Source organism: Macaca fascicularis, chromosome 20, assembly GCF_037993035.2.
Source record: "Macaca fascicularis isolate 582-1 chromosome 20, T2T-MFA8v1.1".
Classification (NCBI taxonomy): domain Eukaryota; kingdom Metazoa; phylum Chordata; class Mammalia; order Primates; family Cercopithecidae; genus Macaca; species Macaca fascicularis.
Genome location: NC_088394.1, coordinates 29,596,999 through 29,733,734, shown reverse-complemented (window position 1 = coordinate 29,733,734; position 136,736 = coordinate 29,596,999). Strand labels below are relative to the sequence as shown.

Below are 136,736 nucleotides of genomic sequence, written 5' to 3'. Positions count from 1 at the left end.
AAAGATAAATGAGGAAACCCAGGAAACCAAGAATGCAAGAGTCAAACCAGGGACATGTCGTTGCCCTTGGCCCCATATTTAGTATGCAGGCTTGAAATTCTATGGAAATTGACATTTACTGAGCCTTATTACATGACGGAGGCTTTTGTGTAATCACAACGATGTGATGGCAATTATTCTCTCAATTCAGAGATGATGTATTAATAGCAGCTTGCATTACATCTATTCATTTGCGCCAAGCACTGTTTCAAACGTATAAAATATTTATCCTATAAAATTTCTTTTTAGACACATGTTGCAGATAAGCCATCTGTAAGCATGTAGACCGAACTCCACCATGCTGCACTCCACAAGAATGGAGATGAATAGCCGGGCGTGGTGGTGGGTGCCTGTAGTTTCAGCTGCTTGGGAATCTGAGGCACAAGAATCACTTGAACCCAGGAGGCAAAGGTTGCAGTGGGCCAAGATCATGCCACAGCACTCCAACAAGGCGAAGGAGATGCATTTGTCTTCTTCACTACCCCCTCAACAGGTATCCAATAAAGCAGAAATACTCTTTTTCTTCTTTTTAAATATTTTTCCTGGTATTTTCCATTTTCAATAGATGTTTCTCAAATTTCAAAATCACTATATACTAATTTAAATAATTAAAAAAATACAAAAACATACACTGAAAAACAATCATTTTTGCCCCCTCCAAAGTAACCAGCATTAAACATGGTATATTTCCTGTCACTTTTTTTTTCCATTCAAAACCCAACATTCATAGGTACCTATACACTCATAAAGTTTTGTTGATTTGCCTTTTTGGTTGTAGCATTTTAAAATCAATATACAGCAAAACTGACTTCCTTTTGGTGTACAATTTATTAATTTTTTTTTTTTTTTTTTTTGAGAGGGAGTCTCCCTCTGTGGCCCAGGCTGGAGTGCAGTAACGCGATCTCGGCTCACTGCAAACTTTACCTCCCAGGTTCAGGCGATTCTCCTGCCTCAGCCTCCCAAGTAGCTGGGATTACAGGCGTGCACTACCACGCCTAGCTAATTTTTGTATTTTAGTAGAGATGGGGTTTCATCATGTTGGCCAGGCTAGTCTCGAACTCCTGACCTCAAGTGATCCACCCACTTCCCAAAGTGCTGGGATGACAGGTGTGAGCCACTGCATCCGGCCTACAACCGCGGTTAAGATACAGAATGTTTCCATAACCCAAAAACCACTCCTTCATGTTACCCTTTTGTAGCCACCCCTCCCGTCACCCATAACTTCTGGCAACCACTTATCTGTTCATCACTACAGTTAAGTCTTTTTCAGGATGTCATATAAATGGAATCATACAGTCTGTAACCTTTGAGGCTGGCGTTTTTTGGTCAGCATGATGTTCTTGAACTCCATCCAAGTTATTGCAAGTGTCAGTGCACACAGTGCGTTGTATGGACGCACTGTAGTTTGTTCATTCAGCCACGGAAGGACATCTAGATTGTTTGCACTTTGGGGCAAGTGTGAATAGAGTTGCTATAAACGTTTGTGTACAGGTTTCCATGTGAACATGTTTTCATTTATATAGGGTGGAAAGTATGTGTTACCAGCCAGACACGGTGGCTCACATCTGTGATCCCAGCACTTTGGGAGGTCAAGGCAGGCGGATCACTTGAGGTCAGGAGTTCGAGACCATCCTAGCCAACATGGCGAAACCCCATCTCTACTAAAAATACAAAAATTAGCCAGACATGGTGGCATGCACCTGTAATCCCAGCTACTAGGGAGGCTGAGGCAGGAGAATTGCTTGAACCCAGGAGGCAGAGGCTTCAGTGAGCCAAGATCATGCCACTGAGCTCCAGCCTGGGTGACAGAGTGAGACCTTGTCTCTAAATAAATAAATAAATAAATAAATTTATTATCTTACAGACTTAGAAGTCAGAAATCTAAAATGAGACTCACTAGGCTAAAATTAAGTTGTCCTCTAGGCTGTGTTCCCCTTGGAGTCTCTGGAAAAGAGTTCTTTTTCTTTCCTCTTCTAGTCTATAGAAGAACCCACGTTCTTTCACTCCTGGTCCCTTTCCAGCTTGAAAGTCAGCAGTGACCACTAGGTTCAGTCTTTCTCACATCACACCAGGCCGACTCTCTCCTGCATCCTTTCACTTCTAAATAACGTTTCTTAAATATTTCTTTAAAAATAATTCGTTACCAGGTGGGAAAGATCAAGATTCCAATGCCCTTTCAAAGCTCATTAAGGCAAAGTTTCATGAAGGCCTCTGGTACCTGCCAGGAAACTCACAGGAGATGGTGCTGCCTCAGATGTCTTAGAAGGCCGTGCTGCCATGAGCACATCTAGCATTGAAGCCACGCACAGTAGCTCATGCCTGTAAGAGGCAGAGACGGGAGGATCGTTTGAGCCTGGGGGTTCAAGACCAGCCTGGACAACATAGTGAGACTCCATCTGTTAAAAAAAAGAAAAGAAAAAACTTCTAATTTTGTTCATTCCTCAAAATTTCCTGGCACAGTTGGAACTAATCCAACTCGCTGGACTATAATGAATTTCAGGGTCACATTAGTGAGATATGAAGAATTGAAGTCTCTTGCCTCAACCCAGTGTCTTGAGAATAGCAGGGGAAACTGATTCCCTCCGAGCATGCTAGATGAGTCAATGAAGGAAGGGTTGAATGTGAGGTTACAAAAACACATTTGCTAAAGAATTGTAGAAAACCAGGATCACAAACTCCTTCTGCAACAGAAAAATAAAGCACTGCTGATTTACAGAGGAATTCACAACTGGTGAGGTCTCTTAAATTAAGAAACCTAATAGGAACTCCCTCATCGAGGCAGGCTCTGCTTCAGCTGAACAAGAACTTAGCCCAGGGAGGAAAAGGGAACTGTTTGGACTTCCAGGAAGGCCTCTCCTTCCACTGAGAGGACTGCAATGAAGACCTCAACCATCAGGGAAAGAAGAGCCTCCTCCAGAAATCTGATTGGAATTGATGACACAAATTCCACTCTCAGTCAACACAAAACCCTCACTTGCTCGTGGCGGTACCAGGTTAGAGTCAGGGCAAAAAGGTTGTAGATTTCGTGTTACGTGGTTTCCCCTGTGAACGTTTTGGGAGGGAGGTGAGAGCTGAACTGGTTAGGTGGAACCTTGGTCTTATTTCCTGGAGATGTGACGTTTTGGGGACCTGTTCCTGCTGTGACTGGCACAGCAATCAGGACCTGCAGCCACCAGAGTGTCCCAGGGCTGGGGAGGAGACAGGGGCCTTGCACATCTGAAGGTCAGCATCTGGGCAGTGTGGCTACTAGCAAGAGGGAGGAGCTTGCTCTGGATCCATTTGGGAGAGACTTGTCCCTTTCTCCTCTTTTGCCCCACCCCCGGGACGCTTTCCTGTCCCTGACTCCCACTTGACTTTGTTTTCACTGATTGGAACTTAGCTCAGAAAATGGAGGGGGCTGAAGGTATGAGTTATGGGCAGGGGAATTTAAGTTTGGGAATTTAAGTTTGAGGCTCCCTTGATATTGGCACTACCAGCCACACCTGCAGCCACATGAGGGTCCCAGTGCTGGGGCAGGGGGCAGTGAGATTGGCCAGGAACCAGAGTCTCCTGGGGACTCGAAGATACCTGCCCCACACATCCTGAGGGTGCTGAGGGAGACCCAGCCGAGATCAGCTGTACTCCTGGGTAGGCGAGAGCAGGCCCTGGGGGAACCCAGCCCACCCAGGAAGGATGCCCAGAGTGGCTTAGTGTGCACCTCCCACTTCTGCCTCTCCTTTGTCACTGCAAGCAAGACTGGGGGTCAGGAGTTACAGCTGCCAGAGTCCAGAACGGGCCCCTCCTCCCCAGCAATGTGGGTGGGGTCAGGGACCTCAGGTCAAATTCAAGGAAAATCTTCAAGCCACGTGGTGTAGAGCCAAAGCTAAAGAGGCCACCCTAATAATAGACAGCGGCAGCCCCTTACAAACATGCTCAGACTCATAGGATCTCAAAATGCAATTCTCCACAGTAGAAAGGACATCTACCCTAACAGAAGACTGCACTCCTAGAAAAACTGGGGTCATCTGGCCCATTATTTGAAGGTAGACCTGTATGTTCAAATTATGTTCGTAGAATAAAATTCATGACATGAACATTTTCTTTGGAAAGAAACATCCCGGAAATGGCTCCTGGAGCCTAAAACATCCTGTGGCACTTCCTTGAGGGCATGTACGTCATGACTGCTAAAATTATGAGGAGAACCGAGTCTTATTTCTCTACTGGTAAATAGAACAAATGGAGACAAGGCCTGGGCAGCCCCATTGTATGTTTCAGGAGGAAAAGTAATGTCAGCTAGGGATTAGACTTTCAGATAATCTTTCCTTTAATGGTCTTCAAATTCTTTCATCCCATCCCTCTAAAGAATCTTTGTGTTCACTCCCACACAAGTTTTGTAGACATTTATTTTTGCCTCATACATTTAAATCATAGCAAAGGCTTTTAACTGTGACAGGATCCAAACACATTTAAACAAACCGCGCATCAGTCTTGTGAATGTGTCCAACACAATGTTAACGGAGTGGTGATTTGGCCCTGACCACTATATATTTTTTTAAAAACCAAACAAGTTCTTCCTTAGCGGCTGGGAGTTTCACAACACTCCTTTTACTTCTCGAACTTGTATTTCTCTTCCACTACCCCCACTTAAGTTGATCCTAAGATAACTCACATGCTTTCATGCTTGTGAGTATTTTGTTCAGTCTCATTCTACTTACTTGCAACTTCTCTCATTCGTTGTGTCTTTCTGTTGGTCTCTCTGTCTCACTCTCTCTCTGTATAGATACATGGATGGATAGCTCTGACACACATATTCAAGAGGAAATTTATATATCTATATATCTATAGATAGATAAACATATATAGACACATATTTAGTAAAATGCAGTTTGCCAAAGTGAATGTTTCAAATTTTAATAAATAGTTATGAAACAGAAATTCCAATTGTATTGGAAATAAATCCTCTGATCAGCTGGAGGCATAGAATTGAGGGAATTGTTGAAGGGTCCCCATTCTGGTGGTCTGGGACGATGCCCCTTGTAAGTTAGGCAGGTGAGGTTGGCAAGCAGGAGAAGGAAGGAAGCGTGAGAAGGGTCTGGGAGCAGGGATTCCCCTGGACACAGTTTCTGGGTCTAGTTGATTTTGAGAATGAGTGAGTATGGACTTCAAAGATCTGGAATTTGATTCTCTAAAACTTCCCAGGACAGCACACCCACTGGAAGGGTTCTTCCTGCTCATCTCAGGACCATGGTGCTCTGACTGCAGGGGTCTCTGAAATACCTGGATTACTAGGAGACAGCGGAATTCTCACTACTGCTTCTGCTTTGGGGAACTCCACCCCACACTGCAGAGCAGAGGAGAGTGAAAAGGTTAGATAACATGGAGTGTCAATTCAGACGTGGTTTGGCCTCATAGATGCCATTCTGCGGTTATCAGGAGCCCCCGCCACACTGAAAACCCTAATCCGAATCAAGGAAACCAAGCTTCAATGGATGTGGGGAGCTGGAGACATGTGAGATGCAGGGGGATTGTTACCAAAGGCATAATCGGGCATGTGCCACCAACGTCTCTTGTTGTGGACTTGGTTGAGAGTAGACAGCAGTGGTGTAACTGACGGCAGAGCAGACAGATCATCCGGGGTGAGCAGCCACTGTGGACTGAGCTTGACTTGGCTCTTTCTGGGCTCTGGTGAGGGGGATCTCAGTAGGAAACCCCACAAGGGTGGATCCTGGAGACAGCATCCAGGCTGGAGTATTTGGGGGTATGGGGGGCAAACTAAGCTGGGGTTCCCACAGGAGCCAGTTAAGGTGTAGGCTGGGCTGGCAGCTGGATCTGTGAATTGTACAAGGGACCCTGTTTGGTCACTGAAAAGAAAGGCCTCACCCGCTTTGATTTCAAAGTGATTCCCCACCCCTCTTATTTGTAGTATTCAGGGGCGTGCTCATGAGGCTGAAGAGTTTGTAAATGTGCTTTGCAAATCATTTGAAACTGACCTTCTTATAGCAACTGTATTTAACATCTAGTATGGAAAATAGGACCTATGAGACACCTTCTTTCCAACCAGAGAAGCGGAGTTGAAGATCCCCTATTTCGCTTACAAAGTGACAACTGCATGTTTGGAAGGTCAGCCCCATGTGTGACCTATGTAGCTTAGAAAGACTGTAGCATCCTGAGGACAGGACAGCCGTCCCGAAGCTCGCTCTGGGAGTAACTCTGGCTCTGACACTTCATTAGAACTTCCCCTATACTTTGTGAACTTAACATAGTTGTTTTGCCAACCGGAATTTTGAAACTGATGTTTATATACTTAAAAGGTTTTTGCTTGTTTGTTTTGAGACATAGTCTCGCTCTGTCACTCAGGCTGGAGCGCACTGACGCAATCTCAGCTCATGGCAACCTCCACCTCCCAGGTTCAAGCAATTCTCCTGCCTCAGCCTTCTAAGTATCTGGGATTACAGGCACCTGCCACCACGCCCAGCTAATTTTAGTATTTTTAGTAGAGATGGGGTTTCACCATGTTGGCCAGGCTGGTCTCCAGCTCCTGACCTCAAGAGATTCACCCACCTTGGCCTCCCAAAGTGCTGGGATTACAGGCATGAGCCACTGCACCAGGCCTTAAAAAGGTTTCTTTAATCAACCAAAACTTTTAAAATTGACTTGATAAAAATTTTGTGGTGGAAAAAGATGTAGATTAGTATTTAGAAGACCGTTCTGTGCACCTAAACCCTCCTCACTGGACATGGCTGGTTACTATGAACACTGTGAGAATGAAGGACACTATCTCTGTGGCAACAAAACACATGAGGAGACAAAGGCTCAGCTACATATTTATGGGCTGTGGTCTCCAATGAGACACCCCAAATCGACATTTCTACTTTTGTCACTGCTGTCTTATTGTAATTAAAATTGTAAAATAGTTTCACACATTTTATTCTATTTTAAAATGTGTATTCCACTCATTTCTATTTCTATTCATGAATCAACAGTACACTGTTTTAATTCCCATGTTTTCTTTATTTTGTTTTATTTATAAATATTTATAAAATGTTTATAAAAATAATTTTTTTTTTCCTATGGAGTCTTGCTTTGTCACCCAGGCTGGATTGCAGTGGCGTGATCTCAGCTCTCTGCCTCCCGGGTGCAAGCGATTCTCCTGCCTCAACCTCCTGAGTAGCTGGGATTACAGGTGCCCGCCAAGACCCGGCTAGTTTTTGTATTTTTGGTAGAGACAGGGTTTCACCATGTTGGCCAGGGTGGTCTCAAACTCTTGACCTCAGGTGATCTACTTGCCTTAGCCTCCCAAAGTGCTGGAATTACAGGCGTGAGCCACCGTGCTGGGTCCCCATGTTTTAATAATATATGACAGGGGAAGTCACTCTTTTTTTTTTTCATTTCAAATTGTTCATGGATTTTTTTGTTTACTTTTCATAGCAATGTATTTTTTAAATCTTCAGAACTCAAGTACATGATATTATATTTGGGTCAAACTCAAGATATAAATTTATTCATAGATTATTGACTTCTCAATATTGTTGAACTTTCCTACCCAAACATTTGGTGTCATTATTTTTCATCTGTATAAGTCTATTTTCATGTTTTTCAGAAATCTTTTACATCAATTTCTTACTAAATTTATTAAACATAATTTTCTGTAGAATTCTGCCAATCTTTTTGCATTGATGACCATAGTCACATGACATTCTCATTCATTCTATTAATGTGATTAATTTCATTAATGAATTTCTTAATATTGAATCATACTTCCTTTTATAACATAAAAGGCGATTGATTATGCATTAATATACTGATGCAATAGTTTCTAATACTTAATATTTTACTCTTAAATGTATATGTCACCAGGCGCAGTGGTTCATGCCTGTAATCCCAGCACTTTGGGAGGCTGAGGGGGGCAGATCACCTGAGGTCGAGAGTTCAAGACCAACCTGACCAACATGGATAAACCCCATCTCTAATAAAAATATAAAATTAGCTGGGCGTGGTGGCACATGCCTGTAATCCCAGCTACTCGGGAGGCTGAGGCAGGAGAATCACTTGAACCCAGGAGGCAGAGGTTGCAGTGAGCTGAGATCGTGCCATTGTACTCCAGCCTGGGCAACAAGAGCAAAACTCCGCCTCAAAAAAAAGAAAAAGTATATGTCCTATTTGTCTATAGTATTCTATATGGCTAAGTCTAGGCAAGGTTCTGGTATCACCTTTACATACCCTTCCTAAAAACTATTTTAGGAAATATTTACCTCTCTATAACTCTTGAGTAGTTTAACTAGCATTAATTTATTGATTACTTTATCGGTAGAATTTCCCTCTCAACTACATAAACTTGGTGCTTGTGTGTGGGGGGAAATTCCTTATTAAATACCTTTGTTTGTTCTATCAATATTGTTCAGTTTAGAGTCTATCTCTATTGAGTTAGATTTTGATAAAACGTATATTCCAAACACACACACACACAAACACACTTACGTATATATGCAATCTACATGTGCGTATCAACTTGTGTTGAATTACACAGATGTCTCTATTTTGTCAATGTTGAACCTCACATTCTTCCTGGCACTGTAATCTGTTGACAAATCCTTCTCAGGTTACTTGGGTGACCCCATTTGTCTATTTATAATTCAATGATTGCTCATTTAAAGAATTTGGGGAGTAACAGAAAATTAGAGTTTCAGCAAAAACACATCCCAAGAGGCACAGAATCCAGCACCCACCATGCTTCATTGTCATCCCCTTCTGTCTCAGACTCCGCATTTTCTGCTCACTCCAGGACAGCCCCTGTCTGCCTCAAAGGATCATGGAAAAGTAGAGCCTCTCCAGGCACTGTCATCTCTCTGGAGTGCTGCAAGGAAGTTGTCATTGTTTTTGGTCATTGTAACTGGGACAAAGTTTTTCAAAAATATTTTCAATTCCTCAAGTGTGTACTGTCATTGCTGCCCCAGGTGAAAGTATAATTACAGTTCTGTGGGGAGGTGAGGTCACAGGATCCCGAGACCATATCTCTGACCTGGCCGCCTCCCTCCACACCCTCACTGGCCTTCCTGACAGTCACTGAGTTCCACAGCCCCGCAGCAGGGAGGCACCTGGTGGGTGTGTTACATTTTGATCTATGAGAGAGCGCCTGCAAGGGGAGGAAGTGTATCAGGAGGTGGGGGAAATGCTCTAGTGTGGAAAGGGGACTTCACTGGGCCAGAAACTGACCAGTGCCAAGGCCGTGTGGGGAAAAGAAATAATTGCTGGGTCATGGGCTAAATTGTGGAGAGGGAGCAAAGTTCTAAGAACATGAGCCAGTCCCCAACTGTGGCTCATTTGTGTCATTGTTGGTTTTTGAGGCAACAGGCCAAAAATCTGTTGTTTCTTTTTGCTTTGTTTTGTTTTATTTGAGACAGGGTGTGGCCTTGTCACCCAGGGTGCAGAGGGACCATCTCAGCTTACTGCAACCTCCACCTACCAGGTTCAAGGGGTTCTTGTGCCTAACCCGCCTGAGTAGCTGGGATTACAGGCATGCACCAACATGCCTAGCTAATTTTTTTTTGTATTTTTCATAGGTTGGTCTCGAACTCCTGACCACCTGCCTCGGCCTCCCAAAGTGCACCATGCCTGGCCCCCAAAATCTGTTTTTGTTTATCTTTCTTGTCTAAGATCTCCTTACCCGTAAATTGGGAATAATGGGTTTTTTAAAAAGTTTTGTAGTTTAAGTTGGAAATTAATCCACTAGTTGTTCTATCAATTCCACAAGAGTCAGAAACATTTCTAGGATAAGTGGAAGCATTTCTACCATTCCTTCATGCCTGTGGTAATGTATAAGATGTAGCTGATTAAATTATCTTACTCTTTTTCAAAAGTATTAAATATAGGGCTTTAACCTACTCTGGACATACGAAGTACCTAATGCAGACTGTGATGGGTGGTGACAGGAAACATCTGGTCCCTGAGAATGATGAAAAGACCATATTCTTTCATGAAGCCAGGGGAGGAGCGGTCAAGGAAATGTATCTTGGTGACCTTAGGTTTTCATATGAGAACAAAACTCATGGACTTCAGTAATTTTCATAAGTAAGTTATTTGGTAATATTTACTCTGTCTTTAGAAATGTTCTAAAGCCATTCTTTGGCTCAATACTCAGTAACACTTAATTCAGTGAATAATTTTCCCTACCTCGAGTTTTCCTTTTACATAATATACTTATGTTTTAATATATATAACAATTCTGACATTGAAATACTCTTTTTTTTTTTTTTTTTGAGATGGAGTCTTGCTCTGTCACCCAGGCTGGAGTGCAGTGGCATGATCTCGGCTCACTGCAGCCTCTGCCTCCCGGGTCAAGTGATTCTCCTGCCTCAGCCTTCCAAGTAGCTGGGACCACAGGCGTGCGCACCACCACGCCTAGCTAATTTTTTCATTTTTAGTAGAGACGGAGTTTCACCATGTTGGGCAGGCTGGTCTCGAACTCCTAACCTCAGGGGATCCACCTGCCTCGACCACCCAGAGTGCTGGGATTACAGACATGAGCCACCGTACCCAGCCTGCCCATCTCTATTTTTTAAAAAATAAAAATTTATTCTTTCCACAAATAGGTATTTGGACCCTACTTCGTGCTAGGCACTGATACAAAGCCCTGGAAATAGATTAGTGCTCCTGGATCTTATGATCATTAGGGGAAGCGACAAGATGAGTGGCAGGGGTGAGGTTCGAGAGATGGGGCAGGGACAGATCTGCAGAGCTTTGTTTGCTCTGACAAAAAGTTCGGGTTTTATTTTCAAGTATGAAGAAAAGCCATTGAAGGGTTTGGAGGAGAATGTTGCAATCTCCTTCCATAAAAGTAATGAGAAGCCACTGTGAGGTGTTTTTGTTGTTGTTTTTGAGACAGAGTCAAGTTCTGTCACCCAGGCTAGAGTGCAGTGGGACAATTTGGCTCACAGCAACCTCTGCCCCCCAGGTTCAAGCGATTCTCCTGCCTCAGCCTCCCAAGTAGCTGGGATGACAGGCTAGTGCCACCACGCCCGGCTAATTTTTCTATGTTCAGTAGAGATGGGGTTTCACCAAGTTGGCCAGGCTGGACTCAAACTCCTGACCTCAAGTGATCCACTCACCTCGGCCTCTCAAAGTGTGGGGATTACAGGCGTGAGCCACTGTGCCCAGCCCACTGAGAGGTTGTAAACCAGGAAGTTGGAAGCTGTGTGGAGAGGGACTGCAGGAGGCAGGAATGGAAGAGGGGAAATCAACTAGGGGAAAGTCAAGGGGCTGAGAGCTTGGAGTATTCTGCCCCGTGCTTGATATACCGGTGATCTTTGAAAACACGGGTTTGAACTGGGCAGGTCCACTTATAATGTGGATTTCTTTCAACCAAATACAGATCAAAAATACAATAATGGCTGGAAGTGGTAGCATGCACCTGTAATTCCAGCTACTCAGGAGGTGAGATGGTAGGATCACTTGAGCCCAGGAGGTCAAGGCTGCAGTGAGCCATGATCACACCCCTGCACCCAGCCTGGGTGACAGAGTGAAACTCTATCTCCAGAAAGAAGAAAGGAAGAAGGGAGGAAGGGAGGAAGGGAGGGAAGGAGGAAGGAAAGGAAGAAGGAAGGGAAGGGGGAAAGGAAGGAAGGGAGGGAGGGAGGAAAGGAAAAGAAGGGAGGGAGGGAGGGAGGGGAGAACAGAGCAAGAAGAAAAGAAAGGATACCAACATTTTTACTTATTCAGTTAAATAACAAAAGGAAAAGGAAAGAAAGAAAATACAGCAGGCCAGATGCAGTGGCTCACACCTATAATCTCAGGACTTTGGGAGGCCAAGGCGAGTGGATCATGTGAGGTCAGGAGTTTGAGACCAGCCTAACCAACATGGTGAAACTTGGTCTGTACTAAAAATACAAAAATTAGCCAGGCATGCTGGTACATGCCCGTAATCCCAGCTACTTGGGAGGCTGAGGTTGGAGAATCACTTGAACTCAGGAGGCGGAGGTTGCAGTGAGCCGAGATTTTGCCACTGCTCACCAGCCTGGGGAACAAGAGCGAAACTCTGTCTTAAAAATTAAAAAAAGCAAATACAGTAACGGAGGGATGCAAAAGCCACATATATGCAGAGCCAACTGCAAGATGAGTGTGTGCAGGTTTTGGTATACTCCAGGGTCCGGGAACCAATTCCCCAACTATAACAAGAGACAACTGCACTGTCAAATGATAGGATTTAGGTGCAGACCCTCAAGAGACCTCATGAGGTAGAGAAATGTTACAGGCCGAAAGAATGAGGGTCATGATCAACTCAGTATACCATTGGAGGCTATATGAGTAAACAACAAACGGTTTCTTATAAATGCAGAATGTTGGCAAACTGACAAACTGCATCTGCCACCCAGAAGGAACGCTGAGGGCAGTCATGCCCCAAGCACAGTGTTTCTTGCAAATTAGGTACATCTGAAGCCTGTTAATAATATGAACCTGTTATCAGTTAAGCAGCCAACTGATCATTACCTCCTCCTCCCTGCTCTTGCTACCCAATAAATACGAAGGGCTGTGGAAGCTCAAGGGCTGCTCACTAGAAGCAGGGAGCTCTCTTCTTCTTCCCCTGGACCCTTCCTTTAAAACAGTTTCTTTTTCTTTAAGTTTTCATTTTCTACCTTCATCCCTTCATTCAGTCTTGTAATGAGGGTCTCAAGGAGTAGTGGCAGTAACTGCTGTAATGACGGTCTCAAATAGTAACAATAGTAACTGTCATAGTGATGTTCTCAAGTAGTAACAGTAGTACAGTAGTAACTGTCATAACTGTCATAGTGAAGGTCTCAAGTAGTAACAGTAGTAATATCGTAGTGAAGGTCTCAAGTAGTAACAGTACTAACTGTTGTAATGATGGTCTCAAGTAGTGACGGTGGCTTTCAGCCCCAGAGAAAGGGGAACTATCACTCATCTCTTTGTCAAGCCACCTATCTGCACACTCGGGTCACAGGGAAGTGTATGATGGGGTCCTTGCCCTCAGGCACTTACAGTCCACTTGGGAAGACAGGACATCGATACCTAACAAAAGCAAATGCAAACTGGCTCCAGACAGCATAGGCTAAGGGCTAAGTAAATGCTACAACAAACAGGGCTGTCATGGTCTCTGAGTAGGGAGAGGTCAAGGTGGACAACGGTGATCAGTAGAGCTGCGGTGGGTTCATAATTAATGTGACCGTATATTCCCGTTTGCCCGAAACAGCTCCACTGCAGACCTGTTTTCCCAACACAATTATTACCAGTGCTTCCTTTAATGACCCTCTCAAAAGTCCTGGTTTGCACAATAAATTATATAGTGACACTAGTCATGAAGGCCACCTGCCTCACATGGAGCCAAACGCCTCACATTTGAACACTTGATATTATCTGCAAATAAGAACCAACACTTAAACAGTATGTACTATGTGCTAAATACTTTAAGAGTTTTGCACATACGATATGACTTTTTTTTTTTTTTTTTTTGGCGACAGAGTCTTGTTCTGTCGCCCAGGCTGCAGTGCAGTGGTGCAATCTCGGCTCACTGCAACCTCCGCCTCCCAGGTTCAAGCAATTCTCCTGCCTCAGCCTCCCGAGTAGCTGGAACTACAGGCGCCCACCACCACACCTGGCTAATTTTTGTACTTTTAGTAGAGATGGGGTTTCACCATGTTGGCCAAGATGGTCTTGATCTCTTGACCTCGTGATCCGCCCACCTCGGCCTCCCAAGGTGCTGGGATTACAGGTATGAGCCACCGCACCCAGCCATGACATGACTCTTAATTCTCGTTCTAACTTTGTGTGGTAGGTACTAGTATTATTTCCATTTTACCATTTCCATTTCGTCTTTCAGAAGAAGAAACTGAAAGACAGAGAGATATGTAACTTGCCCAAGATCTCACAGCTACAATCCTGGACAGAACCTACATTCACAGCAAGGCCCTCTGATGGAATTCATTCAAAGATGTTTGCCCCAGAGTCCTATCCACTCACAGAAGCTAACCTTTCAAATATAACACAATGCTTGTAGCCCTTCTATCTTTCACTGTACCAAGAAATTCAAAATTATTTTGAAAAGATAATTTCTTGACAGTGTTATAAGCTAAATGGAAAATAAGAATTAAACATTAAATTTCTGCCAAGCACGGTGGCTCATGCCTATAAGCCCAGCACTTTGGGAAGCTGAGGTGGGCGGATCACTTGAGCCCAGGAGTCTGAGACCAGCCTAGGCAGCATAGAAAAACACTGCCTCTACAAAAATAAAATACAAAAATTAGCTAGCCATGGTGGCACATGCTTGTGGTGCCAGCTACTCTGGAGGCTAAGGCGGATCGCTTGAACCCTGGAAGTTGAGGCTGTAGTGAGACTGTAGTGTGATCGCACCACTGCACTCTCTGGGTGACAGAGAACCTGTCTTTTAAAAAAAATAAATAAATTTATTCAACTACCTCTCTACAATGCCCTCCAATATATACCAGTATATTCTTTAATCTCAAGAGCCTTGGGAGGCCAAGGTAGGAGGATCGCTTGAGGCCAGGAGTTCGAGACCAGCTTGGGTAACACAGTGAGATCCCATCTCTACAGAAAATTTTAAAAGTTAGCCAGGCATGGTGGTGCATGCCTGTAGTCCCAGCTACTTGGGAGGCTGAGGCAAGAGGATCACTTGAGCCCAGGAGTTTGAGGCTGCGGTGGAGCTATTATTGTACCACTGCACTCCAGCCTGGGTGACAGAGGAAGACCCTGTCTCATTCATTCATTCATTCATAGATAGATAGATAGATAGATAGATAGATAGATAGATAGATAGATGGAATAAAAAATAAATCTTAACCCTAAGGATGAAGAAGAGCTTGGCCTACAATGTCCTGTAGTTTGGCCCCTAACTCCCTAGCAGCCCTTTCCCCACGCCCCTTGTGCTCTAGACTTCTGCCGCACTGGCCTTTGTTGGATGTTAGGTACCATGCTCCCTCCCCACTCAGGATGGGCTGCTCCTTCTTTCCAGAAAATTATTTTCCCATCATAATCAAGTTAACTCTTACTCTAGATCTCAGCTAAATACACGCTTCCTCAAAAAAAAAAGTTTCCCAGCTGGCCTCAGTGGCTTATGCCTATAATCCTAGCATTTTGGGAAACCGAGACGGGAGGCCTGGGCAACACAGAGAGACCCCATCTTAAATTTTTCTTAAAAAGTTTCCCTTGGCCGGGCATAGTGGCTCATGCCTGTAATCCCAGCACTTTGGGAGGCGAGGTGGGCAGATGAGTTGAGGCTGGGAGTTCAAGACCAGCCTGGCCAACATGGACCCCGTCTCTACTAAAAATACAAAAATTAGCTGGGTGTGGTGGTGCAGCCTTGTAATCCCAGCTACTCAGGAGGGTGAGGCAGGTGAATCAGTTGAACCCAGGAGGCGGAGGTTGTAGTGAGCCAAGACTGCGCCACAGCACTCCAGCCTGGGTGACAGAGGGAGACTCTGTCTCAAAAAAAAAAAAAAAAAAAGTTTCCCTTGATTCCATTGATTAGTTCAATTCTCCTTCTAAAAGCCCTCATATTAAATAGCATGTACCCCCTACAGCAATTGAAGTAGTGCCAACTTTGCATTTATTTGTATGATTTGATCAATATCCTTCCCTAATATAAGTTCCAGAAGACCAAGACCCATGTTTGTTTTTGCTCACTATCCCAATGAGCACATAATAGGTAGCAACAGATATTTGTAGAAGAAACTGGCAAACCATTGGTAAAAAAAGATAACAAACACAGAGTCAATGACAAAATCAAGCGATTTTCTTGCCTCGGCCTCCTAGGTAGCTGGGATTATGGGCACACCAGCCCCACGCCCAGCTAATTTTTGTATTTATTTTTAGTAGAGATGGGGTTTCACCATGTTGGCCAGGCTGGTCTTGAACTCCTGACCTCAAGTGATCCACCTGCCTCGGCCTCCCAAAGTGCTGGAATTACAGGTGTGAGCCACCACGCCCAGCCCGAGGATCACTTTTGAGGCCAGGAGTTTGACAGCAGCCTGGGGAAAATAGGGAGGCCCTATCTCTATTTAAATAAATATGTTTTTAAAGAGTACTTAGTCTTCAAACCTTGTTTTATTTTTGTCCGCTATTCAAACCAGTACCTGAATTTAGACATTACAGAAATGTTGTGACTAGGCCATTTGCATTTTGAAACCCGAAATTTAAAAAAAAGAAGTGTTCATCTCAGTCTGAGAAAGACTGTGTTAGTGTGAGACAATGCGAAGTGGGGTAGAAGGGCCCTCCAGGGTTAAGTCCACGAGGAATGTGACAGTTTGGGAGAATCTGAAGTTTCAAGTAAGGAGTTGTCGTTGGGATCAAACTGTGCAGGTCCAAGAATGCCAGGCTAAGAAACCAGGATTTTTTATTTTCTGATAAAAAGAGGATGCTTTGTTGGCAAATTTATGCTTTGAAATGAATATGCTGCGCTAGATGGGAAGGAGAAGAAGAGAAATGCAAAGACGAAAAGGTGAGTTCAAGGACAGAAACACTCCCTCTTTGGACTCCCCCCAATTTCATGGACTCTCCCTCCCCAAAAATACACAGGAACTTCCCGCCTTGTTTCCGTGTTTTGTGACATCATTGCAATCCCTTGATTTTTTTCATCCCTCGAATTCCTTAGCATCCTTCAAAAGTAATGTTCCTGCAGTCTCGCAGAAGGCCGAAGGATGGATAATTTCTAGTTCAGGCCAGGGACACTCAGAAGAGAGAGAGAGAAAAAAAAAGAGAACAACAACAACAACAAAAAAAAAAACCCAAGCAGCTTCACAGGGCCTCATCTGGTCCAATTTCTTCTCATGATGCATTCATTCACTTATAAATATCTTTTGAGAACCTACTATGTGTTGGGTAGATCTAGGGATAAAATCAGGGTTAAAAATACAGTCGCCGGCCTCACAGCAAAAAAGGCACCTAAGGCCCAGAGAGGGCCACTGACTTGCCCAAAGTCAAACAGCTAAAACTTCTGTGGACGAACCGCGTCTCCAACACAACTAGCGGAGGCCCACGTCGCCTGCCGCCCAGCTGCAGAATGCTACAAAGCAACAGGGCCGGGCCGGTGCCTGGGCGTCGGAAGCGGCGCGTAGGCCAGTAAGAGCAACCGTCAGTTTCCTAACTAAGCTGGGGACTCCCGCGCGGCGCCTGTTCGTGAATGATGTCCCTCCGCAGCCGCCGTAGCCCAGCCGGAAGTGCCACCTGCCACGTCCACAGTGCGGCAAGGGAGGGACTGGGAGCCAGAAGCTCGGCATGGCTGACGACGTGGGCCTAGAGACCCAACTGTGTTCCGAGCAGTTCGGGTCCGGGGAGGCACGGGGCTGCCGCGCCGCCGCGGACGGGAGCCTGCAGTGGGAGGTCGGGGGCTGGCGCTGGTGGGGGCTCTCCAGGGCCTTCACGGTCAAACCCGAAGGACGAGATGCGGGCGAAGTGGGGGCTCCCAGGGCCGCCTCACCACCCCTCTCCGGACTCCAGGCCGTGTTCCTGCCGCAGGGCTTCCCTGATTCCGTCAGCCCGGACTATTTGCCCTACCAACTGTGGGATTCTGTGCAGGTCAGCTCGGTCGTCTGGGGCAGGGGACAGTGCAGGCCACCCCTCCCTCCCCAGTTATGGACGGGTGACTGAGGCCCGGAGCCGAGCGGGCGGGATCCGACATGCCCCGTACAACAAGAACAAGAACAGATGACGGCACTTAGACCGCCACGCTCCTGCTCCCGCTTCTCACCCTACTTGTTTTCTTCTCCAGGCCTTTGCTTCCAGCCTCTCCGGCTCCCTGGCCACCCAGGCAGTCTTGCTGGGCATAGGGGTGGGGAACGCAAAAGCCACTGTTTCAGCTGCCACGGCCACCTGGCTCGTGAAAGGTGAGCTGCACCCCCGGAGCCTCACGTATTGCTGCTCTCAGCCCTGCCTTCGCTGGGCTCTTATGTGTATATATGTATGGACTCGTGCCCCATTAGGTAGAATTCAGGCAGGTCTCCCCATTGATTAGAGCGGTGCTTTGTAACCGAGTCTTACTGCTGACATCTGGAAGACCCTCATCCCACTCACCAGCTTGGCAGCCGCACTCCATTCCCCACACAGACTTCTGAGTCTAAATCATCTGGATCCCAAATCCCGTCCCCTCGCCTTTATCCCTATTCTCTTTGTGGAAGATTGCATGAGAATGCGATTGATTGAATAAAACTGCCCGCTGCCCAGGATAGGGGAAATTGGTGAGCTCCAAAAAAAAAAATATTTGATTGGTCCTGAGTAGAAGTGAGGAGAGCCTGGAAAGAATGGAAGGTATTGTGTATGCTCTGGGATACCAGATGATGCTGTAAATAATAGAGTGACTATCTGCTGAGTGTGTACAGCTTTTAAAAAATTGTTTAAGGAAAGAAAAAAAAGATACAGTTTGGTACCATGCCACCCAGAGAGGGAAATAGAACAGAAAAGGGAAATTGTTACATGTTCTACAGGAGGAGGCCCCATGGCTTTTGCCACTGTCCTTTGTCTTTCACTACTGCTCCCAGGGGATATTAGGCTGGTGCAAAAGTAATTGTGGGATTTCTTTGTTGTCGTTGCCATTAAAGGTAATGGGAAACCCGCAATTACGTTTGCACCAACCTGATACATCAGCTCTAAGGGAAAGCTCATTCCGTTAGTAGAATCAGTCTGGCCACATCCCTTGTGAGCCTCTCTGGATTTTTTTTGAGAAACAGGTGCCTCTTGTTTACACCTTTACCATTAAGACTGAGAAAACTGGGCCGGGTGCGGTGGCTCACAGCGCTTTTAATCCTGGCGCTTTGGGAGGCCGAGGAAGCAGGGCCAACACAGGGAGACCCCCATCTCTATTTTTTTTTTTTTTTTTAGACTCGTAGTCTCACTGTCTGGAATGCAGAAGTACAGTGGCACAATCTCAGCTCACTGCAGCCTCTGCCTCCCAGGTTCAAGCGATTCTGCCTCAGCCTGGCAAGTAGCTGGGATTACAGGCATGTGCCACCCTGCCCCGCTAATTTTTTGTATTTTTAGTACAGAGTTTCACCACGTTGGCCAGGCTGGTCTCGAACTCCTGACCTTGGGTGATCCATTCACCTCAACTTCCCAAAGTGCTGGGATTATAGGCGTGAGCCACTGCACCCGGCTTATTGGCGGTATTTGTGGAATGCATTTGGAGCTTGGGTCAGTAGTTGCTGTTTTCATGTGATATTACCAACGTGTTGCCTGTACAGACTGAATATCCCTTATCCAAAATGCTTGCAACCAGAAGTGTTTTGGATTTCAGGATTTTTTTTTGGATTTTGGAATATTTTCATGTACATAATGAGATTTGTTGGGGATGAGACTCAAGTCTAAACATGAAATTCGTTTATGTTTCATATATACTTTATACACATACCTTAAAGGCAGTTTTATACAATATTTTCAATAGTATGATTGAAACAAAGTTTGTGTTCATTGATCCATCAGAAAGCAAAGATGTCACTGTCTCAGGCACACATGTGGACAATCTGGTTGGTTGACGTCCCCATCATTCCTGACTCTGAATGTATATGCTATCAAGAAGCAGTCATTTTCTTCTACCTATTCACACATAAGTACTTAACAGTATAAAACGTGATACACCACTAATACAGTGAGAAATTGTGTGGTCAGGGTAACTAAGCAGCACAGCAGGTCACCAGAACACCTGTATCAGCTTCTGAACCACAGCAGCAGCAACAAAAATGGCAGGCTGTCAGTCTTCAGCTATTTTGATGAAAAGGTTACTGGACACCATATTTTATTTTTTTAAGGTGAGAAGAAACAGAAGCGGTTGAAGGACAGGAAGCAGGTCTTCTAGGGATGAGGAAGTGTTCTGCTGGGTGGCTTTTTAAAATGTTTCCTCCAGAGTCATTTGCCTAATTAACTGTGGTTTCTATCTTAGAAGTCTCTCTTGGATTCTATTATGAATGTATGCTGCTCTAGTGCCTCAATAATCCCCTCCCACATCCTCACCATACTGTCTATAGGCACTTTTTCTGCAGTGTTAACAACGTCCTCTTCATTGTCACTGTTACCACGATTGCCTTGATTCAGAACTGAAGGGGGCCAGCCCCTCCACACCTGTGGGTATTTCTTGTCAGGACGAGAGACTGAGAAAAGAAGTAAGACTCAGAGACAAAGTATAGAGAAAGAACAGTGGGCCCAGGGGACCGGCACTTAGCATGCAGAGGACCGGCACTGGCACTGGTCTCTGAGTTCCCTCAGTATTTATTGATTACTATTTTCACTATCTCAGCAAGGGGAATGCGGCAGGAGAACAGGCTGATAGTGGGGACAAGGTCAGCAGGAAAACATGTGAGGCAAAGGGATCTGTCACAAATAAGTTCAAGGGAAGGTACTGTGCCCAGATGTGCACGTAGGCCAGATTTATGCTTGTCTCCACCCAAACATCTCAGTGTAACAAAGAGTAGCAGAGCAGCATTGCCGCCAGCATATCTTGCCTCCAGCCACAGGGCGGTTTTCTCCTATCTCAGAATAGAACGAATGTACAATCGGGTTTTACACCGAGACATTCTGTCCCCAGGGACATGCAGGAGATGGAGGCCTTCCTCTTACCTCAGCAGCAAGAGGCCTTCCTCTTTTACTAATCCTCCTCAGCACAGACCCTTTACAGGGTGTTGGGCTGGGGGACAGTCAGGTCTTTCCCTTCCTACGAGGCCACATCTCAGACTGTCTCAGTAGGGGAAACCTTGGACAATATCCAGGCTTTCTTGGGCAGAGGTCCCTGCAGCTTTCCACAGTACATTGTGCCCCTGGTTAATCGAGAATGGAGAATGGTGATGACTTTTACCAAGCATACTGCCTGTAAACATATTGTTAACAAGGCGCATCCTGCACAGCCCTAGATCCCTTAAACCTTGATTGCATACAGCACATTTCTGTGAGCACAGGATTGGGGCTAAAGTTACAGATTAACAGCATCTCAAGGCAAAACAATTTTCTTAGTACAGATCAAAATGAAGTTTCTTATGTCTTCCTTTTCTACACAGACACAGTAACAGTCTGATCTCTCTTTTCCCTACAAGAACAGTTTGTGCTGTTTCACCATTGGCTGTTTCTACTGTTGGCATCGTGTCTGCACTCCCAAAAGCTGTGGATTTTGGAGCATTTCCAATTTTAGGTTTTTTTGATTAGGAATGCTTAACCTTGGCCAGGCATGGTGGCTCATCCCTGTAATCCCAGCACTTTGGGATTGGGGGGCCAAGGTGGGCAGATCAGTTGAGGTCAGGAGCTCAAGACCAACCTAACCAATATGGTAAAACCCCATCTGTACTAAAAATACAAAGATTAGCCAGGCATGGTGGCACATGCCTGTAGTTCCAGCTGCTCGGGAAGCAGAGGCAGGAAAATCACTTGAACCCAGGAGGTGGAGGTTGCACTGAACCGAGATAGTGCCACTGCACTCTAGCCTGAGCAACAGAGCAGTATCCTGTCTGAAACAAAAAAGGAACGCTCAACCTTTAACTCAGACAAGTTATTAATAAAAATTAAAATCATTTTAAGATACGAAAAAAAAAGGGGGGCCAGGTGTGGTGGCTCACGCCTATAATCCCAGTACTTTAGGAGGCCAAGGCAGGTGGATCGCTTGAGGTCAGGAGTTGGACACCACCCCGGCCCACATGGTTTAACCCCATCTCTAACAAAAAACACAAAAATTGGCCTGACGTGGTGGTAGGCACCTGTAGTCCAGCCTGGACGACAGGCTGAGACTCTGTCTCAAAGAAAAAGGATGAAAAATCTACTTTAAAGGCTTCTTGTTATTGGCTGGGTGCGGTAGCTCATGCCTATGATCCCAGCACTTTGGGAGGCCGAGGCAGGCGGATCACCTGAGGTCGGGAGTTCGAGACCAGCCTGACCAACATGGAGAAACCCCGTCTCTACTAAAAATACAAAATTAGCTGGGCGTAGTGGTGCACGCCTGTAATCTCAGCTGCTCAGGCGGCTGAGGTGGGAGAATCGCTTGAACCTGGGAGGAGGAGGTTGTGGTGAGCCGAGATCGTGTCATTGCACTCCAGCCTGGGCAACAAGAGTGAAACTCCATCTAAAAAATAAATAAATAAACAAGGCTTGTTATCAATAGTAAAAGAAGTTCTCAGGATTTTACAAGCTCATTTTCATCAGACATAGGAAATTTCTGTGCAGAGCTTCATATGAGAAAATTACTTGGAATTTTTTGATGTGATCATTTTCAATTACATGTCTCTCAGTGGAACATGATGCTAAATTGTCATGAGTAGCAGTAGTAATAAAACTTGTTGCTAATATTTTGGCAACCTACCTTAAGCCACACATTTTGTACCATTATATGTATCTCTGCAGCAGCCATATTAGTTAGCTACCATTATTCATTTTTTAGATGGAAAAACAGACAAATTTTTTTGTGTGGTTATGTAACTTATCCAGGGTCACTCAGGGCCATGATTTTGACCCAGGCAGACTTATTCCTGTGTTCCACTCTTAACTACCACACTCTTTTGCCAGCTAAGATTTTCAAGTGGAGCGAAGTACAATTGTGGTCATTCCTTACTAGGACTCAGATGTTTCTAGATCTTACAACTTGGCTAATTGTAAATGAGGAGGGAAAAAAAGCAAATGGGAGTTAAGTTTTCTATTCTAGTGGACAGTATTGACCAGATGATAGGGAGTATATATATCATTTGTCCTGTAAATGTCTCTGATGATCTATGGAAAGGTAGCATAGGCTCCCTTTCTGTCAGGTGACCCAAGGAGGACATACACCTGAGTGGATACACGTGTGTAGCCAAAGGGAAGAAAAATAGAGTCTGGGTTGGGCATAGTGGTTCATGCCTATAATCCAAACACTTTGGGAGGCCGAGGCAGGCAGATCACCTGAGGTCAGGAGTTTGAGACTGGCCTGGCCAACATGGTAAAACCTCGTCTCTACTAAAAATACAAAAATTAGCCAGGTGTGGTAGCGCATGCCTGTAATCCCAGCTACACAGGAGGCAGAGGGAGGAGAAGATCTTGAACCCAGGAGATGGAGGTTGCAGTGAGCCAAGATCACACTACTGCACTCCAGCCTGGGCGACAGAGCGAGACTCCATCTCAAAAAAAAAGAAAAATAGAGTCTGCCCCACTGGACTCCTTCTCAACAGGTAAAAGTAATCCTGCCATGTTCACAGTCACTAAGTTGATCCAGCACCAGAATCTTGAATGGCACAATGATGACTTTGCCAAGAATATAATGTACTTGAAGGGAAGAGGTTAAAGTGAGTGATGGGAGGCCTGTAAAACCACCTTGTTGCATATTACTTCCAGGGTCAGACAGGACAGAAATGGAGAAACAAAGCAGACCAGATGGCAGTAGCTTGGACCCATGCTCTCGTTCAGTGAGGTAGCCCCAGCTGATGGTGGCCGTGAGAGAGGGCAGCCCCAGTGTGGCCATGTCTTCAGGTTCTTCCAGAGAAGCTGGAAATCCATATTTTCTTGTAAAATGCCCCAATTTTATTCATCAATCTAATGGGAGTCTCAGTGAAAGGGAAGGATCCCTCCCAAGGTCTCAGGATCATTGTGAAGATGAAAAGGCACAGGTATTTCAGGTGTGCACCGGAGCGCTTACTGATTTCCCTCAAGTCCAGGGTGGGCAAGCGTGACTCAGTGCCCAAGAAGGCTCTGGAAAGGGGAGAATGCATCTGCTCTCAGTGGAGAATGGGAGGGCTGGCCCAGGTCATCGCATTTATGTTTTGTGGAAGCTCCCAGCCCTCGTTCCCATAACGTAGTGTCCTTTCTCCTACATCCCCACCTCAGGGTCAGTGCCCTCAAGCTCAGACAAGTCCAAATCCTCTCCCCATGGTATCTGTCCTCTCCCATGTCCACTGTATGAGTCTCTCCCAGTTGTCTCATTCTAAAATATTCCTGCCAGGCTTAATGGGTGCTACTCTCTGTATAATGGATGGTCCAAATTGACAAATTTTTTCTGTAAAGGGCCAGATCTTAAGGCTTTGCAGACTTTATAATCTTAGTTGCAGTAACTCAGTTCTGCCATTGTCTTGCAAAACCGGCCATAGACAATCTGTAAACAAATGGGCATGGCTGCATTCCAGTAATACTTTATTTCCAAAACCAGGGAGTAGTAACAGTTTACTGATCCCTGGTCTAAATCAGTGTTTTCTATACTGATTGCTGTCTGCTCTTTGGCTGGATTTTGATCGTGGAATCATCTCGGTCACTGTGGTCATGAAGTACTTGGCAGAGAGAGTTAGGTAGCCAGAAAGCATTGGTTGTGCAAACGAAGGTCCCACTGATTCCAGAGACTTCTCTTACTCTGCCCAGCCTAAGGAGGCCTGTTCCTCTGCCGTGCAACCCCAGCTGCAGTTCAAATCTTTTTTTTTTTTTTTTCCTGAGACTGGGTCTTGCTCTGTCACCCAGGCTGGAGTGCAGTGACGTGATCATAGCTCACTGCAGCATTGATATCCTGAGTTCAAGCCATCCTTCCACCTCGGCCTCCCAAGTAGCTGGGTCTACAGGCATGCCACCATGCCTGGCTAATTTCTTTCCCACTTTTTGTAGAGATGGGGTCTTCCTGTGTTGCCCAGGCTGGTCTTGAACTCCTGGCCTCAAGCGATCCCTGGGCCCAAACCCCCTGTAATCCCAAAGTGCTGGGATTGTAGGCCTGAGCCACCATACCCGGCCCAAATCCTTTTATTTATTTATCCCATAATAACCATCTTTGAGCCACCTGCCCAGCCTAACAGCTAGAATAGGTTAGCAATAACCTTTGAATTTCCACTTAAGATTTCCTGCTTTTTTGAATAGTTTTACCAAATAGGTAAATATTCCTAAGTGCTATGTTGTTTAGTTTTAAGTTTAGAGCTTTACGAACCGTGCTGTATGTGGTCTTCATGAGTTATTTTCATGCAAGAGTTTAGTAGTAGTGTTCATCTATGAATGAATGCCTCTGGGTGAATATACTAGAATGTATGTATTCTGTCAGTCAACATTTGCATTATTCCCAGGTTTTTTGCTGTTGTGAACAATTCTGCAAAGAACGTTTCTTGTCCGTGTCTCCTAGGGGACATATTGAGGAACTGCTATGTGTAGGCACTTCTGACCCCGTCATGCAGCTATGACTGTCCGCAACTTCTAGTACCAGATTGAGTTCCCAAGGGCAGTGACTCAGGGTGAACTGACCAATTCAGTGCCAGGGTCTGCCAGGCCCCACAGCTCCCACACCTCTTCCTTGCTCCTTACCGTGCCTTCTCTCCCCAGATTCAACCGGCATGCTGGGCCGCATCGTCTTTGCCTGGTGGAAAGGGTGAGTTTGTCTTCCTGGCCAGCAACTCTGGCAACTCTTCCTAGTGGTGGTAGTAATGATAGTAGTAGTATTGCCATTAATTTTGATTGTAAGGGTTCCATGAGATGGTCTATGCAAAGTGCTTAATGCCCGTGGCATCGTACATAATAGGGCTCAGTAAACACTAGCCACCATTAACAGCTGTAACAGTGCCCCCCGAGCCTCTGTATGTTGTCTCTAATCCTTACAGCAACTCTGTAGGATGGGGTTGGATATGTACATTTCATAAATGTGGATGAGGGAAGTTACTTGCCCAGACCATACAGCTTATAACTAGCGAGATGGGATTTGAACCTGAAGCCTGTGCTTTCCATGGTATTGGGCAGTTCACTGGGCAGAACCCTCAACCAGGCCGTGTATTCAGGATCTCCTTATGTGTGTCTGATACCCCTCTTAAGAATGTTCCCATTCCCTCCAGGAGATCTCACACTGAGACTTGGGCCTAATGCTGCAAATCCTGAGCTGAGCTGGGGCTGCAGTATCCTCCTGACCCTAGAGAAGTTGTTTCCAAGTGTTTGTGCACAGGGCAGGGAGTCGCTGTCTGACGAAAAGGGCAGGTGAGGTAGTCATCCACGGTGTTATGTAACAGAAGTACCCTAGGCCTGGATGTCGGAGCCCGGCTCTCTTAGCCTTTTCCCCCACTGTTCATGTGATCCAGGGAAATCATATCCCCTATCAGGGCTAGCTGTCTGTAACATGCAGGGTTACACACTCAATGTGATGTTTACTAGTCCAAAATACACTCGCTGGCTACCCTCACTCTAAAGCAAGAAGAACGGGGAGAGGCAGAGGAACCCAGGAAGAGCCTCCCTCTAAGGACGGACAGAGGTTGGGGAGCAGCCACAAGACAATCAGGGTTTTCCTTGGTAAATCATGAGTTCATAAGCGGGAGACACTGGGCAATCAGTCACTAAAGATCCTCCCAGCTAATGGTGGCATTTTAGGTAGCAGTGACCGAGTGTGGGGACAGATGTCTGGGGGTGTGGATTTTCCTGAGCTCTTCAGACTTTACTGTGGTCCAGGACTCCCCACACTGCCCATAGGATGTTTCTCCTTAAATCCACATTACAACAACCTGTCCTCCCCAACAGGAGCAAACTGGACTGCAACGCCAAGCAGTGGAGGTGAGGAGGAGCGGGGATAAGGGACGAGAGTCTTCCATTATGAAATCTCCTGCCTCTGACCTCTAACCTCTGATCCCTCCCCAGGCTTTTTGCGGACATCCTCAATGATGTAGCCATGTTCCTTGAGATTATGGCTCCTGTATACCCAATCTGTTTCACTATGACCGTCTCCACCAGCAACCTGGCCAAGGTAGCCACCTGTGGGGCACCCATCTGCCCAAGACACCTGCCTTGGTAGTGTGTGAGTTTACCTGGGCTCTGTGTTCAAGCCACTTCGAGAAGAGTAAGAAAGTTCAGGTGTTTCTACTCAAACCCAACCATCCTTTCTGACCCTCCTCCAGCCAGACAGCGTCTAGTGCCCCAGAAAGTGTAAGGCAATGTCTAGAGCCACAGGACTGGGGAGGGAGCTCCGAGCTGAGAAGTGGAAGGGGGTTGTCCAACGTCAACATTTGGGACCAGCTTCCTTGACTTCCATTTGGTTCTTTCAGTACAGTATTTATGGAGTGCCTGCTGCATGTTTGGCACAGAATGTGGCCCCCTGGCTTTGGAAAGAAACCACACATAATTGCTTCAGTGTTTGTGGAATTATAGGTACAGGTATTCCAAATGAGAAATGCAGGGGCCTGCAAGAGAGTGAGGCGGGGATTCCAGCCTGGTCAGGGAGTGTAGGAAGAGCTCCCCCGAGCCGGGGTCCTGAAGATGGAGTTTAAGGTGCAGGGCGGGTGTTCTGGGCAAAAGAAACAGCACAGCTTAAGGTCCGGAGGCAAGATGGAGATGGAGCACAGACCACACCGTGAGCTGGGAGACATGTGGGGTGCAGGTACACTCTTCCTCCACGCCAGGCTGTTGCCCGCATAACCTTTACAGGTTGGTCTCATCCAAATGAGGACACTGAGGCCTGGCGTGGTTCAGCAAAGAGCATATCTTGTCAGAGTTAAGTACCTGGCCCAGAGGAGAAACTCAAAAAAATGGAAGACCCATTCCAAGGCCCGTCTATCAACTTAAAATCACATTAGGGCCATGTTTCTCCATAAGCACTGGCATTTGGGTTACAACGGTTCCTTATGGTGGAGGACATTTAGCTTCCCTGGTGCAGGCCTAAATGCTATGAGCACCCCTAAACAGGGTAGGAAAACCCAGAGAAAAGCATGGCTATAGCTGTGGACCGAGGGTTGTGCCCTCTGGCTTTTGCTTCAAACTCTGCCTTTGGGGCCTCAGTCTCTTCATCTGTCCAACAAGGGAATAGAACAGGGCCATGAGCTTCCCTCTGAAGACCCCTCCCTAGAGTTCCCCTCTCCACAACCTCCATGTCCAGCTGCACCAAGAGAAGCCAGTTTGGCTGTCATCCATGCTACCGCCACCACCACTGCCACCACCTCCTCCTCTTCCCCCTTCCCCTTACCTGTCACCTTCAGCTGAACCTTCAGTTCTATTATTTTTCCCTCCTCAAAATCTCCAATCCATTCTCTCCTCCGTCTCCCTGTCACCACCTCTCACTGCTGAGAGAGCACTGTTGCTTCCCGGGTAGACTCCCTGCCGCTCCCCTCTCAGAGCAGCCTAGTGATCCTTTCAAAGAGGAAAGTGATCAAGTCACTCTGCTGCCCCATTGCTCTTAGAGAAAGACCTTCACCAGGCTTGCCAGGCTCTGCGTGGTCAGGTCCCTGTCAGCCACTCTGCCCTCACTTTGTCCCTCGTTCCTCTGGCCTTGGAACAGACTGTTTCCTCTGTCTGCATATTAACTTGTTTATTTATTATCTGTTGATCTATACGCTCCATGAGGGCAGGGCCTGGGTCTGACTTGTATCACAGCACCTAAGTCTATGTCTGGCCTCTAAAAGAGCCCTCAGCCAGGGGTGGTGACTCACGCCTGTAATCCCAGCACTTTGGGAGGCTGGCATGGGAAGATCTCTTGAGCCCAGGAGTTCCAGGCCCACCTGGGCAACCCAGGGAGACTCTGTATTCAAAAACTAAGGATAAATTAAAATAGTAATAAAAGAGCTTTGATGAACTCAGGATGATTGTGGGTGACTAGTGACCCTCCTTGATGAGCTTTATCCTGCAATCTCAGAGGGAGAGATCTGGGCGCCCTGGGAGGTCAGGGCCATCAGTGTAGGTTTCGACAGCTTTCACTGGGGCAGGAGGAGAGTAGAGGAGTTACAGGAGGCAGATGTAAGCATGAAGCTGGAAACCAACCTGAGCCTCCTGCCAGCAATGGGGAGGGTGTGGCCAAAGCAGGAGCTGGAGGGCTGGGAGTTCTGGGATGAGAATGGTCTTTGGGCCTCCACCTTGGAGAAGGAAATTAAGTTTCTGTGAGGCCAGTCCCCAAGGTGGTAGTGGCAGGTGGGACTCCAGTTTCCTAGAACAGGACAGGGAAGTTGAGCCTAGGGGTCATGAAGGTGAGAAGTAGATACCAAGGACAGCATTCAGAGTTTGGTCAGTGCCAGGTTTTCTCCAGCTGGTCTGAGTGCCTGTGTTACCAGGACACGTGTCTCCACCAACCTTCTCTCTTCCCCTCCCCACCCAGTGTATCGTGAGTGTTGCTGGTGGGGCCACTCGGGCTGCCCTGACGGTGCACCAGGCTCGGAGGAACAACATGGCTGACGTGTCAGCCAAGGACAGCAGCCAGGTGAGCGCCAGAGCTGGAGGGAGGGCGTGGGTGGGGAGGGGACGTGGGGAGAAGCCCCTGAGTGCCCTGGAGGGCCCAGGAATACACAGGAAGAAGTGTGGGTGCTCCCTGCTGACTCAAGATACCCAAGCAGGAGTAGGGTTTGGGCTCTGGTGGCAGCAAGTCTGAGCTGATCTTAGGCCCTGCCCACCACCTGGGTGGCTGAGAGCAAGCCCTCAGCCTTGCCCTCTCCAGACCCCACCTTGCAAGCTGGATGTTCTGATCACATGAGGCCCCACATGTCAAGGCAGTTGGCAAGTCAGAGGCACCCAGCACGTGGGTTTGCTGGGTCACTGGCTGGGGCCTCCACTCAGCAGTTTAGCAGGCCTGCTGGCCCAGCCCCCCTACCCGTCCCAGGGAGCCTAGAGTTGGAGTAGGGACACCCCTAAGGCTGAACTCTGCATGGATTAGACCTCCACAAACCCCGTGCTGAGGGCTTCACTCTCTCGCCTGTCATCCTAGCACTTTGGGAGGCCGAGGTGGGAGGATCACTTGAGGCCAGGAGTTTGAAACCAGCCTGGGCAACCCAGCGAGACCCCATCTCTACAAAATATATAAAAGAAACACTAACCAGGTGTGGTGGTGCACACCTGTAGTCCCAGCCTCGAGCCCAGGAGGTGGAGGCTGCAGTGAGCTATGATCACCCCAGTGTACTCCAGCCCGGGTGACAGAGCAAGACCCTGTCTCAAAAACAAACTCTCACACCAACCTGGCGAGGTAGGTACTACTTAGCCCTGGTTTACAGACGAGGAAATTAAGGCCCAGGGAAGTCCCAGAAGTGTGAGATGGTTTTCTTTGACACTGAAGCAATTTAGAAACTGCTGTTCGATGCATTCCTACTTTCTGGCCTTCTCTTCCATTGTTTGGCTCAATAATCTTAACCCAAGCTAATATTTATTAAGCACTAACCATGTGCCAAGTATTTCATTTCTGGGAACTCTTTAAATTCTCACAGTGGGCATGTGCAGCAAATGCTCATGGTTGCCTTAGTAGAGATGAGGAAATAAAGCATGAAGAGGTCCCATCTCCCTGGGGACCCCTGGGGAAGTCCTTCTCTCGGATGCTCAGGCTCATTCCACCCATTGGCTGTTCCGAACCTAAGTCCACAGGCTGTTAAGGAGCAAGAAGGAAGCACAGCACAGGCCCCTCACCACACGACTCCCGGCTCCATGCCTGCTGTCCCTCGCCTGTTCTCTCGCTGGCCCTCAGCCCTCACCCTAAGCCCAAGCCATTTTTCCCAAGGCCCCAGGGCTTCCTCGGTCCACAGAGTCGGGAACGTATCCAGGACCAACCTGGGAATGTGTCAGTCCCGCAGCAGACCCCAGCTTTCTGCCGATGCAGCTTTGCTGTCACTGGATGTGGCCACTGGAAATGACTCTTCCCACCTGGGAGAGAGGAGGTCCCTCTGCTCCTTAGCTTCCAAGGTTCCTGATCCCCAGTTTCCTGCCACACCCACAGCCTTTATTCCCACAGCATACGCCTTTCCCGGGGAGGGGGCTGGGTGAGAAGAGCTCTCCAGTCTCAGGTCCTCTCTATGCCAGGACCAGCTCTACCTGGGAGCCCAGTTGTCAGGGGCACTAATCCAGACTCCACTCTCATGATGAGTTGGGGGCAGGTAGCCTGGGGTCGCCTAGGGTGATCTCAATCCAGCCATCAGAGTGTTCTTATAACATTGATACACAAGGGAAGAGGTGTGGGTCTTGTTCCTTTTCTTCCAGGGTGGTTCCTTGACCCCTTTGCAAATTTATCTGCCAGTTACTGCATACCAAAGGAGCTTGGCGGGAGGGGAGCAGTCAACTTAAAATCAGTAAATAAAAGTTATTCCAGCTCATGCCTGTTACCCCAGCACTTTGGGAAGCTGAGGTGGGGATCGCTTGAGCCCAGGAGTTCGAGATCAGCCTGGGCAATATAGCAAGACTCATCTTTACCAAAAAATGCAGTAATAATCAGTGGAGGCGTGGTGGTAGGATCACTTGAGCTCAGGAGTTTGAGGTGGCCATGAGTTATGATTGTACCACTGCACTCCAGCCTGGGTGACAGAGCAAGACCCTATTTCTTTAAAAACAAAAAAAAAACAAAAAAAAAACACATTAGTAAGTGCCTGAGTGTGGGTCTATTCTGGTGATTTGGAAGACAAAGACGACATGTTCATGGGTATTCCAAGGGCACCTACCTGGCAAAGAAGCAACTGATACACATATATGTATTTAGACAGGGTATCACTGTGTCTCCCAGGCTGGAGTACAGTGTTGTAATCATGGCTTAATTTTTTTTTCTTTTTTGGAGATAGAGTCTTTCTCTGTTGCCCAGGCTGGAGTGAAGTGGCGTGATCTCAGCTCACTGCAACCTCCACCTGCCAGGCTCAAACAGTTCAGCCTCCTGAGTAGCTGGGACTACAGGCACACACCCCCATACCCGGATAATTTTTTTGTATTTTTAGTAGAGACATGGTCTCACCATGTTGCCCAGGCCGGTCTTGAACTCCTGAGCTCAGGGAATCTGCCCACCTCGGCCTCCCAAATTGCTTGGATTACAGGCATAAGCCACTATGCCCCACCAAATTTTTAATTTTTTTGTAGAGATAGGGTCCCACTATGTTGCCCAGGCTGGTCTCAAGCTCCTGGACTCAAGTGATCTGCCCACCTCAACCTCCCAAAGTGCTGGTACTACAGGTGTGAGCCACCTCGAGCTGGCATCTTTTAAATGATAGTTTACCCACCAAAAACTAAAAATTTACTCCCATTGCAGTAGGGAGCCCTGGGAGGTTGTGGAGCAGGGAGGATGGGGAAAGGCACTCAAGGGTACTCAGTGGCCTGGAGGGGCACTCTCCAACTCGTACTCCCTCTGCCGTTTTCCAGGAGACACTGGTGAACCTGGCAGGGCTCTTGGTCAGCCTCCTGATGCTCCCTCTGGTGTCAGGTTGCCCTGGGTAAGCGGCCAGCAGGGTGGGCAGGAGAGCCCCAGCTGGGCCTCTGCCCGTCTCGGCTACCTCACTCTCTCACCCCAGCTTCAGCCTTGGATGTTTCTTCTTCCTCACTGCCCTCCACATCTATGCCAACTACCGCGCGGTCCGATCCCTGGTCATGGAGACTTTGAACGAAGGCCGGCTCCGGCTGGTCCTGAAGCACTACCTTCAGAGGGGAGAGGTACTCGACCCCACTACAGCCAATCGCATGGAGCCGCTGTGGACAGGTGACTCTGCCCCTTGTCTCGGGTCCTGTGTCTCAGCCTCTCCCACTGCCTAGGCGTCCTGACCCCAGCTTCCCACAGGTTTCTGGCCAGCTCCGTCTCTATCCCTGGGAGTCCCCCTACACCGCTTGGTCTCCAGGTGAGTGGCCTGGCGTCTCCCACTCATCACCGCTGCCACCCACACTCCTCGCACACACCCCTCACTCCAGTTACACACTGGCCTCCCTGGCAAGGCCCCACCTCTCTGTCCTGGGTTCTTCATTGCTGCTGAACAGACATGGGGGCAGTGTGGGTGTGTGAGGGAGGAAAGGGTGTGTAACATGAAGTAGATGGAAGGGATGTGTTTGATGGGTGAAGGAAGAATGGGCAGATGGGGAGTTTGGATGACTGGATATAGGAAGAAAGGATAGATTTGGGTGTGTGGGTAATGGCTGAGGGAGAGAGGAAGCGAGGGGCCCTGAGTGAAGCCTGGATCATTTCGGTTCACCGTGGGTGGCTGTTCAGTGGCTGGTTGGGCATGCCTGCCTTTGGTGTCCTCCACCCCCACTGCACTCTCCTCTCCCCCACAGTGTCTTTGAGCTGCAACAGCTGGTTGAGGGGCACCAAGAACCCTACCTCCTCTGCTGGGACCAGTCACGAAGTGAGTGTGCCTAGTTCTCCCAGCCTACGATGCACCCTCCCGGGTCAGCCTCTCATTCCTCCAATCCAGGGCCCCCAGCTCTGGGCAGTTTGGAGGCTGCGTGTTCTGGGGGTTGCTCTAGACCATTCAAATTACAGCTGCAATGCCCCAGTGAAGTTCACTTCACCCCTGTGTAAAACGGAGCTAACGGTACCGCCTTACTCCCTGCAGTGTTTTTATGAGGATCAGATAATGTGACTGCAAAGCATCTTATATATTGCAGCACTCTTAGTAAGGCTGTGACCTTTGCTGTCGCTGGGAAAACCACCCTTCTCTCCCGTCCTGGGTTGCCTCTTGGGTAAACAAGTCCTCGAGTGTGCTGGTCTGCTGGTGAGTGTGAAAAGGCGCTTATTCTCACCAGCCATTAAAGAAATGCAAAATAGACCCAGCCCAGTGAGCTGCTATGAAGTTGTATTTGGAAACTGGTCAGTTTGGCCCAAACATTGGGGAGCAACAGATGAATTGGAAAGGAAAGGGTGAGGTGCTGGCCTTCCATGCCAGGCCAGTAGGTCTCGGGGCAGACAGGGGAAGCAGGGTGATGGGATCGAGGGGGTTTGGGAGGTTTCCATTCCCTAATACCAGTCTGTCTCTTGGTCCCTCCAGACCAGGTACAGGTAGTTCTGAACCAGAAGGCAGGCCCCAAGACCGTCCTAAGGGCTGCCACACATGGGCTGATGCTTGGGGCCCTGCAGGGAGACGGACCCCTTCCAGCAGAGCTGGAGGAGCTGAGGAACCAGGTGCAGGCAGGTAAGTGCCTCACAATCTAGACTGCTGATGCCTCAGGGCGGGGAGGAGAGGGGACAGACTCTGTCCTGCTGGAGGATACAGAGCTTCTGGTTCTGCACCCCCGCACCCAGGTCCTAAGAAAGAGAGCTGGGTCATCGTCAAGGAGACACACCAAGTGTTGGACATGCTGTTCCCAAAGTTCTTGAAAGGTAACATACCTCAGCTCATGGCTGCTTGGTCCCTGAAGCCTTGTCCCTGGGGGCCCCACCTTCCCCCACTCCCACCCTTCCATCTGAAAGGTGAAAGACTTGGGTTCTTGGTCCTGATGCAGAGTCTCACACCTATAATTCTAGCGCCGTGGGAGGCCTAGGTGGGCAGATTGCTTGACACCCTGCCTGGGCAACATGGTGAAAACTTGTCTCCACAAAAAAATACAAAAATTAGGTGTGATTCTGCACTTGTGGTTGCAGCTACTCAGGAGGCTGAGGTGGGAGGATCACCTGACCTGGGAGAGGTCGAGGCTACAGTGAGCCATGATTGTACCAGCCTGGGTGACAGAGCAAGACCCTCTCTCTCTCAAAAAAAAAAAAAAAAAAAAAGACTGCTGGGCACAGTGGCTCACACCTGTAATTCCAGCACTTTGGGAGGCCAAAGCAAGCAGATACTTGAGCTCAGGAGTTCAAGGCCAGCCTGGGCAACATGGTGAAACCCTGTCTCTACCAAAAATATTTAAAAAATTAGCTGCGCGTGGTGATGCACGCCTGTGGGACTGTCAGGAGGCTGAAATGGGAGGATCACTTGAGCCTAGGAGGCAGAGGTTGCAGTGAGCCCAGATTGTGCCACTGTACTCCAGCCTGGGTGACAGAGACCCCCATCTCAAAAAAAAAAGATGGGTTCTCCCTGCAATCCTAAGTTTAGCACTCAGTTTCCCTGTCTATAGGATGGAGAGCTTAGAATGGTCTCTGAGGTGGTATCAGCGTGGACAGTCTGTGTAATCCCCGTTGGCATGTAGGAAATGGGAGGATGGAGTGGGGAGGCCCTCACATTGACTGATGAGGACGTTTTGTCTGGTGCCTGTTCCATCCCAGCGCTCTTCTGCGTGCCATTTCAATGAATTCTTCCTGCAGCCAGGTGTGGTTTCAGCCTCATTTTATGCCAGACTCACCCAGCAGAGGCAGTGGGAGCCCCAGTAGTGCACAAAGCCTGCACCCAGCCTGTGCCTCTCCTTACCCTTGTCCCCAGCATTCCCGGCAGCACCCATGATCTCTCCCCAGGACTGCAGGATGCTGGCTGGAAGACCGAGAAGCACCAGCTAGAGGTGGACGAGTGGAGGGCTACATGGCTTCTGTCTCCCGAAAAGAAGGTCTTGTGAGCGGCCCAGACAGAGGCCCAAGCCCAGGACAGGAACCTGGAGCAAGGACACTTTGGCCACAGCAGGACAGGGGAAAGGCGGCTTTATTTCTCCTTAGGGCAACTGCAGCGGGTGGGCCAGGCCCTCATGGGAAGTGACTGCCAATCAGATGCAGTGGGCCCCAGGCAGAGGAAGGCTGGGAGAAGGAGAGCCAGGACCTTCTCACCCCACTGCCCCTTCCCCTTTCCTGGGGAGCACCGCAGGCTCCTCCCCACCACTTCCTGTGAGGCTGTGGCTTATGGTATCCAACACAGTTGGTCTTAGGCATAGAAGCCCCAGAGGAACACAGCCACCGCCATCATGAGCAGGGCATTGAGGTTGACCACACGGGCCCAGCTCGGGTCCTCACTGATGTCCTCCAGCCGCCTGGTTGCTGCCACTGCCTCCTCCTGGGTAAGGGGCGGAGGACTGCCCACCCCACCCCTGCTCATTCCACAAAACCAGAGCAGGCACTGGCGGAAGAAGCTTGGTGCCGGGGCTTGGGGCTCTGGGGGAAATTGAGGCCCTGCAGTTAGTTTGCGGGAACTCAGCTCCCCCAGCCCCACCTGCCGGCATGGTGCCCTACCATCCATCTCCATGGCACGCTCTGGGCACCCATTCTGTACAGGGAGTGAGGAGCCTTCCTGCTCATCAGCATCCAGGTCCTCCCGTTCTTCCTTGCTGTGCCGGAGACTGAAGACCAGGCGGTGGAGCTGGGGAGGGCGGGAGCACGGACTAGGTGGGAGTTCTGTCCCCCCATGCCCGACCCTGAAGTCTCTTGCACACCAGCTCGTTACTGCCTGCCCTACCCACCTCTGTTGAGACCACACAGCCAGCCCAGGCTCAACTCATGCCAACTCCATCCTACATGGCTGCCCTGTGCTCTCGGGGTAAACCCCGAGCCCCTGAGCTTGTGTTGACAGCCGTTGGCCCTGCTCCCCCAGCTTCATCAGCTCAGGTCCCCTGTCTACACCCAGATGGTAGCGCTTGCGACCCTGGCCTGGCAGTCCTGCTCACAGTGTTCTGTGCCCGTGTGCTCCCACCCTTCCCCCCTGCTGCTGCGGAATCCCTGTCATCCTTCCACACTCCCTGTCATCCTTCCACACCCGGATCTCTTGTCCTGTCCTCACCCCACCCTGCCACCATCAGCCCTGCCTGGAGCCACCTGCCCTTCAGCAACAAAACCAAACCTTTTTGTGGGCGTTCAAGATGGTATTGTGCCCCACCAGTCAGATCCTGTGTTTTGAGTCCCAAAGGCCATGCCAAGGATTGGCTCTGGGAGGCTTTAATCACCAACCCATCAACATCAAGCCTCCCCCAGGCTGGTTCAAATAAATGTATTTAAATAAAAATGCTTGCTCTGCAATTGCAACTGCGGCTGGACCCCCAGCCCGCTCCCAACCCTCAGTCTAGAAATTCAGGTCCTCCCCACTGTGCACTCCAGGAAGCAGAGGGCAGGTGTAAGTGGTTGCTGTGTCGCACAGTGCTTGTTTGAGGCACCCGGCCACTCACGTGCTTGCGGGGGATGGGCGCGGTGCACAGCGAGACCAGGAGGGTGAGGAGGCCGGAGCAGAGGAACAGCACGATGGCGAAGTAAAGGTAGTGCACGCCACAGAGGAAAGCTGGGCACGCTGAGGGCTGCACACAGCTGCCCGAGCCGAAGGAGAACTCGGGAATCAGGCGTGCCAGGCCCATCAGGAGGCCCCCGATGAGTCCCCAGAAGGCGCCCTGCGAAGGAAACGGGTCAGCCTGCTCAGGATGTGCAAACCCAGTCCGCCGTCGCCATGCGCGCATGCCGCTCACCTGCTCATTAACGCGCGGCACGAAGAGGGCCAGCACGAAGACGGCGGACACAGGCGGTGCCAGGTAGCTGGAGACGGCCTGGATGTAATCGAAGAGCTGCCCGCCCTGCGCCGCCTGCACCACGGGAAGCCAGGCCACCGACACTACCACGATGAACACCACCCAGAGCCTGCGGCGGAGGCCGTCGGATCGAACCCCAGACCCTGGACTCCCCTGCGCGTGCGCAAGCCCCCGCCCCGGGCTGATCCGTTAGGGAGGAGGGGAGCCCAGGCCGCACCGTCCCACCAGCAGCAGCTCGCGGTCGCCGGCGCTGGGCCGCAGGCGCGTGTAGATGTCCATGGTGAAGAGTGTGCTGCTGCTGTTGAAGATGGAGGCCAGCGAGGACATGAGCGCGGCCAGCATGACCGCCAGCATGAGTCCGCGCAGACCTGCGGGCCGAGGGCAGCCGTGAGGCTGGGGCCACTGGGGGTCCAGGGCGGCTGCAGCTGCGCGAAGGACGACCCCTCCCAGCAGCGGGCTCCGCAGCGAGCTTGCGCCTGTGGCCCGGGACCGCCCTCACCGTTGGGCATGAGCTTCACGACGAGCCGCGGGTAGGCAATGTTGGAGCAGCCCACCTCCGTGCCGCACACGCGCCTGCACACCTCAGGCACCACGCACGCCACCTCGTCTGCCAGAGAAAGGCCACCGCGCGGCTAGGACGGGGCCTGGTCTGGGAATCCCAGGAGGTGGGGACTGGGAATCCTAGCAGAGGAGGCGTGCGATCCCCGGAGGGAGGCGGGACTCCGCGCCCAAACTCCCGAGTCTTAGGAGGGTGGCTAAACTGGGAGACGGGTGCCCGGTCGCTGGCACAGGAAAGGGGCGGGGCGGGGACGCGGACGTTACCCGGGTACAGAATGCGGCTGATCATTCCTGGCATGACCATGAGGAACATGGGCGTCAGCTTCAGGTACCCGCACAGGATGCAGCCCGCCTTGATGTGGGTCAGGCTCTTCCCGGCCAGGCAGCGCTGCACAATGACCTACGGGAGGGGCGTTCAGCTGCCCACGTGCGGGCCTCTCCTTGGCCCCGCCCCGCGCCCCGGCTCTAATATGTGCCCCGCCTCTGGCTGGTGAGTGCCCCAAGTTCAGCTGCACGCTCGGAGCAGATGGAGCCTTCTGTCTGGCTTAGCACCACCCTGGAGGGGTTCCCGCCTCTCAGACTGCGCCTTAGACAGTTGTGGGAAAGGCGGGGAGGGACTCAGGCTCCACCGGTCTCGGCTCCGCCCCGGCCTCACTGCAGGCGCAGCCCTGTCTCCGCACCTGGTCGCTGCACCAGTACCATCCCGAGACGATCGTGAGTCCCAGGAGCAGCGCGGGCCACGGCAGATCCCCGGTCACGGGGTGCCGGAGCAGGTGGTAGGAGTCGGGCCGGGGTCGATAGCAGGAGCTGGAGATGTTTCCCACGGCTGGATCCTCGGACACCGTCAGCGAAGTTGCTGCTCTCAGGTATTTGTCGAAGAGACCCGAATACCCGCCCACCTCGTGGAAGGCTGCCGGGTAAGGCCGTCAGAGGACCCTTCTTAGGATCCTCAGACCGGAGAGGCGCGACGGCCCCGCGCGCAGGCCGAGAGCTCCGCGACCACGCCCTTCGCGCCCCTCCCTGGTAGGCGAGCTCCTACCGTAACCCATGAGGATGCAGGAGCCCCCCAGGATGACGAAGGTCTGTACCGTGTCCGTGTACATCAGCGCGGCCAGCCCTCCTGCAACAGGCCGGGGTCAGGGGACAGCCCAGCTGTTTATGTCACAGACAGGCTGGTCTTATCAATAAGGCGTCTTTGCGGGAATTTAAGAGAGTTCCCCTTCCTGGAGAATAAATTTCAAAACGATGGCCCATTCTCGGGGCTCATGCACGCAGGCACCAACAAGCAGGGCTTGGCTGGCAGAGTGTGGCTGAGTTTTAGGGCCAGGCCACACTTGCAGGACCCCCACTAGCAACGCCCTCTAGGCCCCAGTTTTGTTTGTTTTTGTTTTTGAGATGGAGTCTTGCCCTGTCACCCAGGCTGGAGAGCAATGGTGAATTTCAGCTCACTGCAACCTCCACCTCCCCAGCTCAAGCAATTCTCCTGCCTCAGCCTCCGGAGTAGCTGGGATTACAGGCGCGTGCCACCACCTCCAGCTAATTTTTTGTATCTTTAGTAGAGATGGGGTTTCACCATGTTGACCAGGCTGGTCTCGAACTCTTGACCTCGTGATCTGCCCGCCTCGGCTTCCCAAAGTGTTGGGATTACAGGCGTGAGCCACTGCTCCCAGCCACCCCCAGTTTTTTCTGTCATCATAGGAGAGGGTGATTCTCTAAGATCCAATACTCAGTTCTGTTCCTTCTCAAGGTGGGGCCCCTCAAGTGGACCTTGGCACCAAGCCCTGCCTACTCTGGTCCACATCTGACCTCAGACCCCACCCCAGGTCCCTCTGAACCATACTGGGTTTGTCTAGAGGTCTTGGAGACTCGTCAGGTGCACTCTCCCAGGTGTTCAAGGCAGGCAAGAGCTGCTAAATCTTCCTTTTCCCGCAGTCCTCACTCAAGCCCAGCATGGTTTTCTCTCTCTGAACTTCCGGTCAAAATCCAAGAGACAGTGGAAAGAGAGGAAGCCTTTGCTCTCCAAATATTTAGTCCCTTCTCCTGCTTGGACCACACCACACTTCCAAACCTCTCCAGCTTGCTTTCCTCTGGCAACTCCCTAAACCCTGGCCACAGCTGGCAGCAGTGTCCCAGGCCCACTCTTTTTCCTAAGCCCCTGCTGGCACCTGTCACCGTGTAAATCATGGTGATGCCCAGAAGTGCGATGACGGAGGCATAGATGTTCCAGCCCAGAGCCTGCTGGATGAATACAGCTCCGGAGAACATGTCCACCTTTGGGGAGGAGCAAGTGCCAGGTCAGGACCCAGGGCAGTGTCCCTGGCCCACCTCCTGCCCAGACCATGCCCTACTAGCTTCAAAGCTTCCCTCCATTTTTCCAGGTCCCAGCACTGTGGCTAGTGCCCTGGAGACACTCCTTGCAGGTTCTGCCTCCATCATCATAACCCTCACAGTGGTTTCTCCTAGGTCCCATGCCCTCCAGAGTTCTCTAGAGACCCCACTCATGACTCCGCCCTTCTAGGGCCCCATCCCATCCGCCACACGCGCTCACCGAGATCTTGGTGAAGATATACAGGAAAAGGGAGAGCACAGACAGGTAGAGGCGGATGCGGCGGCCGCCGAAGCGCTTGCGCAGGTACTGTGGCATCGTGATGACCCCTGCCGTCAGGTACACGGGTGCAAAGAGCCAGCCCAGTAGCAGCACCACGAAGAGCGCCTGCCGGGGGCAGTACTGCTGCTGAGGGTGGCTTTGCCCTCATCCCTGAGGATCTGACCTCTTTGTGAAGGTGCTACTCCAAGCAAGTGACCCTGGAAAGGGCCACATCTGGGGCCCAGAGGACAACTGCAGGCGATGGCCCCGAGGCCCCAGGCACCAAGGAACAGAGCTGACACCCTCCTGGGTTCTTAACTGGAGCCCTCCTTGTCTACCCAGGTTATCACTCCTGGCCCGTTTCTCCCAATGTTGTCCCTATGTTCATCTAGATATGAACCCCATAATAGACCCCTCAGACTGACCCGAGCCAAAGCCACCCAAACCTTGTGTCCCTCAAGGCTCAGCTCAGTGGCCTCTTCCTCCAGGAAGCCCTGAGCTCAAAGCCTGATCTCCCCTCCAACGGGAGCCTCAGTCCCAGAGCTTTGTATCTGCTCCTCACTTCTACAAAAGGCTTTAACTTGGCCCCAAGCTCCTCACAGACCACAGCTTCAGAGCACATCTGAGCAGGTGCTTCCCTGGCTTTGAGGCTGCTCACCCTACTCAGAGAGGAATAAATGGAAGCTCCTAGAGGCAGTGGCTGGTGCAGACTGGCTCACATGGCAAGTCAAGAGCAGGACCGACAGTGGTCACCCCTGCACCCCTCTGCTTCCTGGCTGGATGTGTGACCTCCACTCCCAGCCCAACCTCACCCCGCAGTTGGGAAGTCCCACTGCCAGTCTCATTCCCCCTTTCCCAGAGTTTGCCCAAGGTGTGACCCTTCCAGATGTTCTCAGTGGGGGTGGGGTTATTGGAAAAAAAAGGGCCTCACATTCCATTCGAATCCAGCCACAGCCAAGCCACTTGCAGCGCCAGTCCCTGCCAGGCCCACAAAGTGGCCACTGCCGATGTTGCTGGCGAAGAGAGAGGCTCCAACCTGGGTGGCCAGAGGAGGGAGTGAGCAGGGCTGCTTCTCCAGGCCCCCTCCCGTTCCCAGTCCAGCCCGTCTCACCGGCCACCACATCATGCTGCGTCCTGCCAGGAAGTAGCCGCCCACAGTGCCTCTGTTGGTTCTGCACATGGACTGGGAGACAGAGGCGGGGGAGACCTGGGTTTGGGGCACAGCCTTGGACTTCATTAGCGTCCTCAACACATTCCTCAGCCTTGTTTCTGGCTGAAGATTAACGACGCTAGTTTCCCTGATCATTTGCACTGCCACCCCCAACTCCTCCCACTCAGGGCAACCCAGGCTCTAATCCCAGTGTCCAATTCCCCAAGTCTTTTCACATATTTTTTCTTTTTCTTCCTTTTCTTTTCCTTCATTTTTTGAGACAGAATCTTGCTCTTGTTGCCCAGGCTGGAGTGCAGGGGCATGATTTCAGCTCACTGCAATCTCTACCTCCCAAGTTCAAGCAATTCTCATGCCTCAGCCTCCGAAGTAGCTGGGATTATAGACACGTGCCACTACACCCAGCTATTTGCATTTATTTATTTATTTATTTTTATATATTTTAGTGGAGACAGGGTTTCACCAAGTTGGCCAGGCTGGTCTTGAACTCCTGGCTTCAAGCAATTCACCTGCCTTGGCCTCCCAAAGTACTGAGATTACAGGCATGAACCATCGTGCCCAGCCCCACATCTGTTTTTAGAGATAAGGTCTTGCTCTGTCTCCTAGGCTGGAGTGCAGTGACATGATCATAGCTCACTGCAGCCTTGAGCTCGTGGGCTCAAGCAATCTTCCCACCTTGGCCTCCGAGTAGTTGTGACTACAGGCACACACACCAGCATGCCTGGCTAATTTTCCCTTTCTTTTTTTTTTTTTTTTTCCTTTTTTTTTTAAGAAACAAGGTTTCATCCAGGCACAGTGGCTCACACCTGTAATCTCAGCACTTTGGGAGGCAGAGGCAGGAGGATTGCTTGAGCCTAAGAGTTCGAGACCAGCCTGGGCAACAGAGTGAGACCCCTCTCTATTTAAAGATCAATAATTTTTAAATAAATTTTTTGGCCGGGCGCGGTGGCTCAAGCCTGTAATCCTAGCACTTTGGGAGGCCGAGACGGGCGGATCACGAGGTCAGGAGATCGAGACCATCCTGGCTAACACAGTGAAACCCCGTCTCTACTAAAAAATAAAAAAATTTAAAAAAAACCAGCCGGGTGAGGTGGCGGGCGCCTGTAGTCCCAGCTACTCGGGAGGCTGAGGCAGGAGAATGGCCTGAACCCGGGAGGCGGAGCTTGCAGTGAGCTGAGATCCGGCCACTGCACTCCAGCCTGGGCGACAGAGGGAGACTCTGTCTCAAAAAAATAAATAAATAAATAAATAAATAAATAAATAAATAAATAATAAATAAATTTTTAAAATAAAACAGAGATGTGGTTTCACCACGTTGGCCAGTGTGGTCTCAAACTCCTGGCCTCAGTGATCCCCCTGCCTTGGCCTCCCAAAGTGCTGGGATTACAGGTGTGAGCCGCTAGTCCCGTCCCAGCTCCCCAGGATTTATCGTGCATAGATTTGGCTTGACCTTCCTGGGGGCCTTGGATATTTTCTGCTGGTCAGCCATAATGTGGCCAGGAGAATGATACCCCATTTAGAATGTCGACCCTGATGAAAATCCATGGACCCCTTCAGCTAGCACACTCCCAAGGTGGGAAGACAAGGAAGGAATGTTGGCTGGGCCTTCCTGAGGCCCTCCAAAGACCTGTTTGCCCCCAGGCCTAGGTTTCTCCTTCAAAGATCCAAGCATCATTCTCCCACCCTTGGCCCCCTGAGACTTTTCTCCCAGGCCCCGAAGCCAGCAGCCCCCAGCAGCACCCCACCCCCAACTTCTTACCCACAAGCCAACACCAATGACCAGCAGGAAATATGCAGCAATGACTAGAATGTCAGCAGGATTGTCGATCAGGGCCCTCTGGGCCCCCAGCTCTGGTGCCGAGCCTGCCTCTGTGTGCTCCTCCATTCTCCCCAGGATCTGTCCCATCCAGGGACCAGCCCCTGGATTCCCCCAGGGAAGGATTAATGGTTACCTCAGGGGCACTGAGCCGACAAGTCCCCCAGGTCTTGTTCCCGCTCCCCAGCTTTGTTTAGCTGAATCAGGTCATATCAAGGCTGAAGGCTGGTCCTGGGGAGCTGGGCCCTTCCAAGTTCAAGAGCACTCCTTCCTGGGCCTTAGCCTCCGCCCTCTCCCCTGTGCCCCAGGCTCAAAATCACCTCTTTTACTCCCTAAAAATGCATTTCTTCCTTCTTAGCTAAGCGAGCACTCCTGGATTTAACTAATCCAGAGAAATCATTTTCAAACCCAAGTCTGACAGGGCCACTCACTCTCCTCAGGAACCCTCCATAGCTCTTAGTACCAGCTCTTCATCCTGATTTCCAACCCCAGCCGTGCCCCAATTCCCGCTCATCCTTCCCCCTGCTTCTCCAAACCAAATCTAGAGGAAATCAGAAATCCTTTCCCACTCCCTTAACCTACCCAGCCCAGATTTTTGCTTTTTGCTTTTTTTGCCCAGATATTTTTATCCCCACCAAATCCTTGCACAAACTGTGTCTTCTGTTTAGAGCAGTTCCCTGTCTCCCAAATGGCCAACTCCTATTCAGCTTTCAGTACCCAGCCTATGTCGCCTCTTGAAGAAAGACTTCTCTGACATTTCTGATGCAGTTCTGAGCACACTGTGTGGCCCTTGCCTGGGTCCAGGTCTGTCTTCCCAACAAACTAGAGCCTCCTCAAGAGCAGGATTGGTTGGGTGTGGGGACTCATGCCTGTAATGCTAGCATTTTGGGAGGCTGCAGCGGGAGGATCACTTGAGCTCAGGAGTTTGAAACCAGCCTGGCAGCAGAGTGAGACCTCGTCCCTTAAAAAATAAATAAATAGGCCAGGCGTGGTGGCTCACGCCTGTAATCCCAGCACTTTGGGAGGCCGAGGCAGGTGGATCACAAGGTCAGGCGATTGAGACCATCCTGGCTAACAGGGTGAAACCCTGTCTCTACTAAAAATACAAAAAAAAAATTAGCCTGATGTGGTGGTGGGCGCCTGCAGTCCCAGCTACTCGGGAGGCTGAGACAGGAGAATGGTGTGAACCTGGGAGGCGGGGTTCACAGTGAGCCGAGATCGTACCACTGCACTCCAGCCTGGTCGACTGAGCAAGATTCGGTCTCAGAAAATAAATAAATAAATAAATAAATAAATAAAAATAAAAATTTAAAAGAGCAGGACTGATCTGATTTATCCCTGGAGTCTCATTGCTCAGCACAGGACCGGATTCAAGAAGGGCTAGGCTGGTTAATATCTGTATGTCTACCTTTCTAGAAGAATGGTCCAGTCTTGAATGTTAGGAGACAGTTGAAGGGAAGTCCTGCCTGATTATGGCAGTGATGATTATCCCAGAGATGGGGAACAGAGAAAAATGCTTTCAGTGTAATATGACAGAGTTTGGATGAAGGAGTACCTTAGTTTGGGTTCCTCCAAAAGGAGACCCTGAGATGAGAATTTGTGTGCAACGACTTTCCTGAGGAGGTGGTTCCAGTATGTGAAGGAGTAGGGAAGAGACACGAAACAAGGAGAAAAGCCAATAAAGCATGTGGTTCTTTGTTTTGAGACAGGGTCTCGCTCTGTCACCAAGGCTGGAGTACAGTGGTGTGATCACAGCTCACTGCAGCCTCGACCTCCTGGGCTCAAGGGATCCTCCCACCTGTTTCCCGAATAGCTGGAACTACAGGCACGCCACAACACTCGGCTAATTTTTGTAATTTTTTATACAGATGGGGTTTTACTGTGTTGCCCAGGCTGGTCTCAAAATCCTGAGCCAAACTGCCTCAGCCTCCCAAAGTGCTGGGATGACAGACAGGTGTGAGCCACCGCATCTGGCGCAAGGCTGTGTCATTTATCAGGTTACCACCAAGAGCAGTTGGAGCCTGATCCCAAAAAGGACACTCTGAGACACTGTGAAGAACGCACCATAGCAATGATCCTTGAGGGTCAGCTGCTTGGGGTATTTATTTCCTGATTTGTGTCTGTCAGTGGCTAAAAGCTGCAGAAATGCCCACACACGCTTCAGACCTGCTGAGAACACGGAACACACTCCCTCCTCCCAAGAGCAGCCTCAGACGAGAAACTCCGGGAGGAGCTGCAAGTCAGGGTGTCTGGAAACTGTCTGTATGTGACTTCCAAGGTGGGCCATGCAGGTAAATGGGTGGGGCACCCACAGTGTCTGCTTCAGGGGTTGATGAGTTTAAAGTGTCTGAGAGAAATCCAGTGCCAAGTGTCAGAGGACACGTGTGTGTGACAGACACTTCAGATAAGGTCCCTTCACCACGGCCGTCAAAGGCCTTCATGATGTGACATCTCCTTCCTCTTTAGCCTCGCCCCCTCTTGCTTTCCCCATTGCTGGCTCCAATTCAGCCACAGTGGCCTTCTTTTCTTTCTTCCAAGGCGTCAGACTCTCTCCTCCTCCCTGGCCTTTGCACCTCTTCCTGTCTGCTGGGAATGCTCTCCTTGGCGCCTTGCACGGCTGGCTCCTTCATGTTCAGCTCTCAGCTGAGACCTTACATTTTACTACCTGGTGAAAGTAATCTCTTCCCCACCTCCCCTAACTTAGTTCTCTATTTTGTCCTTTGTACTCTCTCTCTCCTTCCTTCCTGGCTCCTTCCTTCATTAACAAACACATATGGAGACTGGCTACATACTGGACCTGTTGTAGACACCAGGGAGAAAATGGTCAGCAAAACAAATGCACTGCCTGCTCTCTGGAGCTTCTGTTCCGGTTGCAGAATCAGATAGAAGCCAAAAAAAATAAGGGCCAGGCACGGTGGCTCATGCCTGTAATCCCAGCAATTTGGGAGGCTGAGGTAGGGGAACCACCTGAGGTCAGGAGTTCGAGACCAGCCTGGCCAACATGGTGAAACCCCGTCTCTACTAAAAATACAAAATTAGCTGGGTGTAGTGGTGCATGCCTGTAATCCCAGTGGAGGCTGAAGCAGGAGAATCACTTGAATCCGGGAGGCGGAGGTTGCAGTGAGCTGAGATCATGCCGTTGCACTCCAGCCTGGGCAACAAGAGTGAAACTCTGTCTCAAAAAAAAAAAAGCCAGGCGTGGTGGCACATGCCTGTAATCCCAGCTACTCAGGAGGCTGAGGCAAGAGAATCACTTGAACCCGGAGGTTCAACCTCAGGAGGCAGAAGTTGCAGTAAGCCCAGATGGCACCACTGCACCCCAGTCTGGGTGACAGAGCGAGACTCTGTCTCAAAAAAACAAAAACAAAAACTCCTACTTGCAAGAGCACTGCATGCTCGGAAGGAACTAGGGAGGGGTTGTGGCATGGACACCAGGGAAGCACTGGCTTTAGCTAGGCGATCGGGAAGGTACCGCTCCTTCATTACTCATGTCACCTTTGTACTTGGCTGTCATCTGTCTCCCCTACTAGACTTCGGCTCCCTGAAAGCAAGAGTCATAGCTGCTTGGTTCCCCATTGTCTCCCCAGAGCCTGGCACAGGAGTGCTCAATAAATATTTGGTGAATGAATGAATGCCAATTTGGGCATCCTCAAGATAGGAAGGTGGTTACAGGCTGGGGTGGGGGGGGACATTCTTCGGGGAGAATATATGGAAGGGAAAGAGCAGGAGACCTGGGAAGACCGTGGGAGAGGAGCCTTAGAAAGGAAGAGATCTGGGGACCTGGGAGAGGCTGGGGCCAAGGACGCCTCACCTTTTCCTCGTGCCCATACATGCTCCCTGCAGCTTCTAGCTCTTCCTGATGAGCTGGAAAGGACTCTGAGGACCTATCGCTTCCAACACCAGAGGTCCCTAGAGTCTGGACCCAGGGGGCCACCCTGGGACATAGGGACTCAGATGGAACCTGAACTTCTTCACACCTGAAACCCGTGACCCCATCCTCCATACCTGAAAACCCCTGGCCCCATCCTTCTCTGCTGGGACTTGGCTCAGGTCCTGGGTGTCAGTCACTCCAGGAAGCATACCTTGACTCCCAGTCTGGGTTAAGAAGCCACCTTCTGGCTTCTATAGCCCCCAGTGCTTCCTTCAGTCACACCCTGGCCACACCAAGTGTCATCCTCTGTCCAAGTATCTGCCTCCTCAGCCTGGGGCTCTCCAGGACAGTGAGCCTGACTCATCTCTAGACCCAGCACCACCCAGCACAGGGCTAGGCTGGGAGAAGCCTCAGGTGGTGGCAGATGGGCCAGCAGGGACAGTAAGTAATGGCTCTGAATGTGCCGATTGTTCTGCCTTGACTGGGACACCTGGGGGTGGGAGGGAGAAAGGGTTAAGCTGAGGCTTAACCCTTTCTACATGAAGCATTCAGGTGATCCGAGATGTTGTGGGTCAATAGTAAGACAGAAGCTGTACCTTAGTGCCCAGAACCAAAAGGTGGGCACAGCTGGCACTCTGGGTAGAGCTCCATCCCTCAAGGCCCTTTAATAGGGGAAAAAATCTAGGAACCAAAGGCAGTGCAGGAGGGGAGCAGATTAAGCTTGTTCCTTTCTTTCCTTCCTTCCTTTCCTTCCCTCCCTCCCTCCCTCCTTCCTTTCTTTTCTCTTTCTTTCTTTTCTCTTTTCTTTCCCCTTCCTTTCTTCCTTCTCTTTCTTTCTTCCTTTCTTTTCTTTCTTCCTTTCTTTTCTTTCTTTTTTTTTTTTTGAGATGGAGTCTCTTTTGTTGCCCAGGCTGGAGTGCAGTGGCGCCATCTCTGCTCACTGCAACCTCTGCCTTCCGAGTTCAATCGATTCTCCTGCCTCAGCCTCCCCAGAAGCTGGGATTACAGGCGTGTGCCATGCCCAGCTAATTTTTGTATTTTTAGTAGAGATGGGGTTTCACCATGTTGGCCAGGCTGGTCTCGAACTCCTGGCCTCAAGTGATTCACCCGTCTTGGCCTCCCAAAGTGACATGAACCACCGTTAAGAGCTTATTTCAAGAATAAAGGGAAGGGTGGGCACAGTGGCTCACACCTTTGGGAGGCCAAGGCGGGAGGATCCCTCGATCCCAGGAGTTCGAGGTTGCGGTGAGCTATGGCACCACTGTACTCCAACCTGGGCGACAAAGTGTGACCTCATCTCTTAGGACAAAAGAAAACAAAGCAAAATATAGAACTGAAGAAGGAGTAATGAGGGCGGGAAGATTCGGTGGGGCCTCAGTTGGAGCTCTTGTCCTGGCTCTGCCACTATCTGTACAGTCCTGCGCGGGTCGCCACCCTTTCCAGCCTCAGGCTCATCTGATACTTGAAGCAGGAAGTGCAGGAGTGGCTATCTGCAAGGGCTGAGGCTGCAGGTCCCGCTGCGGCCACAGGGCAGTGGCCTAGAGACGGCCGGGGACAGAGCCAATGCGGGGGCGGGGCGTTAGGGCCAGGCTCCCGCGCGCATTCAGAGACAGCACGAGGGAGACGTGGAATGCGTGTGTTTATGTAAGTAGAAAAAGTGCACAGAACAGTGAGGGTGCAGGGAGCAAGGACGCCCTGGCCTGGCCTCCGATTCGCTGGAATTGCAAGGACCCTCCCCCAGTCAGGGGGCTCCCTCAAGGGTGGGAATAGAGAGTGGAGGCTCGCACGGGAGCTCTCGTCTGTGTGCGATTCACTTTGTGGGCGTGTGGGTTTAGGTCTGGCTGGGCCTTTTCTGAACTTGACCCCTGAGGACTCAGAGTACCTTAGGGGCGGGGCTCTCCAGTGGGTGGGGCCTCACACTCTGAAAGCCAGGCCTCTGGGTCTGCAGGACCCGCTTTACCCGGAGGGCGCGGCCTCCGGGGGAGAGGGCGAGCCGAGCGGGCTGTCAGCCGAAGAGCTTCAGGAAGCAGGGCTGGCAGTAGGGCTTGCCGGCGCGCTCCTGGAAGGAGCCCTTGGTGAGCGGGCGCAGGCAGAAGGTGCATGTGAAGTGATCCGGGTGGAAGCGGCGGCCCAGGGCCGACACGCAGCGGCCGGTAACGGGGAGGCCACACGTGGCGCACAGCGAGCCGCGCCGTGCGTGGAAGTGGTTCTCGCACAACGGGCGGCCCTCGTGCTCGAAAAAGCTGCCTCCCGAGAAGGGCGCGAAGCATTCCTGGGGAAGGGAGGCCGCGAAAGAGGACAGAAAGGTCAGCGGCCCCCGCCAGACAACGCGCGTTACTAGCGGATAACGCCATGGGACCTCGCCGCCCTTCCTAGACGCGAAGCCTCCCGTCCAGTGGGACCCTGCCGGAAAACTCGCCCAACCCGAGGCTCCTAGCAGCACCTCCAGTGACCCGCCCCTCCAAGGCCCCGCCCCACAGCCCTGCACCCTTGACCCGCCCCTCCAACGCCCCGCCCCGCAGCGCGCACCCTGCAGACGAAACAGTCCGGGTGCCAGAGCGCGCTAAGCGCCGAGATGTAGTTATCCAGGATGGGACCCTGGCAGCCCTGGCAGCGCGGGGCGAACAGCTGCAGGAAGTCCCGGCGGCAGTAGGGGCGGCCCTCGCGCTCATGAAAACCTAGGAGAGGGAACCGAGTGGGCTGAAGGCAAAGGGTGCGGGCGGGACCGGGGACCCACAAGATCTGAGATCTGGGGCGGGAGGAGGGGCAGTCCGAAGGAGGCTTGGGGAAGGAGGAGCTGGGTCTGGGGCGGGACGGAGCGGGAGGGCTTGGGTCCGGAGTCTGTGTGGGAGAGGGCAGGGCTAGAAGAGAGCAGAAGGAAAACCATGGCCCTGAGGACTCCGGAGATCGGAGGGGCTGGGGCGAGACGTCGAGGGGACCCGCAGCTTTTAAGGTGGGAGTCAAGTTCACTCTCACCCTCATCTCCGAAGGGCTCCCCGCAACTGACGCAGCAGAAATGCTCTGGGTGCCAGTGAGTGCCCAAGGCGGTCACCATTTTCTGCAGGGAGGGAGAGGACACTCAGCGCGGCCTCCGTGCCTTCGCGCCTTCCTCTCCCGCGCGGAACCCGGGTGACTGGGCTAAGGCATGCGTGGGGGGAGAGGGAGAAGATCTAACTAGGAACGTGGGAGTCAGAAAGGAAGAGTGGAGTCCAAGGGGCTGTGGACATTGCCAAGGGGTAGGGGTAGGGTAGCGCGGGTGGGGCGGGACCCATGCTGTGGAGGCCCGTCCCACAGCTCTCCGGGTGAGACAGGGCGGGCTCAGTGCGGCCGGGCAGAGCTCACGTGTCGGATGGGCTGGTTGCAGAAGCCACATCTTGGCGAGAAGCGCTCAAAGTAGCACTCGGGGCAGAAGGGGGCTCCATCCTTCTCGAAGAAGCTGCTGCCTCCCAGGGCGGTGGAACAGCCTCCGCAAACGAAGTGCTCGGGGTGCCAGGCGCGGCCCAGAGCCGTCACCACCTGCGAGTGGGAGGTGAGGCGTGGTCAGAGCGGCTCTGACGGCCACATGCCCAGCGAGGCAAGGTTTACGCGGCGTTTTTCGAGTCCTCTCTGAGCGATCAGAATAAAGAATCCAGTGTTCCAGATCACGCAACCTGTAAGCGATGGAGATCCAGCTCCCATCTTCCACCTGCGCTCCAGGATTGACCTATGCATGAGGCACAGCAGGCACAGAGCCTGGAGCCCACAATACATTTAGGGGCCCATAAAAACGTTTTACTTATTTTTAAATCAGAGTTAAGACCAGGCTGGGTGGCTCGTGCCTCTAATCCTAGCATTTGGGAGGCTGAGGTGGGAGGATTACTTGAGCCCAAGAGTTTGAGACCAACCTGTGCATCATGGCGAAACCCCATCTCTACAATAAATAAATAAAATTAGCCGGGCGTGGTGGCGGGCGCCTATAGTCCCAGCTACTCGGGAGGCTGAGGTGGGAGGATTGCTTGAGCCCAGGAGGTCGAGGCTGCAGTAAGCCACGATGGCACCACTGCACTCCAGCCTGGGTCGCGGAGTGAGACTTCGTCTCAAAATAAATAAGAGGGAGGAAGTGAAAAATCAGTTTTTAAAAATTCAGAATAAAAAAATGAACTAGAAGAAAATGCTTTAATATATAATAATAACATACCCATCTTTATACCAACACAGGCATAAAAAACTATGTATTTTAATGGACAAAGGGATTCATGAAGATGAAAGTGCCTATGATTTACAAAAGTCACAATGCCACCCTCCTTTGCTGAGATGGGCAATTCTGGGCTAGGAGTCAGGTACTTGATCTAGCAGGGGGCACTAGGTTAAACCCTAGGCACAGCTGTTGTCAATCACATCTGCTCAGTCAATAAGCCAAGGACCAGTGAACCCAGTCCAGACTCTGATGGAGGAAGAGAGAGCCTTTGTAGATGCATAAGAGATGGTGAGTGGAGTCACTGAGTGTTTTGTGAAGATTGGATGAGATGAGGGTTTGTAAAGGAGCTGGCACAGTGCCTGGCACACAGTAGGACCATAATAAATGGTAACATGGTTGGAATTTTCACCCTACCACTAATCTGCTGTGTGGTTCAGAGCTTCAGTTTCCTCATCCATAAAATATAAGTAACAATGATACCCACTTCCCAGATTAACTTATTAAAAGGCAACAGCATAAAGCCCAGCTCCCACTAAAGATGGGTCTGTGATAGGTCGCTGCCTCCCTTCTCACAAGGCTCCACTTACTTGCCCAGCAATAGGTTTATTGCAGGAGCCACAGAGGCCCTTGGCCTGAGTGGGTACACCCCGGCGACTGAGGTCAGACTGCAGCAGCCCCAGCATGGTGTCTAGGCTGCCCTTGCCAGTCGGCTCCGGTGGGGACGGGGAGCCCTCGTTTGTGGAGCTTGCCACTGGTGGCTGGGTTGGCCCAGAGGCTGGAAGCTGCAGCGGGGAGGACATGAGAATTGAGTCAGCAAGGCAGCAGATGTGGAATTGTCTAGAAGGGGTTGGGGAGCCACAAATGGACACTGGCCCACTGCCCAACTCACATGGTTTTGAACACGGAAGTCAGAGAGTGAGGCCATCAGTCTATCCAGCTCCAGAGTGGCCGAGGTGGCAGAAGGCTTTGGGAGGCCAGGAGATGGGCTGGAAGGGCTGTGAAGAACATGCTTGTGTCATCTCAGAGCCTCCCAGAGCAATGCTCCCTCTAGTGACTCAGACATCCAGGACTAATCTCCTCTCAGCCCTGACAACAATGCCAAACTCACAGGCTGGGTCTTTTCTTGTCTTCAGACTGGTCCTCCTTCTGCTCTCCTGAAGCCACCTTGCTAGATGGGAACTGAGACATGATTTCATCTGGAGAGAGGGGAGGAGGAAGCTGCATATAGGGCTGTGCTCAACGCACCCTCCCACTTGAGGCTTTAGGTCCCTTTAACTGCTACTCTGGGAAGTGTATTCTTCTGAGTCTCTGCCCTGCCCTTCCCTCCCCTGCCCCCATCCCATCAAGGTCTCTCTCAGTCACCCTGGTACCTGTGATGTTGAACTGGGTGGCATTAAGTTCCTGAAGCAACCGATCTAGCTCACAGAGCCCAGTACCCAAGACACCGCTGGAAGAGGAGAATGGAGGGGCCGCCGGGGCTGCAGGCTTTGGGGACCGAGGCTTGCATACCGTGCTGGGAAGCAGAGTGGGAGCCTGGGTTCAGGGGTGGGGAATCCAAGCCTCCTCACCTGTACGGATGAGCCTCAGTTGGCCCCCTATGCCCTGGTTGCCAGACCCCTCACCTGTACAGATGGTCCTTGTCCCCCGAGGCTCCTGAAGACTCCCCAGACCCTGTCTACAGAGCGGAGACGCACAGGTGGGATGACAGGCCTGCACTCTGCCCCACTCAGGCTGAGATCCCCATACACTAGGCCGAGTCTGGCCCTAGTGGCTGCCCCAGGCCCCAACATCCGATCTCACCTGTGGCTGGTGGCCATAGGATGGGGGAGGGGTGAGAGGCTCTGCAGGGCGCTCTTTGGGAGCCCCTGACCTTGGCATGTGCGAGGTGGTAGTCTCCAGGTCAGAGAGCAGGGCGTCTGCAGGAAGAGGACATCAGGGAGAGAGACAGGGGTCACGGTTAGATCGGAAGATAAGGTTCCCAGTGGGTAGTACTGGAGAAGGACAGAAGCCATTATTAAGAGCAGAGGTCAAAGGGCCAGAGCCAGGCAGAGCACTGCTCAAAGGGTAGCAAGGAATATTTATGACCAGAATATCCCAGTTGCTCACGCTGGGAGCCAAGCACAAACCCAGCCTCCTGATTATTTTATTCTCCCCATCTTCTCTGATGCAGTCAAAATGGGCTCTTCAACCAAGCCAAATTTGGCTCCCCTCCAAACTGCTCCATTGGCCCAGTGCCTGGCCCCCAGCTTTCTCATTGGACGCTCTCTCTTCCGTGCTCCTTAACTCCTCCCCCTACCTACACAGGCCCCGCCCAGCCTAGCCACTACCAGGCCCCTGAGTCCCGCCCTGCGCTCCTCACTGGCGCTTCGCTGGGACCTGTCTTCTGATTGGCTGCTTCTCTGCGGTACCGCAGTTACCCCTACCGAGCAGCGCCCTCTACCGCCGGGGGCCGGAATCCCCTCTCTCCGGTGGAGCGCGCAGCCTTCCAGCCCCAGGGTCCGCAGGGAGGACGAGATACCTGGGTCCTCCTTTCCGGACAAGACACCACTCTCCATCCCTGCATACCGAGATCCGGGTCCTTTGAGCCCCTTCACTTCCAGAACCCAGAAGTCCTGCCTTCAGTCTTCGTCTCTGAGCACCCGCGTGAAACCCTGAAGCCTTCGCGGGCGCCTAGGCACTCCTGAGCTACTATTCTCTTCCTTCCTCCAAGGACCCGACCCTCACCGTGCTCAGGAGCCCTTAACTCCTCCTCTCCCAAAACCCTGGCGCAGGCAGGCCTTCTTTTTTTCTCCAAAACTTGGTGCCAGACTTTCCCGTGCCCTCTACTTTCCCGGTCCCCGGGCCGAGGCCCCTTTAACCCCTCCCTCCCCAGAGCCCCGCGCCCGGGCGCCCGCGGGCGCCGCACCTCCCGTTCCACCCGCCGCAGCCTGGGATGGAGGAGCGGAGCGAGGGAAGAAGGGAGGGAGCGGCCGGCCCGGGAAAGGCAGGAAGGGAGAGGCAGGAAGGGGGACGTGGAGTTGGAAAGGAGGCGCGGGCAGAGGCGAAAAGCAGAAGCAAGAAGACAGGGATGGGGAGATGCGGGAGAGCGACGGCGGGGAGGCAGATCTGGGCAGCGGTGAGGGGCCACGGACCCGGGGATCCGGCCCCACTCACCCAGATCCTCCATGGCGGGGCGCGGGCGGGTGGCGCGGGGCGAACAGGGCGGGGGCCGTGTCCGGTGGGGGCGGGGGGCGGGGGACGTCCGGGAGCTGGAAGCCCGGCCGTGACCATGTAAGGAAGCCGGGACCCGCTGGGATGGGGATGGGGGGGTGATGAACGGGGGAACCCGAGGTAGGGGCGTGGAAAGCAGGGAGCGCCCCGGCCCACCCGAGCCCAGCCCGCCGGCCTGCCGGGGAGGCGGCCACACCCCAGTCTTGGCCTCAGCTGCAGGGAGCCCCAGGAGGCCAGTGCCAGAAAGAAGTGGCTTCTCCAGACCAAGCCCCGTAGCCGCTCCCTAGGGAGACTTACAGACATGGACTGCGGCCCCCAAGCAGACACCCCGCACAGCCAGAGCCTGAGTCCTAGACAAGAGCCTCCCTGCCACCCATGCCATTCCTGGGAGACTTGTCCCAGACGGAATTTTTGAATTGGTAGCAGGAGAGATGTTCTAAGGCTCAGACCTCAGGTTCAGAGACCTTCCCATCGGAGACCCTGACAGATTAAATAGAGGCCCCAAGAGGCATACATACTAGACACAAAGAAATCTCAAGGACAGGGACAGACACAGTGAACCCACCCACAGACTCTACACTGGGACCTTCCCTCCAAGACTTGGTCATAGACACAGGTAAACTCGAACCCGGGCGCAAGCCCTTTGCAAATTCAGGGAAAACACTCGCAGGCAACCAACCCCCAGCCAGCCTGCAAGACAAAGCCCTTCCTCAACACTGAGGTGGCCCAGGCCTGCTCCCAAACAGCCCTTTCCCAAGTTACTGATGAACTCAGAGCAGAAAGCAAGACAAAGTCTCCAGCCACAAAGTAGCAAGGCTTCCCTGGACTGAGACCCTGAGAAACGAGGTGGAAACAAGAGGCCCTAGAGGTAGCTGTGGACAGACAACTGTGCGGCAGCCACTCTCTTGGACAGATCTGGGCACTGGACTGTGGGTCTCAACCCAGGAGCAAATCAGAACAACCTGGGGAGCTTTTTAAAATGCCAGACGGGAATAGTGGCTCACACCTAGAATCCCAGCACTTTGGGAGGCCAAGGCCAGCAGGTCACTTGAGGTCAGAAGTTCAAGACCAGCCTGGCCAACGTGATGAAACCTCGACTCTACTAAAAATACAAAATTAGCCATGCGTGGTGGCAGGCGCCTATAATCCCAGCTACTTGGGAGGCTGAGACACGAGAGAATTGCTTGAAGCCTGGAGGCGGAGGCTGCAATGAGCTGAGACTGTGCCACTGAACTCCTAGGCGACAGAGGAGACCCTGTCTCAAGAATAAAAAAGAAAAAGAAAAAAAAAATGGGCAAATGACCTGAATAGACAGTTCAATACGTTATATAAATAGCCAATAATTACATGAAAATATCCTCAACATCATTAGTCCCCAGAGTAATGCAAATCAAAACTACAATGAGACGCCACATCATACCTATTAGGATGGCAATAATAAAAAAGACAGGTAATTAGGCCAGGAGTGGTGGCTCATGCCTGTAATCCCAACACTTTGGAAGGCTGAGGTGGGTGGATCACCTGAGGTCAGGAGTTCAAGACCAGCCTGGCTAACATGGTGCAAACAGTCTCTACTAAAAACACACAAAAACTTAGCTGGGCATGGCGGCAGGCGCCTGTAGTCCCAGCTACTTGGGAGGCTGAGGCAGGAGAATCCCTTGAACCTGGCAGGTGAAGGCTGCAGTGAGCTGAGATTGCACCACTGCACTCCAGCCTGGGCAACAGAGCGAGACTCCATCTCAAATAATAATAATATTTTAAAGGCCAGGCTTGGTGGTTCATGCCTGTAATCCCAGCACTTTGGGAGGCCGAGGCAGGCGGATCACCTGAGGTCGGGAGTTTGAGACCAGCATGGTTAACCTGGTGAAACCCCGTCCTACTAAAAATACAAAAATTAGCTGGATATGGTGGCAGGCACCTATAATCCCAGCTAGTCAGGAGGCTGAGACAGGAGAATCACTTGAACTCGGGAGGCAGAGGTTGCAGTGAGCAGAGATCGTGTTAGCCTGGCTAACATGGTGAAACCCAGTCTCTACTAAAAACACACAAAAAAATTAGACGGGCAAGGTGGTGGGCGCCTGTATTTCCAGCTACTTGGGAGGCTGAGGCAGAAGAATACTTTGAATCTGGCAGGCAGAGGCTGCAGTGAGCTGAGATCGTGCCCTGGCACTCCAGCCTGGGCAACATAGCGAGACTCCATCTCAAATAGTAATAATAATAATATTTTAAAGACCAGTCTCGGTGGTTCACGCCTGCAGGCCGAGGCAGGCGGATCATCTGAGGTCGGGAGTTTGAGACCAGCCTGATTAACTTGGCAAAACCCTGTCTCTACTAAAAATACACAAATTAGCTGGGCGTGGTGGCAGGCAGCTGTAATCCCAGCTACTCGGAAGGCTGAGGCAGGAGAATCACGTGAATTAGGGAGGCAGAGGTTGCAGTGAGCAGAGATCGTGCCACTGGACTCCAGCCTGGGTGACAGAGTGAGACTCCGACTCAAAAAAAAAAAAAAAAAAAAACCTGAAAAAAAGAGGCATTTAACAAGTTTTTGTGAGGATGTGAAGACATTGGAACCCTCACACATAGCTGGTTGGAATGTAAAATCATTCACTAACTTTGGAAAATAGTCTGGCAGTTCCTCAGATGTTTAAACATAGAGTTATATGATCCAGCAATTTCCCTTCTAGATATGTAACCAAGAGAAATAAAAGCATATTCCACAAAAAAAAAACTTGTACGAGTATTCATAGCAGCATTATTCATAGTAGCCCCAGAGTGGAAACAACCCAAATGTCCGTCAACTGATGATTGAAGAAACAAAAGTGGCATATCCGTGTCTTAGTCTGTTTTGTGCTGCATCATGGAATACCTAAGGCTGGATAATTTATAAAGAACAGAGATTTCTTTCTTTGTGTTTTAGAGGCTGGGAAGTCCAAGGTCAAGGGCCCTGCATCTGGTGAGGGCCTTCTTTCTGCCTCATCCCACAGCAGAAAGTGGAAGGGTAAGACAGTGCAAGACAGGGGGTGGGGTGGGGGCAGAACCCATCCATTTATCAACTGTCCACTCCCTTGATAACAAACCTACTCATGCAATAATGCCATTAATCCATTCATGAGGGAAGAGCCCACATAACCTAATCACTTCTTGAAGTTCCCACCTCTCAACAGTTGCATTGGTGGTTAAGTTTCCAACACATGAACTCTGGGGGGACATGTTCAAACCACAGCAGTGCATAAAGTGAAACTGTATTATTCCTAATAAGAAGAAATGAGATGATATGGTGTAGATGAACCTTGAAAACATTATGCTATGTGAAAGAAGCCAGACACGAAAAATCACGCACTGTATGATTCCATTTATATGACATGTCCAGAACAGGTCATCTGTAGAGGCAAGATGTAGATTAGTGGTTGCCTAGGATTGGGGGAAAGGGAGTGTTATGGACTGAATGTTTGTGCCTCTCCCACTTTTATACATCAAAGTTTAACTCCCAGTATGACTATATTTGAAGATAGGGCCTGGCTGGGCGTGGTGGCTCACGCCTGTAATCCCAGCACTTTGGGAGGTCAAGGCAGGCAGATCGCCTGAGATCAGGAGTTCGAGACTAGCCTGGCCAACATGGTGAAACCCTGTATCTACTAAAAATACAAAGTTAGCCGGGCATAGTGGCACCTGTAATCCCAGCTACTTGGGAGGCTGAGGCACGAGAATTGCTTGAACCAGAAAGGCGGAGGCTGCAATGAGCCGAGATTGCACCACCGCACTCCAGCCTGGGTGACAGAGCAAGATTCCAAAAATAAAAATAAATTAAAATACTGATGCCCAGTCCAATGTGAGTAAAAAGGTCCCAGGCATCGATAGTTTTTCAAAGCTCTCTGCTTGGTTCTAATGCATAGCCTGAAAACCAGAGACCTGGACCAACACTCACAGAGGCTCAGAGACAGCAAGTGTCAACCTCAGCTGCCCAGAAGCAGACCTTGGCAGGCCCAGTGCAGCTCTCCCCAAAATCAGCCTGCCACTGAGGAGTCAAAAATCTGCAAGCCAATTATTAAAAAGTAAAAAAGCAACAGATGTTGGCATGAATGTGGAGAAAGGGGAATACTTATACACTGTTGGTGGGAATGTAAATTAGCTCGATCTCTATGGAAAACAGTATGGAGATTTCTCAAAGACCTACAACTCTATCATTTGACCCAGAAATCCCACTACTGAGTACCTACCCACAGGAAATCATGTAAAAGACAGCTGAACTCGTGTTCATTGCAGCACCATTCACAATAGCAAAGTCATGGACCCAACCAAAGTATCCATCAATAGTTGACTGAATAAAGAAAATGTTGGCTGGCACAGTGGCTCATGCCTGTAAATCCCAGCACTTTGGGAGGCTGAGGCAGGAGGACTGCTTGAACCTAGGATTTTGAGACCAACTGGGCAACATAGCAAGACCCTGTCTCTTTAAAAAAAATGAAAATGTGATACATATACACCATGGAATAGTACACAGCCTTAAAAAAAGAAATAACGTCCTTTGCAGCAAAATGGACGGAGCTGGAGGCCATTATCCTAAGTAAACTAACCCAGGCGCAGAAAAACCAAATACTGCATGTTCTCCGTTGTAAGTGGGAGCTAAGCAATGGGTACACAGGGGCATGAAGATGGAAATAGACACTGGAGACTCCAAAAAGGGGGCGGGTGGGTGTGGGGCAAGGGCTGGAAAATTACCTATTAGGTATAGTGTTCACTCTTAGGGTAATGGGTTCACTAGAAACCCAATCCCCCCAGTACACAATACACCCGTGTAACAAACATGCACATGTCCCTGAATCTAAAGCAAAATAATAGTTTAAAAAAAAAAAAAAGATCTGGAAGCCAGGTGATGGAGACCCTGCCTTGGAGACCAAAGCAATGTGAGCCCTTCCCTCTCCTCAATGCCAGCACAGGTCTTTGTCTGTCTCTGGGCATGAGATTCCCTCCACAGCAGGTCTTCCCTCAGATAGACAGCAGTAGGGCACATGGCCCAGGAGATGAAAAGGGAGCCAGAGAATGGGGACCCAAGATGGGCAACAGTCAGTAATGCAAAGGCCTTCAACACATCATCAGACTAACAGCATTCCCTCAGCACAACCCTTTCAGCCCCGAGCAAGGTCTGCGTGTCCAGTTGGGTTGCTGTGTCAGAGCAGTGAGGCCCTGACAGCAGGAAGCAGGCTTCCCCTGGGGCCCAAAACCACATCCTAAGCAGCAGCCTGGGAACTCAACCCTGTCCCAATACTTATTAAACTGTCACATGCAAGGGTGGTCTGTATCCAGACACAAAGACCTGAACAAGCCCCTGCTTGGTGGGCGAAGAAACAGAAGCAGACACACCACACAACACGGGTATCCAACTCCAAAGTGTTTAATCTCAACTCCAGAGGTCTGGGCCAGGCCAGGCACCTGGGGCCCTGGGCTGTTCTGCTTCTCTGCGCCCCACGCCCAGACCCTGGCCTTGGCTTCTCACTCCCGGGTCTTCAGATCGTCGTCATCCTGGGGTCCGGCTCCATGTTCTCACCGCTCCTCTATGACGACTCCTTCTGCTCAGCCTCCTCCCTTGCCAGTCTCAGGGAGGCTCCTTCACAGCCAATTCATCCTTGGGTCCCCTTCCCAGGGGACTTCAACAGTCTAGGCAGGAACCCTTGCCCCCAACTCGATCCCCATCACCACGGCCAGTAAAGCCTCTGTCAGGGGCCCTGCCTCTTCACCTGCTGCCTCCACAAGCCCCACCAGGGCCAGACCCCGCTTCCTCGGGCACTGCTCTGGCCCCAGTGTCCAGCGGGCACAGTGGGCAGCCAGCCGGGGCCGGCCCAGGCGAAACACCTCACCCACTGACTCTGGGCCACCCTGGGGTCCTAGGTGGATACGGCCCACGGCCTCTTCCAGCTCCTCCTCCAGCCCAGGCAGTAGGAAACGGCCAGCAGCCTCCAGTGCCTCCTCGGCCTCTGAGCCCAGCAGGGGCTGGCCTGGAGGGGGCACGGGCCCCAGGGCAGCCCCACAGCCCCGACAACCATGCAAATGATGCAGGATAGGCCAGGCTGCGCCAGGTGACAGGCCTCGCAGGGGCACCAGGTCCATCTGGGCTTCTGCAAAGCTGCCTGACAGCAGGGCCCGGAAGAAAGGGGAGGCGGTGGCTGAGGCTGCTCGCTGGGCAGGGAGCTGGAGGCCTGAGTCCAGCAGGAAGTGCAGGTCGGGAGCTGGGACAGGGGCTGGGCCCAGCAGAGGTTCATAGAGGCAAGGGGACGGTGAGTCTAGGTCCATGGGGACTGCCTGTGGGACGGCTGGGCTCATGGTGGGAGACACCAGGTCTTGGAGGCAGGAAAGGGAGTCCGCGGCAAAGAAGAGGAAGAGCGGGTGTGGGGCCGGCCGGGTCAGCGCCGCAAGGAGGAGCCGGAGGCCACCCTGCTCCAGGAGCAGCCGGCGCCACACAGAGGGCTTCCTACAGGGAAGAGAGGGCCTTTCAGAAGGTGAGAAAGGGGCCTGGGAAACAGCACTCCTCCCCAGCCCCGCAAGGCACCCACTTCCCACTCACCGGCAGATGAAGGGCAGGGTCAGCGCGCAGGCCACGCGGTCCTCAGGGCTCCCGGAGAGTAAGAGGTGCGTGAGGGCGCCGACCCCAAAGGGCGACTCAGCCTGAACCGTCAGGTTCTGCAGTAGCCTCTCCCCTGCAAGTGGAAAGCTTGTCAGGCTGGGAGCTGGGGTCTGAGACAGGACTCTGGGCCCATGAGATGAAGGAGGGTAAAACCTCTGGGTGAGAAATCAGGGCACTGAAGAGGCAGTGCTGGGCTTGGGACACTGGGAACCTGAGGTCCAGGACAAGGACAGAAGGTGGGACGGTCAGGGTGTAAGTCTGGGCCCCTGAAGCAGCCTGTGGTCAGGGCACAGCAGACAGGGCAGTTCCTGGCAGTGCTGGGGGTGGTGGTGAGGGCGGGGTTCACACCGGTGGGGTTCACAGGTCAGGGTGCCGGTGGGGAGCAGTCAGGACAGCGCTGAACCAATGGCAGAGCCAAGAAAGAACCACAGACCGGCCTGGATCCTGGGCGTGGGGCTGCATCTGGAGTTAGGGTATCTAGGCCCCAGGGCTTTGGCAGAGGACACAGCAGAATTCTGCCTGTGGGCCCATGGAGGGACCAGAACGTCCTGCTCCCCACCCCACTCTGGTGACAGGTTGTCTGGAGGACGGGCTGGGGAGGACGGGTGAGTGGAAAGGTGAGGTTCTGAGCCCCTGGAAGCCATGGGGGAGGACGAGGACTCGCACGGGGGCAAGGAGACGGGTGGGTGTGGGAACTTACCCAGCTCTCGGTGGCGGCTGTGGAGAGTGGGCCGGGCACGTGGTGCCGGCCAATCGTCGGGCGCCACCCCCAGCACCAGCCAGGCCCGCAGCAGCGCTGCGCCATAGCTGCGCACAAAGGCCTCCAGGCAGGCAGGGTTGCAGGTGAGGCGTGACAGGATGCGCAGTGCACGTGGGCTGGGCGGGCCCGGTGCGCCGGTCACATAGGTCAGCAGGCCGTACAGGGCCGGGCCGGTCACAAGTGCCCCGCTTGGGTCAGGGGCCTGGGAAAAGCGTGAAAGCAGCAGCAGGGCTGGCCCTTCGCGTCCCCAAGGCTCCTCGATGGCGGCGGCGGGGCTGCGGCTTGGAGTGCGCTGGGTGCGCGGTGACCGCAGCGAGGTCGGGGTGAGGACCGGGCTGGCCGGCTCCACAGGCTCCGGTGGAGGACACTGCTCAGGAGACCAGTCGGGGGAGATGTCATCAGGGCTCGCGGCATAGCCCTCGGAGATCAGCCACGACCTGTGGAGGGAAGAAAGGAAGGAGACTGAACCCAGTGCCAAGGTGAAGGGGCAGAGTCCAAGAGGCCTAAGCGGTCTTTTTTTTTTTTTTTTTTTTTTTTTTTTTTTTTTTTAAAGAAACGTGGTCTCCCTCTGTAGCCCAGGCTGGAATGAAGTTCTGGGATCCTGGCTCACTGCAGCCTTGAACTCTTGAGCTCAAGCGATCCTCCCACCTCAGCCTCCCAAGTAGCTGGCACTACAGGTGTGTGCCCCCACGCTCAGCTAATTTTTTAAATGTTTTGTAGAGATGGGTCTTGCTATATTGCCCAGGCTGGTCTCAAACTCCTGTGCTCAAGCGATCCTCCTGCCTTGGCCTCCCAAGGCGCTGGGATCACAGGTGTGAGCCACTGCATGAGCTAAAAGCTGTCTTGGAGGGAGGAAAAGCCAGGGGAGAGGAGGGTGGAGAAAGGGGATAAATGGAAGTGAGAGGGGATAGGACTAAAACCTCATTCAGCAATTACTGATGCCTGTCATGTGCCAAGCTGTTCTTTAGATGCTGGGTAGAAGCACTGAACAAAGTGCCTGTCCTCCTGGAGTTTATGTTCCAGTGAGAAGAAGCAGACAAGAAGTGAGAGTACCATAAGTTATGTTAGTGTGGGACCAGTGTAGAGTACAGGGGTCATGGAGAAAATAAAAAGGAAATAGGAAGCGCTGGGGGCCGGGCATGGTGACTCACACCTGTAATCCCTACACTTTGGGAAGTTGAGCTGGGAGGATCACTGTAAGCCAAGAGTTCAAGACCAGCCTGGGCAACAAAGCGAGATCCCCAACTCTAATGTTTCAAAAAAATAAAAAGAGTTCCTCAGCTTTCTTGTGATGCTTCAGCTCATGAGTGACAGTAAGAGAGTAAGAACTTGGACTCCAGAGTCCATCATCTTAATCTACGTATATCCCACCTCCCAGTGAACCTGTCTGGGGCCCAAAGTTCAAAGGTGCTGGGGTGGAACCAAGGTTAAAAGGTAGATCCAGCCAGTGCAAAGGATCACACCCGTAATCCCAGCACTGTGGGAGGCCGAGGCGGGTGGATCACCTGAGGTCAGGAGTTCGAGACCAGCCTGACCAACACGGTGAAACCCTGTCTCTATTAAAAATACAAAAATTAGCCGGGCATAGTGGCCAGCACCTGTAATCCCACTATTCGTGAGGCTGAAGCAGGAGAACTGCTTGAACCCAGGAGGCGGAAGTTGCAGTGAGTGGAGATGGCACCACTGCCTTCCAGCCTGGATGACAGTGAGACCCTGTCTCAAAAAAAAAAAAAAGGTAGACCCAGGGGAGTAGAGTGTGTTAGACAGGAACTGGCAGGTGGCTGTGTGGGAATCAGGAGTCTGGGTAATAAAAGTCTTATTCAGACAGAATGGGGGTGGAGGTAGTGAAGAGGACCAAGACAGACACAAACCCCACGCCACCACACTGCTCACCCTCCCAAGCCCTGAGGCAGGGACTCACCTGAGGCTCCGGAAGCTTCCACCCTGTGCCCGCTCAGGGGTCCTCTCCTCAGGGAAGTCCCAGGAAGCAGCTTCTCTTCCCTCTTCTTCCTCCTCGCCAGCCTCACCACACAGCTGCCCAGCCAGGAGAGGCACAAGTCCCAGAGCTTGGAGCCGGCCCAGGGCCCCAGTGTCATACAGAAAGCCCACAAGGGCAGCCACAATACGAGGGTGCCATGCGCTGGCACGAGGGTCCCGCAGCAGGCCTATCAGTAGATCCAAGCCACCAGCATCCCGCAGCCGGGCCCGGTTGATGGCCTCACGACACAGGAGGCACACAGCCCGCACCAGAGGCTGCTGGGAGGCTGGACTAGCTCCATTAGGACCCCGGCGCTGCCGAAGCTCATCTACCAGCACCTCCACCCCACCAGCATTGCCCAGTGCAGGCCGAATCAGGCCCTGGGCACACAGGTTGGCGAGGATCAGAATGGTTCCCTCGCGTACTACCCGCTTGGGGTGGGATGCCAGGCTGACGAGTGGGCCCAGTCCCCCACCCAGACTTAGCTGCTCAGCACAGGCCCGGGAGCAGCCTCGGCTGAGTTCCAGGAGGGCACGGACGAGGGCTGAGGTCAGTGCAGCATCTGGGGCAGTGGCTAGGAGCTCGGCCAGAGGGCGCACTGCTCCCTGCTGTGCCAGGGCCAGGCGGTGCTGGGGTGAGTCTGCCAGGTTGCGGAGGGCACGCACCACGCTCTGCAGGCACTGCGAGTCCTGGCAGGCTGTCAGGCTCTCCACAAGCAGGGGAACAGCACCTGAGGGCAGGAAAGAGGAGCACAGAGGGTGAACAAGGACAGACACTCAAGCCTTTCTTCCACTCCGAGCCCTAGCAGATCCCACCCTCACAGCCTCTCACCAGCACAGTGGATGTCCCCACAGCTCTCAGGTTCCATGGCTAAGTTCCCCAGGGCACGGGCCGTTCGGTTCTGGATGCTGTCTGTCTTCATGCACTGAAGAATGGTCACTGCAAGGAGAGTTTGGGCTTGTGAGGGTTCTACCCCTTACTGTCTCTCTCATCAGTCACCTCGAGAATGTGGCCTGAGAGGGCTGGGAAGGCTTTCAAAAGAGGCTAATGCTCGGCAGGGCACAGTGGCTCAAGCTTATAATCCTAGCACTTTGGGGGACCAAGGTGGGTGGGTCACTTGAGGTCAGGAGTTCGAGAACAGCCTGGCCAACGGGGCCAAATCCCATCTCTACTAAAAATGCAAAAACTATCTAGGTGTGGTGGTGCGCGCCTGTAATCCCAGCTACCTGGGAGGCTGTAGCAGGAGAATTGCTTGAACCCAGGAGGCAGAGGTTGCAGTAAGCTGAGATCGTGTCACTGCACTCCAGCCCAGACGACAGAGCAAGACTCCATCTCAAAAAAAATTACTAAATAAAAGGAAGAGGCTAACACTCGAGCTGGGTCTGGAGGGGTACACAGGAAGGTATTTGCCAGAAGCACAGTCGATGGGGGAGTGAGAAGGCATTTCGGGTTTGGAAGTAGGCTTTCCAAAGGCCCAGAGGTAAGATGCAGTGTCTGTGAAAGGCTTCAAATGTCAGGCCAAGGGATCAGGACTTGAATGTGAAGGCACTGGGTGCCACACAAGGGTTTTATGAAGGGGAGTGACATGATACAATCTGGCATCCATAGGGAGAATGCATTATGGGGGAAAGAATAGGAAGGGAGGAGTCAAAAGGCTATCATAATAGCCCAAGCATGAAAAGACAATAGCTTGAACCAACCCAGCTACCAGCATCACACAGCACAGAGGTACCAGTCTCTGGGCACACAACGGAAGTAGGGAGAGAGAGAAGCAGATAGATTCAGAAGACATTTAAAATGAAAAATAGTAGCTGAGTGATGGGGGTTATTTAATAACCAAGGCTCTTATCAAACATAGATGGTCCAGATGCATTTTATGTAAATTTTAAATACATTAATGCTTCCCTTTATCCAAAAAGTTAAGATGTCATCAAAACTAGCTTAATTTTGTGGAAGGCGGGTAGTGACATGTAAACTGCTTTCACACACTGCCACTAGGAGGCACCAATTTAGCTGGTAAACAGAAAAGCTTATGTTTTGCTAGGATTTGTTCTTACTGTGCTGGTTTTAATTATTTTTATTTATTTTTTCCTGCTTCCTAAGTGACTACTGGTTTGTTTAGTTTTCTAAAATATGAGGTCTTGTTATGTTGCCCAGGCTGGAATGCAGTGGCTATTCACAGGCACAGTCATTGTTCGCTGCAGCCTCTACTTACCAGGCTCAAGGGATCCTTCCGCCTCAGCCTCTCAAGTAGCTGGAACTACAGGCGTGTACCACTGCACCCAGCTTATGCTAGTTTTTAATAACCTGAAGTCCCCATGCTTAGAGTATTTGTATATTCGTACTATATTTGTACTTCGTTTTCTCCCCACTTTGATTTTCTGAGGTAGCTATCACTGTCCCATTTTACAAGGAATCCTGGCCTCAGAGGGGTTAGGTGACTTTTGCAGAACTCCCTTTCTGAACCACTACACCTTCCAGCTCAACAGTGGGACTTCAGAACCTTGCACAGGGCCGGACACATAGTGGGCACTGAATATCTGCTATGAACATCATAACTGGAGAATAAGAATCATCTGGAAAAGTCACCAAATAACCCTTTGGCCTCCGCTAGTCTAGCTTCGAAAGAAGTCCTCAAGAACCAATTCCTAGATAATGGCTGTAATTATCTGGTGTGGGAGGGCTCTCTCTCATCTAAAAAGACAGCAGTGACGTCACGGGGCACAACAGCTTGAGAAACAGGAGCGGTGCGCCATCACAAAGCACGTTATTCCAGGATATGACACAAAGAACTCCAAACTCCCGGCCCAGACAGCGAGCGAATTGCAAACCCAATCTTTCTAGGAAACGGAGGCGGAGCACTTACCCAAAGGGAGTATGCCTCCGAGTCTGCGCACTTCGGCCCGGCACGCCCCTTCCGTACAGCAATCGGCTAGGATGCTAAGCGCCAAGTCCAGCGTCTTGCGCAGGCGCACTGGCGGTGAAGGCGTAGACGACGGCACAGAGGGGGCGGGGCCCGATGCGGGGGCGGGGCTAGAAGCTGCTGACGCGGCCGAGGGGGCGGAGCCGGGGCCTGCCTGGGACGGGGCGGAACCCGCTGTAGCCGCTCGCCGTAGCAGCGCGAGTAGGGGGCGGAGCCCGCCGCGTGCCCGGAAGCGCTCGATTCCCCCCGCTGCCTTGATGTGGCGCGTGCGGAGGGCTAGGAGCGCGCGGCCCAGGGGTGTCTCGTTGGTAGCTGGGTCCTTTTCCCCACCCAGACCCTCCCCGGCCGCCGCCGCGAGCTGCGCGAGGCAAAACGAGAGCGAGTCCGTGAGGGTTGGCTTCGCAGCCGCCATCTTGGCTCGGGCCTCAGACTCCGCCCCGCTTCTCGCCGCTGATCCCAGGGAGCGGAACTGGAAGACAGAGGAGTCGCCGGGCACCGCCTCGCTGACGCTGTTTAAATAGCGCCGTCGCAGCGATGCAAGTCGGAAGTTGTAGTTCTCGACCCCGGAAGTCTGTCCTTGCAAGAAGGTGCGGCGGTACCCTTATCGCTGCGCAACCTGGGACGCGCCGGTAGTGCATGCGGGAGGTGTGGTCCGCGCCGAGCTTCGCACGCCTACCTCGGGACGCGCGGGAAACTCTTCCAAGGCCCTCCAGGTGGGCCGGAGCCTCCGGACAGCCCAGACGTCCGACCACGGAGCCTTCGTGCCGTGCTCCGCCCCCGGCGTGCACTCGGCGGGGACCGCCTTTCCTCCTCTAGGCTCGCTTCGCTGCCCCCCAGCGGTGGTGCGGCCCGGCCCCGGGACCGACTCCGAGAACCCCAAGCCGGGCCGAAAGTGCGAGGTCCTGACCGCGCCGCAGACGCGGGTTAAAGAAGAGGGTTAAACCTACCGAGAACGTTCGCTGCCTCTTCCTAGGGTGACGGGCTTGTGGAATTTTCCGTTTCCGGAGCTGGACCCCGGTATCCCGAGTGTCCTCCGCTCTGGACGTGGTCGTGAGCTCAGGAGCTGGCGTCTAGGAAACAGGGAGTTCTTCACCCGTAGTGCAGTCGGCTATGCCAGAAGAGACAAGGGAGAATCCGGACGGGGCGGGGCGGCGGGGGAGCGGGACGTTAGCATCGCGGGGAGCCCCCAGGTCACCCCTGGATTGCGAGGTGGCTCCGCCTGAGCAGCCCTTCCTGGTGTGGCAGGGGCAGCTGCCCGCCTGGAAAATGGTCAGGCTCTGGCCCTGGGGAGGAAGAAGCCTTTGCCAAGAGCAACCGTCTACAAGCCCCAAAACCTGCGAGTGCCGGAAGTGTGGGCTGACCACAGCCTACCTCCCCGGCTTCATTCACCGCCAAGGCAGCCACGCTGGTGACAAGCCTTACCGTTGTCCGGGGTATAGCAGAAGCTTCCGATGTGGCTCTGATCTGGTTAAGCACCACTGGGTACACACAGGTCAAAAGCCATACTCCTGCCCTGAGTGTGACCATCGCTTCAGCCCTACACCTGTGCCTTGTGTGGTAAGACTTTCAGCGTCACCTCAAACCTGATCCAGCACCAGCGCTTACACACCGCTAAAAGCCTTACTGCTGAAGGGACTGCGGAAAGAGCCTCAGGCTTAACTCCAACCTGTTGCAGCACCTGCGGTCCGCATGGGTGAGAAGGCCTCTAAATGCCTTGTTTGTAGTAAGAGTTTTGTGCACAGTTGGAATCTGCTGCGGCACCAGCACAGTCACAAAGTCCGGAAACCTGATGCTTGGTGATGAGTGTGGCCAGAGCTTCCGCCAGAGCTCCCACCTGCCTCGTCCACTACGCAGCCCACAGTTGCCAGAAGCCCTGCATCTGCCTGCAGTGTGGCAAGGCCTTAGCCGGAAGCTCCAACCTGGGCCAGCACCGGCGGACGCACCAGGGCGGCAGCCTCTGCCAGTAGCCCTGGCTTCAGTTTTAGCTGAAACTTCAGCTCTGACTCTGGTTCGGACCTCAAGGAAATGGAAGGAACCAGGTCTCTAAGCAGACCCCCTTCTGCTCCCCTAGGGCTGTTGATTTTAGAGCTAATGATGGGATTTGGTTGGGGCGGAGTGGGGGGTCTCCACATCTTTTTGCCCAACCCTTTGCCGAGTCAAGGAACCCCAGTCTGGGCTGGGCGTGGTGGCTCATGCCTATAATCCCAGCACTTTGGGAGGCCAAGGCTGGCGGATCACTGGAGGCCAGGGGTTCGAGACTAGCCTGGCCAACATATTGAAACCCTGTCTCTACTAAATAAAAAAAAGCAGGCGTGTTGGCTCTCACCTGTAATCCCAGCTACTCGGGAGGGTGAGGCAGGAGACTCACTTGAACCCTGGGAAGTGGAGGTTGCAGTGAGCGAAGATCGTGCCACTGCACTCCAGCCTGGGCAACAGAGACTGTCTCAAAAAAATAATAAATTTTTTTTTAAAGAAAGGAGCCCCAGTCTGGAAGAATCTGAACACTAGAGCTGTCTGTGATCACTGCCTTCAAAGAGCCCACCCAGCTAAGAAGGCTTAGGTTTGTTCTTTGAAGTTACAAAGGCAAAACGTCGACCAGCTGAAGGGAGACTTTTGGGATGGCAGGAGAGAGTTTTGGACCCAGCGTGGGTCCATCATGGACCCAGCTGCCTGCAGATTTGGCAGTAGCTGATGCAGTCGCTTCACAGCCTAGGGAGTGATGGGGTTAATCACACCTAGAACAACAGGTACCTCTTCCCAGAGGAGTGGGACCAGAAATCAGGCAAGCCCCGTGAGGAGTGCCGGGGCAGGGCATTCCTAACCTCCAGAGGGAACCATGAGGGAGCTTGTGTTCTGGCAGACGGGCCAGAGAATTTGAACTTGGGACCATTGTGTGAGCCCTGGGTGTGTGAGCCCTTCAAAAGTCCTCTCAGCACGTGACAACTATCGTTATGGGTGATACTATGGTGGTGGGACCCCCAGAACAGACCTGTATGTTGAGTTCAGGAGATGCTTTGTTGCATTTCTGGGCAGGAGCAAGAGGCCCCTTCCCCTTCCTTATCGCCTTCCCTTCCAAGTTCCCCAGGCTCCTTTCCTGCCACTCTGTCAAGAGAGGGAAGAGTGGTGAAGAGTCACTTGTGCTTGGACACTGGGGACTGAATGTGGCCCTTTTGCCTGGGCATTGCCGAAACATACATTTCTACTGGTAAAACGTTGTGTATGTGTGGGCGGCAAGCCACCCAGGTGCCAAGGCAAGAGACCGAGGGCACAAGCTGTTCAGTATAATAAAGAAAATATATAAAATAGGAATAGTTATATTAGATATAAATCATAGATGTGATTATATGTGAATATCAATCATTAGTTGTAGCAATTACTCTTTATTCCAATATTATAATAATGCTTGCTCTACAATCATAACCTAGGGAAGGCCAGGCATACAGAGCTAGGAGCTGAAGGGACATGATGAGAAGTGACTAGAAGACAGGAGTGCGAGCCCTCTGTCATGCCCGGACAGGGCCACTAGAGGGCTCCTTGGTCTAGCGGTAACGCCAGCGTCTGGGAGGACGCCCGTTGTCAAGCAGACCGTGGTCTAGCCCTAGCGTCAGTGTCAAGGAAAAGCACCTGCTACCTAGCAGACCGGGAAAGGGAGTCTCCCTTTCCCTGGGGAGTTTAGAAAAGACTCGACTCCACCACCTCTTGTGGAGGGCCTGACATTAGGCCCACCTGCAGTTACCTGGAGGCGTAACCATCTCCCTGTGATGCTTTGCTTCAATGGTCATGCTCCTGGTCCACTTTCATGTTCCAGCCTGTACAGCTGGCTCTGCCCTCTAGATAGCAGTAGCAAAATTAGTGAAAGTACTAAAATCCTCTGATATGCAGAAATAATGGCGTAAGCTGTCTTTCTCTCTCTCTCTCTCTCTCTCTCCCCCACCCCCACCCTCTCTCCCCGCCTTGGCTGCTGAACAGGGAAAGGCCCCCTGTCCAGTGGGCATGTGACCCACATGACCTTACATATCATTGGAGATGGCTCACACTCCTTACCCTGCCACCTTGTCTTGTATCCAGTAACAGTGCAGCCTGGCATTCGGGACCACTACTGGTCTCCGCGTCTTGGTGGTAGTGGTTCCCTGGGCCCACCTGTCTTGTCTTTTATCTCTTTGTCTTGTGTCTTTATTTCTATGATCTCTTGTTCTCCGCACACGGAGAGAAAAACCCACCAACCCTGTGGGGCTGGTCCTTACTGTATGTGGGAGCCGGGGGGAGGCTTCCCAAGCACCTACCTGTGCTCAGAGCAGAGACCAAGCTGTAAGGCCCTTCCCTTCCCTTCTAGGGGAGGGAGTTGTCTGTTTCAAGGACCTAATGCCCACCCCTGTGGGACAGTCCTACCATCAATCCAGGCATCTGGTCTGCTGCCCCCAAATTTTACCACCTTTTTTTTTTTTTGAGACAGAGTCTCACTCTGTTGCCCAGGCTGGAATGGCACAATCTCAGCTCACTGCAACCTCCGCCTCCTGGGTTAAAGCTATTCTCCTGCCTCAGCCTCTCGAGTAGCTGGGACCACAGGCATGCACCACAACGCCAGCCAGTGTTTGTATTTTTAGTAGAGAGTTTCACTATGTTGGCCAGGCTGGTCTCAAACTCCTGACCTCAAGTGATCCACCCACCTCAGCCCCCCAAAAATGCTAGGATAACAGGCATCAGCCACCACGCCTGGCAATTTTGCCATCTTTTATCAGGCCTTCTGTGTCTAGGATGCTACCCACATAGAGTAGAAGCTAAAGGGAAGGGATGTGAAGTGACCTCGCCCTCAGCTTCTAGCTCATGGTGTCAAGGCTTGTGTGACCTTAGACACGTCTTCCTCTTCTGAGCCTGTTTCTTCATCTGTAAAACAGGGATGGAGGTTGTGGTAAAGATGCCATGGGAACACCGCACATGCACGAAGCAGTTGGGCCAGGGATGACTCAGCAGACCTCAGTTTCCCTCTCCCTCCTGCCTAGAGCTCTGTTAGCAAGCATCATGCAGCTCACATGAGAGCTCCCCACTGAAGTTACAGAAATGAAGGTAGCAGCCTCAGTCCTTGGGTAGCTTGTTGCCCCTTGAAGGAAACATACTCAGGATCAGCAACAGCACAGAGTGAATGACGCCGGGGTGGCGAAGGGGCCTTTCCTGGGGCAAATGCGGGAGGCTTCGTGGAGATGACATGTAATGAACAGCACTCATCTCAGGCTGGGAGCAGCACATGCCCCTGGCAGAGGGTCAGTGATGAGATACAGGGTTCTTGACATCTTCCTCACCCAGGGCCCTTCAGGGAGTACAAGCCAGGGTTTGAGTGAAGGGCCTGAGCCCAGCACACGCATAGTAGGCACTCAATGAATAATTGTCATGATCAGGTCCTTTTTACACTGCTTACTAGTGGCCTTTAAGCCTCAGTTTCCTCAGAGTCGCCTTGAGTAAGTGTCAAGTGTTGTAGACCTCTGCAAAATTCGTAACTGCTTAGGTATGGGTAGAGTAGCGATGGAAGGAGGATTCAGAGACCTGTAAGCTAATTTCTCACATTAGGGCAGGTATTCCTGGAACCCCTCTCCTCTCCAATTGCATACAACAGGTTCTGACCAGAACAGGGAGGCAGGCCAGACTTCAGAAGCAGAGGGACGGGCTTAATCTAACAGGAGTATATCCCATGTCCTGCATGCACTGTACCCTGTGCTGGGTTTAGAAGCAGCTTCACTGTCCCAAGCTTGTGACCCAGTGTCCAAACCCGAGGTGCGAAACACATTAGTTTTGGCTGTGTGTGTGTGTGTGTGTGTGTGTGTGTGTGTTTTAAACAAGCCAAGATTTTTACTTTTTGAGGTTCCATTGTGTTGCCCAAGCTGGTCTGAAACTTCTAGGCTCAAGTGATCCCCCTGCCTCAGCCTCCCAAAGTGCTGGAATTACAGGTGTGAGCTACCACGCCCGTTTATTTATTTATTTTTATTTTTGAGACAATCTCACTCTGTTATCCAGGCTGGAGTGCAGTGGTGCAATCGTGGCTCACTGTAGCCTCAATCTCCTGGGCTCAAGTGATCCTCCCACCTTAACCTCCTGAGGAGCTGGGACTACAGGCATACACCCCCACACCTGGCTAATTTTTTTGATTCTTAAAAAATGTTTTGTAGAGACGGGGTCTCACAAGATTGCCCAGGCTGATCCTGAACTCCTGAGTTCAAGTGTTCCTCTAGTCTTAGCCTCCCAAAATGCTGGGATTACAGGTGTGAGTCACCTAACCTGGTCTTTTTATTTTTTTAAAGAGCCAATGTTTAAATAAGGAGATTTCACATCACAGTCGATTTCTGAGGTTTGGTTTGTTGTTTACTCTTATTTTTTTTTATTTGAGACAGGATCTCGCCAGGTTGCTGGCTGGTCTTGAACTCCTGGGCTCAAATGATCCCCTGCCGGCCGGGCGCGGTGGCTCACGCCTGTAATCCCAGCACTTTGGGAGGCCAAGGTGGGCAGATCACGAGGTCAGGAGATCAAGAGCATCCTGGCTAACACGGTGAAATCCTGTCTCTACTAAAAATAGAAAAAATTAGCTGGGCGTGGTGGCGGGTGCCTGTAGTCCCAGCTACTCAGGAGGCTGAGGCAGGAGAATGGTGTGAACCCAGGAGGCAGAGCTTGAAGTGAGCGGAGATCCTGCCACTGCACTCCAGCCTGGGTGACAGAGCAGGACTTCATCTCAGGAAAAAAAAAAAAAAAAAAAGATCCCCTGCCCTGGCCCTTCCCTCCCCAACCCGCCTCAGCTTCCCAAAGTGGTAGTATTACAAGCGTCAGTCACCACGCCCGGCCTGCTTTATTATTTGTATCAAAAGATGCTGGAGCATTGGATCTTTATGGGAGCAATTTGTCGAGTAGTGGCTGTCCTGGACATGGGGACAGGGACACTCCCTCTTGCATCCCTGACTCAGTGCATTTCATATGTGTTACTTGCCTGTCCCCTGCAGAAAAGCACTTGAGGTTACGGTCTCCATCCCACCCCACTGTGGGTGAGAAGGACTTTTCCATGCAGTGAAGCCACTTTTCCCCTTTCCTTCACCTCTCCCTGTTTCCTACTCTGCCATTTTCCTTCTTCTCCCCCAGAATTCCTCTATGAAATACCTGACCTCCTTCCCTGAGCCCCTGCCACCCCACCTCCACTCCCTGCTATGACATCACCCCCTCATTTGAAGCTCCTTTCCCTATCTGAAGGGAGGCAGAGACAGAGTGCACAGGCTCAGCTAGGCAAGGCAGACCCTTGCATACATGGGTCAGAGGTCAGGGTCCCTGGCAGACATTCCTCCCAGAGCGACTGTAGGAAGCAAGCCAGTATAGAGGTACTCTAAACGCTAGACAGGAGGGGGTAGCGTCGTCTCCTCTGGCCCTGCTCCTGCTTAGCTCTGGGCATAAGACTGACTCCAGTACAGTCACAGTTACGTCTCTGAGCTCACCCAGTCCCAGGTCCCAGGTTCCTGGCTCTGAGCCTGGTGAGACACACAGAGGCTGGTGCTGTGGGGTGGACATGGTCACTGGAGCCCACCCACCCGGAAGCTCAGCTGTGGTGAGGCAGGCAGTTTTGGAGGGGTACTTGGGATGCTGGAGGAGTGTCCCCCGTCCTAGGCCAGATTCCCTCCCTCCGTCCCTTCCCTGGACATCCCCATAGGCATTCTCCAGGAGGACAGAGACTGTTGTCTGCACTGTCCCTCCTAAGTCCCCCACATCCCACAAGGGGCAAGCATAGAGAGCCACGGGAAAGGGCCCCGCACTGCCGAGGTGATTGGCAGCTTCTCTTTCCTGGGATCTGGGTCCCTTTCCCAAAGGAGTGGAGGAAGAGGGGGAAGCTGTCCCAGGAAGGGCTGAGGAGGGGAGGCTGGCTCAGGGCAGCCCTGCCTACCTTCTACCCCAGCACAGCTGCAGGGCTGAAGGCCCCAGGGCTATTCAGCCATGGGCGCAGGTGAATCCCTAGCCAGGGACAGAGACCAGGGTCCATTTCGGAAGGGGATGGCTGGCAGATCCAAGACCTGCAAAAAGGAGGTCAAGGATTCAGTTCTGAGAAAGAGTCATGTAAAATGACTCCAAATGCTGATGGAGTCAAGAAACCAAAGAAGGAGGCAGACAATCCAGTTTGCCGGTATTGGGTGATTTATTAGGGAAACTTACAGGCAGAAGCGTGGTCTACCTGCGAAATGGAGGTCTCTGCACTGCAAGGCCCCAGACCCAGGACTTATATCGTGGGGAAAAAATATGCATGCCCTGGAAGGAATGTCTAGGTGGTTGTGAGTGTCACAGCGTCTGATTTCTGGAATAGCACAAGGGTTGTTTTGGAGGAAACTTACAGTGAAGAGGTCTTTCTACATAAAGAGTAACCCATGAGGGCCGGGCGCGGTGGCTCACGCCTGGAATCCTAGCACTTTGGGAGGCGGAGGTGGGCAGATCACCTGACGTCAGGAGTTCGAGACCAGCCTGCCCAACGTGAAGAAACCCTGTCTCTACCAAAAATATAAAAATTAGCCAGGTATGGTGGCACGTGCCTGTAATCCCAGCTACTTGGGAGGTTGAGGCAGGAGAATTGCTTGAATCCAGGAGGCGGAGGTTTCAGTGAGCCAAGATCGTGCCACTGCACCCCAGTCTGAAAGAAAGAGTGAAACTCTGTTTCAAAAAACAAACAAACAACAACAACAAAAAAAACATCAGCTTGACATTTTGGAGGCATTCCCAGACTCAGGGTTAGTCAGCAGATTAGCGTTTAAAAGAAAGTCTTGTCCCCACAGATTCCCTGACCTCAGCTGCCACGAAGGGTGGGAAGAGGAGTCCTTAGCAAGAAGTCCAGGAAGTTGACAACCTCCTCGGACCTGATAGGACACTCCCCTCTCCACCCTACCTCCTGGCTGATTTAATCTCAGGGGTGTGAGGACCTCTGAGATAGGTCTCTGCTGCCTGGGAATGGCTCTCTCTGATTCTTGGGAATGGGTCTCTGGTGCCTGCAAATGAGTCTCTGGTGCCTGGGAAGTGCCCATGGGGTCTCCCTTCCTCTCTCCTTCCACTGCTTCCCCACACACGCTATTCCAGATCATGGACATGCTGCCTCTCACCTCCCTCCACCCCAGGCGTGCTTGGGCTCTTGTGCTGTAGCCACTCAGAGTTGGAAGGGGGTGGAGGGGAGACAGCAGCTCCATCTGGGGCCATGCCCTCATGAATAACTTGAGAATGGAGAACTTTCACTCATCATGAAGGAGAAGCAACCCCAACCCCACTCCAGTCATCATCTGGGCAAAAACTCGGACCCAGAGGCTCCCAGGCTCCCAGTGTTTCCTGCTAGGATCGGCTGGAAGGAGCCAGGATTGGGATTCCAGGAATCCTGTCAGCAGAGAATCCCAGACTCCTCCTCTCCTGGACCCCAGGAGTCTCAACCGCACCACTCATGTCTCAGGGTTAACCAGAGACTCCCTGAGACAGATCCTAGAGGATTCCCAAGTGATAGGATAAAAAGAGAGGTACTGAGACCTCCTGGCGTGGGTGACCTCTCCCACGCTGGCCAACCTCCCTGATTCAGAACCTTGCTGAGCTCCGGGAGTGAATGAAGTAAAGGGAGCCCCTAGGAGTTCAGGAAGCAGAGATTTCCAAGTCCATGCACCAAAGCTCATGCCCTCAATTCTCAAGAAGGACCTCACTCAGTTAAAAAATTTTGTATCATGAAAGGGTAAATGAATGAATTAGTCAATCTGGTTTCTAAGCCAGTGGTTTACTAGAAATATTATAGTAAATTAGAAAAAAAAAAAAGGTGGTGGCTCCCACCTATAATCCCAGCACTTTGAGATGCTGAGGTGGGAGGACGGTTTGAGCCCAGGAGTTCGAGACTAGCCTGAGCAACATAGCAAATCCCATCTCTAGAAAAAATTAAAAAACTAGCCAGGTGTGGTGATGTTCACTGTAGTTCCAGCTATTCAGGAGGCTGAGGCAGGAGGACAGCTTGAGCCCAGGAGTTTGAGACTGCAGTGAGCTAGGATTGTGCCACTGCACCCCAGCCTGGGCAGCAGAGTGAGACCCTGTCTCTAATATACATATATATATATATATAAATTTTTTTTTTTTAAAGAGAATTCTTCAAAGGAGATCTGCTCTTCCTTTCCTACACCCATTCCCTTTCCTCCTTTTCCTGAACAATGCTGTCTTACAGCCTCTAGAGGCAGGCAGAGCCAAAGAGGCATCTGCTGGATGTGGGGAGTGAGACGCAGGAGGCCAGAGCGCGCATCAGAGCTCCAGCAGGCGGGGAGAGGGTGTCCACACGAGAGGGTGGCCTGGCTCCCCATGGCAGAACCTGATAGGATTAGGAGGGCATCAGCCACGGGAAGGAGATGGCAAGAGAGATAAGAAACTGCTTCCACCAGCTATTGGTCAAATAAGTACACATATGAAAGATAACGACAGGCTTCTCAGTGTCAAAGAAAACCGAGACACAGATCAGGAAAGGGAGAGAATGTGGGTGGCGCTTGTGTGTCGAATTGGAACTGGAGGTATAGGAGTAGACTCAGGATTTTCAGAAAGTGTTTAGATAGACATAGAAATTAGTATGGGTGTGTATATGTGTATGTGCACGCAGATGTGTGTAAATGTCCATATGTTCCCTAGCTCTGGAAGGCCTTGGAGCAGTGCCATCTCAATAACAAAAAGGTTTTTATGGTTTTTTGAGATAGGGTCTCACTCTCTCACCCAGACTAGGGTGCAGTGGTGTGACCACAGCCCACTGCAGCCTCGACCTCCTGGGCTCAGGTGATCCTCCTGTGTCAGCCTCCCAAGTAGCTGGGACTACAGGCACATGCCACCACACCAGCTAATTTTTAAATTTTTTTGTTGAGACAGGGATTTTGCTACGTTGTCCAGGATCGCCCCGAACTCCTGGGCTCAAGCAGTCCTCCCACTTCAGTTTCCCAAAGTGCTGGTACTACAGGTGTGTAACAAACAGTTTTAAGGTAATCAGAATCAAGAAATGGTTGAGGTGATGCTCTGGAATAATGGAGACTAGAGAGTTGTGACAACTAAATGCAATGTGTGGTGTGGCAGCATTTTTCTGGGCTGTAGTCCCTAGATGGGTAGAGAGGAAAGCCCCGGGGAGGGTGAAGAGGTGGGGGTGTGGAAGACATCAGAGAGAGCACAGGGCAGAGCGCAGAGAACTGCGTCCATCACAGGCTTCGCCGCACCCTCGGCATGGCTGCTCCACACCAGCAGATGCCCTCGCTTCCCAGCAGTGGACACACGTCACTGGATCCTCACAAATGAGCAGCTGGGAGAATGTTTGCAGCCTGGAGATTCGGGGCTTTGTCAGCACCCTGGGAAGGTTTTGTTCTTGGGTTTCGGGTTTTTGGTTTTTAGATTTTTTTTTAGTAACAATATAGCTGTATTTATTCTCTACGGTACACTTTTAAGTTGCTTCAACATTTTCCCCTCAAAATAAAAAAGAACAACAAAAAAGACATTCCAAAGCTTAGAACTGAATTATTTGGCCCTTTTTTTCTCTCTCTCTTTATTTTTTTGAGATGGAGTCTCCCTCTGTTGCCTAGGCTGGAGAGCAGTGGCACGATCTCGGCTCACTGCAACTTCCACCTCCCAGGTTCAAGTGATTCTCCTGCCTTAGTCTCCTGAGTAGCTGGGACCACAGGCACATGCCACCACACCCAGCTAGTTTTTTGTTTGTTTGTATTTTTAGTAGAGACAGAGTTTCACCGTGTTAGCCAGGATGGTCTCGATCTCCTGACCTTGTGATCCGTCCCCATTGGCCTCCCAAAGTGCTGGGATTACAGGTGTGAGCCACCGCACCCAGCCTTGGCCCTTTCTTTTTTTTTTTTTTTTTTTTTATCTCCTTGCAGTTCTCTCCCTTTTTTTTTTTTTTTAATTGAATTTACAAATAGAGGCGAGGTCTTGTTATGTTGCCCAGGCTGGTCTCGAACTCCTAGGCTCAAGGGATCCTCCCACTTTGGCCTCTCAAAGTGTTGGATTACAGGTGTAAGCCACCGCACCTGGTCCCAGCTCTCTTAATCGCCAGCACTCCTCTTGGAAGTCCCTCGTCTTGATGACCTTATTTAAGGTCACCTTCTCACAGGCCCTATCTTTTTTGGTTTTTTTTTTTTTTTTGAGAGGAAGTTTCATTCCTTTTGCCCAGGCTGCAGTGCAATGGCGCGGTCTCGGCTCACTGCAACCTCCGTCTCCTGGGTTCAAGCCATTCTCCTGCTTCAGCCTCCCAAGTAGCTGGGATTACAGACGTCTGCCACCACACCCGGCTAATTTTTTGGAATTTTTAGTAGAGACGGTATTTCACCATGTTGCCCAGGCTGGTCTTGAACTCCTGACTTCAGGTGATCTGCTTGCCTCGGCCTCCCAAAGTGCTGGGATTACAGGTGTGAGGCACCATGCCCAGCCAGGCCCTGTCTTCAAATACAGTCACACTGGAGGTTAAACTTCAATGTATAAATTTGGGAGCGATACAAACATTCAGTCCATAACACCCCCTATCCCCCAACCCTAGGCAACCACTACTCTACATCTTATCTTTACAGATGACCTATTCTGGACAAGTCATATAAATGGAATCATACAGTGCATGATCTTTTGTGTCTGGCTGCTTTCACATAGCATAACGTTATCAAGGTTCATCCACAGCATAGCATCTCATTTCTTTTTATTAGGAATAATACGGTTTCACTTTATGAATTACTGTGGTTTGAACATGTCCCCCCAGAGTTCATGTGTTGAAAACTTAACCCCAAATGCAACTGTTGAGAGGTGGGAACTTTAAGAAGTGATTAGGTTATGTGGGCTCTTCCCTCATGAATGGATTAATGGCATTATTGCATGAGTAGGTTAGTTATCAAGGATAGGTTCTGCCCCCACCCCATCCCCTCTTTTGCACTGTCTTACCCTTCTACTTTCTGCTGTGGGATGAGGCAGAAAGAAGGCCCTCACCAGATGCAGGGCCCTTGACCTTGGACTTCCCAACCTCTAGAACGGAAAGAAAGATATTTCTATTCTTTATAATTTATCCAGCCTTAGGTATTCCATGATGCAGCACAAAACAGACTAAGACATGGATATGCCACTTTTGTTTCTTCAATCATCAGACAGACATTTGGGTTGTTTCCACTCTGGGGCTACTATGAATAATGCTGCTGTGAATATTCATGTACAAGTATTTTGTGGAATATGCTTTTATTTCTCTTGGTTATATATCTAGAAGGGAAATTGCTGGATCATATAACTCTATGTTTAAACATCAGAGGAACTGCCAGACTATTTTCCAAAGTTAGTGTACGATTTTACATTCCAACCAGCCATGTGTGAGGGTTCCAATCTCTCCACATTCTCATAAAAACTTGTTAATTACCTGTCTTTTTTGTTTTTTGTTTTTTGTTTTTTTGAGTCAGAGTCTCACTCTGTCACCCAGGCTGGAGTGCAGTGGCGTGATCTCAGCTCACTGCAACCTATGCCTCCCAGGTTCAAGTGATTCTCCTGCCTCAGCCTCCCAAGTAACTGGGATTGTAGGCACCTGTCACCACACCCAGCAAATATTTATATTTTTAGTAGAGATAGAGTTTCACCAAGTTGACCAGGCTGGTCTCAAACTCCTGACCTCAGGTGATCCACCCGCCTCGGCCTCCCAAAGTGCTGGGATTACAGGCGTGAGCCACCACCTGTAAATATTATCATTTTTAAAATATTATTTTTTTAAATTAGTTTTTATTATTATACTTTAAGTTCTAGGGTACATGTGCATAACGTGCAGGTTTGTTACATATGTATACTTGTGCCATGTTGCTGTGCTGCACCCATCAACTCGTCAGCACCCATCAACTCGTCATTTACATAAGGTATAACTCCCATTGCAATCCCTCCCCCCTCCTCCCTCCCCATGATAGGCCCCGGTGTGTGATGTTCCCCTTCCCGAGTCCAAGTGATCTCATTGTTCAGTTCCCACCTATGAGTGAGAACATGCAGTGTTTGGTTTTCTGTTCTTGTGATAGTTTGCTAAGAATGATGGTTTCCAGCTGCATCCATGTCCCTACAAAGGACACAAACTCATCCTTTTTGATGGCTGCATAGTATTCCATGGTGTATATGTGCCCCATTTTCTTAATCCAATCTGTCACTGATGGACATTTGGGTTGATTCCAAGTCTTTGCTATTGTGAATAGTGCCGCAATAAACATACGTGTGCATGTGTCTTTATAGCAGCATGATTTATAATCCTTTGGGTATATACCCAGTAATGGGATGGCTGGGTCATATGGTACATCTAGTTCTAGATCCTTGAGGAATCGCCATACTGTTTTCCATAATGGTTGAACTAGTTTACAATCCCACCAACAGTGTAAAAGTGTTCCTATTTCTCCACATCCTCTCCAGCACCTGTTGTTTCCTGACTTTTTAATGATTGCCATTCTAACTGGTGTGAGATGGTATCTCATTGTGGTTTTGATTTGCATTTCTCTGATGGCCAGTGATGATGAGCATTTTTTCATGTGTCTGTTGGCTGTATGAATGTCTTCTTTTGAGAAATATCTGTTCAAATCACAAGCATTCTTATACACCAGTAACAGACAAACAGAGAGCCAAATCATAAATGAACTTCCATTCACAATTGCTTCAAAGAGAATAAAATACCTAGGAATCCAACTTACAAGGGATGTAAAGGACCTCTTCAAGGAGAACTACAAACCACTGCTCGGTGAAATAAAAGAGGACACAAACAAATAGAAGAACATACCATGCTCATGGATAGGAAGAATCAATATCGTGAAAATGGCCATACTGCCCAAGGTTATTTATAGATTCAATGCCATCCCCATCAAGCTACCAACGAGTTTCTTCACAGAATTGGAAAAAACTGCTTTAAAGTTCATATGGAACCAAAAAAGAGCCCGCATCTCCAAGACAATCCTAAGTCAAAAGAACAAAGCTGGAGGCATCACGCTACCTGAATTCAAACTATACTACAAGGCTACAGTAACCAAAACAGCATGGTACTGGTACTAAAACAGAGATATAGACCAATGGAACAGAACAGAGTCCTCAGAAATAATACCACACATCTACAGCCATCTGATCTTTGACAAACCTGACAAAAACAAGAAATGGGGAAAGGATTCCCTATTTAATAAATGGTGCTGGGAAAATTGGCTAGCCATAAGTAGAAAGCTGAAACTGGATCCTTTCCTTACTCCTTATACGAAAATTAATTCAAGATGGATTGGAGACTTAAATGTTAGACCTAATACCATAAAAACCCTAGAGGAAAACCTAGGTAGTACCATTCAGGAAATAGGCATGGGCAAAGACTTCACGTCTAAAACACCAAAAGCAACAGCAGCAAAAGCCAAAATTGACAAATGGGATCTCATTAAACTAAAGAGCTTCTGCACTGCAAAAGAAACTACCATCAGAGTGAACAGGCAACCTACAGAATGGGAAAAAATTTTTGCAATCTACTCATCTGACAAAGGGCTAATATCCAGAACCTACAAAGAACTCAAACAAATTTACAAGAAAAAAACAAATAACCCCATCAAAAAGTGGGTAACAATATTATTTTTAAATATTATTATTATTATTATTATTTGAGATGGAGTCTCCATCTGTTGCCCAGGCTGGAGTGCAGTGGTGTGATCTCAGCTCACTTCAGCCTTCACCTGCCAGGTCCAAGCGATTCTCCTGCCTCAGCCTCCTGAGTAGCTGGGACTACAGGCACCCACCACCATGCACGGCTAATTTTTTGTGGTTTTAGTAAAGACTAGGTTTCACCAGGTTGTCCAGGCTGGTCTCAAACTCCTGAGCTTAGGTGATTTGCCCACCTCGGTCTCTCAAAGTGATGGGATTACAGGCATGAGCCACCGCTACTGGCCTGATTACCTGTCTTTTTTATTATCACCATCCTAATATGTATGATGTGGCACCTCACTGTAGTTTTGATTTGCATTTATCTGGGGACTAATGATGTTGAGGGTCTTTTCATGTAATTATTGGCCATTTATATAACTTCTTTGAACTATCTATTCAAGTCGTTTGCCCATTTAATTTTTTTTCTTTTTCTTTCTTTTTCTTGAGACAGGGACTCCTCTGTTGCCCAGGAGTGCAGTGGCACAATTTCGGCTCACTGCAGCCTCCACCTCCACGGTTCAAGTGATTCTCAGCCTTCTGAGTAGCTGGGACTAGAGGCCAGGTCACCATACCGGACTAATTAATTTTTTCTCTTTCTTTTTTTTTTTTTTTTTTTTTTTCTGAGACTGAGTCTTGCTCTCTCGCCTAGGCTGGAGTGCAGTGGCGAGATCTTGGCTCACTGCAACCTCTGCCTCCCGGGTTCAAGTGATTCTCCTGTCTCAGCCTCCTGAGTAGCTGGGATTACAGGCACATGCCACCATGCCCAGCCAATTTTTGTATTTTTAGTAGAGACGGGGTTTCACCATGTTGTCCAGGCTGGTCTAAAACTCCTGACCTCAGGTGATCTGCCCACCTCAGCCTCCCAAAGTGCTGGGATTACAGGGTTGAGCCACCACGCCCAGCCAAATTCCATTTTTAAATTGGATTATTTGTCTTTTTTGTCATTGAGTTGCAATAGCTCTTTATATAGTCTAGGTACAAATCCCTTACCAGATATATGATTAGTAAAGATTTTCAGCTGCTCCATGGGTTATCTTCTCCTTTTCTTTTCTGTTTTTTTAATCCTCTCCTTTTCTTAATAATGTCCTGTAAATCTCCTTGAAGTCTGGGTATTTGGAAAGAAAAAGAAAAAAAATTAAAGAATGTCATATGAAGCACAAGAGGTTTTAATTTTGATGGTGTTCAGTTTCTGTATTTTTTTATTTTGTTGCTTGTGCTTTTGGTGTCATGTCTAAGAAAGCATTGCTTAATTCAAAGTTATAAAGATTCTAAGAGTTCTAACATTTAGGTCTATGATCCAATTTGTGTTAGCTTTTATATATGTTATGATACAGGGATCGTCTGTTGCTGAGGCTGGAGTGCAGAGGCACGATTGCAGCTCACTGCAACCTCTGCCTCCTGGGTTCAAGGGATTCTCGTGCCTCAGCCTCTCGAGTAGCTGGGATTAGAGGTGTGTGCCACCATGCCCAGCTAATTTTTGTATTTTTAGTAGAGACAGTGTTCTGCCATGTTGGCCGGGCTGGTCTCGAACTCCTTGCCTCAGGTGATCTGCCTACCTGGGCTTCCCAAAGTGCTGGGATTATAGGAGTGAGCTACCTCTCCCTGCCTATTGTATAATTTTTATTGAGAGTGCTATGGTTTGAACGTCACCTCCAACTCATGTTGAAATTTAATTGCCATTGTAACAATATTAAGAGATGGGGACTTTATGAGGTGATTAGGTCATGAAAGGTCTGTCCTCATAAGTGGATTAATGCCATTATCATGGGAATGAGTTATTTATCACAGGGGTGGGCTCCTGATACAAGGATAAATTCAGCGCCATTTCTCTCTCTGTCTCACATCTCACATGATTGCATGCCTGATGTGATTTGGTTGTGTGTCCCCACCCAAATCTTGCCTCTAATTGTAATCCCCACATGTTGGGGGAATGGCCTGGTGGGAGGTGACTGAATCATGGGAATGGACTTCCCCCTTGCTATTCTCGTGATCGAATTCTCAGGAGATCTGGTGTGGCTCTTCCTCTTTGCTCTCTCTCTTCTGCTGCCATGTAAGACGTGCCTTGCTTCCCTTTTGCCTTCTGCCATGATTGTAAGTTTCCTGAGGCCTCCCCAGTCATGTGAGTCAATTAAACCTCTTTTTTTTTTCCTTTTTTTTGAAACCGAGTTTCAATCTGTCACCCAGGCTGGAGTGCAGTGGCACTGTCTCAGCTCACTGCAACCTCTGCCTCCCAGGTTCAAACTATCATCCTGCCTCAGCCTCCTGAGTAGCTGGGATTACAGGTGCCTGCCACCACGGTCAGCTAAATTTTTTGTATTTCTAGTAAAGACAGGGTTTTACCATGTTGGTAAGCCTGGTCTCGAACTCTGTACCTCAAGTGATCTGCCCACCTTGGCTCCAAAAATGCTGGGACTACAGGCGTGAGCCACCGCACTCCTCCTCCTCCTCCTCCTCCTCCCCTTCTTCTTCTTCTTCTTCTTCTTCTTCTTCTTCTTCTTCTTCTTCTTCTTCTTCTTCTTCCTCTTCTTCTTCTTCCTTCTTTTTCTTCTTCTTCTTCTTCTTCCTCTTCTTCCTCTTCCTCTTCTTCTTCTTTCTTCTTCTTCTTCCTCCTTCTTCTTCTTCTTCTTCTTCTTCTTTTCTCCTTCTCCTCCTTCTTCTCCTCCTTCTTCTCCTCCTCCTTCTTCTCCTCCTTCTTCCTCCTTCTTTTCTTCCTCCTCTTCTTCCTCCTCTTCTTCTTCTTTCTTCTTCTTTTCTTTTTTTAATAAATTACCCGGTCTCAGGTAGTTTCTTACAGCAGTGTGAAAACAGACTAATACAATGCCCTTCCACCTTCTGCCATGGATAACCCTTGATGCTGGTGCCATGCTGTCGGACCTCTAAGCCTGCAGAACTGTGAGTCAAATAAATCTCCTTTCTTTATAAATTACCAAATCTGTGGCGTGGTTATAGCAGCAGAAAATAGACTACACCAGAATATAGAATATATCAAGAGTGTAGAAACACAACTGACTTCGGTGTATTGATTTTGTTGCTACAACTTTGCAGAATTTGTTTATTAGCTCTACCAAGATTTTTTTTCATGGATTCTTCAGGATTTTCTATAAAATTACCTCATCTGTAAATGGAGATAGTTTTACTTCTTCTTTTCTGATTTGCTTGCTTTTTATTTTTCCTTGCCTGATGGCAAGAGCTTCAAGGCAAGAACTGGTGAGAGCTTCCAGTACAAGGCTGAATAGATGTGGCAAAAGTGGGCATCTCTTTCTTGTTCCTGATCTTAGAGGAAAAGCTTTTATTCTCTCACCGTTAGTATGATGTTGGCAGTGGGATTTTTCATACATGACCTTTATCACGTTAATTGAGTTTCCTTCTATTCCTAGTTTTCTATTTTTATGATGAAGGGTGCTGAATTTTGTCAAATGATTTTTACACCTATTGAAATAATAATGTTTTCCCTTTATTATATTGATGTAGTGTATTAATTCATTTTCATAGGTTAAGCTAATTGTGCATTCCTGGGATAAATCCCACCTGGTTATCCTTTTTATATATTTCTGAATTTTATTTTCTGGTATTTTGTTGAAGACTTTTATGTCTATATTCATAAGAGATATTAGTCTCTAGTTTTCTTGTGATGTCTTTGTCTGATTTTGACAGTATGGTAATACTGAACTCAGAATAAGTTGGGAAGTTTTCACTGTCATGACTTTTATAACCTAATTATAAGTAATTCTGGTCAGGTACCGTGGCTCATGCCCACAATCCCAGCACTTTGGGAGGCTGAGGTGGGTGGATCACCTAAGGTCAGGAGTTCGAGACCAGCCTGGCCAACATAGCAAAACCCCATCTCTACTAAAATTACAAAAATTAGCCAGGTGTGGTGGCTGTGTGTGTAATCCCAACTACTTGGGAGGCTGAGGCACAAGAATCGCTTGAACCCAGGAGATGGAGGTTGCAGTGAGCTGAGATCACACCACTGTACTAGAGCCTGTGTGATAGAGCTCTGTCAAAAACAAAAACAAAAACAAAAACAAAAAAAAAAAAAAAAAGAAAGAGAGAGAGAAAAAAAAAAGGAAGAGAAGAGAAAGAAAGAAACTCCTTCTGTAGTATTCCACAGGTCACAAAGACCAACCCTGGTGCACTGTGGGAAGGTACTAACAAGGGTGTGAACACCAGGAGTAGGATCACTGGGAACTATCTCAGCAGATGGCTGCCATAGCTACCAACTGACTAACATTCACTGAACACTTACCATGAACCAGACATTGTGCTAAGCTCTTCACGTGGCTTATCTCCTTGAATCTTCCCAGCAACCTTATGAGGTAGGTAGGTGCTGTTATTATTGCCATGTTACAGATGAAGAAATTGAGATACAGAGATTAGACTCACCAAACTGCCCAAACTCCCACAGCTATTAACTGGTGGAACAGGAATCAAACTCAGTAGGGTGTGTGTATAATATACTTTGGGGTTGTTTTGTTTTGTTTTATTGTTGTTGTTGTTGTTGTTTGAGACAGGGTTTCACTCTTTCACCTAGGCTGGAGTGCAGTGGCATGATCTTGGCTCAATGCAACCTTCACCTCCTGGGTTCAAGCGATTCTCCTGCCTCAATCTCCTAAGTAACTGGGATTACAGGTGTGCGCCACTACACCCGGCGAACTTTTGTATTTTTAGTAGAGTAATTTTTGTTTTTTTAGTTTCACCATGTTGGCCAGGCTGGTCTCGAATTCTTGACCTCAAGTGATCCACTACCCTTGCCCTCCCAAAATGCTGGGATTACAGGCTTGAATCACCGCGTCTGGCGTTTTTTTTTTTTTTTTTTTTTTTTTTTAAGAGACATGGTCTTGCTCTGTTGCCCAGGCTGGAGTGCAGAGGTGCCATCATAGCTCACTGTAGCTTCAACCTCCTGGGCTCAAGTGATCCTCCAACTTAAGCATCCTGAGTAGCTGGGACCACAGGCGCCCACCACCAACCCCGGCTAAATTTTAAATTTGTTTGTAGAGATGGGAGTCTCGCTTTGTTCCCCAGGCTGATCTCTAACTCCTGGCCTCAAGCAATCCTCCCGCCTTGGCTTCCCAAAGTGTTGAGATTACAGGCGTGAGCCACTGCGCCCAGTCTGTTTATCTTGATTACTAAATTTTGGGGTGCCTCCTTAAATTCTGTGCCAGAGGCCAGTGCCTCACTCGCCCTACCCTAATCCCAGCCCAGTGACCCAATGTCCCCCTTCAACCTGCACCATGGAGCTCCCCAGCCCGGCTCCTCGAGCCTCCTCCCGCCCCTAGGGGTCGCCGTCGCGCCGTCATTCGCTTCCCTGCGTTCCCCGGCAAGACGCGCGGCGAGGCGCGGAAGGTGGGAGGCGGTGAGGCCGGGACGTGCGCATGCGCGTGGCGCCGACTCCCTTGGCCTGGTCAGGGAGTGGAGAGGTTGGGTCTCAGGTGGCTGTTTGCGGCGTCCTCACTTCCTGGGTCGTTTCTCCCTGTCTTGGTGGGGACCAGGGGACAGGTCGGGGCAGTATTTGGGGGAAGCGAGAGGCAAGCAGGGCGGGCTGGATACTGAGCGCCCTATGGCTTGAAGCTAGGGAGGACGCCCGAGACCCCCGGCATCCTGGTCCTGGGGCGTGGGCCCCGGACGCCCGGCCTGGACGCCTCCAGCTCCCAGGGTCCCTTGCGGGGACCACGTTTCCCCGCAGGCCCCGCGGCGGCCGGGTCCTCGCCGCGTCCCCTTCCCGGAGCTACGTGCCTGGCTGCGTTCCAATACGCCATGTCCCTCGGGGGCGGCTCGCGGGGCAGGGGCACTCCCGGCTCGGCCGCACGCCCAAGTGCCATGCGGGAGGTACGCGGGCACGGTACCTCACTGGGTAAGAGCGAGCTAAGGGACCGGGCGCGGTGGCTCACGCCCGTAATCCCAGCACTTTGGGAGGCCGACGCGGGCGGATCACGAAGTCGGGAGTTCGAGACCAGCCTGGCCAATATGATGAAACCCCGTCTCTACTAAAAATACAAAAATTAGCTGGGCGCGGTGGCGTACGCCTGTGGTCCAAGCTACTCGGGAGGCTGAGGCAGAAGAATCGCTTGAACCCGGGAGGCAGGGGTTGCAGTGAGCCGAGATCTCACCGCTGCACCCCAGCCTGGGGAACAGAGCGAGACTCCGCCTCAAAAAAAAAAAAAAAAAAAAAAAAAAAGCGAAGGGCCGCAGCCCGGGCCCACTGCCTCCGCCTCTGGACACGCGCCACCGCCGAGCCCCCGACCCCGCGCCAGGCGAGGCTTGGTGGGGCGTTCCGTGGACTCCACACGCTCGTCGGTCTTATCAGGGAAGGGGCGGCCAGCACCTCCGCCGCCTTTGCGGCCGTCCACCCTCCATTCTCCTGCTGGAGCCGTTTCCCAGAGATTCTCCGGCAGTGCTGTCTGTAGCACACCTGCCCGCCTTAAAATCCCGGCCTCCTTCCCCGAGTTCTGCCCTTAACCGCATCACCGCCCCCCCCCCCTCCACACACACACATAGGCATGAACACCCATCTTTTCACACGCCCCGTTTTCTTTCTCAGAACTTAGCAAATACTCTTAAGCTGAGAGGGTTTGGTGAGGTTAAAATTTACCTTGTGACATTGAGTCCAGCAGTTCAGAGCCTTGAACACCTCAGTTCATGGCCTTGACCACCTCAGTACATGGCCTTGACCTTAGTTTTTTACTTCTGTATTCTGCTGGGCGTTGTGGCTCACCTCTGTAATCCCAGCACTTTGGGACGCCAAGGCAGGAGGATCGATTGAGCCCAAGAGTTTGAGAGTAGCGTAGGCAACATAACGAGATCCTGTCTCCACTAATTATTTAAAAAAAAAAAAAAAAAAAAAATTAGCCAGGTGTGGTGGTGCACACCTGTGATCCCAGCTACTCAGGAGATTGACAGAGGATCGCTTGAGCCCAGGAGGTCGAGGCTGCAGTGAGCCATGATGGTGCCACTGCACTCCAGCCTGGGTAACAGAGGGAGAGTCTGTCTCTAATAATAATAATCAATAATAATAATGTACTGTGTGCCCATTCCTCAGGAGGCACTGTAGTAGAAGGATAAGCTGTGGAGGTAACTGAGGATAAACAGATAACCATTTAGCTAAAAAGGTTCTTAACCTTTGCTGTATGTTGTTATTCCTGGGTACAGCACAGGCAAAATAATTTTGAAAGCTCCCAGGTAATCCTAATGCGCAGCTAGTGCTGAGAACCACTGCTTTAACCCCTGAGCCGGATAGGTAGGGCCTAGGGTGGCCCGAAGCGCTAGGCCGGGCACCGCCAGTAGGGAGCAGTCTCAACCCTTTATCCCTATGAGTTGCTCAAATGGTAACGTTTTCTGTGGGTTCCATGCTGTGAAAACAGGAAGCACTGCCCTACAGTAACAAACATGCTGGACAGCCCTTGTGTCAGATCATTCATTGGAGGAGAGGGGAATCAAATCACAAAAGGCCAACTGGAAAACACACTCATCTAGGGATGAGATCAGGAAAGCCTGGGCAAGGCTGGTGACAGGGAATGTAGGAGAGGAGTTAGAGTCACAGGAAGAATGTTGGGTGCTAGTGGAAAACTAGATGGAAATTTCTGGCAGTCTGTGGTACTTTCAATTGGCACAAGGACTGATTTCGGTAATATGTCCCCGTTGACTCCCAGAGGAGAGTAGTGGGAATTGCTTTGGTCTTCCTAGGGCCCTCAAGACCATGAATGGCTGGAGTCTGGACCAGTCTTAGGCACTAACAAATTGAACAGTAGCTCATTCATAGTAGTATAAAAGCTGCTGCTTTATTGAGGCCAGAGGCCCTTTCTTATACGGGGCAGCAGCTGCGCTCCTGCGAATGATTCCTACATAAAAGATTCCACAGGAAGGCCGGGCGCGGTGGCTCACGCCTGTAATCCCACCACTTTGGGAGGCCGAGGCGGGCGGATCAAGAGGTCGGGAGATCGAGACCATCCTGGCTAACATGGTGAAACCCCGTCTCTACTAAAAATACAAAAAAATTAGGCGGGTGTGGTGGCAGGCGCCTGTAGTCCCAGCTACTCCGGAGGCTGAGGCAGGAGAATGGCTGGAACCGGGGAGGCAGAGCTTGCAGTGAGCCGAGATTGCGCCACTGCACTGCAGCCTGGGCTACAGACTGAGACTCTGTCTCAAAAAAAAAAAGATTCCACAGGGGAAAAAACTAAGCTCTGTGCATTCCGTGAAGATGCTCATTACAGCATTATCTCTACTAATGATCTATTCCAATAATAAAGGAAATTAATACAATATAACATGGTATTTCAAACAAAAAAGCCATTAAAATAGATCATTATGAAATAATATGAATGAATGAGAAATGTTCATAAGTTAAAAAAATGTATATCTTTCAGAGAGCAAAATTAGACTCGTCTGTTGCTTGGAATGGCTTCCTCTTGCTCTGTGTCTAAACTATGATTATGGAGTAGTTAAAATGAGTATGCATGTTGGCAAAGCCTGAATAAAATATGCAAATGTGAAAATATTTTTTGTAGAGATGAAATTATGGAGGAAGGGGTGTGTCTATTTCAAAATTGTCCTAATGAGAAGTATTGTGGCGTAGTAGTAAAGAGGAAGCTCCCTGGAGCCAAAAATGTTTTTACCATATGTATGGCTTTTTAAAATTATTTAACCTTTCTATGCCTCAGTTTCTTCATCTGTAAAATGGGGTAATCGTTAGTGTCCTGGAGAGTTGTAGTGAGGTCTAACCAATATGTGGAAACTCTTAGAATGGCACCTGTCACATAGTAAGTACACGGTAAATCCTGGCTATTTCAATTCCATTTTATTTATAGCTTAATAAAATCTTGTAAAGATAGTTGGCCAATCAGCACTGATACTCCTGTCTACCTGTGTTACATCTCTGAAAAAGCTTAGCCTATCTGTGTCGACACCTTACTGAAGTATAAGTTATATATAAAACACACCCATTTTAAGTGTACAGGTTACTGGGTTTTGGTGAATGTATACACGGGCATAACCATCACCACATTCAGGATGTGAATGAACTTTGCCATCACCCTCTCATGCTCTGTGCAGTCAGCTGCTCTCTCCCTGACCCAGCCACAGAGAACCACTGGTCTACTTTCTGCCCCTATTAATAAGTTTCGCTTTTTGTAGAAATAGAATTTCACAGAAATTGAATCATATATTATGCATTCTCTTGTGTCTGGCTTCTCTGGTTTAACATAATTTTGAGATTCATCCATTGCTTGCAGGTAACAGCAGCTCCTCTTTGTTGCTAGTATTCTGTTACATGGGTAAACCACACTTTGTTTATTCTTCCACCCATTGATGGACATTTGGATGTTTCTAGCTTATGCCTATTATGAATAAAGCTGATATGCACATTTGTGAAAAAGTCTTTGTGTGGACATACGTTTTTATTTTCCTTGGGTAAATCCTAAGAGTAGAATTATTGAGTCATGTGGTAAGTGTACATTTAATTTACTGTTAACCGAAACTGGTTTACAAAGTGCCCAGGCCATTTTACATTTCCCCAGCAAACGTGTGAGACTCCATATCCTCAGCAACAATTAGCATCATCGGTCTGCTTGATTTTAGTGGGTACATAAGGGCACTCACTGTGGTTTTAATTTGCATTTTCCCGGGTGACTGATGGTAGCTCACTTCTAGGGAAGGAAGGAGAGGGATGATTCAAAAGAAGTTCCACCGTTTTTAAGCTTAGGTGTCCAAGAGAATGAAACTGGTGCCACCGACACAAGTGAAATTAGGAGTCAGTGATTTTTTGGCATAGGGGTGTTACATCTGAAGTGATGGCAGGATGTTAAGGGGGAAATACCTGGGTGGCAGCATGCTTTGCAGGCTTGGAGCTCAGTGGGAGGTCAGGTCCTGAGATAAGAGCCAGGTATCCGCTGTGAGGTGACGCACAAACAGGGAGAGAGAGAGAGATGAGTCCCAAGGATCAAGCCAGGGCTCAGAGTGGCCAGAAGCATCTGTTCCCCAGCCCCCATTTCCAAGTAATGGAAAATCCAGACTGATAGACCTAGTAGGCCTAAAAATAGATAAAATTAACCCACTTATATATGAGCCACTGGAGTATTTTCTAGTCCTATTGCAAACTCTACTCTTGGCTAATTTGATTGTTAAAATTATAAATTACAAAGTTATCTATACCCTTTTTAAAAAAGAGTTTCAATATGGTTAGTGACAAATCAGTTAATTATCTTTGTGACCCAAGGGGCCTCCTTCTTTTAATCACCGTAACCAGTAAAGCAATAATGGCTTTCTGAAGTTGATTCTTTTTGATGGTTTGTGTTTGGATGTTCAAGGTTAGTGAGGAAATGATCCTTACCACACTTTTGTAATTTTAATACAGACAGGGTCTTGCTTTGTTGCCCAGGCTGGTCTCCTGGGCTCAAGGGATCCTCTGGCCTCAGCCTCCCAAAGTGCTGGGATTATAGGCGTGAGCCACTGTGCCCAGCCTCTTGCTACACTTTCATTCAGGATAAAGATGGTAATATCCAAGACTACTAAAAGTCTTATAACCACAATCCAAATTTTAAAATAAATCTTACTATTAAGAAGGATTGATTGGCCATGTGCAGTGTCTCACGCCTGTAATCCCAGCACTTTGGGAGGCCAAGGTGGGCAGATCACGAGGTCAGGAGTTTGAGACCAACCTGACCAACATGGTGAAATCCCGTCTCTACTAAAAAACCAAAAAAAAAAATTAGCCAGGCATGGTGGCAGGCACCTATAATCCCAGCTACTGGGGAGGCTGAGGCAGGAGAATCGCTTGAACCCAGAAGGTGGAGGTTGCAGCGAGCCAAGATAGATAGCACCACTTCACTCCAGCCTGGGTGACAGAGCAAGACTCCCTCTTGGGAAAAAAAAAAAAAAAAGCATTGGTTATAGGAGGCCGGGCATGGTAGCTCACGCTTGTAATCCCAGCATTTTGGGTGGCCTAGGCGGGCCAATCTCTTGAGCCCAGGAGTTGGAGAACAGCTTGGGCAACATTATAAAAACCAGCTTCTACCAAAAAAAAAAAAAAAAAAAAAAAACCTGGTGTGCACCTATAGTCCCAGCTGCTTGGGAGGCTGAGGTGGGAGGATCACTTGAGCTGGGGAGGCAGAGGTTGCAGTGAGCAGAGATCGTACCACTGCATTCCATACTGGGCAACAAAGACAGACCCTGTCTTTAAAAAAAAAAAAAAAAAAAGGAAAAAGTAAAATAATAATAAAGAAGCATTGATTATAGGATTCGGAAAGCAGTCTCCTTAGTCTCCTTTGCAGTTTGTAGTAAAATTCTTCTGTGGTTTTCTCTCCCTGTGGAGAGAATGATGGTTCCAGGATCTGAAATCTTTCCTTCCGCAGGAACTGGGCACAACAGTGAGGACCAGCTTATCCAAGAGGACGGACTTAGTGAGGGTAACACCCAGGGACATGCCTGAGAGCCTCAGGAAACACCTTCAGATGACATTGCCCAGAGTCTTACATTAGAGAACTCTCCAGACAGCCTTTGAGGCCTGGGGCTGGGTGCTGCTCCCAGACTGTGAGCTACTGGCCACCGGAAGCCTGAGTCCGGCAGAGGCCCCACAGCGGCGCCGAGTGCGGCAAGAGCCTCCCGCGCAGTTACTCCCTGAGCGGTCATCTCCGAAGCGGTGCTCGCGAGAAGCCTTCCCCCTGCTCTGACTGTGGAAAGCGTTTCAGCCAGAGCTCCGACCTGCTGCAGCGCCGTCAGATTCACCTGGGCCGTCAGCCCTGCAAGTGCGGGGCCTGCGGGAGAGGTTTTACTCAGAGTGCATCCCTCCTCCAGCACCGGTGGGTCCGCAGCGACTGGCGAGAGGCCTTGTCGCTGTCCCCAGTGCGGCAAGACCTGCTGTGTCCGCTCCAACTTCATCAAGCACCAGCGAGTCTACTCAGGAGAAGCCATTCGTCTGTGGGGAGTGCAGCAAGGGCTTAGCGGCCAGCTCTGCTGCTGGCTCGGCCAAAGCCCTGCGTCTGTCCCCAGGGCCAGCAAGTTTTGGGGGACCGGTGGAAGCTGATCCGCCACCAGTGAATTCACACAGGACAGCGTCTCTTCTGCTGCTGCAGTTGCGGTGACAGCGTCAGTGAGAAGACCTCCCTCTCCCAGCGTGTCCTCCCGCACCCAGGGGAGAAGCCCTGAAGGCGTGGAATCGTGGAGAGCGTCAGTCTCGCACCCAGCTCAGTCGCCCCGGGCAGCACCTCCGGGCTCCGGCCTTGTGGGAGCCCCGGGTCCTTCCTTCAACATCTGCCCCCATCCACACTCCTGCCTCGACTTCCTTTCCTTTATCCTGTCCCCCCACTCAGTCTCCAGCCTCTGGTTCCACCCAGCCTTCCCCAGATTCCTCCTCGCGCCCCATCTGGTCTCCTTCACTCATCGCCCACGTTCCCCAGCATGGAGCAGCCCGCCCTCAGCCCTCCTCCACTCACCCCTTCCAGATCCCCTGCAAAGCCCAGATGCGAATCCGCCGTCGGTGGGGAACTGGGGGCAGCCGTGTCCGCCAGTTTTTTCCTGCTCCGGGTGCGGGAAGCTTCTCCCGCACCGGCACACCCACGTCGGGGAGCAGCCTTGCCTCTGTTGCACCCAGAGTTCCTCCTCGGTCCAGCGCAGGGAGACCCACTCCGCCGAAAAGCCACACCTGTGTGCGGAGGGCGGCCGCGGCTGCCCAGCACGTGCACCTGGCCAAGCCCCAGCGCGTGCACCCCGGTAGCGGCCGTTCCCTGCCCGCAGTGCCTGCAGTGCCTCCGGGAGGCCTGGAAGTTGCCCAGGTTCCGCCAACCGCCCAGCCGGCAGCTCAGCAGGAGGGGGCGAAGGGGCCCAGAAGCTGTGCGAGTGCGGGACGGGACTCGCGGGAGACGGTTCAGGCCCCAGGCTACCCTGAGCCAGCCCGGGAGGCCTCGCAGCACAGAGCGGCCTGACCGCTCTGCCAGGCCGGAGCCAGGCTTCGGCGACAGTGCCAAGCTCTTCCGCCGCCCTCAAACCCACACTGGAGAGGAGCCCTACCAGTGTTTCCGGTGTGGAAGGCCTCCAGCCGGAGGTCCAACCTGGCCCAACACTGTAGAACTAGCGTGCTGCAGCCCCGGGTGGACTGTGGATCTGAGATGCAGTCCCCTCCCTCCACACAGACCCGCTCAGGACGGCTTTTCTGTACCGCAGATCTTTCTCAGAAGTGCTGGGGGCTATTTTGTATGTTTGTTTTTTTGTATTCCCCTGAATTCTCGCTCCTTTCCCTTGTGCATTAAGAGATTTGGGCAGGTGAGGCTGCGGGCGGTGACTCACGCCTGTAATCCCAGCACTTTAGGAGACCGAGGTGGGAGGATCACGTGAGCCCAAAGAATTTGAGACCAACCTGGGCAGCATAGCGAGACTGTGTCTCTGTGAAATAAAAATAAAACGAGCTGGTGTGGTGCCACTGGCCTGTAGCCCCTGCTACTCAGGAGGGTGAGGCTGAAGGATTGCTTGAGTCAGAGAATTCAAGGCTGCAGTGAGCTATGATCAGGCTACTGCACCCCAGCATGGACGACAGAGTGAGACCCTGTCTCTCTAAAATAACTAAAATAACAAAAGGATTTAGGTAGGTAGTAGGCAAAGGTATACTAGTGAAGTAATAATAATATACAAGGTATATTCTTGGTGTGGACAAGAATAATATTGTGTTATCTTAATATTAGTGATTAATATTTTTATTTTTTTATTATACTTTTAAGTTCTAGGGTACATGTGCACAACGTGCAGGTTTGTTACATATGTATACATGTGCAATGTTGGTGTGCTGCACCCATTAACTTGTCATTTACATTAGGTATATCTCCTAATGCTATCCTTCCCCCATCCCCCACCCCACAACAGGCCCCGGTGTGTGATGTTCTCCTTCCTGTGTCCAAGTGTTCTCATTGTTCAATTCCCACCTATGAGTGAGAACATGCAGTGTTTGGTTTTCTGTTCTTGTGATAGTTTGCTGAGAATGATGGTTTCCAGCTTCATCCATGTCCCCACAAAGGACATGAACTCATCTTTTTTTATGGCTGCATAGTATTCCATGGTGTATATGTGCCATGTTTTCTTAATCCAGTCTATCATTGATGGACATTTGGGTTGGTTCCAAGTCTTTGCTATTGTGAATAGCACTGCAATAAACATACGTGTGCATGTGTCTTTATAGCAGCATGATTTATAATCCTTTGGGTATATACCCAGTAATGGGATGGCTGGGTGAAATGGTAATTCTAGTTCTAGATCCTTGAGGAATCGCCACACTGTCTTCCACAATGTTTGAACTAGTTCATGGTCCCACCAACAGTGTAACAAGTGTTCCTATTTCTCCACATCCTCTCCAGCACCTGTTGTTTCCTGACTTTTTAACGATTGCCATTCTAACTGGTGTGAGATGGTATCTCATTGTGGTTTTGATTTGCATTTCTCTCATGGCAAGTAGTGATGAGCTTTTTTTCATGTGTCTGTTGGCTGCATAAATGTCTTCTTTTGAGAAGTGTCTGTTCATATCCTTCACCCACTTTTTGATGGGGTTGTTTTTTTCTTGTAAATTTGTTTGAGTTCTTTGTAGGTTCTGGATATTAGCCCTTTGTCAGATGAGTAGATTGCAAAAATTTTCTCCCATTCTGTAGGTTGCCTGTTCACTCTGATCGTAGTTTCTTTTGCTGTGCAGAAACTCTTTAGTTTAATGAGATCCCATTTGTCAATTTTGGCTTTTGTTGCCATTTCTTTTGGTGTTTTAGACATGAAGTCCTTGCCCATGCCTATGTCCTGAATGGTATTGCCTAGGTTTTCTTCTAGGGTTTTTATGGTTTTAGGTCTAATATTTAAGTCTCTAATCCATCTTGAATTAATTTTTATATAAGGTGTAAGGAAGGGATCCAGTTTCAGCTTTCTACATATGGCTAGCCAGTTTTCCCAGCACCATTTATTAAATAGGGAATCCTTTCCCCATTTCTTGTTTTTGTCAGGTTTGTCAAAGATCAGATGGTTGTAGATATGTGGTAATATTTCTGAAGGCTCTGTTCTGTTCCATTGGTCTATATCTCTGTTTTGGTACCAGTACCATGCTGTTTTGGTTACTGTCACCTTGTAGTATAGTTTGAAGTCAGGTAGCATGATGCCTTCAGTTTTGTTCTTTTGGCTTAGAATTGTCTTGGCAATGTGGGCTCTTTTTTCGGGTGGCTCATGCCTGTAGTCCTAGCACTTTGGGAGGCCGAGGCAGGCAGATCACTTGAGGTCAGAAGTTCAAGACCAGCCTGGCCAACATGGTGAAACCCCATCTCTACTAAAAATACAAAAAAGTAGCCAAGCATGGTGGTGTGCACCTGTAATCCCAGCAACTCAGGAGGCTGGCTGAGGCAGAATAATCACTTGAACATAGGTAGCAGGGGTTGCAGTGAACCAAGACTGCACCACTGCACTCCAGCTTGGCGGACAGAGTGAGACTCTGTCTCAAAAAACAAACAAACAAACAAACAAACAATCACTGTGGCCTGGAGAATAGAATGCTCTGATTGGGTAGGCCTGGATCATGTGGCCCTTCTTGGAGCTAGAGGAGGGAGTTCATCCCACTTGAACTGTGAACTGAGAATAAGGTGGGCAGGAGGGTGTGTCTCAGTATCAGAAACAAAGGCATAGATATATTGGTCATATGACACAAAACAGTAGACATCCACTATTACATAGCTGCTGGCCCCTCCCAAGTGCAGAGGGAGCTCAGAGCCCTGTTTATTTAGCGTCTATGCCCCTGTTGCCACTGGACCCCACCCCAATGCTGTCTGAGCTCCAACTCTCTCTACCTGTTCATTCTAGCTAACCCATGTCCTGTATCACCATACAGTTGTTTTTCCAGGACAATTTCAATTTCAAATACGCTGTCCCTAGGGCCCCCATAAACATTTATACTTAGTAGATCACATGTTGTAATCAGTCTTTGCTTTAGAAAGTGTGGTCACAGTATGCAGCATTCCAGGAAGAGGGCACAAGAGAAACTGACCCTGAGTCATGCCTTCACCTCCTTCACCACCAACAGCTGAGATATGTCTGAAAAGAGGCTGAGATGCTGCCCTCCGGGGTTGATTTAGCACCTGGTGAGTTTGTTCTTCCCTCTGCCTAAAGTGGAGGAAAAATTAAACCTCTAGAAACTGAAAGTGTTGGCAGCAGCCAGGTTAATGAACTGTGTGAGTGAGAACTTACAAAAACAATAGTGAGTGCACAGCCTGGAAGAGACAGCTATGCACACCTTCTAGAGAGGCAGGTAAGATGGTGACAGGCCCAGAAAAGCACAGACTACCTGAGCAGCCCAGGACAGGAGTGGCCCTCCTCAGGGCATTCTCAATGTCTCAGCAAGAAAACCTCTCCATAGGAGCTCCCAAGCTGAGAACAAAGGGATGGGAATTCCCAGGGAATTGTTTGGCAACAACCACCAAAACTCTGAGGGGCCAGAACCTTTTCTTCCTTCCTTCCTTCCTTTTTTTTTTTTGAGACAGTCTTACTCTGTCACCCAGGCTGAAGTGCAGTGGCACAATCTTGGTGCACTGCAACCTCCACCTCCTTAGATCATGCAATTCTCCTGCTCAGCCTCCCGAGTAGCTGGGACTACAGGCACACGTCACCACACCCAGCTAATTTTTGTATTTTTAGTAGAGACAGGGTTTCACCATGTTGGCCAGGCAGGTCTTGAAGTCTTGACCTCAAGTGATCCGCCCGCCTCGGCCTCCCAAAGTGCTGGGATTACAAGCGTGGGCCATCATGCCCGGCCTCTAGAACTTTTTCAAGTAAAAATACCTGTCTTCATATCTGTTTTCTCCAGGAGCCATTATCTTATATATGTAGGGAGGGCGCTATGTGTAGAGGGAGATGCCAGGTATCTTTAACTGGAATAGGGCCCCATCTTCTCTGCAACAATGCCAAAGTCCAGTTGGGAAAACAACTGTAGGAAGAATTCTGTTATAGCTCAGTGAGAGCTCAGGAATAATTTTTGTAACATTGTATAACATTTGACTGCTCAAGGAGGTTATTTTTCAAAAAAGTAGCAGCAGCAGCTAAAGTTGGGTGGAACCTACTCTTCGGTTTATTACCAACAAGAAACTGGTATAGAGCCCCTTCTTGAAAGTGTACCTTCCTCGTTTTTCTTTTGTATATTAAATTCAGATTTTATGTCTATATAATTCATTTTTCTTTTATATATTAAGTTCATATTAGTACATCAGCCCTTGATGAAAGCTGGAAGCTTCCTATTGGATTGTAATTCTGAAAAGGCATTGCTGTAGGGTTAACCAAAGTAACAAGGTTCAAGCATTCATTACATACATATTTTTAGAACACCTACTTCATGCCAAGGCCCATGCCGGGTGCTGAGGACAGAACAGGCAGATGTCATCCCTGCCTGGTCTTGTGGCTTTCTCGTGACGTGCTTTGATAAAGGGTTCACACCGGCCCTGTGTAGGCTTTCTTTCTCCAAGCAGTCGTATTTTTCAGATTGAAATAATGCACTTTGCAGTAGACACCTGTCAGGCTTGTGGCTGCCTGGAACCTTTTGAATACTCATCCTAGACCTGGAGATTTTCCCTACAATTCCTGCCTCCCTAAGGCAGAATCCAGAGCTCAGTTTCCCAACCCCTCCTGCAGCTGGGGCACCTAGGGGTTGCCAGTTGGTGCAATCACATAATTCTTTTTCAGAAAAGAGCGACCCAGGATACAGGTTACATGAATAATCCGTTTTCAAGAGGGGATGAGACTGGAAGATTCTGGCTTTCCAGGGCAGCCTTAAGGAAGCTTTTGGCATCCAGGCTCCAGCAGTGTGAGCTGTGGGGGTGTCACTGCAGCTGGCCAATGGAATGACTTGTTTCTGACTGTGGAGACTGTAGGCCTCTCTGGCTATACCAGACATAGTGAGCTACCTAAGATTCTCAATTACCTATCTTTTAAAACTAGTGAGAGTGAGTTCTGTTCTTTGCAAAGAACTGTGACTAATACATACACTGAACTACTGTTACCTGACAAAATCCAGGTTGACACATTCCTACCTTACATAAACTTCATAAAAATCATGTAAGGGCAGGGTGCGGTGGCTCATGCCTGTAATCCCAGCACTGCGGGAGGATCACCTGAGCTCAAGAGTTCCACACCAGGACAGTTTTTCCAGGACAATTCCAATTTCAAATACACTGTCCCTAGGCCCCCCATAAACATTTATACTTAGTAGATCACATGTTGTAATCAATCTTTGCTTTAGAAAATGTGGTCACATTATGCAGCATTCCAGGAAGAAACTGACCCTGAGTCATGCCTTCACCTCCTTCACCACCAACAGCTGAGATACGTCTGGACACAACAGCTAAGATACCAGCTTGGACAATATAGTGACATCCCCCCGCCTCCATTATTTAAAAAATCTTTTCAGGTACGAATTATACATTTTACAGCTGAAAAAACAGACTCAAAAAGACACTTAATTCATTCTACAAATATTTATTAAAGCCCAACCGTGTGCCAGCCACTAGGCATAGAATAGGGAACAAAATAGTTTCCCTGCAACTATATAAAAAGAATGGCATAAATGCCCCTTTGCCAAAATAAGAGGCACAGGACAACAGCTGTCTGGAGACGATCTCAAGCTAGTCAGGACCCATTGTAAATATAGAAACCTCTAAAAATAGCCGCTCGTGCTCCAGACTCAACAGGTGATTGGCCCAGAGAGGGGAGGGGACCCCAGGCCACGGTAAAGGGAGCGAGGACAGCGCTGGTTCCCCGCTCCCCGCACCGCCATGGCTCTGCCTCTGAGGCCCCTGACCCGGGGCTTGGCCAGCGCTGCCAAAGGAGGCCACAAAGGGTCAGCAGGTGAATGGGGAGCGGGCGGATCCCGGGGATCCCCTACCCTGCCCACTTGTTCCCGGGCCCGCCGCCCCAGGCCCTGCGCGCTCACCCCTCTCCATCCGCAGCTCGCACCTGGCGCCTGCTCTCCTTCGTGCTGGCGCTGCCCAGCGTGGCCCTCTGCACCCTCAACTCCTATCTCCACTCAGGCCACCGCCCGCGCCCCGAGTTCCATTCCTACCAGCACCTCCGCATCCGCACCAAGGTACGCGGGACGGGCGCGCGGGCGGCCCGGGGATGCTGCGGGGTGCATGGGGAGCGTGGGGAGCGTGGGGCGCGTGGCGGGGAAGCCGCGGACTCCGGACTCACGGCGCTCACGCGCGCTCCCTCCTCCGCTCTCTCCACAGCCCTTCCCCTGGGGGGACGGTAACCACACTCTGTTCCACAACAGCCACGTCAACCCTCTGCCCACTGGCTACGAACACCCCTGAGGCCCCGGACGCCCCCGGGCGCAATAAAGGTGTGAAGCTTCGTGTCTGAGGCTCTATGGGGAGGGCGGGGCCCCTGGGAATGCACCCGGAGGCGCCCGCTCGGTGCCTGCGCCCAGCTTGGTAAGCGCCTGTTCCGCGCATGCGCCTTGCGCGGTGGGCGCTCCACGTGCTTTTCCCACGTGGCTGATACTGGGGTGCTTGAGGGAGCCTCCTCCACGCACAGGTAGGCGATCCCAGCTCACTCTCTCTCACCTCATCATAATGAGGCCTCTGTCTCACGCACACCTATTAAAAATTAGGGCTGTAGGCTGTAATGGGCTTCCTCATACACTGAATCCTCACAGTAACGCTGGGAGTAGGGTATAATTTTAGTTCCCCTTCTCCAGAGGAGGACCTGAGATTCTCGGGAATTAAATGACTTGTCCAAGTTCAGGCAGCTTGCAGAGCCCCCTTGGGAGCCCAGGGCTGCAGATCCTGAAGTCCCACTTCTTGCCTGACACCTGAGCCGCTGGTGTCTGTGAACCCCAGCTATCTGGATTTCAGACGGAGGCTCCACAGTCCTGTGTGTGAGGCCTCGGGACCTAATGCTGGATTTGGAATCTTTTGGTCATTCTCTATAATCTTTCTTAATGGGTCTTCTATTTGGGAAATCACATGCTCCAAGCCTGGCTTTCCTGGCTTCTGAATACCCCATTCAAGGGGGACAGGAGTTCAGATGAGCTCTGGACATTTCTTCACCTCCTAGGACAGCCTACCCACTTACCATTACGGAGGAACCTGAAGTGTGTGCAGAAACCCACGGCCAATGCGTCCTGCGTGCACGTGCATGCGCACGCACACACACACACACTCTTTGACTCTCCCCTGAGACGCCTCTCAGCCCCATCAAGAAAAGATGACCTCAGGCTCCCATCACCATAGAAAGTGAGAAAACTTTTTCAATGCCCACAAACAGGTTCCCCCAACTATTGCCAGAGAGGCACTCAGGTCGCTGGGTTATAGCTCTTCCATGCAAGGAAAGTGTGCTATAAACATCCTCGTTTCGCGTGACAATTCTTATGCACATGAAAATTTATGCTGGCACCATGCCTGTTTCTGTAAAAAGTGGGTCATCACTAAAAAAGGTGGACAGATATGCAAAGATATTACAATCTCTACCTCTCTCGGAAGGTGCTTAGCATCTGGTAGGTTGCTCAGGCCAGGGCAGATCTATGCAGAAGTTGTTTCCATGTAAGTTGATTTATGGTTGCAAGCAAGACCAGCCCACGGGGGTAGAGATAAACAGGAAAGTGGACTGTTAGGACAAAGGCACATTTGGGGACCCACAGCTGAAACCTTCCCCGCTGAATGTGGCAGTTTCTTCAAGCTTGTCCTCCAGCATTTCCTTGTAGTGGCGTTTGAAGAAGCCAAGCTATCAGGGGAAATAAGTGAGAAAAGCTGGGTAAGGCCGGGTGCAGTGGCTCACACCTCTAATCCCAGCACTTTGGGAAGCTGAGGAAGGTGGGTCACTTGAGGTCAGGAGCTGGAGACCAGCCTGGCCAACCTGGTGAAACCCTGTCTCTACTAAAAATACAAAAATTAGCTGGGCATGGTGGTGCGCCTATAATCCCAGGTACTCAGGAGGCTGAGGCAAGAGAATCGCTTGAACCTGGGAAACGGAGGTTGCAGTGAGCCGAGATCATGCCACTGCACTCCAGCCTGGGCGACAGAGCAAGGCTCCATATAAAAGAAGAAGAAAGGAGAAGAGAAAAAAAGAAAAGAAAAAGAAAAAAAAAGAAAGAAAGAAAATCTGGGTAAGAGGGCAGGGAAGAAAATTGGGAATAAGAAGAAGCTGAGAGAGGAGAGGAGGCAACAACTAAGCTAACTTACATTTGTGTGCGAGAACCTTTATGTGAACAACAGCTATCATATATTGAGCATCTGCTGGCCCCAAGCACAGTGGGTACACACACAACCCGTGGCGGGACAGCATAGATCCAGGCAGATCTGTGCACATGCCCTGGCCTCATTTCTCTCTCACTTCAGCCACTCTGTGATATAAGCATTATTATCATTTCAAAAATGAGAAACGGCGGGGCACAGTGGCTCACACCTGTAAACCCGGCACTTGGGGAGGCCGAGGTGGGCAGATCACATGAGGTCAGGAGTTCAAGACCAATCTGGCCAACATGGTGAAACCCTGTCTCTACTAAAAATACAAAAATTAGCCAGGTGTGGTGGCGTGTGCCTATAGTCCTAGCTACTTGGGAAGCTGAGGCATGAGAATCTTTTGAACCTGGGGGGTGGAGGTTGCAGTGAGCTGAGACTGTGCCACTGCACTCCAGTCTGGGCAACTGAGTGAGACTCCACCTCAAAAGAAAAAAGAAGAAAAAAAAAAAGAGAGAGAGAGAAACACGCTTAGAGAGGTGGAGCAACTTGCCTAACATTAAACAGTGAGTACATGATAGAACCAAAATGTGTGTCCAGGCCTGCCTGCCTCCACAGTCTGAGTTCTCACTATACCACCCAGTCTGTAGAAGGGCTTGGGTTGGATGCTGGTGGTGTCAAGAGTGGGATAAGGCCGGATGTGGTGACTCATGCCTGTAATCCCAGAACTTTGGGAGGCCGAGGCAGGCGGATCACCTGAGGTCAGGAGTTTGAGACCAGCCTGGCCAACATGGTGAAACTGCATCTCTACTAAAAATACAAAAAACTAGCCAGGCATGGTGCAGGCCACCTGTAATCCCAGCTACTCAGGAGGCTGAGGCAGGAGAATCACTTGAACCCGGGAGGTGGAGATTGCAGTGAGCCAAGATTACACCATTGCACTCCAGCCTGGGCAACAAGAGTGAAAACTCTGTCTCAAAAAAAAAAAAAAAAAAAAAAAAAGAGTGGGATAAAACACTTGCCTTGTACAGTGTGGCTGTGATGAGCGCCAGCAGTAGCAGAGCCCCCACAGAGCTGCCCATGATGATGGGAATGGCGTTGTAGACCTCGTATTCTTCTAGCACCATCTCCATCTGATTCGGAGATCAGAGAGCGTCTGGCCTCCTGCCATCCCGGATGCCTCCCAGGTTCCCCAACCTTTAACTCCCTCCCCTCCTCCCTGAGGCTCTGCTCTAAGGGTTGAGACGCAGCAGCACCCGTGCCCTGAGAGACAGCTGTCTTGCCCAGAGACCTTCACCCTCCTCCCCCAAGGCTTGCAAACCCCCACCTAGCACCGCGGATGTAGCCCTAGGGGCCCTCTTTCCAGCCTGGTCGCTGCCCCCGACACGGTCTCTACCTGAGTTCTCATAAATGCCTCCTGTCCTGGAAGCTGGGAGTACACGGATGTGTCGAACGTAATTTCAGCCACACTCACAACCGACACCTTCTTCTGCGATGTCTGCAAAGGGGTTGGGAGAAGCCTGTGGAACTGGCTCTGGTGGAGGCTTAGAGCTCCAGGGATGCCCTGGCTTGCAGATGGGCACAGACATGCCAGGTCCTGCCTGAGTCCGGGGCAGGTGCTCTGCCACTGCCCTCACACACCTGGTGGACCCAGCCGAAACTGAGGTTGCCCTTCAGGGTGAAATCCAGCTGCTCCTGGACGCTGAAGGAGGGGATGTCACAGCGGAACCGCAGGCAGCCAGCAATGGAGCAGTCCTGGGGGCAGAAGAGGGGTGAAGCTGAGGGGTTCTTCACTGAGGAGGGAACCATAGGTAAAAATATGGTCAGGTTTGGGGTGGGGAACAGATGAACAGTTACAGGACATGCACGGAACTCTGCGGCCTAGCGGTACATTTCTCAGTATCCCTGGTGGGGGCTGATCTTGCGGTGGGGGTTCAGGGACTTTCTTACCAGCACGGGACTTCTTGAAATCTGGGTCAGGAAGTCAGAATGCTGGGGAGGTTTTCTCTCTGATACACAGGGGAGACTCTGGGGAGAGAGAGAAGCAGTTAGCCACAGAATGAGCAACATGTCCCTGGTAAGAGGCAGTGCCGTGCTGTGGGATGCCAGCCTGAAGAAAGAGGAGAGGCAGGCAGGTACCTGGGATGGGGCCTCCACGACCACATCCCACATGGCCACCCCGTTCAGCAGGACAGGAACCCAGAAGTTAATGCTGATGGACAGATCTCGCTGGCTGAGGTTATTCACCTGCAGGAAATCAAGGCAGAGTGTTATTGTGGTCTCTGGAGCCTCCCAAATGCCACTTCCCTCCTGGCCCTACCCCAAGCTCCTGTCCATCTTCTCCGCCAACTTCCAACTTTATCCACACTGTGGAAGGCAGACAGGGATACTCCCTAGACTCTCACGCGGTATCGATGCTCAGCCTCTTTCATTTTCTTCTCATCAGAGGTTGTAAAGTTGAAGTACTTGGTGGATTCTTCCTGTCTGGAGAGAGAGCCTGTGGGTGAAAAACAGCCCTGAAACTGTCCCCAGTTGTGCCCTGTCCTACTGCAGAGAGCTCTGTTTGGCCAGGCACATTTCTCAGGGAAATAATAATGGACATTATTTGGCTGGGTGCAGTGGCTCATGCCTGTTATCCCAGAACTTTGGGAGTCTGGGGCAGGAGGATCGCTTGAGCCCAGGAGTTCCAGACCAGCTGGGGCAACATAGTGAGACCCCGTCCCTATTCAAAATAAACAAATAAAAGATGGTCCCACATAACCTTTGCTGCCTCGGCTTCAGCTCCCCTCCCTCCGATGTCCCTTGCCCCCATCACCCAGATCCACTAGCTCTGCCCTGTACACCTCTGGCTCTTTCATAGTCTCATGAGTTTGCTCAAGCTCTTCTCCTTGGAACGTTCTTACTATCTCCCATTTTGGAAATTTACACTTAAAAACCCAACTTAAACCTCACCTCTCCTACATGGGGCAAAGGCGTTTGCATTGCTTTCTCTAATAGGTAGTGGTTGGCCTCTGGTAATGCTTACAGAGATTGCAGCAGAACAAGTTAGCCTAAGGGGACTCTAGGAAGGAGAGCTGGATCACTCAGGAAGACATGGAGTGAGGGCCCCTTCATGGTGGGAATGAAGAAAACAGATTCGGCTGTCCTGGGGCAGATGAGTAAACGTGAAGGAAGATGGTGCCTGTGCACAAGCCTATGGAAGGGACATCAGTGTTCCAGAAGGCAGGTGGGGTCTTTCCACCCAGACTTCCTTCAGCAAACACAGGCTGTGTGGTTGGCACTGGGGGTTCAAGTTAAGCCATACTCCCTGGTTTTAGTAATAAGGAGCAAGCTGGCCAGGCGAGGTGGCTCACGCCTGTAATCCCAACACTTAGAGAGGCTAAGGCAGGAGGATCGCTTGAGCTCAGGAGTTCAAGACTGGCCTGGGCAACATAGAGAGACCTCATTTCTGCAAAAAAAAATTACAAACATTAGCTGCACGTGGTGGCACACGCCTGTGGTCCCAGCTACTCAGGAGGCTGAAGCAGGAGGATTGCTTGAGCCTGGGAGGTCGAGGCTGCAGTGAGCTACGTTCACACCACTCCCCTCCAGCCTGGGCAACAGAGTGAGACCCTGTCTCAAAACAAACAAACAAAAAGCAAAAGTAAGCAGAGCAGCAGAGGGGCCTGCACCTCGCACGCAGCAGCCAGACCAGCCGCACAGAAACAGCTCCAGCAGTCCACCCCCCATCAGCCTGATGACTAAAAACACGGACTCCAGTGTCAAACTGCCTGGGTTCACATCTCAGGTCGACCACTTCCTACCTGAGTCACTGAGGCTAGCCGCTTCACGTCTCTGGAACCTGTAGCTTTTCACTCTTTAAAATGGGGATGCGAACCATAGCACCTCCCTGTAGTAGAGTTGTGACCAGGGCTTGGTAGTGCCCAGCACACAGGGAGTCCTCCGTAAATCTTAGGGGTTTATTTTTCCCTAAGTATGCCGGTTTTCCTCTGTGCCTCCCACCCGAAACCCTTCTCTCTGTGCTTCTGTTTTCTCACCTTAAAATCTAGTTCTAAGCCTCTTTTCATTTTTAAAATTTTATTTTATTTTCATTTTAAATTTTTTTTGGGTAGAGATGGAGTCTCGGTATGTTGCCCAGGCTGGTCTTGAACTCCTGGGTTCAAGCCATCCTCCCATCCATGCCCGTAATCCCAGCACTCGGCCTCCTAAAGTGCTGGAATTACAGGCATGAGCCACCATGTGCAGCCTAAGCCTGTTTTCAGATCGAAGTAAACCACTCAGCTTTCCCCAGTGCTTGGAGAGGCATGCCATATACGGCATAGGCATGGGCTCTGCAGCCAAACTGTCTGGGTCTGATTCCTGGTTCTGCTGCTCACTTGGAGATTGACAGGAACAAAGTATTTCACTTATTGATGTCTTTGTTGATGAAAATCGGGGTAACAATATAATTATTGTGAGGATTAAATAAATGTAAATACATATAAAGTACTTAAGATGATGCAAGAAAACCACCTTAAAACAACAGCAACATACAACGATGCCTGACATGGGTACATATAACTGTAAGCTCTTATTGTAAGTATTTCCCTGTGGATAGAAAAGGAACGTACGTGTGACTTGAAAAGACAATGACACTGCTTGATCTCCCTCGTTCCTTCCCCTAACAACTTAATACATCAGAAGCAACAGCAGCCAGGTGTGGTGGCTCACACCTGTAATCCCAGCACTTTGGGAGGCCATGGCGGGCAGATCACCTGAGGTCGGGAGTTCGAGACCAGCCTGACCAATGTGGAGAAACCCTGTCTCTACTAAAAATACAAAATTAGCCAGGCGTGGTGGTGCATGCCTGTAATCCCAGCTACTTGGGAGGCTGAGGCAGGAGAATCGCTTGAACCTGGGAGGTGGAGGTTGTGGTGAGCCCAGATTGCACCAATGAACTCCAGCCTGGGTGACAGAGCGAGACTGTCTCAAAAAAAAAAAAAAAAAAAAAAAAGCAATAGCAGCAAACTCTGTCCCACAGCAATGTTATAGGCTTTCAGCCCAGTGTGTGGGATGCCTTGCTCTGCGTCCAGTCTGGCCTGCCTCTGCGCCTGTACCCACCTGAAATGCCCTCTTGCCTTGAGCCCTACACTTGCCCTTCCTGCGCTGCCTCGGCCGGGCTCTTAGAGACCTTCCCAACAGTTTCTCACACCTCTGCCCCACTCTGAGTTTTACAGAAACTCGACCTTTCCTTTCTGCTGTGTGGTGACAGACCATATCCTGTTGGTCATAAGCTCCCCAATTCAGGGTGCTCAGAAAAGTCTTTATCTCCATCTAGCAGCTTTGCTTCAGCACATTCACATTTAATACAAAGGACAGGATGTGTTTCATGTTAAAAAAGGAAGCCTTCCTTTTGGAGGCAGAGGGGGAAAAGAAAGGCACAGCCGTGGCAAAGTGTGTGTGTCCCACCAGCAAGTCGGTTTGAGAGAAGCAGCAAGAGCTATGGTATATATTATTAGGGTACAAATACACCAAGGATACATTCCGAGAAATTAATCGTAAGGCAATTTCTTTTTCTTTTTCTTTTCTTTTCTTTTTTTTCTTTTTTTTTTTTTTTGAGACACAGTCTTCCTGTGTTACCCCCGAGCTGGAGTACAGCGGCACGATCTCAGCTTACTGCAATCTCTGCCTCCCAAGTTCAAGCAATTCTTTTGCCTCAGCCTCCCCAGTAGCTGGGATTACAGGCATGTGCCACTGCACTGGGCTAATGTTTGCATTTTTAGTAGAGACAAGGTTTCACCATGTTGGCTAGGTTGGTCTTGAACTCCTGACCTCAGGTGATCCACCTGCCTCAGCTTCCCAAAGTGCTGGGATTACAGGTTTGAGCCACTGCGCCTAGCCTTAGGCAATTTCATCCTTGTGCAAACATCATAGGTTACACTTATGGAAACCTAGATGGTAGAGCCTACTGCACAGCTAGGTGATATGGTGTAGCCTATTGCTCCTGGGCTACAAACCTGTGCAGCATGTTACTGTACTGGATATTGTAGGCAGTTGTAACACAATGGAAAGTATTTGTGTATCTAGACATAAAAAGGCAACGAGTTGCACTACAATGTTACAACTGTTATGGCATACCTAGGAGATTTTTCAACTCCATTATAATTTTAGGAGACCATCCATAGTAAATGTGGGTCCATTGTTGACAAAAACACTTTTTTTTTTTTTTTTTTTTTTTGAGACAGAATCTTGCTCTGTTGCCCAGGCTGGAGTGCAGTGGCGTGATCTCAGCTCACTGCAACCTCCACCTGCTGGGTTCAAGAGATTCTCTGGCCTCAGCCTCCTGAGTAGCTGGGATTACAGGCATGCGCCACTATGTCCAGCTAATTTTTTTTTTTTTTTTTTTTTTTTTTTTACCAAGGCTCACTCTGTCACCCAGGCTGGAGTGCAGTGGCATGATCTCTGCTCACTGCAACCTCCGCCACCCGGATTCAAGTGATTCTCCTGCCTCAGTCTCCGGAGTAGCTGGAATTACAGGCACGCGCCACCACGCCCAACTAATTAATTATGTATTTTTAGTAGAGATGGAGTTTCACCGTGATGGCCAAACTGGTCTCGAACTCCTGACCTCAGTTGAACCACCTGCCTCAGCCTCCCAAAGTGCTGGGATTACAGGCGTGAGCTACCACGTCCAGCCCAGAAACATGTTTATGCAGCATAAACGTTATTATATATGGCTGTTCACCCACAAAGGCATCCCAAAACAGGAGAGCTTAGATGTGCATCATTGGAAGAGCAAGCTGGGACTCAGAGGGAGTACCAGGCGTAGAGGAAGGCCAGAGGTCCACGGGGAGGGCCAGGGACTGGGCACCTGCTGATCACAGTGTGGACTGCGTACTTCACCGGGAGCTCCAGCTGGAAGGTGGCCTTGCTGCTTGAAGCCTTATTGTTCTCGCTAGAGAAAGAAAGGGGGGACCAATGGGAAGGAATCCAGGAGAGGGGTCTCTAGCCGGGGCATGAGATGGAGGGTGGGGGCACCCTGGCCTGTACCCACCTGCTTGCACTGGCCCTCATAAGCATCCTGTCTCCCAGGGTGGCCTTGTAGGAGACATCGAATGTGACTATGAAGGTGCCCTGAGGGAAGGAGAAGGAAAGAATGGGGATAAAAGGAAGGGCATGGTGGAGTGAGGGACGGATTGGGACAAGGGAGGACAGTGATGGGGATTTCGGGGGAAGCACTGACGTTAGAGCCCTCATGGAAGATGGGGTGGTTGATGCTGCAGCGGCTGCTCCTCAGGCCCTCGTCCTCAGTGGGCACTGTCTCACATGCCAGGCGCAGGGCACGCTGATGGGGCTGCTTCTAGGAGAGGAGAATGAATTTTAAAAAGTTACCCGCATGCATGTGTGGGCTTGATACACAGCAATGGTGACACTGCAGAGCAGTAGGGAAAAGGACAGACTTTTCTTTTTTTTTTGAGACGGATTCTCACTCTTGTCACCCAGGCTGGAGTGCAATGGAGTGCATGGTCCACTGCAACCTCCACCTCCCAGGTTCAAGCAATTCTCCTGCCTCAGCCTCTCAAGTAGTTGGGATTACAGGTGCCTGCTGCCATGCCTGGCTAATATTTTTGTATTTTTAGTAGAGATGGGGTTTCACCATGTTGGCCAGGCTGGTCTCAAACTCCTGACCTCAGGTGATCCACCAGCCTTGGCCTCCCAAAGTGCTGGAATTACAGGTGTGAGCCACCTCACCCAGCCAAAGACAGACTTTTCAATCAATTTCCATCAATGCCAGGAAAATTGACCCAAACAAACAAACAAACAAAAAGTAAAGAAAGAACAAGAGGAAGAAGAGGAGAAAGAAGAAAGAAGAAAAATAAATTGGATCCCTACCCCACTCCATAAATTAAAATAAATTCCAACTGAATTAAAGACTTAAATGTGAAAAAGCAAAACCATGAAGCTTTTGGAAGATAATATAGGGGGCTATTTTCATAACCTGGAAGTGTTTCTTAAACAAGCCCACACGCAGAAAAAACATGGTCAGGTGCGGTGGCTCACGCCTGTAATCTCAGAACTTTGGGAGGCTGAGGCGGGAGGACTGCTTGAGCCCAGCAGTTTGAGACCAGCCTGGGCAGCATGGTGAGACCCTGTCTCTAAAAGAAATAAAAATAAAAAGTAAATAAATTAAAAATTAGCTGGGCGTAGTGGTATGCACCTGTAGTCCCAGCTACTCAGAAGGCGGAGGTGGGAGAATTGCTTGAGCCCAGCAGGTCTAGGCTGCAGCAGTGAGTGGTGGTTGTGCCACTGCACTCCAGCCTGGGTGACAGAGTAAGACTCCTTCTCAAAAAAAAAACAAAAAAAACAAAAAAAACAAAAAAAAAAAAAAAACAAGAGAGGGAGGAAGGGAGGGACGGAGGGAGAGAGGGAGAAATACAAGGAAGTGATGACCACAAAGTCAGAATAGTGATGACCTTTGGGGAGAGGATGGAGCTGTGATAGGGAAAGGTACACGGGGAGGGGGTTCTGGGGATACTAGCAGCGATTTATTTCTTGACCTGGATGTTAACTCTATGGTTTGTTTAATATTATTCATTAAACTGTATATATGCTTTATGCACTTTCTCATTCTCTCTGTGTGTGTGTGTGTGTGTGTGAGAGAGAGAGAGAGACAGACAGAGAGAGAGAGAGAGAGAGAGTACATATCATCACAGAAGAATTTTGAAGAACACTCTGTAACTCCCACGGCTACAGGGCAGGGGAGAGGCCCCCTCCCACTAGAGCCTACAGCAGTTGTTACCTGGGCTCCCAACACCCGTCGGTGGGACAGCCCTGCTGGGTAGTAGAGGCTGACCACAGTTCCATAGGAATCCTCGCCCGCATTCCACACAGTCACAATCACATTGAGCTCCAGGGAGCTCCCCACGGTCAGGATCTTCAGGCTGAAGGGAAAGGACTGGGAGTGGAACTCCACTGAACGGAAAGGCTGGGAGTGGGACTCCACTGGAAATAGACGGGAACTGGGAAAGGCAGGGCAGCCCTGGAAACTCTGGGCCAATAACATCCCAGTCAACATCACTTTTGTTAGAAAGAGAGCCAGAGAGCAGCGCAAGCATCCCAGGAGGATGGGGGACTCGGAAGCCCGAGTGTCTGGATATGAAAGGAGTTACAGCTCACCCTGAGAAGCTGAGGGTGACACCCAGGTCCCCTTCACAGAGGCCATCTTGCCCACAGTTCTTCTCAAAGGGGAGCTGCAGCAAAACAGTACATTCTGTTCCCATCTGACGTCTTAGTCTTTCTCCAAGACCCTCCTTAGAAGCACCCACCAACATTGAGCATTACTAAGCCACTGCCCCCAGCACTTTGCTGGACACCAACAAGGGGCGCAGGTGCGGTTTGGAGGTTGGCATATAAAAGAAAGATAGGACAAGATCCTTGGCTTCAAGGGACAGAAAGTTCGGTTGAGTCACATCCAGCTTATCCTGGAACAATTATTCCACAAACATTATTAAGTGCCAATAATTGTGCAGGTTCTGGGTTGGGTGAGGGCTGAGGGAAGGTGGAAACGACAGGCAAATTCAACATGGTTCCTATGCTCAAGGAAACTACAGTCCCAACACAGCCTCAAATGTAGATGCAGATGGTTATAACAGCTGTGTGATACCTGCTGTGGCACCACCTTGGCGTAACAGGGACCAGAGAAGGAGCGGCAGCTGCTGAGTGTGGCCTTCAGAAGAGAGGGAGGTGAGGCTGGAGCTTCGTGGGGAGAGGGGAAGAGAAGGCAGAAGGCAGTGTTTTCCAAATGAGGGGCGAGAAAGGAACAAAGGCACAGAGGTAGGAATGAGGAAACTTGGGAGGGATATGGGAATGAACAAGAGACACTGTGCTAGGGAAAAGTGGGAACCGCCTGGGATGTGAGGTGGAAGCAGGGCCTAAGACCAGAAGGGAGAGCAAGGCTGGTGCATTTACTAAAAGCATGCCTAGTAAGGGGGAGTGGGATGCTGTGAAGCCAGAGAGGCCAGGAGGCCAAGTCAGAGAGGACATCAGAGGGAAGGACCGGGGTCTTTGTAAATGCAAGGGGGATTACGCAGGGGATTGAAAAGCCTAGATTTGCATTTTAGGGCCAGTTGACTCTAGCTCCTCTATGGAAAATGGGTGGGAGGGTACAGGAATAGATATGGGAACCACTTTGTGTTGACTCTGGTGTAGGGAGGAGAGAATTGAGGGGCTGGGGGAAGCAGCAGCTGGGACCAGGAGGAGAATGGGGTGGACTTCAGGTCAGTCCTGGAGACAGAACCCACAGGCCTGGGTGTGAGGAGGAGGGGAGAGACTGGAGTCAGGTTTCTGGGCTGGATGTGGTTGGGTGATTGGGAGCTACAGTGGATTCTTAAGTGCATGGAGACAAGATGAAGTCAGGACATCCCTGGGACTTCATTGGAAAACTCACAGAAGCAGTGAAGAGGTCTTGTGAGCCCATGGCCAGCACAGGGCGCAGGTTCTGTGGGGAGGAGATGGGCTCTCTCACCAGCGAGAAGTTGAGGTGCAGAATGATGGGGCTCAGCACGTCCTCCACACAATCCTGAGGGAGAACAGGCTTTCAAGAACCTGCAGTCCTCTGCGCTCCACCACAAGTCCTCCTGCACTGCATCCACTCCCCACTGCCCTGACAGTGCCCCTCCAAGAGGTGGAGCCAGGTTCTCCTGCCCCAGCTTTCCTCTCTCCAGCCCCAACATCCTAACCCTTCCCACCTCGCTCAGCAGAGAACGGGGGTGCTCCAGGCCACCCTTGGGCTCCTCCTCCCTCCCCCTTCTCAGAACCCGAAGTCCTCACTTTCAAAAGCAGCTTCAGGGTTTCACAGTGAACCCCCAATCCCAGGGTTTTTCTTCGAGTCAAAGTCGGGTTCTTGGTTTCATCGAAAATGGCACGAGAAGTCAGACGTCCTGGGTCCAGTGCCAGATCAAACCTGACAGAGCTTTGGACGTCACCTGAAGTGCAGGGCAGAGTGGAAAATGAAAAGGCAGAAATAACCTAGAATGCTCTGTTTTCATTTATTTGTTCATACAATACGTGTTTGCCGGACACTTTTACAGGCCATGAACTGTACCACGTGCTGGGGATACATGTGGAGAAGATAAATGGACAGATGGATGATGGATGGATGGATGGATGGATGGATGGATGGATGGATGGATGGCTAGATAATAGATAGATGATAGATTAAACAGGTGGTAGATGATAGATAATAGATGATAGATTTGGTAGATAAGAGATTAGATAGGTGATAGATCAGATAGATAGATGATAGATAATAGGTGATAGATGGGTAGATAGATGATAGATTAGATAGGTGATAGATTAGATTAATAGATAATAGATAGATGATAGATTTGGTAGATAGATGATAGATTAGCTAGCTAGATGGATATGGCCCCACTCTCACGAAGCTCACAATCTAAGAGAGAAACCAAGCACATGGGCCGTGATGTCACAGCGTGATCAGTGCAAGGGGAGGCTCTCCTGTGGTTCTAAGGATAGCATGCTCGCTGGACCTGGCCAGGCTGCCATCCCAGAAGGACCATGGCTAAGCAGCCACCCAGAGAATGAGCAGGAACCAGGTGAGGAGTGGGGAGAACGTCTGGGACCGTGGAGACAGGGCCTAAGACTGGAAGGGAGAGCGAAGCTGACGCATTTGCAAAAAGCGTGCCTAGTAAGGAAGAGTGGGATGCCGTGAGGCCAGAGAGGCCAGGAGGCCAAGTCAGAGAGGGCATTGGAGGGAAGGACTGGGGTCTTTGTAAATGCAAGCGGGGGTTACTCAGGGGAGTGAGGAGCCCAGATTTACATTTTAGGACCAGTCGACTCTAGTTCCTCGGTGGAAAATGGGTGGGAGGGTACAAGAAGGGATATGGTAACTGCTTCATGTCATGACTTTGGTGTAGGTGGAAGGGAATCAGGGGCTGGGGGAAGGCAGCGGCTGGGGCCCAGGAGAAAACTGGGTGGACTTCAGGTTAACCCTGGAGACAGAACCCACAGGCCCAGGTGTGAGGAAGAGAGGAGAGAATGAGCCAGGTTTCTGGCACAGGTGTTGAGTGGATGTGGAGGTGAGATTGGTTCCTGGGCCCATCCCATCCTCAGGATGGCATTGGGGCCCCTAATGGGATGAGGGGCCGGGGCACCTTTATGGGGGAAACACACCTAGTTGGTCCAGTGAGCTTTTCTGGATGGTGAGACAGATGGTGGCGTCCCCAGCTTCCAGGGCACTGGGCCCCTCTTCCCAGCACCAGTACACAGACTTGGCCACCTCTCCGGGGCTGAATCTCATGGTCACCCCCACTTTCAGCACTGGCAGACTCCTGAGGGGCAGGGTAGTGGGGAGGACAGAACACTGGCCTCTGGGAAGATAACAAGGCAGGGGGGGCCAGCACCAGTGAATCAGACACAGCACGGGAGGGCAGGATGTTGGGGAGTTGCTACCTGAGCAGGAGCACCTGGCCCCGGGCCCCCACGGCCAGGTCCATCAGTCCATCCTGGGTGAGGTCCTGACCCCCGCTCAGCGCCTGCCCAAAATACTGCAGCCTGGGGGAGAGTTGGGAGCCGGCGATCCGCTGGCCAGAAGAGAAAAGTGTGAATCAGGCTGGAAGGTGGGGGAAGAAGTTGGAAATAAGTAACAAGGGGAATATGGAGGTAGGACCGTGGGAAAGGGAGAGAAGGGGTGAGTTGTGAACAGATGTCACCAATAAGAGCCTGAAAAGAGAAGGTAGGAGTCGGCAGATGATTGCTAAGAAACAGATATAGGAGTGGAGATCAGAAGGGTGTCCTGGTGACCCAAGTGTCATTCATTCAATCAGTCTCTAGTTCCAGTTCTGACTCCTCCACGTATGAACCACGAGGCCGTGGGCAAGGACTCAATCTTTCTGTGCTTCCATTTGCTCATCTTTCCAGCGACCCGCTGGCCAGAAAGATGGGAGAGGCGGAAGTCAAAGGGAGGCGATGTGAAAAGTTTGAGAAGAGAGATTTGGAAAAGAGATTGTGGTGAAAGAGGATCTGAAGAGAGAAATTGGAAAGGACAGATGTGGATGTGGGGATAGAAATTGAAAGCAAATAGGCCGGGTGGCTCACGCTTGTAATCCCAGCACTTCGGGAGGCTGAGGCGAGCAGATCAGCCTGACCAACGTGGTGAAACCCCATCTCTACTAAAAATACAAAAATTAGCCAGGTATGGTGGCCCACACCTGTAATCTCAGCCACTCGGGAGGCTGAGGCAGGAGAATTGCTTGAACCCAGGAGGCAGAGGTTGCAGTGAGCCAAGATTACGCCACTGCACTCCAGCCTGGGCGACAGAGTGAGACTGTCTCAAAAAAAAAAAAAAAAAAAGACAGAAAGCAAACAGGGTGAGGACCTTGGGCTCCCCAAACAGAGAAGGGGGCTCTTTGGGTCCGACCCGTCATGAGAGTAAAGGTTGGTGAGGAAGTAAGAGCATAATAATAGGCGTAGAATATATTTGTGTATTCATCACTGGTCAGGTCACTCGTGAACCTTCAGTGAGTGCAGTGGTGATTGCCTTAGCACTCTCTGTTATTTCTACAAGAAGACTAAGGAGTTGGTTTTATCATTTCTGCATTTTATAGAAAGAAACTAAGGCTGACCAAGGCTGTCAGTCACCTGCCTAAGGCCACACAGCTCAGGATGGCTGGCCGGGCCAGGGATTTGAACTGACCTCTGACCTCAAAGCCTGCTCTCCTAACCATTAAGCTGCCCACACAGATGGAAGGCTTTCCAGAACAGAGGAGAGAAGAGAGATGACGTGTGCTTAGCTGATGAACCACTGAAACAAGGAAGGGAATGGTGACAGAGACAGGAGGCTGCGTTCAGTGAACTCAGGACATGGGAAAGAGCTGGGAGTGGAAGAGGCTGAAGACAGGGGCCTCACCTGGCTGTGGGAGGGGCTGATGCTGGATTCTGAGGCTCCGTGAAACAGGTAGACAGCACCCCGGTTCTCCTGCTCTCCCGGGGCCCCAATGGCCACGTCCGACAGCTTGTCCCCATTCACGTCCCCCAACACTGTCAGGGCTGCCCCAAAGCGGCCCCAGGGGTGGCCCTGCTCCCCACAGAGAACAGCTTCACACTGCCACTGCACCCTCTGCTGAACACAAGCAGTGTCAGACCCCGACCCAGGCGACCCCTCCACCCACACCGGACCCCACTCAGTCCAGGTCCCATCAGCCACTCACCCCCCTGGGCAAGGGACACACGGACACCTGGCCCCCTCGGGTCTGCTCGTAGTAATGGGGGGCCCCGATGAGGATCAGGTCAGTGTTGCCATCACCGTCCACATCCACGGAGCAGAGGGAGGCCCCGAAGTAGGAGCCGATCTGGGGGGCAGAGCCTGGGTCATGCTGCCTGTCCCCGCCAGAGGCAGCCCTGTGGGCAGGTCCCACCTCTCCTCAGGTACCAGGACCTCCCCCAAGGCCCCCAAAGCCCCTCCATCCTCTCCCCGGCCCCGGCCACAGTCCCCACCCTCATCTTCCCCTCTGGCTCCTGTCACAGCCAACCTGCGTCCCCGTGACTTCGGCCTTCAGCCTCCACTGCCCGGACACCTGGGTGAAGATGGCAGCCTTCCCGGTGTGCTGGTAGCGGGGGGCCCCCAGGACCAGGCTCTGCACCCCCTTCCATAGGGCTAGCTCAGTGGAGTAACCTGAGGGGCCCAGGCCTCAGCACAAAGGTCCCCATTCCCCCCACCCAGAACCCTGGACCCCACCCTGGGCAGCACAGCCCCCTTCTCCCCTCCCCAGAACCCTAGACCCCACCTCAGGCAGCGCAGCCCCCTTCTCCCCTCCGCAGAACCCTGGACCCCCACCCTGGGCAGCACAGCCCCCATCTCCCCTCCCCAGAACCCTGGACCCCATCCCAGGCAGTGCATCTCCCACCTGTCCCCAACCCCTGGCCATTTCTCACCGAGGTAAGAGTCCCTCATGTCCACATTCTCCTGAGACATGTTGATGAAGGTGGGGCTCATATTTGGGGGGTACAGGAAGGCACCTCCAGACCAGCTAAAGCTCCCCACAGCCCCCAGGACGAGGCCATCCTGGGAGGAAAGAATTCCAGGGCTGAGCAGAGACTGGAGCAGGAAGACAGTATGTCCCAGAGACACGCCTGCCGCCTGCATCACTTGCCATCCAGGCCTTTCTTCTCTGTCTTCCCAGCCCTCACCAGCAGCCTCTGTCCCCACAGCCACTGCTCCGCCAGCTCACTCTCCTCTCACTCACCGCCCTGTCTGCCCCCGCTGTGCTCACCGCTGCCCCTCTGTCTACTGCCCCAGTGCCAGGCTTCCCCAAACCCAAATGTGCAGCCACCCCTGCTGGAAAACCATCGCCAAGGCCCTTCCGGTGGCACCTAGGACCCTTCCCCATCAAAGCCATGGAGCCTCCCTCTGTTCCAAAGCACATCAAGCCTTTGGCCGGGACACCTCCCTCCCCTTCTCGTTTTCTGGGACTCAGCTCATTTCCCCTCCCTGTAAGAGTCAACTTCAACTTCACCTTTTTTTTTTTTTTGAAACAGGCTGTTGCTCTGTCACGCGGGCTGTGATGCAGTGGCACAATCATAGCTCGCTGCGGTCTTGAACTCCTGAACTCATGCAATCCCTCCTGAGTAGTTGAGACCACAGGCACGTGCCACCATGCCTGGCTAATTTTTTAATTTTTTGTAGAGACAGAGTCTCACTATGTTGCCCAGGCTGTTCTCAAACTCCTGACCTCAAGTGATCCACCCGTCTCAGCCTCCCAAAGTGCTGGGATTACAGACGTGAGCCACAGTGCCCGGCCCAATCTGGATCCTTTGAACACACATGCACTTTGAAACCACATCTTTGATCCCACCTGGTCCTTCTCAGCCTCCAGCCCTCTCCTTCCAGGCTGCCTGGGCTCCCTGGGCTCTGGCAAGCCCCTCTCTCTCCCTCCGAGAACCTGGACCCAGGTCCGCCTGGCACTCGCTTTGTCCCGTGCCCAGAACAGTCTCCCCTGATTTGTCCAGGGCTGGCCTTTTCCATTACTGAGACTCCTCTGGCCATCTCTCTCTCTACCCTGATGCTCAGTGCTGTCTGAGAGGCTCTTGCTTACTGTCTCCTCCACTAGAATAAGTGATCCTTGAGAGCAGGAACCCAGGCCACCCTCTTCCCTGCTGTGCTCCTGGCCCCTAACATACAGCGTGGAGGCCTCTCCCCAGCGAGAGGGTGAAATTGAGGACGGGGTCTGATCTTGTTTATGTCTGGCTCCCAGCCCAGGGTGGGCACAGAATTGATATCCAAGAGCTGTGGATTGAGGGCAGACTCTACCCACCATTGTGAGGGCTGCGCTGAAGCCTTCTTGGGACATCTCATGCTGGAAGGAGCTGCTTGCCCTGGACTGGGTTCCTGTAGGGAAACAAGTCAGTGAAGTTCCTAGAAGCCGTGAGACACATGAGGACTCAGAACACAGGGAGGAGAACATGATCTGAGGCTTGGGTTCTGGAGAGCAATTTTGAGTGAGTTGTGAACAGGAATGGCCCATCAAGACTGCGCGAGACAGGCCAGGAGCGGTGGCTCATGCCTGTAATCCCAGCACTTTGAGAGGCTAAGGTTGTCGAATGACCTGAGGTCAGGAGTTGGAGACCAGCCTGGCCAACATGGCAAAACCCCACCTCTAATAAAAATACAAAAATTAGCTGGGCATGGTGGTGCATGCCTGTAATCCCAGCTACTCGGGAGGCTGAGGCAGGAGAATCACTTGAACCCAGGAGGTAGAGGTTGCAGTGAGCCAAGATCGTGCCACTGCACTCCAGCCTGGGGACAAAGTGAGACTCCATCTCAAAAGAAAAAAAAAGAAAAAAAAAAGACTGCGCGGGACAATTGGGTGGGGACCCCTTGGCTCCCAGGAGCCCTCTTGCTCCCGTTTACCCTCAACTGCATAGATCTTCTCCTGCAGCTGCTTCTGGATGCTGCTAAGGGCTGCAAAGTTGTCCACCTTGAACACGTGGTCCTGTGGAGGCGCTGAGCCGATGGTGTTCAGCTCCTGCCTGGCGGTGGGTTCCTGGAAAGCGCGTCCCACCTGCAGCAGAGAGGCAGCTGAGGAGGAGGAGCCCAGCAGCACTGCACCTGCAGGAGGTGCAGGCTGAGCCTGGGGCAGGGGTGAAGAAGAGGCGCACCCCGATAGCGTAGCGAATGATGCCAGCCTTCTCTGCCTGGGGGATGACATCTCTGTATTCCAGGGGGTCTTTGTATTTCTGCCCATCTGTGATGACAATGAGGATCTTCTTGGCACTTTTGCGGGCCCCGTTCTTATGATGAAATAGCTGTGTCCTGTCAGGGAGGAAAGGAAGATGACTCTACTGAGATGTGACTCTACTGAGATGTGACTCTACTGGAAAGACGTCATTTGCCGTGCTCTCATCTGGAGAGGCTGCGGAGTCCTGGCACCCTCACATTCTATCAGGCATATTAAGGAACTGATTTGGCCATTTTTGGTTTTCTTTTGAGACAGAGTCTCACTCTGATGCCCAGGCTCTGGAGTGCAGTGGCGTGATCTCGGTTCACTGCAACCTCCACCTCCCAGGTTCAAGCGATCCTCCTGCGTCAGCCTCCTGAGTAGTTGGGATGACAGGCGCCCACCACCATAACCAGCTAATTTTTGTATTTTTAGTAGAGATGAGGTTTTACCATGTTAGTCAGGCTGATCTCAAACTCCTGACCTCAAGTGATCCACCAGCCTCAGCCTCCCAAAGTGCTGGGATTACAGGCGTGAGCCACCGTGCCCAGCTAATTTGGCCATTTTTGAAAGCCACACAAACCATAATTCGATCAATAATAAAGGAAGTCACATTCTTTGTTTCTAAATTCTATCCAAGGCTGAGCTCTCTTCCCCAGAGGAAGTGTGGTTCAAAGCAGGGGCTTTGGAGTCAGACACACTTTGCGGATGGGACTTAACCTCTCCAGGCCTCTGCCTCTCTCCATGTATGATGAGGATGACTGTGCTGTAGCTGTCTCTAAAGATGGCCCCCAGTGAACCACACCTGGTTCCCTCCCACAGTGGACCTGGCCTCGCTGAGTCCCACTCTCATCAGCAGCATGTGGTGGAAGTGACACCATGCCAATCATAGGTCTCAGAAGCCTTGGTTTCTTTTGCTTTTGCACTTTTGGGAGCCCTGAGCCACAATGAGAGAAGTCTGGCTGCCCTATTGGAGGCACCCATGGAGTGGTCACATGGAAGAAGGCCCCCGGAAGTAAGAGGCTCAGCCATCCCCACCAAGCCTGCCTTCCAGCATATCCCCCCCAGGCACCAGACACTAGCTTAGTGCTGGGTTGTTTAACCCACTTAATTTGGGGATGGTTTGTTAGGCAACAGTAGATAACTGAAACAAGTAGTGTCAGGTTATCCCGAAGATTAAACAAGGTCAAGCTTTTACAGTGAATGGCCTGTGGGTGACTACTAATTAGATGACAGCTGTAACAAACAATTAAACATGTACCTATCGGCCGGGCACAGTGGCCCACACCTGTAATCCCAGCACCTTGGGAGGCCAAGGTGGGAGGATCACGAGGTCAGGAGTTTGAGATCAGACTGACCAACATGGTGAAACCCCATCTCTACTAAAAATACGAAACTTAGCCGGGTGTTGTGGCACGTGCCTGTGGTCCCAGCTACTCAGGAGTCTGAGGCAGGAGAATCGCTTGAACCTGGGAGGCGGAGGTTGCAGTGAGCTGAGATCACGCCATTGCACTCCAGCCTGGGCGACAGTGAGACTCTGTCTCAAAAAAAAAAAAAAAAAAAAAAAAAGTAACTGCCTGCTCATGTAACTCTATAAACTCAGAGCAAATACACACAGGTGCCAAATATGATATTGGAAATAACCCAAATATCCAACACTGGGGAAAGGGTTTAGCCAGTCATGACCTAGCCTGTTAGTAGACACAGCCATTTCAAAGGAAAGCAGTATGGGAGGCCGAGGCAGGAGGATCTCTCGAGGGCCAGAGTTCAAGACCAGCCCGGGCAACATAGCAAGACCCCGTCTCTACAAAAAATATTTTTTAAAATTAGCCAGATATGGTGGCATGCACTTGTGATCCCAACTCGGGAGGCTGAGTCAGGAGGAGGCTGCAGTGAGCCATGATCGTGCCACTGCACCCCAGCCTGGGTAACAGAGTGAGACCTATCTCAAAAAAAAAAAAAAAAAAAAAAAAAGGAAAACAAAAAATTGTGGACCTAGATGAGGTGGGGAAAAAACCCAAACAGGATGAAAATAGTTTCTGCCCTGAATGTGACCATACAAAATAAGCCTGAATAAAGATGGGGATGGAAGTGGCATTGTGCTATGCGGCTGAGATTTATTGATTCACTTGCAAGTATCCCTTGATGTTACTAAAATACTGTAGGGTGGTTGACTAGAGGGACTGTGGGTAATATAATACTTCTTTTTAAAAAAGTTTCCTTACTGTTATTGCCATTTGGGTTTTGCTTTTTTTTTTTGTAATAAAACTTCTTTTTAAAAAAAGAAGAAAAGAAAGAAAGGGAAGAAAAGAAGGAAGAGAAGGAAGAGGCTGAGCATGGTGGCTCACACCTGTAATCCCAGCATTTGGGAGGCCGAGGTGGGCAGATCACTTGAGGTCAGGAGTTCGAGACCAGCCTGGCCAATATGGTGAAACCCCATCTCTACTAAAAATACAAACATTAGCCAGGCGTGGTGGTGCAGGCCTATAGTCCCAGCTGCTCAGAGGCTGAGGCAGGAGAATTGCTTGAACTGGGAATACAAAAATTCGCCGGGCATGGTGGTGTGCACTTGTAATCCCAGCTACTTGGGAAGCTGAGGCAGGAGAATCGCTTGAACCCAGGAGATGGAGGTTGCAGTGATCCAAGATTGTGCCATTGCACTCCAGCCTGGGCGACAGAGTGAGACTCTGTCTAAAAAAACAAGAGAGAGAGAGAAGGAAGGAGGGAAGGGAGGGAAAGGAGGAAGGGAAGAAGGGAGGAAGGGAAGAAAGAAAGGAGGGAAGAAAGAAAGGAGGGAAGGAGAAAGGGAGGAAGGGAAGGGAAGGGAAGGGAAGAAGGGAAGGGAAGGGCCGGCAGCAGGGAGGTCCAATCCTTGGCTGAGTCCAGCCCTGAGATGGGCTTGGCTCTGGGGAGCAGAGGCTGCTGGGAAACTCCCTGCACTCTGGGCTTGAAAGCATCACTGGAGTTGGTGAGAACCACTTGGTCACCTCTGCCTCATTCATTTTTTCTCCCAGGCCCCACCACTGGAAGAACTTTGAGGGGTGAGGTGGAGACTCCAGGAGGGGGACACTCCTGTATTACTTTAATCTTACAGGACAGACGGAGGCCTTCCTCTGGGTTGCTGAGTCACAGGGGGCCACCGTTCAAGGCAGAAGATCCTCCCAGAAGTAAAGATGGTGCGTTTGGCAGGAGCATCTCTTGCTTAAGCCAAATTCTAGCAGCACCCCATGGCCGCTCCCAGGGGTGTGTGCAGGAAGCCAAGGATCCCCGACCTTCAGCCCAGCTCCTTCCCACAAGAACCACATGCCCTTCTCGGGGGCCCCACCTCCTACATCATTTTAGGCATAGACCGTATGTGCATAAGGCAGGCCCATGGTGAGTGCCTGAGTAGCACAGGGGTTGCGCAGGGGTGAGGGATGCAGGGGAGGAGGTGAGTAGGGAGAAAGGCACCAGGACGACCTTGGGTGACAATTCCTGAGTCCCTGACTGCTCCATTCTCTGATAAAACCTCAGGCATTTATCTGACACCTCCTGTGTGCCCCGAGCTGAGCACCCCATACGCATGATCTCAATCCTAAGCTGTGAGCTTATCCTCATCTGAGAGTCACTGAGACTTAGAGCCCATCACTCCCAGGGTTACACCCAGAGTAGCTCGTGGGGAGCCAGGATGGAAGCCTGATGTGTCTGAGCCAAAGCCCGGGCCTCTGGCTGCTGTGGGGTGGGGAGGGGTTCTGGGATCCAGGCTCTGCAGAACCAGGCAAAGGGGAGGCACAGCTGCAGAGGAGCCTCATCCTATATTAGGGAGACCGGCAGTGAGGCAGCCAGGAGCACCCCGGGGGGAGGTTTTCCCTGCAGCCCTGACATGCCCCTTGGTAGCCCCTTTCCCCGGAGCCTCCCTCAGCCTCTGAGAAGAGCTGTGCTGACCCAGGGTTAGGAAGTGGGGGTGGCAGCCACATTGGCAGGCCGGGGTTGGGAGTGCTTACACCACTTGCAGGATGCCCGTGGCTGTGAATGTCAGGCCTTTCAGTTGGACGATGGGATCCACCAGGCTCTGCTGGCTCCGGCTGGTCCGGAATTGGGTGAAGGTGAAGTGGATCTTCGGGAAGTTTGAGTACTGCATCAGTGCGAACTGCAAAGGCCAGCGGGGAGGGCCCAGGGTTCAGTGCCTGTTTCTATTGTTTATTTTAATTTTTTGTAGAGACAGGTCTCTCAAGCTCCTGGCCTCAAGTGATCCTCCTGCCTCAGCCTCCCAAGTAGCTGGAACTACAGGCACACACCACCATGCCTGGCTTTGTTTTTTGTTTTGTTTTGTTTTGGTTTGGTTTTGGTAGAGACAAGGTCTCACTATATTGCCCAGGCCGGTCTCGAACTCCTGGCCTCAAGCAGTCCTCCCACCTCAGCCTCCCAAAGTGCTGGGATTACAGGTTTGAGCCACCACACCAAGCCATATTGTTTTTAGTTTTAATAAACTTTATTTTGGAATTATTTTGGATTTACAAACCATTTCCCATGTGTTTTGAGGCCCTACAAATAATATACTGAAACCCAGAGAAGAAAATTCATTGGCCCAAAAATACAAAATATAAACTGGAAAATCTAAACCAAATGATGTTTCCTTCACAGTTTACTAAAAATAACCTTGCCAACCACAATATTTGCTACCCTTAGCTTATAAAAAAATTTATCACACATTAAATCAATTTGTGTATTTCCTTGATTCTCAAGTATTTGTGGCTGGGCGTAGTGACTCATGCCTGTAATCCCAGCACTTTGAGAGACCAAGGTGGGAGGACTATTTGAGCCAGGAGTTGGAGACCAGGTTGGGCAATATAGCAAGACCCCATCTCTACAAATAAAAATTTTAACAAATTAGCCAGGCATGGTGGCATGCACCTGTAGTCCCAACTACTCGGGAGGCTGAGGCAAGAGGATCACTTGAGCCTAGGAGATCAAGCCTGCAGTGAGCGATGATTGTGCCCCCACACTGCAGCCTGGATGACAGAGCAAGACCCTGTTTAAAAAACAACAAATTGGGCGGTTTTGCACATACACAGACACTAGTTATTGGAAAATAAAATAATAAAAATATATCATTAGTTACATAGAAAATACAATAAATCATCAATCAGTTGACTGAGTTATAGTCAGTCAAATTTCATAGCAAAATTATTTTTTAAACACTTTCAATGTTTTTAAACAGCAGAAACATTGTATTTCCTGTAGCTTTTGGATACATATTAAATGCCAAGGGGTGTCGCCTCCTAGGTCAGGGCTCAAGTTGGGCCTGCGCTGGGACCATAGCTTCATCCTCCACTCCAGCCCCATGGCATACGGCTCCACTGGCCTGCCCCCACCCCCTCCCAGGATGCCTCTCCCAGGCCAGCCTCCCCCGTCCCCCAACCCCCAGCCCCAGGTGCCCAGTCTTCACCAGGGTGTCAGTGCCCGCAAACTGGTCCATGACAGCTTGGACAAAGCCCTTCATCCGGTTAAAGTCATTTTGGTTAATGCTTCCAGAGCCATCGATCAGGAAGACGATGTCCATCTCTTGATGTGGACACTCTGTGGGGGAATGGGGAGGAATTGGAGACGCACTGTGGGGGCCCAGCCCTGTCCTGCAGCTCCTGCTCAACAGAACCTGGGAGCTGTTCTTGGCATCCCCACCTGGTTTCCGACCCCTCCTTGAAGGAGGCCCCAATCTGCCACCCCAGCCCCCTGCTCCCTCCCTCCCACATGGCCTGGAAAGAGGGAGATGAGAACCCAGGGCCCAGGTGGGCTCCTCATTCATTTAATCAATAAATATTCATTAAACACAGATGCTAGGGGTGCCACAAGCATCACGGGTGAATGTCTAGCAAAGTGGTTCAGGGTGCGTGTTCTGGAGCCAGTGTGCCTGGGCTAAACCCCAGCTCAGCCATGTGCTAATTGGTGAATTCAGGCACATTACTTAACTTCTCTGGACTTCAGTGTCCCTTTCTGTAAAATGAAGGCAATAGCAGTGGCTGCCATATGGGATTACTGCAAGGATAAAGCAACACACACATGGATGCTGGAGACAAGTCCTGGCCCTCCGCCAGGGTCAACCACTGGCACAATTCTCACCACGTGCCAGGCACCTTCGAGGCCTGTAGGATATGCCTGTAGGGCTGCTGTGGGGGTGCGGCAGGGATCCACCCCAGACCCAGCCCTAATCCCCGGTCAGATCAGAGGTCCTCATTTCCAGCTATGTGGAGTTGGCTCTGAGCTGAGTCCCTTCCCAGGAATCATGCTAGGCAGAGGGGAGCTCTTGCCCACGGGGACACCTCCTGCACCTGGAGGTAGCCTTTACCAATGACTGGTTCAGTGTCTGAAGGGCCAGCTGCACTCTGAGCCCCCCAGGCATTGGCTGAGGCCTCTGGTTTTTTCATTTTTTGTTTTTTTGAGGCAGAGTCTCACTGTCACCCAGGCTGGAGTATAGTGGTGTGATCACAGGTCAGTGCAGCCTCGACCTCTCCAGGCTCAGGCAATTCTCCCACCTCAGCCTCCTGAGTAGCTGGTACTACAGGCGTGCACCGCCTTGCCTGGCTAATTTTTGTATATTTTTGTAGAGACGGAGTTTCATCATGTTGCCCAGGCTGATCTCAAACTCCTGGGCTCTAATGATCCACCCACCTCGGCCTCCCAAAGCGCTGAGATGACAGACAAGCACCCCTGTGCTGGCCTTGGGCCTCTGTTATGATTGCATTGCGTCCACCCTTCACGCTCCCATGGAAGCGGCACCCAAGAACATTCCCAGTTGGGCGTGGTGGCTCACACCTGTAATCCTAGCACTTTGGGACGCTGAGGTGGGTGGATTACTTGAGGCCAGGAGTTCGAAACCAGCCTGGCCAACATGGTGAAACCCCATCTCTACTAAAAATACAAAAAAATTAGCCAGGCATGGTGGCGGGTGCCTGTAATCCTAGCTATTTGGGAGGCTGAGGCAGGAGAATCACCTGAACCCGGGAGGCAGAGGCTGCAGTGAGCCGAGATTGTGCCATTGCACTCCAGCCTAGGCGACAGAGTAAGACTCTGTCGCAAAAAAAAAAAAAAAAAAAGGGAACATTCCCAAGTGACCTCAGAGTCTGTAGAGTTCGCTCTGCAATTGTGAGGACACATCATATGCACATAAACAAACAAGAATTTTCATGCTGCCCCCAGGCTCATGGGGGGTGTGGCCTGTGTTCAGGGCCCAGTTGGTATCTCCACCAGCAGCCACATCCTGTGCTGCCCACAGGGTGGTGGGAGATCAGGCCATCAGAGCACTAAGGTGTGAGGCCCACACCGCAGGGCTGTGGTTTCTGCCCCGCGCCCACCACTGCAGAAAAAAATGCCTTTTCCTCTTTCCTCTCCCCCACCCCACCTGCTCAACCACTTGGTGCTTCAAGGGTGCTGGGGAGAAACAGAAGGTCACCTTCCTTCCTGCTTCTTCAATCACCAGCAAATCTTGATATCCATGGGGCAGGTTGCGGATTCCCCAGGAGCTCCCCTTTTTTGCCCACATCTGGGCAGCCAATGTCTTACACTGGTACTTGTTTTTTCAGCTGCATCAAGAAACCACCCTCTCATCCTCTCTCAAGCCAGGTCTGTGGCAAATCCTCTCACAATGTCTCTTCTGTTTTCTTGGTCTTTTTATTGTATTCCCTGGGCTTCCACTAGCAGAAGCCTGGACATGTCCTTTTGAAAAATGACCCCACCAATCAGGCAAGGATGGCTCAAGCTCTGGGCTCTGCCTCTTTTTATTGATGGGAACTTAGCTATCTGAACCTTGGTTTTCTCATCTATGGGAATGGGCCTGCCCACCACTCGGGATGTTGTGAGGATGCAATAAGGTGATTCCTACCAGGTACTCAGCACTGCCTGGCACACAGGTGATGTTCAGTGGACCCTGGTCCCTTCCACTTGGACCCACACCCTCCTTGCCTGCACCAGGTTTATGCTCCAGTCCCATTTGCATCAGGCACCCCACCTCATGAGTTCCAGAGACGGCTGTGAGAAGACATTTACCCCTTGTTTTTAAGTGCCACCTCCCTAACCTGGCTTCACAGACATCTCAGGCTGGGCACGATCCCCCCCAAAAGCCCTGGATGTCTCTTCCCCCTTCCCTCAGTCCCCTCCATACACTCCACCCTCACCATTTGCTCTGGGAATGTTTCTGCTGCTGCTCCACCTTTGTCTAAAGGCCCAGCATGCCTGTGGTCATGGCCTCTCTGGTCTGAATCGGAACTTTCTCTCTGCCCCCATCAGAACTTTCACTCCTCAAACCGGGCATGAGGACTCATGCCTGTCATCCCAACACTTTGAGAGTCTGTGGCAGAGGATTATTTGAGCCCAGGAGTTCAAGATCAGCCTGGGCAACATAGCAAGACTCCCATCTCTACAAAAACACAATGTTTTAAAATTAGCCAGGTGTGATGCATGTACCTGCAGTCCCAACTACTCGGTAGGCTAAGGGAGGAGGATCACTTGAGCCCAGGAGTTCGAGGCTGCAGTGAGTTATGATTGCACCACTGCACTCCAGCCTGGGTGACATAGCAAGACTCTGTCTCAAAAAAATTAACAGGGTGTGGTGGTACATGCAGCCTGACAGAGACTCTGTTTTTTGTTTTTTTGAGATGGAGTTTTGCTCTTGTCACCCAGGCTGGAGTGCAATGGCACAATCTCGGCTCACTGCAACCTCCGCCTCCTGGGTTCAAGTGATGCTCCTGCCTCAGTCTCCCGAATGGCTGGGATTACAGGTGCACACCACATCCGACTTTTTTTTTTTTTTTTTTTTTTTTTGTATTTTTAGTAGAGGGGTTTCACCACATTGGCCAGGTTGGTCTCGAACTGCTGACCTCAGGTGATCCTCCCACCTCAGCCTCATAAAGTGCTGGGATTACAGGCCTAAGCCACCGTGCCTGGCGGGGACCCTGTCTTATAAAGAAAAAAATTGTAAAGAAAAACCCTACAAAGAACTTCTACCCTGGAGCAGCAGGGCTCCTGCCTGAGCCGCCCTCCCCTCTTGGCTTCTGTCCTAGCCACACTTGGCCCTCCAGGGAGGGCACATGAGCCCAAACACAGGCCTCATGCCTGCTCACCCTCAGTGCCAGCATGTGCTCCACAGGGAACCGTGGCCTGCCGGGAACCTACCTGGCAGGGCGTCGGGGACTGTCTGGATGATCTCCCAGTGCGAGCCCAGCAGGAGGCAGGAACCCTTTGAGTACGAGTTCTCCCCACAGACTCTGTGCAGGGTCGGGCCACAGGCCTGGAGGCAGGAACCTGTGAGCCAGGAGCCCCTAGCACCCCCTCCTCCTTCACCCCCAGCCCCAGCCTCCTCCCCTACAACCCCCCTCCCCGCCACCGTGGCCCAAAGCACTCACTCACCAGAAGCCAAGAGCGGTTGGTGGAGGCTGCTAGGGTCAGGCCCAAGGACATGTTCACGGCCTCGGGGTGGACTGCGAGGGCAGACACGTGGGGTCTCACTCACAGCACACACTTATTTGTGGGGAGGGTCTGGACTGGAAGCTAAGCGGGGGCACAATTGGGTCCAGGAGGGTTGAGGGGCCCAATTCCCAGGTGGTCACTCACTGTGCAGCGGGATGGGCTGGCACACTCCGGTGGCAGCTGTGCAGTCATACAGCCGTCCCGTCTGGTTGGCCGCCACCACCTCCAGGGGTGCTCCCACCACGAGTCTGGAGACACAACCGTGGCCATGTCACTGTAGCCACAGGAGCGGTGGGAGCAGCAGGCACTGGGGGCGAGGAAGTGTCCCTCCATGGGGAAGTGAGACTTTGTGAGGGAAATCTTCTGGCATTTGCCATTTGGCAGAATATTCAGAAATCAGGGCCCGAGTATAACCCACAGATGCCCAGGGGTCATGCTGGGGTTTATTTGGTTTTGAGTGTGCATACGTACGTATGTGTGTATTTATGTTTAGAATTTTTTTTTTTAACATTCACCAAAAAGAAAACTATTTAAAGACCAAAATGGCATTTCCCAATCATGGGTAAGTGCACTGCGTTTCTGAGTTGCCATTATTTTGAATCACCCAAGAAATAAGATCATCTCAAGTTAATTGGAACGATTTCCTGAAGACATGTGCTTTCAAAACCAATAGTTGATTCTGTAATTCATTGGACCAATTTAAATATTATATAAGCAATTTCAATTGGTAAAGCAGTGTACTAGGATCCATAACTATATCTAGAGTTATGTAGAGTCCATGGTTTATTTGCAAAAATCCTTGAGTGGGAAAGTTTTTTAATTTCGGAAATGTTTTCTCACTACCCACAATCTCCTCACCCCGGTGAGAAAAACAGACAAATACTGGTGTATGTTAATGCACCAAGCAAGGTTTCATTAAATGGCCATGTGAAGGCTCCTTCTAGGTGCCGCTCCTTTACAGAAAGCTGCAATCCCTGTGCATCATGATTCAGGGGATGCCTAAGGCTTTGTGATGAAAATCTGAGCATTGGCTAGAGAGGCAGCAGTTTGGAACCTGCTGATACAAACGATGAGCAAACCTTTAGGGTAGCCCATCAACCCACATGTTTTTTGAGATGGAGTTTCACTCTGTCGCCCAGGCTGGAGTACAATGGCGTGATCTCGGCTCATTGCAACCTCCACCTCCCAGGTTCAAGCGAATCTCCTGTTTCAGTCACCCAGCTAACTGGGATTACAGGCATCACACCAGGCTAATTTTTGTATTTTTCAGTAGAGACGGGGTTTCACCATATTGGTCAGGCTGGTGTTGAACTCTTGACCTTAGGTGATCCACCCACCTCAGCCTCCCAAAGTGCTAGGATTATAGGCATGCGCCACCACACTCAGGCAATGTATTCTTTTTTTAAAATGTGGCCTAAAAAACTGATGGTGCAGAAGTCTGACCACTGGTTCTCTGGGTTTGTTGGGTAATGAGAAGGGGTCCATGGCAGCCCTGTGCCTGTGGGATTTTACACAGGAGCAGCTGACCTAGGTGGGGCTCACCCAGGCACAAACATGTGTATCCCTCATCAAATTGGGTCTTTCGGATTCGTGCACTTCAGTTGGCCACATTTTGCAATAAATAAAAACAAAACCCTGGTGCCTGGCACTTGCTTCCATCCCCCCAGACTGCCGGTCACATGAGGAAGGGAGAGGGATGTGCAGCTGGAGCTCGGTGACCTCTCACAGCTCCTTGTGACCAACTGAGCCTTCCTGTCCACTGGGGCTCACTGCCAGCACCACTTCCTCCATGGAGCCCCCCTGGGTCTGCTGTCTCCCTGTCTGCGCCCCCCAGACCTTGGTGACGCCTGTGTCACACTGTGACTGGAACTCTCTGGGGCAGGAGAATGTGAGCTCCTGGAAGCGGGGATAGGCTCATCATTTGTGGGCCCCAATTCGAAAGAAACATGTGGGGTCTCTTGGGCTTGAGGGGCTCTTACCTTTCTTCTGTTCTCTCCCTCAACCTCTCCTGGGGTTTTTTTATTTGCTATGCAGTGTCCCACTCCCTCAGGGTACTCCCAGGGTGAGCGCACCTAACTGACTTTACCCAGCTCATGCCAGGGGTGGAAGGTGACAGTGGTCATTGCTCCCATGCGGATGGGGGAGCCAGCAGCTGATACCCCTTCCCTAGGAGGTGGTGGGAGGTGGGGCTGCTGCTGAGCTAAGGCTCCAAACCCCCAGTGCGTCTCCCTTCTCCCATAATTCTTTTTTTTATTTTGACGGAGTCTCACTCTGTCACCCAGACTGGAGTAAAGTGGCGCGATCTCGGCTCACTGCAACCTCCACCTCCCAGGTTCAAGCGATTCTCCTGTCTCAGCCTCCTAAGTATCTGGGATTACAGGTGCCTGCCACCATGCCCAGCTAATTTTTTTTTTTTTTTTTTTTTTTTTGCATTTTTAGTAGAGACGGGGTTTTGCTGTGTTGGCCAAATTGGTCTCAAACTCCTGACCTCAGATGATGTGCCTGCCTCGGCCTCCCAAAGTGTTGGGATTATAGGCGTGAGTCATGGTGCCCAGCCCTGCCATCATTCTTTACTTACAAAACACAAATGCACAGATAAAATCAAGAATTGGCAAGGCAGAGTGGCTCACACCTGTAATCCCAGCACTTTGGGAGGCCAAGGCAGGAGGACTGCTTGAGCCCAGGAGTTCAGCCAGTCTGGACAACATAGCAAGACTCTGTCTCCATAAAAAGCAAAACAAAACAAAACAAAAAACAGGCATGATGGCATGCACCTGTGGTCCCAGCTATTCAGGAGGCTGAGGTGAGAGGATCACTTTGCCCGGGAGTTTGAGGCTGCAGTAAGCTGTGATTGCACCACTGCACTCCAGCTTGGGCAACAGAGCTGGAGTAAAAATAAAAATAAAAATCATCAGGAATTTCAAGAGGTTAAGGGCAGAACATTAAACTCCAAACTTAATGAGTGTGGGCCCTGTGTGACTGCACTGGCCCCCAAGAAGTGGGCCCTGCCTGGAAGGCAGGTTCAAGGCCTCCCTCCTGAGATAAGGTGGGGTCTTGTCTAGAGTTTTGTGGCCCTCCCTGGGATTGAGAATAATACATGCTGGTATCAGGGCCTCCAAGGAGCCAAGGAAAGATTTCTTACCCCTGCTGCCCTTCCTCCAGGACGCCTCCCTGGGGTAACCCGTGTGTACCCATCCGCAGGACATGATGCAGTGGAGGTTGGGGAAGGAGGGTGAGTGGGGCCTACCGAGATCCACCAAACTGCACCACGCTCTGCCCAAAGCCGCCTGCGTCCTCCTGGAAGATGGTGGGCTCCTCCACATCCAGGTTGAATCCATGAAAAGAAGCCAGGACTGAGGAATATTTGGTGGGGGTGGGAGGGAGTGAGAGTTAAAGAAGCCCCAATCCCTCGGACCTCCCAGCCTCTTTTTTTTTTTTTTTTTTTTTGAGATGGAGTCTCGCTCTGTTGCCCAGGCTGGAGTGCAGTGGCACAATCTCAGCTCACTGCAACCTCCATCTCCTGGGTTCAAGCGATTCTCCTGCCTCAGCTTCCCAAGTAGCTGGGATTACAAGTGCATGCCGCCACGCCCCGCTAATTTTCGTATTTTTGGTAAAGACGGGGTTTCACCATGTTGGCCAGGCTGGTCACAAACTCCTGACCTCAGGGGATCTGCCCATCTCCCTCCCAAAGTGCCTCCCAAAGTGCTGGGATTATAGGCATGAGCCAGCGCACCTGGCCAAGCCTGATTTTTGATGGCACGTGAATGTGGCTCTGATGCAGTTTTCAGCAAGGGGACTCTTCCCTACGTGCAGTCAGGACTTGGGGGAAACAGGCCCAGGGAGATGATGTCCAACCTTTCCCCCTCCCTGGTGGCTTCTGTGGCCTTCCATTCCCGGAGGAGGCTGGGGAGACCTCTCTCGCCCACACCAGAGACCCCATCAGCGGGAGCGGGGAAGCCTGGGACAACATAGCCAGCTGAAGAGGTAGCTTAGTTGCCACGTGAGCACAGCCCCTGAGCCCCTCTTCATTCAGGTCACACTCTCCCGACTCTGGGCCACTCGCACACGAAGCACTCCCCTGCCTCAGCTCCTCATGAGAGTGGTGGGAGCCGTCCACCAGCCCCCAGCCTGCCCTCCCAGATGGAGTCCCCTCAGAATCCCTCCAAGCTTCTCCCCAGCCCCCTGGCCCCACTCACCACTCAGAAGAAGCACGGTGCCGAAGGTCATCCCTGAGCAGTGCGTCGAGGGGAAGTGAAAGGTTGGGGCCACAGCACAGAAGGTGCTCACCCTCCCAGGGGTTAGTTGAAATAATGATTCAGGGCCTCCACGTGGCAGGAGGAGGGGCACAGTGGGTAGGAGGGCCCTGGTTAGTTAAGGAACAGAAGTGGGGGCAGGGGCCAATGACACCCTGGGGAAAAACCCTCATCCTGTCCCCCTCCACCACCTGCAAGGGACTTCCTTCTCCCAGAAGACCACCCGCCTCCAGGCCTCAGGAGCCAGTTGGTATCCAGGGAGCCCCATAGCTCTCTGACGTCCCACAGGAGTGGAAGGGCAGGAAGCAGAACGGCGGTGGAGGCCTCGGCGTGTGGATGTGAGCCTGGAGAGAGGCAGGGAGAAGGGGAGCTAGGCCAGGGTGTGGTTTCACAAAGTAGAACCCATCCAGAGGAGAATGGACACCCAAAATAACAAAGTCATGCCATGGGCTACTACTCAGCAAGAAACAAGATCAAACTACAGACCAGGTGCTGCCGCTCATGCCTGTGGTCCCAGAGCTTTGGTGAGGCCAAGGCAGGTGGATTGCTTGAGTCCAACAGTTCGAGACCAGCCTGGGCAACACAGCCAGACCCTGTCTTTACAACAAATAAATAAATAACAAAAACAAAGTACAGTTCTGTACAACAACACAGGTTAACTCAATTTTATCTTAAGTGAAAGAAACCAGACAACAGAATGCCTAATGTCTGGTTCCTTTCATATACGAGTTAGAGAATGGGCAAAATTCATCTACAAAGATGGAGACCAGAAGAGTGGTCGACTACGGTGGGGCAGAGAGGAAACTTTTTTTTTTTTTTTGACAAGTTTTGCTATGTCGCCCACGCTGGAATGCGGTGGCATGATCAGGGCTCACTGCAGCCTCAAATTCCCAGACTCAAGCAATTCTCCCACCTCAGCCTCCCAGTCATGGGATTACAGATGCACACCACCATGCCCAGCTAGCTTTTTTTGTTTTTTGTAGAGATGAGATCTTACTATGTTGCCCATGCTGATCTTGAGCTCTTGGACTCAAGCAGTCCTCCTCACTCCTCCTCCCAAAGTACTGGGATTACAGGTGTGAGCCTCCACATCCAGCCAGGAGCCTTTAGCATGTGTTAAATTTAGCATTTGACATAGTATTTTAACATTTATACATGGGGTTGGGGAGAAGATAAATAAGTGGTTGTTATTTATTTTCTGTGATTTTCTGTATGTTTGAAATATTCCATGATTAAACATAAATGTTCCTTTAAAATGTGAAAAAAAAAAGTTCTATATATAAAAGGCTAGGAATAGGCCAGGCACGGTGGCTCACACCTGTAATCCCAGCACTTTGGGAGGCCAAAGTGGATGGATCATCTGAGGTCAGGAGTTTGAGACCAGCTCTGGCCAATATGGTGAAATCCTGTCTCTACTAAAAATATAAAAATTAGCTGGGCGCGGTGGTGCGCACCTGTAATCCCAGCTACTCGGGAGGTTGAGGCAGGAGAATCGCTTGAACCCAGGAGGTGGAGGTTGCAGTGAGACGAGATTGCGCCATTGCACTCCAGCCTGGGTGACAGAGCAAGACTCTGTCTCAAAAACAAAACAAAATGAGACAAACAAAATATTTAAAATGTAACTAAACATCAAGTGCAAATAATACAAAACAGTTTTCTGTAAAAAAATTTTACATCAATATACTTGAGAGCTGACATTTAATGGACAGAATAAATTAATTGTGGTGCATTAATGATGCCCTTGCGGGAAACCAGGCCGAGGGATGTGATTGCTAACTTCGAGACTGACTTATCTACTGCCTTACAAAGACTGCCAAGGCAAAGTGGAGCAGCAACTTTCTCCCTCTTGTGCTGAGGGGTTTGTCGCCAGCAGTACCCCGTCATCAGTTCTGTGGATCTGTGAACTTCTCCCTGTATTTGGAACCACAAAATAATTTGTTGATGATTCTTCATAATTCAAAAATTTAAAAATCTATTCATTTTCTCCATCTTCACTGCATCTCATCTTTTACACGTTTCTATATCCCCTTTAATTTTGGGCTTCCTTCTGTAAGCAGTGTTTGAAACTCACAATTTGCTGATATCAGCAACTGTAAAATTCTCCAACTTTGCCTAACTCATATTATCGCTTGTCTCAGCAAAATTTTTTGTTTTCCACTCATTTTTGGAGAGCAGTGATAAGGGAAAACTGCAGTAAGATAGTCAAATGCTCACAATCACCGCACGCTGCCAGGAAATCATCTTTCTCCCAGGCCTGGAGCGGGAGCTGCCAAGGCTCGGAGTCCACAGCAGCTAAAGGTGCTGCCCCCAAATTCAGTGCATCCTCCGGGGACTTGATGGCAGCTCCACCCTTAAAAGGA

The 136,736-nt window shown here is 50.8% G+C and overlaps 7 protein-coding genes and 2 long non-coding RNA genes across 21 annotated transcripts; 3 read left to right on the top strand and 6 right to left on the bottom strand.

Moving 5' to 3' along the window:
* The first annotated feature begins 17,248 nt into the window (after positions 1-17,248).
* On the top strand, positions 17,249-36,470 carry RUSF1 (RUS family member 1). 3 transcript variants are annotated; one of them, XM_005591766.4, is made up of 13 exons: positions 17,249-17,559; positions 17,753-17,867; positions 25,261-25,306; positions 26,437-26,469; positions 26,554-26,659; positions 28,994-29,095; positions 31,993-32,063; positions 32,148-32,326; positions 32,405-32,462; positions 32,893-32,963; positions 33,606-33,749; positions 33,860-33,937; positions 35,003-36,470. In XM_005591766.4, exons 1-13 carry the CDS (start codon positions 17,260-17,262, stop codon positions 35,098-35,100), a joined length of 1,401 nt encoding a protein of 466 aa, XP_005591823.3. In that variant the 5' UTR covers positions 17,249-17,259; the 3' UTR covers positions 35,101-36,470. The 3 variants fall into 3 exon arrangements, with proteins under 3 accessions (XP_005591823.3, XP_005591822.3, XP_073883094.1); XM_005591765.3 differs by having other exon boundaries at positions 32,142-32,326; XM_074026993.1 differs by lacking the exons at positions 26,437-26,469; positions 26,554-26,659 and having other exon boundaries at positions 32,142-32,326.
* Positions 33,397-35,073, bottom strand: LOC141409261 (uncharacterized). The gene is made up of 2 exons (XR_012428820.1): positions 34,959-35,073; positions 33,397-34,849 (listed from the first exon to the last, which is right to left on the bottom strand). It is a non-coding gene; the product is annotated as an uncharacterized lncRNA (long non-coding RNA).
* On the bottom strand, positions 35,166-43,193 carry SLC5A2 (solute carrier family 5 member 2). Of its 2 annotated transcripts, XM_005591767.5 has the most exons (13): positions 43,054-43,193; positions 41,238-41,309; positions 41,058-41,162; positions 40,088-40,252; positions 39,705-39,810; positions 38,579-38,659; positions 38,220-38,449; positions 37,804-37,939; positions 37,481-37,588; positions 37,199-37,349; positions 36,922-37,090; positions 36,631-36,846; positions 35,166-35,831 (listed from the first exon to the last, which is right to left on the bottom strand). In XM_005591767.5, the coding sequence occupies exons 1-13, from the start codon at positions 43,177-43,179 to the stop codon at positions 35,400-35,402; spliced, it is 2,097 nt and encodes a 698-aa protein (XP_005591824.3). In that variant the 5' UTR covers positions 43,180-43,193; the 3' UTR covers positions 35,166-35,399. The 2 variants fall into 2 exon arrangements, with proteins under 2 accessions (XP_005591824.3, XP_005591826.3); XM_005591769.5 differs by lacking the exon at positions 37,481-37,588.
* A 5,410-nt stretch (positions 43,194-48,603) lies between these two features.
* On the bottom strand, positions 48,604-54,347 carry TGFB1I1 (transforming growth factor beta 1 induced transcript 1). Of its 4 annotated transcripts, none has more exons than XM_005591750.4 (11): positions 53,677-54,347; positions 52,959-53,074; positions 52,781-52,833; positions 52,529-52,671; positions 52,267-52,354; positions 52,048-52,153; positions 51,746-51,940; positions 50,324-50,497; positions 49,958-50,039; positions 49,511-49,659; positions 48,604-49,253 (listed from the first exon to the last, which is right to left on the bottom strand). In XM_005591750.4, the coding sequence occupies exons 1-11, from the start codon at positions 53,711-53,713 to the stop codon at positions 48,987-48,989; spliced, it is 1,410 nt and encodes a 469-aa protein (XP_005591807.1). In that variant the 5' UTR covers positions 53,714-54,347; the 3' UTR covers positions 48,604-48,986. The 4 variants fall into 4 exon arrangements, with proteins under 4 accessions (XP_005591807.1, XP_045237606.1, XP_005591808.1 ...); XM_045381671.2 differs by having other exon boundaries at positions 54,290-54,347; XM_005591751.4 differs by having other exon boundaries at positions 54,312-54,347.
* A 5,397-nt stretch (positions 54,348-59,744) lies between these two features.
* Positions 59,745-68,175, bottom strand: ARMC5 (armadillo repeat containing 5). Of its 3 annotated transcripts, XM_005591748.4 has the most exons (8): positions 68,071-68,175; positions 67,596-67,718; positions 66,592-67,117; positions 64,557-64,664; positions 63,669-64,455; positions 61,688-62,184; positions 60,928-61,060; positions 59,745-60,834 (listed from the first exon to the last, which is right to left on the bottom strand). In XM_005591748.4, the coding sequence occupies exons 1-8, from the start codon at positions 68,173-68,175 to the stop codon at positions 60,024-60,026; spliced, it is 3,090 nt and encodes a 1,029-aa protein (XP_005591805.3). In that variant the 3' UTR covers positions 59,745-60,023. The 3 variants fall into 3 exon arrangements, with proteins under 3 accessions (XP_005591805.3, XP_045237399.2, XP_065393243.1); XM_045381464.2 differs by lacking the exons at positions 67,596-67,718; positions 68,071-68,175 and having other exon boundaries at positions 59,745-60,852; positions 66,592-67,427; XM_065537171.1 differs by lacking the exons at positions 67,596-67,718; positions 68,071-68,175 and having other exon boundaries at positions 66,592-67,427.
* A 6,609-nt stretch (positions 68,176-74,784) lies between these two features.
* LOC141409260 (uncharacterized) lies at positions 74,785-92,254 on the bottom strand. The gene is made up of 3 exons (XR_012428819.1): positions 92,117-92,254; positions 83,296-83,410; positions 74,785-75,289 (listed from the first exon to the last, which is right to left on the bottom strand). It is a non-coding gene; the product is annotated as an uncharacterized lncRNA (long non-coding RNA).
* A 1,362-nt stretch (positions 92,255-93,616) lies between these two features.
* Positions 93,617-95,701, top strand: ZNF843 (zinc finger protein 843). The gene is given in 6 exon segments (XM_065536887.2): positions 93,617-93,704; positions 93,936-94,022; positions 94,025-94,218; positions 94,220-94,260; positions 94,262-94,354; positions 94,356-95,701. Coding segments are annotated over 6 exon segments (1,776 nt in total). The 3' UTR covers positions 95,629-95,701.
* A 5,057-nt stretch (positions 95,702-100,758) lies between these two features.
* ITGAD (integrin subunit alpha D) lies at positions 100,759-134,404 on the bottom strand. 5 transcript variants are annotated; one of them, XM_005591746.5, is made up of 30 exons: positions 134,320-134,404; positions 133,371-133,476; positions 130,268-130,371; positions 130,064-130,134; positions 129,830-129,944; positions 126,111-126,241; positions 124,666-124,811; positions 120,624-120,777; positions 120,376-120,526; positions 119,780-119,853; positions 118,401-118,530; positions 117,998-118,140; positions 117,677-117,817; positions 117,376-117,585; positions 115,920-116,050; positions 115,641-115,798; positions 114,279-114,433; positions 113,896-114,027; positions 112,626-112,699; positions 112,249-112,390; positions 110,692-110,808; positions 110,503-110,582; positions 110,320-110,403; positions 105,875-105,953; positions 105,609-105,716; positions 105,420-105,497; positions 105,111-105,224; positions 104,866-104,967; positions 104,492-104,602; positions 100,759-103,014 (listed from the first exon to the last, which is right to left on the bottom strand). In XM_005591746.5, exons 1-30 carry the CDS (start codon positions 134,348-134,350, stop codon positions 102,901-102,903), a joined length of 3,486 nt encoding a protein of 1,161 aa, XP_005591803.3. In that variant the 5' UTR covers positions 134,351-134,404; the 3' UTR covers positions 100,759-102,900. The 5 variants fall into 5 exon arrangements, 4 of the variants coding, with proteins under 4 accessions (XP_005591803.3, XP_065393240.1, XP_065393239.1 ...); XM_065537168.2 differs by having other exon boundaries at positions 110,347-110,403; XM_065537167.2 differs by having other exon boundaries at positions 110,692-110,805.
* On the top strand, positions 101,032-101,644 carry COX6A2 (cytochrome c oxidase subunit 6A2). The gene is made up of 3 exons (XM_005591747.3): positions 101,032-101,139; positions 101,241-101,377; positions 101,520-101,644. The coding sequence occupies exons 1-3, from the start codon at positions 101,067-101,069 to the stop codon at positions 101,601-101,603; spliced, it is 294 nt and encodes a 97-aa protein (XP_005591804.1). The 5' UTR covers positions 101,032-101,066; the 3' UTR covers positions 101,604-101,644.
* Positions 134,405-136,736: the final 2,332 nt, after the last annotated feature.

Bases quoted from the DNA above. Each gene is read 5' to 3' on its own strand.
- RUSF1 (XM_005591765.3), top strand. From the start codon at position 17,260: ATGGCTGACGACGTGGGCCTAGAGACCCAACTGTGTTCCGAGCAGTTC. The intron at 17,868-25,260 runs GTGAGCTGCACC...TTCTCTCCCCAG, and splicing joins GGCCACCTGGCTCGTGAAAG to ATTCAACCGGCATGCTGGGC. The intron at 26,470-26,553 runs GTGAGGAGGAGC...ATCCCTCCCCAG, and splicing joins TGCAACGCCAAGCAGTGGAG to GCTTTTTGCGGACATCCTCA.
- SLC5A2 (XM_005591767.5), bottom strand. From the start codon at position 43,179: ATGGAGGAGCACACAGAGGCAGGCTCGGCACCAGAGCTGGGGGCCCAG. The intron at 39,811-40,087 runs GTGAGCGCGTGT...TCCTCCCCAAAG, and splicing joins ATATCTTCACCAAGATCTCG to GTGGACATGTTCTCCGGAGC. The intron at 36,847-36,921 runs GTGAGCGGCATG...TTTCCTTCGCAG, and splicing joins TGCCGCGCGTTAATGAGCAG to GGCGCCTTCTGGGGACTCAT.
- ARMC5 (XM_005591748.4), bottom strand. From the start codon at position 68,175: ATGGTCACACTCAGGGCAGGAGTATGGCTTTTGACCTGTGTGTACCCA. The intron at 67,118-67,595 runs GTAGGTTTAACC...TCTGTCTTCCAG, and splicing joins AGAGGCAGCGAACGTTCTCG to TTCCGCTCCCTGGGATCAGC. The intron at 61,061-61,687 runs GTAAGTTCCCAC...TTCCACTTGCAG, and splicing joins CAGCCGCCACCGAGAGCTGG to GGGAGAGGCTACTGCAGAAC.
- COX6A2 (XM_005591747.3), top strand. From the start codon at position 101,067: ATGGCTCTGCCTCTGAGGCCCCTGACCCGGGGCTTGGCCAGCGCTGCC. The intron at 101,140-101,240 runs GTGAATGGGGAG...CTCCATCCGCAG, and splicing joins AGGCCACAAAGGGTCAGCAG to CTCGCACCTGGCGCCTGCTC. The intron at 101,378-101,519 runs GTACGCGGGACG...CTCTCTCCACAG, and splicing joins ACCTCCGCATCCGCACCAAG to CCCTTCCCCTGGGGGGACGG.
- ITGAD (XM_005591746.5), bottom strand. From the start codon at position 134,350: ATGACCTTCGGCACCGTGCTTCTTCTGAGTG. The intron at 129,945-130,063 runs GTGAGTGAGTGC...TCCTGCCTCCAG, and splicing joins CCAACCGCTCTTGGCTTCTG to GCCTGTGGCCCGACCCTGCA. The intron at 112,391-112,625 runs GTGAGCTGTAAC...CTTTCCCTTCAG, and splicing joins GTCACCCTCAGCTTCTCAGG to CCTGAAGATCCTGACCGTGG.
- TGFB1I1 (XM_005591750.4), bottom strand. From the start codon at position 53,713: ATGGAGAGTGGTGTCTTGTCCGGAAAGGAGGACCCAG. The intron at 49,660-49,957 runs GTGAGAGTGAAC...TCCCTCTCCTAG, and splicing joins GGAGCCCTTCGGAGATGAGG to GTTTTCATGAGCGCGAGGGC. The intron at 49,254-49,510 runs GTGCGCGCTGCG...TCCCTTCCCCAG, and splicing joins CGGACTGTTTCGTCTGCAGG to GAATGCTTCGCGCCCTTCTC.